This window comes from Bos indicus x Bos taurus, chromosome 8 (genome assembly GCF_003369695.1).
Source record: "Bos indicus x Bos taurus breed Angus x Brahman F1 hybrid chromosome 8, Bos_hybrid_MaternalHap_v2.0, whole genome shotgun sequence".
NCBI lineage: Eukaryota > Metazoa > Chordata > Mammalia > Artiodactyla > Bovidae > Bos > Bos indicus x Bos taurus.
This window is the reverse complement of record NC_040083.1, coordinates 95,497,314-95,641,492: the sequence shown is the minus strand read 5'-3', so window position 1 is coordinate 95,641,492 and position 144,179 is coordinate 95,497,314. Positions and strand designations below refer to the sequence as shown.

Here is a 144,179-nt window from a genome sequence, read left to right as displayed (position 1 = left end):
CATTGCTGTAGACATTCATTTCTAAAGCTGCTCCAGGAAGTCCTAGGGATTCAGCGGTATCCACCATTGACAAGGTGGGGTTATACCATAAACGATATTAAGAGACCAAAGACAAGGATTTCCCTGCTGGTCCAGGGTTAAAAATCTGTCTGCCAATGCAGGGGATAGAGGTTTGATCCCTGGTCCTGGAGGATATGATACATTGCGGGGTATCTGGGTCCTGTGCCACAGTTACTGAGCCCTCGCCCGAGAGCTTATGCTCTGCAACAAGAGAAGCCACCGCAATGAAAAGATCGCACACTGCAACTAGAGCGCAACCCCCCCTCATCACAACTAGAGAAAGCTCACATGCAGCAACGAAGACCCAGTGCAACCAAAAATAAAATTTAAATAAATAAAAGACTAAAGACAGCTTGGGAGAAAATATCTGCAATCTACAAATAAAGTTTGAATACCCATACTATATGGAATTTACAAATCAACTTAAATTTTTTTAACAGACAACTTGATATTAAAAAATAAGGAAAGAATATGAACATACAATTCATAGAAGAAATACAGGTGACCAATAAATATATGAAAAGCTTCTCGGCTTCACCCCTAATTAGGAAAGTGCAAAATAAAACAATGAAACACCATTCTCAGCACTAGATGTTTGCAAAAATGATAAAGACATAATATCCGGGGTTGCAAATGAAGTAGCAAAATGGGCACTCTCACACATCTTGATGGAGTGTGAATTGGAACACAGTTTTGGAGGACAATTTGGCAATGTCTATCAACTTAAAATGCAATTCTATTTTAGGAGTCTGCCCTACAGATATATTTGCACATGGCTGCAAAGATATAGCTACAGAGATACTCACTACAACACGGTTTGTAATTGCAAACACACAGGAACCAATGTAAATGTCCATCAATAAGGACCAGATTAAATATATTCTGGCAAAGGCATAAAATAGAACAGTGAGCAAACATTAAAAAACAATGAGGCAGATACAGGTCCTGTTATAGGAGCATCTGAAATGTGAAAAAAAAAAAAAAAGAAAGAAAAGAAAAGCACATCTTCCAAAAACAAGTTTAATAGAAGAAAATATATGCATCTTTTTCTAATATAACTATACAATGCCAGAAACATAGTAAATACCCAATAAATATTGGAAGTATAAGTGGCTTGTAAATATTTGCTAGAAGAATGAATCACTGAAGAATAAATGAATGATATATGAATGTGCATATAAACATGAAAAATGTGAAGATATGCAAGGTTAAGTTAGTGTAATAGGAGAGAGTCACTTCTTATTCAATGACTGAACTGAAGTGAACTGATAGATTGCTTTTATTTTTTTTTTTTTTGATAGATTGCTTTTAAATGTTTACAGGTATACATGCTATCTTCACAATAACAGAAAAAGTTAAGGATCCAAAGATATTAATAGCTTAAACAACACTGAAAGATAAAGGAAAGACAAACAGAGACTATTTGCAACATACATAACAAAGTAAACTCCACAAAACATAAAGAGCATTACTAATTAATAAGACGGAGATAAACAGCCAGTAAAAAGTAGTAATAGCCAAATGATGTGTGGCTGACGGTGGTAATCTCTACCCATTGCCTAGTCTTCTTTCTTACAAACAGAACTATATTAGGGAGTGGGACCAGCACTGTGTTTATCACTCAAAATTATCAATGACAAAAAACATGTGAAAAGATATTCAACTTCACATAATCAGAGAAATACAAATCAAAATAAAATACCTGATTTTTGCTCCTAACACAGGCCAAAAAGAAGGAAAAGATTTTATGATCCAGTGTTGACAAGGACTTAGAAGAAGGCGTTCACCATCAAAGTCAGTGGGAGTGCAAATTGGAACAGTAATTTGGGCAGCAATTTGGCATATCCATCAAATTTTAAAATACATCACCTTGGACCTAGAAACTCCACTTCTAAAAATGTGTCCCACAGAATCCCTTCCACAATTACCCAAAGATGTATATATGCCCAAGAATGTTCACTAGAGCCTTGATCATTAGCAACGATCTGGAAACAGTTTTATTTATTCATCAGTGGATCTGTAAACATGAACATGAGTCAAAATCTCTGCCCTGACAGAGCCTGAGTTCAGTGTGTGTGTGTGTGGCGGGGGGGGGGGGGGGGGGGGGGGGGGGGCAGAGGAGACAGATGGTAAACAGAAAACAAATAAGCATGATGCCTTCCAATAAACTGAGAGCTACAAAGGAAATAAAACAAGGTGCGGGATAGAGCATGTTTGGAGGTGTAGAGGGGGGCAGAGCAAAAGGGCGGCTGTTGTACCTGGAGCCATGGGGAATGCCTCCCTGGAGGGTGACACAGAGTTAAGATCAGAATGATGACAAAGAACTAGCTCAGCAAATGCAAGCCCTGAGACACGGAGGGTAATGAATAAGGAGGTGAAAGGGACGTGATGAGACTGGAGAGAAGGACCATGGTCTGAGATCACTTAGTCCTTGAATCAGTCTGCAGATGAAGAGTCTGGGAAGCCACTGGGGTATAAGCAAGGAGCGACATGACCAGGTTTACCAGTTTTAAAAGACCACTCTGGCTGCTGGGTGCAGAAAGAACTGTAGGAAGTAACAAGAGAGGACGAAGAGCAGTGAGGAGGTCCTGGCGAGGTGTACTGGTGGCTTACACCAGGTTGTTGGCAGTGGGGTATAACAAGCGTCCAGCAGGGACATGTTTTGGAGATAGAGTCTATAGGATTTGCTAGCAGACTGGACTTGGAGTCCTACAGTAAAGGAGAACCAAGGATGTCTCCCAGCCTTGGGGCCTGAACACCTGGCTGGGGTGGTGATATTATTTTCAAAGAGGAGAAAACCCGGGGGAGGAAGAAGTTCAGCAGAAAAAGTCCAGAGTCCATTTTGGCCTTGATGAGCTTGCCTGTCCTACAAGACAAGTAAGCAGACACAAAGTTGGAAATTAACATATATATTCACAATTGCAGAGAGAAAAATCCGGGAGGTTATCCACCTAAGTGATAAAGGGATTCTCTTCAAGAAGTGGAATTAGGGGTGGAGGGTGGGAGAGGTGAAGCGGGAAGAAGTCACTTCTACATTTGACTGTATGTACATTAACAAGGTTGGAAATTGTTACAATGAATATGTATTACCTTTGAAATTTAAATAAATGAATACAAATAAAAGAAGACTGAGAGATTTTCAAATCTTTCCACAGAGAGTTTTCTTAAAACAAAATCTTATCCAGAATGTTCATTCCACTGTCATCATTCAGGCCTTAGCTCAAACAGCACCTCCTCAGAGAGGCCATCCTTAACCATGGGACCTGAAGGGGCCCCATCCATCCTCACCCAAGTAGCTCTATCCCACACCCTGTTTTACTGATACCACTTATACCCCAAAATTAAATTGTCATCTATTATTTACCTGTCCTCCCTACTAGAATATAACAGTCAAGAGAGCACAGTTGTTACATGTTTTGTTCTCCAAATATTAGGTTGGTGCAAAAGTAATGATTGTTTTGCATTGTTGAACTTTGCTGTTTGACTTTGGAATACATTCTTAAATGTGGTTTTGTTATAAATCATTTGAATGCATATTTCTTGCTTTATGTTTTTTTGCTAATGACATTACTTGCTGTTTATTTTATATGTATTTTAGAATATGACTTATTACTTGCTGTTTATTTTGTATGTATTTTAGAATATGATTTATTACTTGCTGTTTATTTTATATGTATTTTAGAACACAGAAATAATGTTGGACAAAAAGCAAATTCTAGTGATTTTTTTTTTATTCGTGTTCAAAATGGGTTGTAAAGCAGCAGAGACAACTCTCAACACCAACAACACATTTGGCCCAAGAACTTCTCATGAATGTACAGTGCAGTGGTGGCTCAAGAAGTTTTGCAAAGGAAATGAGAGCCTCGAAGATGAGGAGTGTAGTGTCCAGCCATCAGAAGTTGACAAGGACCAAATGAGAGCATCATTGAAACAGATCCTCCTACAACTACACAAAAAGTTGCCAAAGAACTCAATGTCAACCATTCTATGGTCATTCGGCATTTGAAGCAAATTGGAAAGGTGAAAAAGCTTAAGAAGTGGGTGCCTCATGAGCTGACTGCAAACCAAAAACATCATTGTTTTGAAATGGGTTGTCTTCTCTTACTATATGCAACAATGAACCATTTCTCAACTGGATTGTGACGTGCAATGAAAAGTGGATTTTATATGTCAACCAGTGAGCCAAACTTGCACCCAAATGAGGGTCCTGGTCACTGTTTGGTGGTCTGCTGCCAATCTGATCCACTACAGCTTTCTGAATCCCAGCGAAACCATTCCATCTGAGAAGTATGCTCAGCAAATCAATGAGATGCATAAGAAATTGCACCACCTGGGTCAAGAGAAAGGACCCAATTCTTCACACAACCAATACTTCAAAAGTTGAACACAGTGGGCTACAGAGTTTTGCCTCATCTGCCATATTCACCTGACCTCTCACCAACTGACTACCACTTCTTCAAGCATCTGGACAACTTTTTGCAGTGAAAATACATCCACAACCAGCAGGAGGCAGAAAATGTTTTCCAAGAGTCGCTGAATTCCAAAGCACGGGTTTTTATGCTATAGGCATTAACAAACTTGTTTCTCATTGCCAAAAATGTGTTGATTGTAATGGTTCCTATTTTGATTAATAAAGATGTGTTTCAGGCTAGCTAAAATGATGTGAAATTCACCATCCAAAACTGCAATTACTTTTTCATCAATCTAATATCTCTAGAATGTACAACAGTGAGATGCATACAGTAGGCACTCCATAAATACTCCCTTGATTAAAAATGAATTCCAATTTGTACTCAAGATTAAAAAAAAAAAAAAAAACTGAGCAGCTTCAACTGAACTGAAGCCAGGGGTCCAGAGTCTTGCCATTGTCTCCCTCTCCTTCCCACCACCACTGGGCTGCCTTAAGGTACATCCAGGTGACCCCCAGGGCCTGACAAAAAAACTGTATAAAACCCACAGGATCACCTGATGGCTCCGCTCTTTTCCAGTTCAGTCTTCAAGGGTCTGACCTGAGCCCTCCCTCTCAGGAAGCCTACCTCCTCCAGATTCTAGCCAGCACAACCAGAATAGGTCTGGTCCAGACTCAGCATTAAGTTCCACCCGTGTCTTCCCATGATGCCTCCATCACCCCAACTGCTACACCCAGGTAGCAGGCACTCCCACTCCGTGCTCCTGCTCATGAAGGCACCTGTGAGTGCCAGCCTCAGCTCAGCCCTGCACTGGGCACGGCGAGTCCAGACATAAGCAGCCCAGGCCCTGTACTGCAGAATCAGCACCTGGGAGATAATCCAGGCCCGAGTCAATACCAGCAGTGACCCTGGCATTCTGGTGGCTCTCGCAGGCACGTGTCAAGTCCAGTGGGTCCCAAGTTCTTTGTCGAGTCTTCCTGATTACAATTCCTGAGGTCGCACAGTCAGGGCTGGCTGTCTTTGTGGCACTCACGCTGCCTTCAAGATGATGTTACAGCCCCTCTTTCAAGAAAGGGAGCCATCATCTGTCCATCTTGCCACTTCAAGCATGGGTTAGCAGGCATCTCTAGGCATTATCTTCTGCCCCTTCTGTGGTCCACAGGGAAAGGGCCCTTGTCATCAGACTGCACCCCTCCCAGGCCTCAGTCCAGGCCAGGGGGTTTCGCCTATGAGCCTGTTGCCTGCCAAGGTCAAGGCCGAGCACCTCTCAGCAAGAGCCCAACAAGGAACCAGGAGGGCGGTTGGTCTTCAGCAACCTACAGAAAGGTCAGTCCCCACCATTCTAGGGAACCTGCCCCAGGTCAGAGTCATTCTCCAACGCCCAGTGTCTCCCTTGGCTATGGATATACCTCTGCTTCCATGTGGGCTGAGGGCAGGAGAGAGAGCTAAAGCCAGGAGGGACTAGAGCAGAGAGGAAGGCCCCTGCAGTCCTCATCATGAGACAAGAAGGCAGGATAGACGCCGCCGGCCCCCTTCCCAGGAGCCCCGCACGTGGTACTCAGGGGCCCCCTGCTGGCCGTTGGGCGCGTGTGTGACTCGGGGGGGGGGGCGGGGCTGCTCAGGTCCAGGGCTGCTGCTGGGACCCACAGAGACACCCCAGTCCATGACGTGCACCCACACAGAAACACACATTCCACACCTCCAAGCAAGCATGTGCACACAGACAGAGCCATGTATGCCTGGATGTGCAGATCGGCGCTCCAGCATTCAAGCAGAGAGGGAACACAATGCACGTGCTCCTTCGCACGCGCCTGCGCATCTCCATCGACAGACAGGTTCACTCACGCAGGTGCACAAGCCCGTGAGCATGGCCCCTTGCAAAGCCCCGCCCTCCCAGCCACTACCTAGGGGAAGAGGGCCCCGTGGCTCCTGCCCCTCCGCACTCCTGCTCTGAGGGGACAGGCAGAGCTCACTCTGTAGTTTAGGTTCCCCAGGGCCTTGGCAGGACCTCAGCTCCACCTGGGCACGGGACTTCCCCACCTGCACACGGCCTCTCCTCACCCGTGGCCTGGGGGTCTGGATTGAAAGTCCGTGGTGCAGCCGTGTGCCTCTGCAGCATGAGGACAAAGTCTGAGGGCCCTGGCTAACAGTGATCTCCCTACTGGGGCCCATAACGTGGTAGGCAACAGCAGCCAGGGGACGGGGTCAAAAAAGCTGGGAGCTGATGCTCTTGAATTCTCCGAGAAGTTGAGGCTGTAGGCAGACATCCGCAGGCTGGGACAGGGGCTGGGGGCTCCAGGGCTGACAGAACCCCAGAAACCCAGAATGGAGAAGGGGCAAGGAAATAGTACACTGAATGCCTGCTGTGGGCAGATATGGTTCCCACCTCGTCTGGTTCCAGCCTTACTCCCCCAGGAGGGGAGGAAGTGTTACTAGTCTTCACAGCCTCCATAACAAGCCGTCACAAGGCCCATTTTCTCCTTAAATAGCCCTCGGATTTTCCCACTGATGCACCAGCAAGTCCAGGCGCCCCTTAGCTCTTAGTTCGGCCCTTTCCCCACGCTGTCTCATCCAACCCACCTCCATCATTCAGGATGACCAGTTTTAACAACACGAAGTTTTTAAATTCTCTTAGTGGCTTCCATGACTTCCTGTTCTCAAGACTGAGAAAACAAAATCTTCATCTCTGCTTTGTGCCTTCACCTACCTGTCCAGTCTCACTGATCCCCTCTCACCCCTGACTTCCTCCATTCCACACAGTTGTTGTCAATTTCTCCAGTGCCCTGCACTTTTTCTCATTTCAGGGAAGCAGGCTTTGCACCTGCTCTGCCTTTCCCCCCCACCCCCATTCCCTTGCCTGATAAACTCTCTTTCACACATCATGTCCCCCTGGAAGCCTTCCGTGCCCCGATCCTCTCTCCCTGTTAAACACACATAACTCCCTGCAGTGTCCTACCATGACACACAGCAGTGCTTGTTATCAATAATTACCTATCTGTGCTGTTATGTGGCTTCCTTCCATCTGCTCCATCCCCTAGGCTCCTAGCTATGTGACGATAGAGACCTTGTCGCTTGCTCGCTCTTTGATGCCCGAGTTCGTAGAAATTGTACATGCTAGAGATCATGACATCCAGACCGGATGCCTCTGCCTGCAAACAACGACCCCTAATTCAACAAGCTGCTCTGTGTCCCAGAGGGCAACGCCAGGAAGGAGGACTAGTCGTTTCTGGATCCCGAGACGCAACCTTCTAGGTTAGTCCCTGCTTTGAATGATCCAATCCAGCCCATCCTTTCACTAGCCCCAGCACTCAGCAGGGTAGACTGTGTAAAAGTTTCTATGTGGGCAGGCCTGAATTATTATCTTTCTTGGGCAAAACGATAGCTGTCTGATTGGCAAAAGGCAGTGCTTACCTGCAATCTCAGGTTGGCAGATAAATAAAAATAAACCCAGTAATTAAAGAAAAAGACCAGCAGATACATCATCTTGGGAAGGCAGGGAGATGCTTTCTCACCATGAAGCCAAAAGCATACATAATGAAGAAAAGTGATCAAATAAGAATGTTCAGCTCCTGTACATTGTTTTAGTCACCATCCAAAGGATAAATCAGTTTTTTGGAGCTCCTGAGAGCTTGTGGTCGGAAAACTCTTAAAGTAAACAAGCCTCCTTGGGGCCAATTCATGATTCCCAGGGGCCCTTATTCTAAAATTATTAACAGTTTCAAGACAGAGACAGCAGAGAATTAAGCCAACATCAGGGCCTTTCTAACTGGGCAACTACACAGGTCACATGCCCACAGAGCTGACCCTGCTCTTTCACACATACAGTTCAATTCTGGAAACACTGATTCACTAAGCATCTCACCTGAGCCCAATTCTCGCCCTCATGAAGCCCAGAGCCCAGTGGTGGAAGATCAGGCATCACACAGCTGAGAAGATAACCCGATGTGTCTCCACTCCCCTGCAGGCAGGCGAGATGGATGGCCTCCATTCCAGACCCCAGAATCCCAGGAGCACACAGTGAGCTGTCGAGGTGCGTGTGTCCTGGGGATGCTGTCACACACAGTGCCCCGTGGATGACTTTACTCACACTCTGCATGGGCCTGGGTGCCTTTTGGAGGAGGGAGTCAGGGAAAATCTGAACAGAGCTAGTCCTGGTACTTCAAGAAGGCTTCGGTCTTTGGAGAGACAGGGGTCCCTGCTTGAGGTCCTCTGTGGTCCCACATCAGCAAACTACACTCTAACAGGACTTACGATTGACAGCACCCAAGACGGCCCTGTGTCTCTGTGCCAACCAGGGTGGGAAGTTTGAGGACTTCCTTTCCTGGAATCCTGAAGCTGCTTTTGCCAAAGAAGGTCCAGAGGAGGGATCAAGGCCACCTTCACCTCCCTGTGTATCGTAAAAACAGTCACCGTTTGTCGGAGAACCACTGTGCTGAACCAAGCACTGCACTGGGAGCGTTTACATTTAACCTTCACATGAGTTCCCTAAAGTGTGTCTTATTCCTGTCTTGAAACTCGACTTGAAGCTTGCTGGGTTTTGCCTGTGATTTAATTTAGCACTAACAGTGTCAGACTTTAGTTATTGGGCTCCAAAATCACTGCAGATGGTGATTGCAGCCATGAAATTAAAAGACGCTTACTCCTTGGAAGGAAAATTATGACCAACCTAGATAGCATATTGAAAAGCAGAGATATTTCTTTGCCAACAAAGGTCCGTCTAGTCAAGGCTATGGTTTTCCCAGTGGTCATGTATGGATGGGAGAGTTGGACTGTCAAGAAAGCTGAGCGCCAAAGAATTGATGCTTTTGAACTGTGGTGTTGGAGAAGACTCTTGAGAGTCCCTTGGACTGCAAGGAGATCCAACCAGTCCACTCTGAAGGAGATCAGTCCTGGGTGTTCATTGGAAGGACTGATGCTAAAGCTGAAACTCTAATACTTTGGCCTCCTGATTCGTAGAGCTGACTCATTGGAAAAGACCCTGATGCTGGGAGGGATTGGGGGCAGGAGGAGAAGGGGATGATAGAGGATGAGATGGCTGATGGCATCGCTGACTCGATGGACATGAGTTTGAGTGAACTCCAGGAGTTGGTGATGGACAGGGAGGCCTAGCATGCTGCGATTCATGGGATCACAAAGAGTCGGACATGACTGAGTGACTGAACTAAACATACCACGCATAGTTCTAAAACATTTACAAATAATAACTCATTAAATCCATGTAGCCACCCTATAAAATACATACTATGACTATTACTCCCATGTTACTTACAGGGAAGCAGACCAGAGGGTGAAGTTACTCACTCAGTCTCATGTAGAAAGTAACTGGCAGAACAAGGATGCAAACCCAGACAGACTAACTCCAGATTCCATGACCTTAATGGTTATGTTGTGCTGCTTCTCCAGACTCAAAAAGCAAACAGTATAGACTGCAAGCTTAATTCAAGGCCTGGACTGTTATTTCTTTCTGGGATTTTCTTCCATAGGTATTTGCAAATGTCAAGTACATCATTCTTTCTAGAAAGCAGCTAACATGGATTACAACTTTGTGCTGGGGACTGAGACAGTTCAGTTCAGTTCAGTCCCTCAGTCATGTCCGACTCTTTGCAACCCCATTAATTGCAGCACGCCAGGCCTCTCTGTCCATCACCAATTCCTGGAGTTTACACAAACTCATGTCCATTGAGTCGGTGATGCCAACCAACCATCTCATCCTCTGTCGTCCCCTTCTCCTCCTGCCCCCAATCCCTCCCAGCATCAGGGTCTTTTCCAATGAGTCAGCTCTACGAATCAGGAGGCCAAAGTATTAGAGTTTCAGCTTTAGCATCAGTCTTTCCAATGAACACTCAGGATTGATCTCCTTCAGAATGGACTGGTTGGATCTCCTTGCAGTCCAAGAGACTCTCAAAAGTCATCTCCAACACCATAGTTCAAAACCATCAATTCTTTGGTGCTCAGCTTTCTTTATAGTCCAACTCTCACATCCATACATGACCACTGGAAAAACCATAGCCTTGACTAGGCAGACCTTTGTTGGCAAAGGTCTCTACTTTTTAATATGCTGTCTAGGTTGGTCATAACTTTCCTTCCAATGAGTAGCGTCTTTTAATTTCATGGCTGAAGTCTCCATCTGCAGTGATTTTGGAGCCCAAAAAAATAAAGTCAGCCACTCTTTGCCATGAATTGATGGGACCAGATACCATGATCTTAGTTTTCTGAATGTTGAGCTTTAAACCAACTTTTTCACTCTCCTCTTTCACTTTCATCAAGAGGCTCTTTAGTTCTTCCCTTTCTGCCATAAGGGTGGTGTCATCTGTATATCTGAGGTTATTGATAGTTCTCCTAGCAATCTTGATTCCAGCTTGTGCTTCTTCCAGCCCAGTGTTTCTCATGATGTACTCTGCATAAAAGTTAAATAAGCAGGGTGACAATATACAGCCTGACATACTCCTTTCCCAATTTGGCACCAGTCTGTTGTTCCATGTCCAGTTCTAACTGTTGCTTCCTGACTGGCACGTAGGTTTCTCAAGAGGCAGGTCAGGTGGTCTGGTATTCCCATCTCCTTCAGAATTTTCCACAGTTTATTGTGATTACACAAAGGCTTTGGCATAATCAATAAAGCATAAATAGATGTTTTTCTGGAATTATCTTGCTTTTTCCATAATCCAGCAAATGTTGGCAATTTGATCCCTGGCTCCTCTGCCTTTTCTAAAACCAGCTTGGACATCTGGAAGGTCACGGTTCATGTATTGCTGAAGCCTGGCTTGGAGAATTTTGAGCATTACTTTGCTAGTGTGTGAGATGAGTGCAATTGTGTGGTAGTTTGAGCATTCTTTGGCATTGTGTTTCTTTGGGATTGGAATGAAAACTGACCTTTTCCAGTCCTGTGGCCACTGCTGAGTTTTCCAAATTTCCTGGCATATTGAGTGCAGCACTTTCACAGCATCATCTTTTAGGATTTGAAATAGCTCAACTGGAATTCCATCACCTCCACTAGCTTTGTTCGGATGCTTCCTAAGGCCCACTTGATTTCACATTCCAGGATGTCTGGCTCTAGGTGAGTGATCACACCATTGTGATTATCTGGGTCGTGAAGATCTTTTTTGTATAGTTCTTCTGTGTACCTCTTCTTAATATCTTCTGCTTCTGTTAGGTCCCTACCATTTCTGTCTTTAAATGTGCCCATCTTTGCATGAAATGTTCCCTTGGTATCTCTAATTTTCTTGAAGAGATCTCTAGTCTTTCCCACTCTATTGTTTTCCTCTATTTCTTTGCACTGATCACTGAGGAAGGCTTTCTTATCTCTCCTTGCTATTCTTTGGAACTCTGCATTCAAATGTGTATATCTTTCCTTTTCTCCTTTGCTTTTTGCTTCTCTTCTTTCACAGCTATTTGTAAAGCCTCCTCAGACAGCCATTTTGCTTTTTTGCATTTCTTTTTCTTGGGGATGGTCTTGATCCCTGTCTCCTGTTCAGTGTCATGAACCTCCGTCCATAGTTCATCAGGCACTCTGTCTATCAGATCTAGTCCCTTAAATCTATTTCTCACTTCCCCTGTATAATCATAAGGGGTTTGATTTAGGTCATACCTAAATGGTCTAGTGGTTTTCCCTACTTTCTTCAGTTTAAGTCTGAATTTGGCAATAAGGAGTTCATGATCTGAGCCACAGTCAGCTCCTGATCTTGTTTTTTCTGACTGTATAGAGCTTCTCCATCTGTGGCTGCAAAGAATATAATCAGTCTGATTTCAGTGTTGGCACCTAGTGATGTCCATGTGTAGAGTCTTGAGACAGACCTGGATTCAGATCCCAGCTCTGCAGTTTGCCAAGCTGGGAGGCTTGGACAACTAACTTCAGATTTCTGTGCTTCACTGTCTTTGATGTAAAATGTACATATTAAAACCAACTACCTTTTAGAGTTGTGGTGAAGAGGAAATGGGTTGATGCAAATAAAATTCTTTGCAAAGGGCCAGGCCCAGAGTACTGAACACAGGTTCGTAGTTACTCTTTTTAACACTATCATCTTTATTTCATCCATATAGAGTGAGATACTGAGGGGCAGAGTGAGAAGAACATGGAATCTGGAGAAAGGAAATCCTGGATTAAAATATAGCCACATAATGTGTTCCCTGTATAGCCATAAGCAAGTCACTTCTAACACCCTTTCCTCCTCTTAAATAGAGATTCTGACAAGAGCTACTCTCTCAGCATTTGTCAGGATCTCATAAGCTCATATCTGTCAAAAGGGTTTCCTGCTTATCTACCAAGAAACACAAAAATTTTGTTCATCATTTATATAAAATAACCCATCAATAGTGGACTGAATGGTGACCCAAAAAATACATCTCAACCCATAGATGAGGAGAAAATATTTGTAAATGAAGCAACTGACAAATGCATTAATCTCTAAAATATACAAATAGCTCATGCAGCTCACTATCAAAAAAAAAAAAAAACAATTAAAAAATGGGCAGATCTAAATAAACGTTTCTCCAAAGAAGACACACAGATAGCCAAAAAGCATATGAAAAGATGCTCGACATTACTAAATACTAAAACATTACTACTGCTGCTGCTAAGTCGCTTCAGTCGTGTCCGACTCTGTGCGACCCCATAGACGGCGGCCCACCAGGCTCCCCCGTCCCTGGGATTCTCCAGGCAAGAACACTGGAGTGGGTTGCCATTTCCTTCTCCAATGCATGAAAGGGAAAAGTGAAAGTGAAGTCGCTCAGTGGTGTCCGACTCTTAGCGACCCCATGGTCTGCAGCCTACCAGGCTCCTCCGTCCATGGGATTTCCCAGGCAAGAATACTGGAGTGGGGTGCCATAGTGAAATGCAAATCAAAACTACAGAGAGGTATCACCTCACACCTGTCAGAATGGCCATGATGAAAATATATATATATATATATATACACACACACAATAAACGCTAGAGGGACATAGAGAAAAGGGAACCCTCATACTTAGCAGAAATGTAAATTGGTGCAGCCACTATGGAGCACAGTATGGAGGTTCCTTTAAAACCTAAAAACAGAACTACCACATGACCCAGCAATTCCACTCCTGGCCATATATCCAGAGAAAATCATAATTTGAAAAGATAAATGCATCCCACTGTTCAGTGCAGCACTATAATATTTATAACAACCAGGACACGGAAGCACGTATTTCACACAAATGGAACTAGAGATTATCATATGATATCACTTACATGTGGAATCTAAAAACAAACCAAAAAAATGATACAAATGGACTTATTTACAAAATAGAAACAGACTCACAGGCTTCAGAATCTGGTTACCAAAGGGGATGGATGGGCAGGGGGATAAATTAGGAGTTCAGGATTAACATATACACTGCTGCTGCTAAGTCGCTTCAGTCGTGTCCGACTCTGTGCGACCCCATAGACGGCAGCCCACCAGGCTCCCCCGTCCTTGGGATTCTCCAGGCAAGAACACTGGAGTGGGTTGCCATTTCCTTCTCCAATGCATGAAAGTGAAAAGTGAAAGTGAAGTCGTGTCCAACTCTTGTCGCAGCCTACCAGTCTCCTCCGTCCATGGGATTTTCCAGGCAAGAGTCCTGGAGTGGGGTGCCATTGCCTTCTCCAAACATACACACCACTATACATAAAATAGATAATCAATAAGGATCTACTGTAAATGATATGGAACTCTATCCAATATTGTTTTATAGCCTATATGAGAAAATAATCTGAAAAAGAATGGATATATGTATATGTATAACTTAACCACTTTGTCTATACAGTTGAAACTAACACAATATTGTAAATCAACTATACTTCAATATAAAATAAAAATTAAAAAAAAAAAAAACCACATCTCAATCCTAACCCCCAAAACCTGTGAGCATGTCCTTTATTGCAAAAAGAGTCTTTGGAGATATAATTAAGTTATGGATCTCAAAATGAGATTATCCTGGATTATCTGAAAGTGAAAGTTGCTTAGTCATATTCAACTCTTTGTGATCCCATGGACTGTAGCCTGCCAGGCTCCTCCATCCATGGAATTCTCCAAACAAGAATACTAGAATGGGTAGTCATTCCCTTCTCCAGGAGATCTTCCTGACCCAGGGATGGAACTCAGGTCTCCTGCATTCCAGGCAGATTCTTTATCGTCTGAGCCACCAGGGAAGCCCAGATTATCTGGGCAGACCCTAAATCCAATGACAAGTGGCAGGAGAAGATTCAGAGAGAAGGAGAAGCGATCTGAGTTCTGCTGGCAGAGCCAAGGAAGGAAGCCCTAGAGCCAGCAGAAGCATGAAGCAGCAAGGAGGATTCCAAACCAGAAACTTCCAAGGGAGTGTGACCCTGCCAGCACCTTGATTTCAGACTTGATTTCAACTTCCAAGGGAGTGTGACCCTGCCAGCACCTTGATTTCTTGAAACTGTGTAAGAGAATGAATTTCCGCTACTTTAAACCACCAAGAGTATGGTGATCTGTTTCGGCAGCCCTAGGAAACTAAGACAATGTCCCCGGGGAGAAAGAAGAAAGAAAACCCATGAGAAGGCTGCCTCAGTTTCCTTGAGCCACCATAACAAAGTACCGCAGACTGAGTGGCACAAAAACATTTATATCTCACAGTTCCGGAGGCTGGAAGTCCACAATCACGGTGCCAGCAAACTTGCTTTCTGGTGAGGACTCTCTTCTTGGCCAACAGACGTCCCCTCGCCATTGAGTCCTCGCATGGCCTTTCCTCTGTGCTCACACAGGAAGAATGCTTCCTCTTGCTATAAGGACACCAGTTCCATCAGATGCCAGCCTCCCTTTCTGGCTTCCTCATCTAAAGTGAAAGTGAAAGTCGCTCAATCCTGTCCAACTCTTTGCAACCCCAAGGACTGTAGCCTGCCAGGCTCCTCTGTCCATGGAGTTCTCCAGGCCAGAATACTGGAGTTGGTAACTGTTCTCTTCTCCAGGAGATCTTCCCAACCCAGGGATGGAACCCAGGTCTCCCGCATGGCAGGCAGATTCTTTACCATCTGAGCCACCAGGGAAGCATCTAGAGGCCCTCTCTCAAAATACAGTCACATCGGGGGCTGGGGCTTCAACATGCGAATTAGAGGAAACACAATTCGGTCCATGACAGAGGCCATGTGAACAATATGTGAAAATCCAGAGCATGCAGAAGTGGCTCCACCACCGCACGTGGAGGCAGGCATTCTGGAACACAAGCTAACTTCCAGGAACTGGGCCCAGGACATTCCGCAATGATGGCCCAAGAACAGGCAGCAGCAAAGGGAGGGCCTAGGGGAAATCTCCTACCCTCGGCCACCTCCCCAAGTCAGCCTCACATGCAGCTTATGCCCAGCCCTATTATTGCCCTTTATTTTTGTTTTTTAATTGAGCCTGCAGTACATGTAGGTGTCTTTTTTCCTTTTTTTTTTTTTTTTTTTTTGGCCATGCTGCTCGGTACATGGGATCTTAGTTCCCAAACCAGGGATCAAACCCAGGCCCTCTGCAATGGATGCAAGGAGTCTTAACCACTGGATCACCAGGGAAGTCCTTGCCCTTTCTCAGTCAATTGGCTGGTCTCCCCACAGGGAACAATCACAAAATTTCCCCACAGGGACTTAGATAAACCTATGGCTGATTCATGTTGATGTTTGGTAGAAAACCAATACAATTCTGTAAAGCAGTTATCCTTCAATTAAAAATAAGTAAAATTTTTAAAAAATTTCCCCACAGGGAACAACCACAAAGTTTCATTTTCAAAAAGTGAATTCTTAGAGTGGAAGTATCTCCAAAGAGTATCTGAATCCCTTCACACCACATGAGATGGTGTGTTTATAAATAAATATCTGCGTGCATTTGGGTTTCGAACAGCAAAGATGGCTGGAGTCATTTTATCAAAGAATCATTAAAAAGGCCGTTTATCCCCAAGTGGACGGGAATACACACCAAATCCAAATGGCAGAATTGTGAACAGGATTTAGGATTATACAGCAAAAGCATCCAAGGTAACTGCTCTGAAATCTGAAGAGTTGCAGCATGTTAAATTAAGTCCTCTGGCACCTCTTAAAATCTAGGGAGATCAGTCTTAGGTTTCTCTAACAGGTTAGGTTTTGGTGAAAAACAATGCAAGCATTTTATATCATGCTGGCTTTGAAAACAAATAACCGATCACCATCCATTCCTGCAACATCCTTTACCTTGTTGTTGCTGTTTAGTTGCTAAGTCGTGTCCAACTCTTTTGTGACCCCATGGACAGCAGCCCAGCAGGCTCCTCTGTCCATGGGATTTCCCAGGCAAGAATACTGGAGTGGGTTGCCATTTCCTTCTCCAAGGGATCTTCATGACCCAGGGATCAAATTTGCATCTCCTGCATTACAGGCAGATTTTTTTTTTTTTTTTTTTTACCACTGAAACACCTGGGGAACCGTATTCTTTCCCTTAAATGTTTACAATTTATTTATTTAAAAAATATGTATTCAGCTCTTACTATGTGCCAGGCATAAGGCTGGATCCTGGGCTATTAATCATAAACAAAAAATGGACAATGCCCAACCAGAAGGTGGGCCCACCGTTGGCACTGGGGGTCAGGGTAAGAGGACTGGAGTCGGGAAACAGGAAGGCAGCCTTAAAGAAGGGAGTCCCCCTCCACCACACAGAACTCAGCAGGAAAACTAGAACACAGGCCAATCATAGGGAATCCATCAAGATTTAGAGGAACTCAGGAGTAGTAAAATCACTGCCGGAAGTGGGTGTCCTGATACAAGAAGCGGAGGCAGGGGGAAGGGGCACATTTCAGGCAACAGCCAGGGTCACAGGGACCCATGCCAGGAGCCCCATCCCTACTCTAACAAAGAGGCTGATGCACCGCCAAGTCCACCCTCCCCCACCGTTCCTGCCAGGAATGCCCTCGTCGTGGTTCAGCCTGGATGGGTTGGGGGCAGAGAGGAGAGAGCACGTGTTGAGGGCATCAGTGCATCCTGTGAGGCAGGAATGGATTCAAACCCACCTGGGGAAAATCGGGTGGCCAGAGACTCCCACAGCCACTGGGACTTTAAAGGCCACAATCCAAATGCACGCCACAGGGTCCAAGCACACAGCGAGTTTGGCCCGCCAGCCCCTGACTTCCTGGACCTGTCACTGTCTCACTGAGGAGCCCCTCTGGTCTCTGATCACTGTGCAGGGAGTCTCCCTGCCCTGGAGTCTGCGTGAGAACATCAAGACGGGGAGGAAGGAGAACGTGCAGGACAAGGGGAGCTGGCTGCGCACCGTTCACCACATACCCTCACAGTCCAATCCTGTTCTTGCATTTGTTTCTACTTGGTCTTATCTTTTCTGGGAAGCTGCAAGTCTCCAAATTTACACAGTGTCCCCAAATACCAAAAAAGTGAGGGGTAAATAGACTTATTTACCTGCTCTATATTAAAGACATCATGAAATCTGATTTTGGAAAAGCCATGGCCTCTCTAAGCCTCATTTTTCACCTCTGAAGAATGCATAGAGAAGGTTTACTCGGGTGTGATCTGGGGGATCACCACCCATGGAAGGAAAGGGAGGGAAGGGGGCAGAACTGGGGAGAGGGAGAAGCTGGGCTGTGATGGAGCCTCAACCGAGGCCTCCACTCTGAGGCCCTTCATAGCTGCCAGGCTTGCAGGGAGCCGGCAAGGCCTTTATTTCCCTGCTATATCATGGAGGCGGCCAAGGAAGGGGCCAGGACTTCGGCGAGGCAGCTGTCTACAGTGGAGGTGACGCTAGAGAGGGGTCTGAGGGTAACACTCCTGGCAGCTGGAGGACTGCAGCCTGCATTGCTGAGAGGGATCTGAATGGTCATCCCAGCGTCCAGCACAGCAGCATTGGGACAGTGCATGTGACCACAGGGGCTGGGCTGGGCTCCCTGTGAGGGGACTGGAAATCAGGACAGAGACCCAGGCAGACAGAGCCAGGTGGTGGGAGTTTTGTGGGTATGAACAAACCAGAGCCCTCCTCAAGCTCCGTGGGCAGCAGGCTGAAGGCAGCAGGAGTTCTGCAGACCCCATGGAGTGTTTGAAGCCCCACTGACCACCGTTCGCAGACTGGGATGACTCAGTCCGGGCCAGGTCCCTGGCAGCCACTGCTGGCCTGTGGGCATGGGAGGGATTGGCACCAGTTGCTCTCAATCCACGATCACCTGGGAACATCTGCCTGTCCCACAGCAGGCCACACATGAGTCAGTCAACGTGCTTCCCTTCATAGACCTGTCCTACAGCCTTTGAAATAATTCCAGTCATTTTCAAATGACAGGAAAAATCGGATTCATTGGGCAGAGAAAAGCACATGAAATATGCACCTTATCAGTGTAACTATAAAAACGAGCTCTGCATATGGACAGGCATTGGCAGCAAACCCAGCAAATGAAACCACTGATGTTTATGATTGAGGGAGCATTTTTAATTCCTGTTATCATAGTGTGTAATAAATACTTCTTTTGCAGCCTTGACCGTCTCCCACCAGAGGAAGCTGAGGACACATCCGTACTGGCGGGCAGCCGGCAGACGCTCTTTTGCATTTCACACTCGCAGTGACAGCTGTGTGCAGCCCACACTCAGGCAGACCTCCAAGCCCACGAGGAGACTGCTCATGGGCAGCCACCAGCAAAGCCTCTGAGCAAGATGGGTTCAAAAGCTAGTGACAGGGGAAAATTTTTTTTTGGAGGGAAGAAAAGAGGATTTTGTTCTTCCCATACCCAGCAACTAGCAAGGGGGATGTTAAAGGAGGCAGAGTTTCGATCAATACTTAAGGAAAGTGTTTGTAATAACAACTGATGGCCTGTCTCCAGAGCATTAAGGCCACTAGCTTCAAGCAGAGGCTGAAAGATCATTGGTCAAGGATGCCACAGAAGCAGTTCAGTTCAGTGGCTCAGTCCTGTCCAACTCTTTGCAACCCCATGGACTGCAGCAAGCCAGGCTTCCCTGTCCATCACCAACTCTGGAGCTTACTCAAACTCATGCATCAAGTCAGTGATGCCATCCAACCATCTCATCCTCTGTCATCCCCTTCTCCTCCTGCCTTCAATCTTTCCAGCATCAGGATCTTTTCCAATGAGTCAGTTATTTGCATCAAGTGGCCAATGTATTGGAGTTCCAACTTCAGCATCAGTCCTTCCAATGAATATTCAGAACTGATTTCCTTTAGGATTGGCTGGTTGGATCTCCTTGCAGTCCAAGGGACTCTCAAGAGTCTTCTCCAACACCACAGTTCAAAAGCATCAATACTTCGGCGCTCAACTTTCTTTATGGCTTAGGGAGGGTCAAAGACTCTGGCTTAATTTGTTTAATCATAAGATTTTATAGATGATCATTAAAATAATTCAAAACTTAACTCAGGGAAGGTGGGATATGGAGCAGCTGGGTCAGATCTCCATGGGTTCCTGAAGGGACAGTGGTCCCCAGTAGCCCATGGAGAAGGGGATGGCACACTCTCGCCGCCAGCGCCCTCTGGTGGTGACCGGCTCAACCGCATCTGGGCTGTACAATAGCCCAGACCTTTCAAGGCCGACTCACTGAAGAAGCCACAAACACTCATCTCTTCCTCATGCTCAAAAGCATTTGTAGAAGTATGGTGAAAAAAGCCCCACAGTTAACCAAGTGGTCTTATTTGCATCATTTTTTTCCCCTAAAAGTACTTTTTATTTTTACACTGAATTTAACACCATGGCCAAAGACATTTGAATTGCAGGCTCACAACAAATTTTTATGACAAATTGTCAAGGAGCCCTAAACACCATTTACACATCAAGCGGGCTTGGATTCTGTCCATAATTCCCAAAGAAAACACTCTGTACCTTTCCTGTAGACGCTCAGCAAACGTCTCGTCAACTCCTCATGTGCCAGGAACTATGTCAGGTGCTAAGGACCCAGAGATGAACTAAGCAGCAACTGAGAGATGGAAACACAGACAGACAGAGAGGGAGAAAGGCACTTAAAGTAACATTACGTATCAAATGTGAGAAGAGCCGAGAAGGGAGCACAGAGCGTAATCCGTGAGATTCCACGACTCTTCAGATAGCGGTGACATCTCACCTGGAACAGGAAAGTTAGTAGAATCACTCCGGATGGAGAAGGTGGCACAGGATATAACAGGGGCTAATATTTGTCGGGAAAGATGAAAAAGGTGAGTTTCCTAATGTGAAAGAAAGTTAAGGTGGAAAAAGAGAAGTTGCCTGGAGAGGTAAGGAGAGTTCTGATTGGGAAAGGCTGTGAGTGCCAAGCCTAAGAGTCCGGGCTCTATCCTGAGAGTCATGGGAGCCGCGGGGGTTTTCAAGCAAGGATCCAGTGGAATTTGTGGTTTTTATTTTAATCTTTCTGGCACAGCGAGAGGATGGGCCAGAGGCGAGTGGGACAAGTGACAGGAAATTATAGCCATCTGTTATAATTTCACCTGTCTCATTTAATCCTGATATCTATCACCATGATTACCTGTCCCTCACCTGACAGACAACCCACCGTGATAAAGAACTGATTCTGTACTGGAAAACCTCCCTGGTGTAGTTTAAAGAGTACAAGAACCCCCAAATTAGAATTATGGCTCCTCTACTGACCAGCTGTGTAACCTTGAAAAAGCCACTTAACAACACTGATTTCTAGCTCACTTAACTATAAAGTAGGAACGCCTGCCTCCCAGGGATGTTGTGACGATTCTGAGACACTATGTGAAAACTCAGGAAATCACAGAACTCTGTGAAAACAGAGTTTTCACAGTAGCTAATGCCACTGTCCTCTCGCTACGCTGGGATAAAGAGGTCCTCATTCCCCTTGGCATTAACTTTGCAATGGGGATCTGCCCAGATCTGGATTCCTTCTTTTCACTGTATTAAGAAAGTCTTCAATAATATGTCTTTTGACAAGACTGTAGTACATGAAAGAAAGTGTCTGTCTTTCTATATTTACCTGTGTCCCCAAGAAAGTGAGGTTGTGCCAAACCACACTCTGCCACTAGAGGGAGCTCATTCTTTAGCATCAAAGAAGTCATTCAGTTCAAACTGAAAGTAAGAGATCATCTGTTAGGAGAGACAAAAACCTAGAAAGTGTTGGTTGGCATGATGGTAGTGGTGATGGGTGTGTGTGTATCTGTGTGGGTGGGTGTGCCTCTCTTGGTGGTGGTGATGATAGGGTGTGAATGTGGGTGGGTGGGTGCGTTAGGGTATTCTAATTGTTATTCATCATTAGTCTAAGAGTAAAATCTCTGCAGAGAGGGACTAGAGGCTGACGCCAGTGCCACCATCTCCTAGTGTATGGACTTGGAAAAGTGACTTAATTTCTCAGAGCCTAAGTTTCTTCATCATGCCTACCTGATGGGAATGATTAGACAATGACATATTAGACACAGTGTCCAGCGAGTACCTAGCACAGAACAGGAATTCCATCAATTTTAGCATCCTTTCCTTTTTACATTCTGCTACAAATAACAATAACTGAGAACTATATTTAAGTGACATTGAAAGGCAAACAGGAGAAAACAGGAGTGGAGGGAGGCATGAAGGTGCCACAGAAAGCGCCTAGTGTTGGATGAGGGTCTCCCTCATCCTCCCAGCTGCTGAGTGAAGGCATCCATAGATGTGGATACCGTTTTATAAGCCCCCTGGCTAGACCATGCAGCCACGAACAGATGGGCCACTAGGCGTGACTGCAAAATGAAGCGGGCATATGGACCGCAACTATGGCTCCCTCTCCCTTCTGTTGGAGCCGTTCCCCTCAGTCCTGGAGTCATTACCCTGAGGTGGGAGGGGAAACATGATTTAATCGATTTCATGTCACCCTATTTTATGTTTCCAAAGTCACCATATCAATCCTGCCTTGTATTTCCACAGAGTCTCTTCTTCTGGTATTCTAGCAAGTGGCTCTGACAAACGCCATGCTGAGACCATGCCAACACAACTGGTGGAAAAAGAAAATTCGAGTCAGACAACCAGGTTCCCTTGACTGAATTCCAAATATCAGAGGGGGTGATTTTTCCTGTCTGAATTCACACCCCCACCCCCGGCCCCATTTTTTTTTTAACTAAACCAACAGAATCAAATAGATCTTTCGGTTCTTCTTAGACAGATGGGGAAATTCACCTTTGTTAAGCATCTTTCGTGTGCCAGGCTCTGTGCTGGGCACATCACACACTGTCATGTAATATTCACAATAGTCTTGTGACAAAGTCATGTTTGTTTCTGCTTTCCCAAGGTGGCACCTGAGGTTCAGAGAGGTTGAGTAACTTGCCTGAGGTCACACAGCTCAGGTGGGAGAGGTTTGGTTTGGGAGAGCTCAGGTTTGGTGCTCTTAGGTGCTAGACACCGAAGTCTGTTTTTCCACCCAGTGTAAGAAAAGCTGTGTCCAACCTAGACAGCATATTGAAAAGCAGAGTCATGACTTTGCCAACAAAGGTCTGTCTAGTCAAAGCTATAGTTTCTCCAGTAGTCATGTATGGATGTGAGAGTTGGACCATAAGAAGGCTGAGCACTGAAGAACTGATACTTTCTAAGTGTGGTGTTGGAGAAGACTCTTGAGAGTCCCTTGGACACCAAAGAGTCAAACTAGTCAGTTGTAAAAGAAATCAACCCTGAATGTTTATTGGAAGGACTGAAGCTGAAGCCAAAGCTCCATTACTTTGGCCACCTGATGCGAAGAGCCAACCTATTAGAAAAGACCCTGATGCTGGGAAAGATTGAGGGCAAGAGGAAATGGGAACAACAGAGGACGAGATGGTTGGATGCCATCATTGAGTCAATGGACAAGAGTTTGAGCAAACTCCAGGAGATGGTGGAGGACAGGGAAGCCTGGCATGCTGCAGTCCATGGGGCCGCAAAGAGTCGGACACAACTGAGTGACTGAACAAGAACATACCAACAAATACGCCAAGAGCCTCTCTGAAAGCTGCCGCTTTCAAATGTCCCTATGTGATATGCTCCCTCTCAGATCTCAGCCTTCTCAACACTTTCTTGAGTCTTCCTCATTATAAAATTTTTCCACTTAACTCACCCTCAAAGTTGATCATGGGCTTCCTAGGTAGTGCTAGTGGTAAAGAACCTGCCTGCTAATGCAGGAGACTTAAGAGACGCGCGTTCGATCCCTGGGTCAGGAAGGGAGAAGGAAATGACAACCCACTCCAGTATTCCTGCCTGGGAAATCCCAGAGGCAGAGGAGCCTGGCCAGCTAGAGTCCAAAGGGTCGCAGAGTCGGACATGACTGAATTGATTTTGCATGCAAAGGATCATCCCCTCTTTATTCACTGTAGCAATTACCCCACAAAAGCTAAGAATCCCTGTCTCGCAAGCAAAGAAATTGTGTGACTTGGCTGTCTCAGGCCACTCAGTTGGCATGCCTGGAACCACAGAAAAGCAACTTTCTCTCGTGTAAGAAACTGCCTCTAGGCTGAGCTGAAACTGCTCCCCAGTGTCCCGGATCTCTGAATACAAAACCCAGGAGTCTAGCTTTGAAACTCAAATGCTTTCCTGAACTCTCATCTCAATACCGATTAAACATACCCTGAATTCATCTCTGTCCCCACTGTCAGTGCCCCCGATTAGGCTCTCTGCTGGATCCTCGCACAAGTCAGCCACTTGCTGACCCGACTCCAGTCCTCCCTGGTCAACTCGACTGCTTGCTGTCAACAGAGGACTTTTCCCTGTGCACAGTTGCTTTACAATGTTGTGCTAGTTTCTGCTGTACAGCAAAGTGCATCAGTATACATATAGTCTGGAGAAGGCAATGGCAACCCACTCCAGTACTCTTGCCTGGAAAATCCCAGGGACGGGGGAGCCTGGTGGGCTGCCATCTATGGGGTTGCACAGAATCTGACATGACTGAGGCGACTTAGCAGCAGCAGCAGCAGTATACATATAGTCCCCTATTTTTTGGATTTCCTTCCCATTTAGGTGACCACAGAGCATTCAGTAGAGATCTCTATGCTATACAGACAGTTCTCCTTAGTTATCTATCTTATACACAGTAGTGTATACATGTCAATTCCAATCTCCCAATCCGTTAACAGAGCACTCTTTTTAAAAATTTAATTCCATCAGGTCACAGGTCTGTTGAAAACAGTGACCATCCCCCACCATCACCGCCAAGTGAAAGTCACTCAGTCGTGTCTGACTCTTTGCAACCCCATGGACTGTAGCCTGCCAGGCTTCTCTGTCCGTGAAATTCTCCAGGCCAGAATACTGTAGCCTGCAAGGCTTCTCTGGCCATGGAATTCTCCAGGCCAGAATACTGGAGTGGGTAGCTGTTCTCTTCTCCAGGAGGTCTTCGAACCCAGTAATAGAACCCAGGTCTCTCGCATAGAAGGCAGATTCTTTACCAGCTGAGCTACCAGGGAAGCCCTTATTTAACAGAAGTGTTTCTTCATTTGTACTTAGTCGCTCAGTTGTGTCTGACTCTCTGCGACCCCATGGACTGCAGCCCACCAGACTCCTCTGTCCACGGGGATTCTCCAGGCAAGAATATTGGAGTGGGTTGCCCAGCAAAGAGAGCCATAATTCATTAACCTGCCTAACAGCTTCCTGCATATTCTCACCCAGGTTGCCTTTTTAACCTCACCACAATCCACCCACACCCCCACTCCCTCCCCCTCGATTGCTTAGAAACAGTACAGTGTAGTGTCTCTGTTATTGTTGTTTAGATGATCAGTCATGCTGACTCTTTTCCAACCCCACTGCAGCTTGCCAGGCTCCTCTCTCCATGGGATTTCCCAGGCAAAAATACTGGAGTGGGTTGCCCTGCCCTTCTAAAGGGGATCTTCCTGACCCAAGAATGGAACCCATGTCTCCTGCATTGCCAAGCAGATTTTTTACCACTGAGCCAGGGAAGCCCACCTCATGCCAATCCATCTTCCACTCTTTCCTTTTAGAGATGGAACTCTGGAGTTTTCACTGAGCACAAGGACTCCCTTGCAGACAGCTATGACTATGTGACGAGACTGTGACCCATGGGATATAAGGGAAAGTGATGTGCACTACTCCTGGGTCATGTCACTCAAAAGAACCTTCTTCTGTACTAATATTTAGTCCTCACTCCCCTTCCCACCCCCTCACCTCCCCACCCTTGGCCTCTAGCATCTACCAATGTACTCCCTGATTCTATGAATTTGACCATTCTAGGGAGCACATATAAGTGAAATCAAACAGTGTTTGTCTGCACCTACTGTATATTGGAATGCATTTTTAAAGTTAACAATGCATGTCCCACAAACAGACTGCACCTTTTTCCCCCTGTGCTATACAGTAGGTTCTCACTGGTCATCTACCTTATACACAGTACTGTGTATGTATCAATCCTAACCTCCCAATCCATTCCCCCATCCCTTCTAATAGAGTTTCAGCTTAGGAAAGTGAAGATTTGAGAGATGGATGGTCGTGACAGTTGAACAACAGTGTGAATGTACTTAGTGCCCCTGAAATGTACAGTTAAATATGGTTAAAATATTATGTTTTATGTGACTTTTGTCACGATAAAACATTTTTTAAAAAGAAGCTTCTTGCTCTTCACTTTCTATTTGTTCTCAGGAATGAGAAAATGGATGTATTGGTAATACACCAGCTTTGATCATGTAGATGAAGATAACACCCTGGTGGGGTGGGAGGGGTGATGCAGCAACAAGATAGAAGGAACTTGGGTCCCTGAGGCTCTGCAGAGTACACCACGGCTGGACTTGTTTGGGCTGCCCTGTCGCAAAGAGTCGGACACGACTGAGCAACTGGATGAACTGAACTGAACTGAAAGATTCCACTGCACTGATTTCAGAGGCGATTCCAGGAATCACCACTAGGGGGTGGGGAAGTGAAACAGAGAAGGGAGAGAAATCAATGAGGTGTACATTACCTACTGACTGCATATGGGCAGCTGGACCTCAGTCACAATGGGGAATACTGGGAGAGAGAAGAATGTGACTCAGATGTCCTGGTCAAGGAGCGAGGGAGCTGGGGTAGTTATGTACCAACAGCTGCGGAAACTCACTGAGGGATACTAGAGAAGGGGGCACTCTGACTCCAGGCAGAGTGCTCTGGGGTCAGGGAGAGCCCCAGGCAGGTACAGGTGTTACAATGTCAGTAATCTGGGTGGACAGATGTGATAAGTCTTGAGAAGCCTTGGCTATCTCATCATACATATGCGTCTGCTACACTCACCCACCTCTCCATCCCTTTGACCTAGCTTGGAATTTTAGGAAAGAAATAAACCTATTTTAAGTCACCATTTTTCGTTAAGTCACTTAAAACCTATTTTAAGTCACCATTACTTAGTCTCTGTTAATGCATACGTTTCTGTTAAGGATCAACCTACTTTATACACTAGCATGAGACTACCTGCATTCAAAGCCCATCTCTACCACTTACTAGAGGCAAGGGACTGAACTTTTCTGGCCCTCAGTTTCTCCTCCTGAGAAATGGGCCTGTTTATATTTTTTCACGGGGCTGGTGTTCAGGGGCACCTGGGAGAATGCATGCAAACCACACTGCCTGGCCCAGAGCGAGCCAGCTGCTGCTCCTGTTTCATGCATCGGAGCCCTTTTTGAAAGCTGCTCTTGAATTTGTTTTGACAGTTCACGTGGTCCCTCCAAAGACAGAACACAATGGGCATCCCAGGGCAGCGCCAGAGAATGTAACAGCAAAGGCTCAGTCTGCTTAGATGCCGCTGCCCCAGAGTCAAAAAGAAACTGGGACCAGAAGCTAGAGCCAAAGATCAAAGCCAGGAAATGACAGCCAACCTGGGAAGAAAACGACAGGAAATGAGACCAGGCCACAGGGAAGCCACGAGAGGAGGGAGGAGATTCCAGCACTTCTGGAGTTTACAGCAGAGGTTCCCCAGGCTGCTGAGCTTCTCTGGCCCAAGCTTCCAGCCAGTCAGCAGGAAGCCAGTGCCCCACAAGAGTCTATGAATGAGCAAGCAGGTGCCCCTGGCGGTGGCCTGGCTGATTCCCAGCTCTGCTCAATTAGCACCTCCCTCATCATGCACCTGGACATCTGCAGATGACTGGCCCTCACCCCTTCCTGTACGCCTTCTCATTCCCCCAGCACCCATGGGAGCAGAGAACATGCCCCAAGACTGGAAACAGCAACTTCAGCCTTGCAAAGACCAGGCAGTGGGGACCAGGAATCATTAACAATTGCAGCACTGCCCAGGGTAAATGCCTCCTGATGGAGTCAAGAGAGAAATGACTGCAAGCAAGTGCTGTGTCATTAAGATTAGTTGAAACTGAACTTAGGGGGTTATTGTTTTAACCGTTTCTCTCCACGGGTGCCATCACAGATGCAGAACTGGTCGTTAATACTAATTATTCAGTCCACTTCTATGGAGCACTTTCCTGAGCCAGGTTCTGTATCAGCCCAGGGTCTCAGAGACTAGGAGACAGGCTCCACGACTTTGATTAAATCATGTCCAAGTGGGGAGCAGCCAAGCAACCAACTGTATGATGAGCCAGTGATTTTTTAAACACTGACTGATAGTAAGTACGTGAGTGTGTGTGCTACATCGCTTCAGTCGTGTCCGACTCTGTGCAGCCCGCCAGGCTCCTCTGTCCATGGGTTTCTCCAGGCAAGAATTCCAGAGTGAATTGCCATGCTCTCCTCCAGGTGATCCTCCCAATGCAGAAATCGAACTGACCGTTTCCTATTTCTCCTGCATTTGCGGGCAGGCTCTTTACTAGGGCTTCCCTGAAAGCTCAGTTGGTAAAGAACCCTCCTGCAATGCAGGACAAGTGATGTGAAGTCTCTCAGTCGTGTCTGACTCCTTGCGACCCTGTGGACTCTAGCCCACCAGGCTCCTCCATCCATGGGATTTTCCAGGCGAGAATACTGGAGTGGGTTGCCAATGCAGGAGACCCTGGTTCAATTCCTGGGCCGGGAAGATCCACTGGAGAAGGAATACACTACCCCCTCCAATATTCTTGGGTTTCCCTTGTGGCTTAGCTGGTAATGCGGGAGACCTGGTTTGGGAGATATCTCCTGGAGAAGGGAAAAGCTACCCACTCCAGTATTCTGGCCTGGAGAATTCCATGGACTATAGTCCACAGGGTCGCAAAGAGTGGGACATGACTGAGCGACTTTCTCTTTCAGTTTTTCTTTACTACTAGCGCCACCTGGGAAGCCTCTAGACGTGGAAATCCGCAGCTTCCTGGGCCCCACCCCCAGTGACTTCATCCAGCATCTGCATTTTTTTTTTAAAAGACTTTATTTTTTGGAACAGTTTTAAATTCACAGAAAAATTAGGAAGAGAGTATACAGGGAGTTCTTAAACACCCTCTCACCCTTACATTCCCAAAATACACTTATTAAAATTTATGAACCAATGTAGATATTTTTATTAAAGGCCAGGAAGCAACAGTTAGAACTGGACATGGAACAACAGACTGGTTCCAAACAGGAAAAGGAGTGCGTCAAGGCTGTATATTGTCACCCTGCTTATTTAACTTATATGCAGAGTACATCATGAGAAACACTGGGCTGGAAGAAGCACAAGCTGGAATCAAGATTGCCGGGAGAAATATCAATAACCTTAGATATGCAGATGACACCACCCTTATGGCAGAAAGTGAAGAGGAACTCAAAAACCTCTTGATAAAAGTCAAAGTGGAGAGTGAAAAAGTTGGCTTAAAGCTCAACATTCAGAAAACAAAGATCACGGCATCTGGTCCCATCACTTCATGGGAAATAGATGGGCAAACAGTGGAAACAGTGGCAGACTTTATTTTTCTGGGCTCCAAAATCACTGCAGATGGTGACTGCAGCCATGAAATTAAAAGACGCTTACTCCTTGGAAGGAAAGTTATGACCAACCTAGACAGCATATTGAAAAGCAGAGACATTACTTTGCCAACAAAGGTCCGTTGGACTGTAAAGAAAGCTGAGCGCCAAAGAATTGATGCTTTGAACTGTGGTGTTGGAGAAGACTCTTGAGAGTCCCTTGGACTGCAAGGAGATCCAACCAGTCCATTCTGAAGGAGATCAGCCCTGGGATTTCTTTGGAAGGAATGATGCTGAAGCTGAAACTCCAGTACTTTGGCCACCTCATGTGAAGAGTTGACTCATTGGAAAAGACTCTGATGCTGGGAGGGATTGGGGGCAGGAGGAGAAGGGGACGACAGAGGATGAGATGGCTGGATGGCATCACTGACTCGATGGACGTGAGTCTGAGTGAACTCCGGGAGTTGGTGATGGACAGGGAGGCATGGCGTGCACAATTCATGGGGTCGCAAAGAGTCGGACATGACTGAGCGATTGAACTGAACTGATAGTTTATTCAGATTCCCTCAGTTTTTACCTAGTGTATCCTTCTGTTCCAGAATCCCATTAGGATACCATATCACATTTAGCTATCAGGTCTCCCCTCTTGGCTGTGACAATTTCCCAGATTCTCCTTGTTTTTGATGACCTTGACCATTGTGAGGAGAGCTGCTCAGGTATTTTATGGGTTTCCCTTCTACTGAAGTGTATCTGATGTTTTCCTGATGATCAGTCTGTGGCTATGATTGGGGAAGGAAACCAGAGAGGTAATGCACCCGTCTCATCACATCATATGCCTGGGTGCAAACAGTCAATGTGACATTACTGTTGATACTAATCACCTGACGAAGGTAGTGTTTGTCAGTTTTCTCTGCTATAATGCTATTCTCTCTCCTTTTTCTTTTTAGTCACTTCCCTACTTTACTCTTTGAAAGGAAATTATGTGCAGCCCACACTTTAAAAATGGGGAGTTGTTGGCCACACCACCCAAATCAATCTACAGATTTGAAACAATCTCTATCAAATTACATTTCTCTCAAAACTATTACCAAAAAATCCCAAAATTTATATGGAACCATAAAAGATCCATAACTGCCAAAGCAATCCTGAGGAAAAAAGAACAAAGCAGGAAGTATAACCCTCCCAGACTTTAGACAATACTACAAAGCTATAGTAATCAAAATAGTGTGGTAGTGGCACAAAAGCAGACATGTGGATCAATGGAACAGAATAGACAGCCATAAATAAACCCACATACCTACAGTCAATTAATCTTTTCTTTTTTTCCACCTAGCATTCAGTTCAGTTCAGTTCAGTTCAGTCGCTCAGTCGTGTCCGACTCTTTGCAACCCCATGAATCGCAGCACGCCACGCCTCCCTGTCCCTCACCAACTCCCAGAGTTCACTCAGACTCACATCCATCGAGTCAGTGATGCCATCCAGCCATCTCACCCTCTGTCGTCCCCTTCTCCTCCTGCCCCCAATCCCTCCCAGCATCAGAATCTTTTCCAGTGAGTCAACTCTTTGCATGAGGTGGCCAAAGTACTGGAGCTTCAACTTTAGCATCATTCCTTCCAAAGAAATTCCAGGGCTGATCTCCTTCAGAATGGACTGGTTGGATCTCCTTGCAGTCCAAGGGACTCTCAAGAGTCTTCTCCAACACCATAGTTCAAAAGCATCAATTCTTCCGCGCTCAGCCTTCTTCACAGTCCAACTCTCACATCCATACATGACCACTGGAAAAGCCATAGCCTTGACTAGACGGACCTTTGTTGGCAAAGTAATGTCTCTGCTTTTCAATATGCTGTCTAGGTTGGTCATAACTTTCCTTCCAAGGAGTAAGCGTCTTTTAATTTCATGGCTGCAGTCATCATCTGCAGTGATTTTGGAGCCCAGAAAAATAAAGTCTGACACTGTTTCCACTGTTTGCCCATCTATTTCCCATGAAGTGATGGGACCAGATATTTAGAGAGCTAAATTAATCAATATTTGTGAACATTAGTAACAGGCTAATGTCTATGAAGGATGAAGGCCTCTCTCTCAAAGGAGGTAAGTTTTGAGTGAAATCTGAAATGAAATAAGTCATGCAGAAATCTGGGAAAAGAATGTTCCAACCTGAGAGACTACTCAATGCAAAGGTCCAAAGTTGGATATGCTTGGCATGTTCAAAGCTATCAAAGCGGCAGAATGTTGGGACATTCAAAAGCCTCAGACAGGATATCTGACCTAGGTCTTACAGGATGAATAGGAGTTGTTGTTTAGTCACTAAGTCGTGTCTGCCTCTTTTGTGACCCCATGGACTGTAGCCCCACCAGGCTCCTCTGTCCATGGGATTTCCCAGGCAAGAATATTGGCGTGGGTTGCCATTTCCTTCTCCAGGGGACATTCTGACCCAGGGATCAAACCTGCACGTCCTGCATTGGCAGGCGGATTCTTTCCCACGGAGCCACCTGGGAACCTGAATAGGAGTCTGCCAGACCTAAAAGGGGCAGTGTGCTCCAAACAGAAGGCACAGCAAGGGCAATTAAAGTGTGGGGACAAGATTAAACTACACAGCGCTGTATACAGTATAAAGGGCTCCAGTCACACCAGCTGTTGCTCTTACTCATCAAGAAGGCATACAGAAGAGGAAGCAGTGGTACTAGAACAAACGGTAAAGAAAGCTGAAGAATCTGGGAGGTAGCTTTGTCAGGGAAAATAAACCTATGAGATTAAAAAGAAATCAGTGACAAACACTGGCATTAGTAATACAGATGCAGCCTTCATCTGACAAGTCCTCTTGGTGCTCTAGAAGCCCTGGAGAAAGTTGCAGAAACTGTACATACTTGATCAAAATCACTCTTGCTGGTTCTGCTGCCACTGCTCCTACTGCTACTTAGAAAAGTTACAAGAAAACTCAGGGGAGATCATAATAGGAGATTAAGCATCACATTAGAAATTAGCCTGATTAGATGTGTATTAGTCCAGGCCCTCCAGAGACACAGAACCAACAGGAGAAAGAAATAGAGAGACAGACAGATAATGAGGAATTAGCTCTTGTGATTATGGGGGCTGAGAAGCCCCATGACCTGCCACCTGCAAGCTAAAGACCAACCTAGGAAAGCCAATGGTGTACATTTCACTCCAATTCCAAAGGTCTGAAAACCAAAAGCTCTGATGGCACAAGTCCCAGCCTGTGGGCAAACCACTGATGTCCCAGCTCAAGTAGTCAGGCAGAAGGAGAGAATTCCCCCCCTTCTCTGCCTCTTTGTTCTGTTCAGGTCCTCAATGGATTTGGATGATGTCCATCCAAATTTGGGAGGTCAATCTGCTTGACTGAGTCCCCTTATTCAAATGCTCATCAGATCCAAAAATACTCTCAGATACACTCAGAAATTAATGTCTATTCTGAGTATCCCATGGTCTAGTCCAACTGACACATGAGATTAGTCATCACAAGATGCCAGTTCCCAAAGAAAGACATGAGCAAGTCAACCCATTCTTCAGAACCAAAATTGACAGTCCTGGGCTCAAGAAAACCAGAGGACTGATGTTGACCACCCCCCTCCCCTCCACATGGACCTATCTCTCCAGACTAGGAAACACTGGCAAGTGATTATCTTTCTGGAAGCAACAGAACATGGTAATTAAGAATATAAGGTGAGGGACTTCCCCGGTAGTCCAGTGGGTAGGACACCGCACTCCCAGTCCAGGGGATCTGGGTTCAACCCCTGGTCAGGGAACTAGATCCTACATGCTGCAGTGAAGACCTGTTGCAGCCCAATAAATAAATACAAATATTGTTTAAAAAAGCATATAAGGTAGATCTAGTCTCATCTCATATCTGCCATTACTATGTGTGTGTCCTTGGACAATCACCTCCCTCTCTCAGCCTGCTTCCTCATCTGTAAATTGAAAATAATTGTAATACTATCTTCCTCAAAAAGCTGTGGTGAGAATTCAAAGATAATGCATGTAAAACACTCCATAAATGTTAGTTATTATGGATACATTTAAACATTATTCTTAAGAATCCTATTACAGTTAGAAAAGGGTTGGTAGAAAGCCTGAGAATAAAATGTATAATGACAGGGTTAAACCGCAGATATTCAAATTGTGACCAGAAGGAGGAAGGAAGAAAGAATTCAACTTTATTAAGCACTAACTGTGTGACAAACACTCTTAGACCCTTTAAATTGGAGTCTCATTCACGTCTCACAACCATCTCTGAAGAGTGAATTAGGCACTTACTGTCTTCATTTTTCAGAGACCAAATTTCAGGAAAGTTCAGTAACTTGTTCAAGGTCACAAAACTCCTAAATGCCATTTTTTTTATGACTGTTCAAATCTGTTCTCTTTCTATTACAGCAAATACGTTTCTGCATGTTACCAACATCCATGCTGTTATTCTAAATTCTAAGGTTAATCATTAATCTCTCAAAAAAGCACATTCAAATTCAACTCTTCAGGCTCAAGAGCAATTCATTTCAAGGGTAACTGTGATTTTTGATGATGAGGTTTTCAAGAAAGTCACAGCTCATACTAGCCATGTAACTTGGGGGTGAATTCCCTAAACTCTCAGAGCCTTTATTTGCTCACCTGAAAAATGGTGATCATATATTTGCAAAGTTGCTATGTAAATTAAATGAGATTACATATGAGAAAGCACTCAGCACAGTGCCCATGTCTTTAATCTGAGTCTTCAAATTAGTCCTACTGAAGTAGTTGGAAATCCTTTTCAGTCAGAATCCACTAAAATGATAACCTCACTGCTAACAGCCTTGATTACTTTTGTAGCTATAAAAAATATTTCCTTGGACAAATTCTTTTGGGGAATTAAGAAAGCAATGGATACAGTCCATTATACAGTGAAGTAAGTCAGAAAGAGAAAAACAAATATATTAATGCATATATGTGGAATCTAGAAAGATAGTACTGATGAACCTGTTTGAAGGGCATCAGTGGAGACATAGAGATAGAAAAAAGACTTATGGACATGGGTGGCGGGGGAGAGGAAAGAGAGGGTGGGACGAATGGAGCGAGTAGCATGGAAACATACATTCAGTTCAGTTCAGTTCAGTCGCTCAGTCGTGTCCGACTCTTTGCTACTGCTGCTAAGTCACTTCAGTCGTGTCCGACTCTGTGCGACCCCATAGACGGCAGCCCACCAGGTTCCCCCGTCCCTGGGATTCTCCAGACAAGAACACTAGAGTGGGTTGCCATTACCTCCTCCAATGCATGAAAGTGAAAAGTGAAAGTGAAGTCGCTCAGTGGTGTCCGACTCTTAGCGACCCCATGGACTGCAGCCTACCAGGCTCCTCCGTCCATGGGATTTTCCAGGCAAGAGTACTGGAGTGGGGTGCCATTGCCTTCTCTGGTCCGACTCTTTGCGACCCCATGAATCACAGCACGCCAGGCCTCCGGGTCCATCACCAACTTCTGGAGTTCACTCAGACTCACGTCCATCGAGTCAGTGATGCCATCCAGCCATCTCATCCTCTGTCGTCCCCTTCTCCTCCTGCCCCCAATCCCTCCCAGCATCAGAGTCTTTTCCAATGAGTCAACTCTTCGCATGAGGTGGCCAAAGTACTGGAGTTTCAGCTTTAGCATCATTCCTTCCAAAGAACACCTGGGGCTGATCTCCTTCAGAATGGACTGGTTGGATCTCCTTGCAGTCCAAGGGACTCTCAAGAGTCTTCTCCAACACCACAGTTCAAAAGCATACGTTACCATATGTAAAATAGATAGCCATTAGGAACTTGCTATAGGACTCAAGGAACTCAAATTGGAGCTCTGTAACAACCTAGAGGGACTGGGGGGAGAGTTTGGAGGAAGGTTCAAAAGAGAGGGGACCTAGGTATACCTGTGGCTGAATCATGTTAATGTATGGAAGAGACCAACAGAATATTGGAAAGCAATTATCCTTCAATTAAAATTAAATAATTTTTTAAAATAACAACAACAACAGCAAGGGAGTTCACCTTTCCATTCCCAAGTTAGATTCTTTACCACTAGTGCCACCTGGGAAGCCCCAAAACAGAAAGACAACAGAAACTAAACTAACTTCATAACTCAATATTATAAATTTTTTATTTTTATAAACCGGGGAGTGTGTTTCACTTTTGCTGTATATGAGTATGTAGGGGATATGCAAAAAAAAAAAAAAATACACACACTGGATTTGTTAAAATAATATATATGTTGAGTTTGTTAGCTTTTAAAACTAAGATTTAGGAATAAGGCAGGAATACTAAGACAGGTATAAAAAATATCTCCCAGATGTACAAAATCAGTGCTTTCCAGAGTTGCCTGATGCTAAGAATTAGCTGATTCATGCCCTCAAGGGTGGCCGGGTGCGGGGCAGGAACTCGGTGCTTTCGAGAGCACCCCAGGTTATTCCTGAAACCCAGCGAATTAGGAAAATACTATTCAAACCCAACTTGCAAATTTCAAGATGTTTCACCTCCCCATGAGTCCACTAATTTTGGCCTCAAGTATTTTTGGCAATGCAACTACCAAATCATTAAATAATTCCCTAATGTGACTGACAATTAACTTTTAATAAAGAAAAGTACTGCTATAATTAATTTCAGAAAAGAAAGTACAATATGAAAACTGTCTGTCTCCGTGAGTAGTAAAGAAAGTCTTCTGACCGCACTGGAAGGGAGAAGCCCACTTCCAGCAGAGAAAGTGATCCAGTGCGTCTCTCTGACCAGGTGATTTCAATCAGGTCCTACCCGCCACCCCAGGCAGGTGTTATACATGTTAGTAACTCCTGTCATCCAGCCAGAGAGAAGGTATCACAAGAACAGGGCAGATAGGAGATGACTGAATGGGGAGAAATTATGAACAACTGAACTAAACAAAGTTAATCAACATTTGTATAATGTCCTAGGATTTACAGAGCCTTTTTATACAAACATCTTTTCATTTAACCTTTAGAACAATTCTGCGAGGTAAATGATCCCGACTCTACAGTCAAGGAGATCACGGCTCAAGCTAATTATCAAATGGTCCCTGGGCACAGGTTTTTCAGATTCTAGATTCCAGGTTTTTCTACACTTGGAGCTGCTTTGACGGACAATACTGGGTTAGAGGGAAAGGGTTTCTTTGAAGCAATGCAATAAAGAGGGAAACTGTCATGACTCAAGCAGAATAAAATATAAAGAGAAGAAAAGGATAAGGACTCTTAAGCAGAAAACATGAGAGAAGGCATTAGAGAATTCAGAACAGGAAAGTGACCAGTGACTGCAAATCAACCTCATAAATCTTGAAAGCTGTGTGAGGGGTAAAGCTTGTCAAGGCAGACCCAACACTGAAAGGTCCTTACCAAGACAGAGAATAGTCCATTATTCCTCCCCAGGTGCCAGCCCCAAGAGCACGGGAGTGCAGCAGACTTACAGGGTCAGCAAAGGTTCATCACACTGAACGTGGTGCCCTGGGCCTGAAGACCATAAATCAGAGACAGATGTGCAGGGCTGTGGGGCTGGAAGGTGGGTGTGAGGTCGGATGTCCCCTCCAGGGTCTCCCCTCCAGCCCTCTAGCCTCTGTCCTGATCCAGACCTCCTTATCTCTGCCCTGATCTCTTGAGCAGTCACCCTGCCTCCAGCCTTACGAACTGTCTGCAAAGCACCATTTCAAATTGCAACCTGAGGACCCAACTTGATTCCTCTAGTAAAAGGTATCCAGTAACTCACATGATGCCTGAGATATGGCTCAGGGTCACATTCATAACTCCAGCACTAGGGACTTCCCTGATGGTCCACCGGCTAAGGTACTGTGCGGAGGTGGGCCCAGGTTCAACCCCTGGTCAGGAAAATATATTCCACATGTTGTAACTCGAGTTCGCACGCTGCAACTAAAAGATTCTGTGTACCACAACTAAGACCTGGTGCAGCCAAATAAATAAATAAAATATTAACGATAAGAACTCCAGCACTGCAGTCAGGCTGCCTGGGTTCAAATCTCAGGTCCCCTCCCACTGGCTGCAGATCCTTAAGGATTCACTTACCCTCTCTGAGCTTCTTCTGTGAAAAGGGGGTAATGGTGATACCAGTAGCACCTGCCTCCCAGCCGGCAATGAAGCACTTTGCACAATGCCTGGCCAGTGGCGTCTGCTCGGTTAGTGGTGGCTGTGATTACTGCCAATGAAAATAGCACTCCCGGGAAGATACAACTGGATTGTTTGTCCAGCGCATCCTTTGCTAGGAACTGTCCCAGTTGAGGATGAACTCCTGGCCATCACAAAATGATTCAGGCCTCCATCTACTAGCTCATTCATTCAGCAGTCTTTAAGGGTCTACTAGGAGTCCATGGGGTCGCTAAGCGTCAGACACAACTGAGCGACTTCACTTTCACTTTTCACTTTCATGCATTGGAGAAGGAAATGGCAACCCACTCCAGTGTTCTTGCCTGGAGAATCCCAGGGACGGGGGAGCCTGGTGGGCTGCCGTCTATGGGGTCGCACAGGGTCGGACATGACTGAAGCAACTTAGCAGCAGCAGGAGCCTGAAACTATTGTCAGTGCTGGTAAACCTCTATTTTTTAACATTTTATTATTCTATACAAATTGTATATATTTAAAGTCTGCAACATGATATTTTGATATACATATGTTATGAAATGATTACTACAGCCAAGCTAATTAACACATCTATTACTTCACAGTTACCTTTTTTAAATGTGGTAAGAACTTCTGAAGATCTATAATATTAATATCATAATACAGTGTTATAACCATAATTCCACCATGCTGTACCTTAGACCTCTATAACTTACTCATCCTGCAAAACTGAGATTCTGTACCCTTTGACTAGCATTTCCTCTTCCCCCCACCCTTTCCCTGCTCTGGTTCTATGAGTTTGACCTTTTTGGATTCCACATATAAGTGAGACCATGTGGCATTTCTCTTTCAGTGTTTATTTCATTTAGCATAATGTCTTGTAGGCTCATCAGTGTTATTGGAAATAGCAAGATTCCTTCTTTTTTAAGGTTGAATAGTATTCCATTCCAGTGTGTGTTGTGTGTATTTATCACAATTTCATTATCCATTCATCTATCAACAGACAATTATGTTGCTTCCACAGCTTGACTACGGTGAATGATGCTGCAGAGAGGATGAGATGGTGGTTATCCCCTCAAGATTCTGATTTTATTTGTCTTCATGCTGTCAGTGCCCTGGCCTTTCTCCCACAGGAGCAGCTGCTGAAGAACATGACTGTTAATCTTCAGGATGAGAGTGACAGGAAGAAGAGCAGCCTGGTTCCTCAGTGCAAAGACTCGGATTCACAACCGGGACGAAAAAACAATAACTATATTGCCCAATGCTTAAAAAATAAGGCTTCACTTTAATAAAATGGCAACCCACTCCAGTATTCTTGCCTGGAGAATCCCATGGACAGAGCAGCCTGGCAGGCTACAGTCCACGGGGTCGCAAAAAGTTGGACACAACTGAGCGACTTCACTTCTAATAAATCATTGGCTACATCTCTTATCACACACCCTCAACCTACATGTCTCACTCTGACCTCCTCTACTGGATTCCCAGCACCTGAGTTTTATATAACATCACAGAGCCCGATTTCCCAAACCAGACTGCTGCCCGAATCATCTGGAATGCTTGCTAAAAGCAAGATCACCGGGCCTGTCCCCTAGAAATTCTAATTCTAGGAAGCAGCCCAGCAATCTGTATTTCTAAGCAGAGTTCCAGATAATTCCTACCTTTGAGAAACATTGAAAAACTCTGATATAACACATAAGGCCATGATAAGTAATTTCGGAAAATTTCTTAGCTAGAAAACAATCCTATGCAGTTAACACCATTGCCTTAGGGCAGCGGTCCCCAACCTTTTTGCGCCAGGGACCAGTTTCGCTGAAGACAAGTCTTCCCCAGACAGGATCCGAGAATGACTCAGGCCGTACTGCGACGGATGGGGAAAGATGGAGAGCGGCAGACGAAGCTTCTCGCTCACCCCTGCTGGCATCCTGCCCTGCGGCCAACAGGCCTCGGGGCCGGGACCGGTCCATGGACCCTGTTGGGGACCCCTGCCTTGTAGTTTTTGTTAAACGGCTGATATTTGTGCATTACGCAGCAGCGACTTCAATGGACTCTTACACAATCACCAGGGGGGTTAAGTGGAAATTGGAAACAAAGAAGGTAAGTGACTTACTTGTCCAGGAGAAAATGATGAAGTTAGGCTTTCAGACTCCAGAGTCAGCCATACTCTTGCCTATTTGTTATTCTGCAGTCCGTTCAGTGGTGCGCTGGTGGAGACTATGACTACAGCAGCCGCGAAGGTTCTCCGCCGACACATCGTCCACCTGGGCGCCGGATGGGGCTGGGCGGGAGGAGGAGGGGAGCAGGGGAGGCGAAGATACAGCTGGAGGGGCCAGGCGGAAGGTAAGCCGAATCACTCCCTGTAACGGAGACTGTAACACTGCGGGCTAAGCAGGGTCAGGGCCTGGGCTCCAACTACACTGGGTAGCTTGGAAATTATTAAAGGTCAAAGAACGCAAGCAAACAGCCAGCCAAGGTGATGGTGACCTCTGACCCCTGACCCGACTCTTGGCCTCTGTCCAGTCTACTCTCCTGCTGGGTCAGGGTCTGTGTCCTTCCTGCTGCTGCTCCCACCTCCTGAAGGCCCCCTTCCCCAGTCACTGCATCCCTGACTGTTAACACCCCCTCGGCTGGATACCTGCACCTCCAGGAAGCCCTCACTTGCATTTTCCTTGGAGTCTCTTGCTTTGAACCCGTCATACTAATCCTCTCCGCCACTTGGACGAGGAGTCGCATGAGGGTGGCCGGGAGGCCAGGATACAACACTGTAGCTCAGGCCTGCGGGGTCACGGAACCGGCAGCACGCGCTCCGAGACACCCTGGGCAGCGCGGCCAGAGCACAGGTCGTTCTGGACCTATGCTGTGGCTTTCTTGCTCCAGGTTGCTTTCTCCTTCTCTCTCGCTCACTCTCACTTGCCATCCCTTTTCCTACCTCCTCCTGTCTCCCCACCCTGTTCCCTCCCCTCCTGACTCAAAATTTCTTCCAGTGGGCTTTCGCTTAAGCACACTAAATCTCAACATGCACTATCTCCATCTCTCCTCCTCCCTCCCCGAGCTCACCACCATCACGGGCTTAGGCAAGAGGTGAGGCCAGTCCACCATGTCCGGTCTTCTGGAGGCACACGCTCAGCCAGTCGCCATGACCAGCTTTTGTCCAGAGCCGGTTTCCTCTTTATTGCATGTTTGTGGCCCACAGTGGTAGCAGGCATCACTTTAATCCACTTCACAATTCAATTCCGGCTCTCCACTGGGTTCCCTCCAGATCCTGTGGCTCATAGAGACTCAGGATGGCAACAGGAAGTCCCCAAGACAGCACCAGCCGTGGTTCCAGAAGTCTCCTTCGGAGTGAGGGGGCGGGGTCTCAGTTCATTAATCCAACTGGTTCAAGATCAGGTTCCTCCAAGCCTGGCCTGTTCCTGTCTGGTACATTTTCTCAAATTAAACAGTTCACACCATATCTCTTGTTAGATGGGAATATCGCTGCTGCTGCTGCTGCTGCTGCTGCTAAGTCGCTTCAGTCTTGTCCGACTCTGTGCGACCCCATAGACGGCAGCCCACCAGGCTCCCCCATCCCTGGGATTCTCCAGGCAAGAACACTGGAGTGGGTTGCCATTTCCTTCTCCAATGCATGAAAGTGAAAAGTGAAAATGAAGTCACTCAGTCGTGTCTGACTCTTAGAGACCCCATGGACTGCAGCCTACCAGGCTCCTCTCCCATGGGATTTTCCAGGCAAGAGTACTGGAGTGGGTTGCCATTGCCTTCTCCGGGGAATATCACTAGTGTCTCAGAATTCTCTTTGAAGCCCAAAGGTCACAAGTGGCCACAAATGGGTCACGGGGCCCTCCGTTTATCACCCACCTTCAGCCTAGTCAAGCTTAGGAGAGTCGGAGGAAGGGTTTTGTGGACAAGGGTTGCCCATCCGGCAGGAAGTGTGTGACATCCCCGTCCCCTCTCCATGAAGGAAGGAAATGACAAGGGTTCCGGTGTTCAGCCCACCTCAACCCCCAGGGAACTGCCTGTGACTGCAGAGTGGAGATAGAACCCCCTACCCAGAAGGTGAGGCATGTGTGTAGGTTTACCATGGGTTAGGTGGACTCCACTAAGAGTACTGGGCTGGAGCCATACAGGAGGATGGCCCGCAGGCTGAAGACATTCGAGCGGGAAGAGTCCGGATCAGTTCCCTCTGAGTCAGAACTGAGGGAAGGCTGTTAGCCAGCCAGAGGCTGCATCATCCATGCCAGAAATATGCTGCCCCTCCATCCCCTGGGTGGGGTGGGGCTTCAGGGACTTACAGAATCTCTCCTTGAGCATTTGGGCATCTGCCACACTGAGAACATCAAGACCCAATTATGCCAGCAAGTGTCAAGAATTACTACTTCCCTCTAATTCCTTCTCCCCAGAAGCAGGTGAATGGAGAGGAGAGGGCAGGAGTTGGAAGGCAGGGTGAAAAAACAGACCTCCCTTCCAAGGCAGGAGGCTGAGTCTGAGTCTGCCCTGAGCTGGGAACTGGAGGACAGAGAGAATTGGGTAAGAGAGTGAAATTTTAATTTAAATCAAACAGAACTTGTTAGTACTCTAAAAATGAGTCTGTTCTGATACGTGAAATTGCCAGAAAGGCTCATATCTCTGAGATTTTACCCACAAATAGGAAGTGGGTATTGATTTAAAGAGTCTTGGTTGGGGGAAAAAAATTATTTTCAGATTTTATTCTACAACATTCAGCCCTTTCAACATAAATATAAATTATACTTGTAGTTCGGTTGTGCTCAGATGTAAGGTATGCTGGAACCTTGCAGGAGACAGGGGTTAAATGTGGACTCTGAGCTGGGAGGAGAATCAAGAATATGAGACCAAAGAGAAGGGGTCTGAGGGAGCTAACCTGGCTCAGGACAGGCTGGTGTGGACCAGTGTATGACCCCCCCACCCAGCTCCTAAAGTCTGGTTCTCCACATACCTGTCTGGGCCAGTCTGACCACACATGAAGATGCTGTAGCAATGGGAGTCCAAGACTCAGGTATCAGAGGGGAAGGGGTACTGGTGGGAATTAGGCATGGAACTTGGGGTCTAGTCAAATTCACTTCTAGTCAAGATCTTCCAACCAAAGGCGGGACTGGAGAATTAGAAAGAGCAACCAGCAAAGTATGAGGCAGAGAATTAAGGCAGAAACAAGTCCCATGGACAGAGGCAGAAGTGCTGGCTGTGTGCAGACTCAGTTCCCTGAATTTGCTTCCAACGAAACGTCTGCACAACTGCCCTCTCTGTGCTCTCTGTTCAGCCCTTGACTGGGTGAAGAATCTCTTCTTCATAGCATTCTGGGCTTCACTCTAACTTAGCCTTTATGTTACTATTGTATAATTGTCCCCTTGCTTTTCTGTCTCCTTTGCGAGGCCTGGGGGAAAGTCTGTTTGAGAGCAGGGATCCAGCAAATCTTTCTTGAGTGGTTAAGTGAATGAATGAAGGAAGGAAGGAAGGACTGCATAGGTACCTTGAACCAGCTCCTGGTGGTGCATAGGTCCAAAATTTGGTTACCACCAAACAGACTTTAGTAAATGGCTTAGGGGATGGGTCAAAAAAGAAACCAAGATTGGTGGCTAGCTGCTGGGGCCTGGATCTAGGGTACAGGTGAATTCCTTTTAAGGACCATAGTGTTAAGGGAAAGGAGTACAGGAGCTTTCTTAATCATGATGGGCTCAGGACTTGAGGAAGAGAAATCCTATAGGTGGACGATGTCAGGGAACCCAGTGGGAAATTGTTGAGGAAGGCAGAGTTCAGGGAAGCAAGATGGCAGCTATAACACTGTGGTCTTTCTAGAGTGTTTCACAAAGGACCTTGAATTGTTTACAGCATAGGGGCCATATCAACCGTTGTTGTTTAGTCACTCAGTCGTGTCTGACTCTTTGAGACCCTATGAACCGCAGCACACCAGGCTTCCTTGTCCTTCGCCATCTCCCGGAGTTTGCTCAAACTCATGTCCATTGAATCCGTGATGCCATCCAACCATCTCATCCTCTGTCATCCCCTTCTCCTCCTGCTCTCAATCTTTCCCAGCATCAGAGTCTTTTCCAATGAGTCAGCCCTTCACATCAGGTGGCCAAAGTATTGCAGTACATCTTCTGTATTAAATATTAATAACACAAGGACAACCATTCATCTGTGATGCCTAACACTGTGGCACTACGTCTTATAAGTAGAGGAATCACATCCAAGGGGCAATGATCCAGCTCCTACTGAATCTAGTTCCCACTGAATTACAGCTACAGAAGAATAATGTCATTTGGGAACATATGCTAAGAACACCTTCCCAATAAAATGCTTTAAATTAAAAGGCAGTGTTTAAATCAGACTGAGCATGTCAATATCAATGAGATGCAACTGGTTCCAACTGCCAGAGGGACACATCAAAATCCACATCATCACGCATATCCATTTCACCACGGAAAGGAAAGCTGGACAGACAAGGAGAGGATGGTCAGACATCACACCCAACATAATTTCAGATCTCTGAGCCCCATGCCAAGATTCTGCCAAACCTTATGGCATCCAAGAGAAGGGAGTTAGATAGAAAAGGCATATGGCTAGGGTGGGAGGGGGCTGGGGATAAACTGCACAAGGAACAGACTTGCTTTTCCAGAGGAGGTCTGCTTCAGCATCAGACTGTTGAGACAAAAATATGCTGTTTGAAACCCCCCAAAATGTCCTCGGCATTGTTTTTTAACACCAGGAATTGTGTCCTGGGGTGGGAGAGCTGCATTCAGCCCATACCTTACATACACACAAAGTGCAGACATGTGGACGGGAACACACGGGAATGCAATTCCCAGAAATCTAGACCTTCTTGGGTGCTGTCAGAGGCATCTGGCAGAAGTAACTTGATTACTTGATTCAAGACCCACACTGTATGTTTTGCAAGTATAATTTTTTTTTTATTATTTCTTAAGGGGTAAAAAAAAAAGTACACACATAAAATTAAGGTTTGGCATATTTTTAGTGTTTTTGCCAACTGTTACATGGGGGAGGGGTGTTAGCTTCAGTTCTTTAAATTATGTATAAAAAAAAAAATAAAAAACCAAGTGGTCATAAGTAATTTGAAAAGAAACAAAAGAAAAGTAAGCTATCACAGAAAGCCAAAAGGCTACTGAGTGAGGAAAAGCCGCCATCGGAATTTCAGAAGTGGATGAAAATGGCGCTCAGAGAGAATCGGGTCAAAGCATAGAACACCCAAGCAACAGCCAGTCCTTCTGTATTTAACATGAGTCCAGGCCATAAATCTAACAATACTTAGACACGGTGCCCAAGGGCATTCCTTAGTTCAATCAGATATGTGACATTGAGCAAGTCACCCTCTCGCAAAATTAATTAAGAGCTTGGAGGACCTACAACATGTCTGCTACTATGCTAAATTTCATCATCATGCACTTTTTAAAATCCTCATTACAACTGGCATGTACAATTGTTATTCCCAACTTCCAAGTGAGGACACTGGAAGAAACAAAGGTTTCATAACATTCCCAATGTCACACAGCACCCTAACACATCAGGACTGGCTAGGGGATGGAATGCCAGAGTTAGAGGGTAGTACCAAACCAGGAAACCAGCCAAGCAAGGAGAGGAACCAGGGCAGAACAGTAGCAAGGACATGTGATGTTCTGCCCAATCTGACCCCATTTTATCTCATCCACCGAAGCTTCTGACCCTCAGAAAACCTGAAGGAGGACTCAAGCACAGGTCGTGATGATGATGAAGACTGACGAGGATGTGGATAATGGTAAAGATCCATGATGAAGAGCATGAGGGTAACAGTGATGATCAATAAAGCGGTACATTTATCAAGCCCTTTCTATGCGCTAGGCGTTGTCAGGGATTTTAAGTCCTTTATCTCCTCTGTCCCTTACTATAACCTTGTAAGGGAGAAATGGTCATTATCCTCCATGTCACAGATGAAAAGACTGAGGCTCAGAGGGAAATGAATCCCCTAAGGCAACACAGCTAGTAGGTAGTAAAGCTGAGACTCACATTCAAGCCTAGACACTCCAAAGGCCATGCTCTTAACCAGTACACTTACTTGACGGCCTTCCCATAGCTCAGGTTAGTCAGAAATCCACTACGGGTCTACTAGCCTACACTGCACCCAGGGAGGAAAATGACCAAAGAATTGAGTTGGCCAGAAAGTTCATTTGGGTTTTTCCACAACATAGTACAAAAAACCCGAATGAAGTTGTGGGCCAACCCAATAATTCCTAAGGTTCCATGTAGATATTAAATGCTAGGATCATGACTTTGTCATTATCATTACCTTTCAAAGTAGGTTTACCTTTTAAATTCTGGTTATTTTTGTTGATGGACAGAAGTTTTCATTTTATGGACTCAAACTTGAAACTCTTTAAATGATTATTTTTCTGTGACCTCAGTGCTTGGTAAGGTATTCTGCTGCAGAGGAAAAAAAATGGTAACAACTCTATTTTACTTTTGTTCATTTTCTTACTATACATTCTTTAAACTCTTGAATCCATCTGGAATTCATTTTGAATATGGTAGGAATCAAATCTGAGATCCACTTGTCTAGCTAACCAGTGTTTCTGATAAAAGTCTTCTTGTCGCCTCTTCCCGCAATTACTATCACAAGATAAGGCATTCTTCTCTCAAAGCTGAAGTTTTCCAAGTGCTTTTCCAATTATGTGAATTCCTACCAGTACATCTGTGACTCTCAATCTTCCTAAATTATGACGAGGTAATTCAATATCAAACCTTTTAACAGATAAAAAAAAAAAAGGACTGGCAAATAGAGCTGATATCTGATATCTTACAGCAGACATTAGATATCCCCACTCACAAATTTCTATGAAAATGGCAAACAAACTTTAGTTAACACTCCATTAGCTATTTGTAGACTGATCCCAGGGAAGACAACTAAGACTGGCATTACCCCAGGGCATGTACAACATTTAGGAAACAGCTAATCAGTGTTCATTGTGGAAGGCCAGGCAGTGCTGTCTTGGAGATGGCATGCCCCAAGTGGAGAAACAGTAAAGTCACATCTACAAAATAAATAAGAGGGAGAGAATATCTTTTTTTTAAAATTCCTCTTATGAAAGAGATTTACTCCAAGTAGCAGGAGACATTTTTGAAGCATTTATGTCATACTCTAAGCAAGATTCAAGGATATATTGCATCTATGAAACTAAAACAAAGAGTCATGAAGAAGTAATAATCTGACACCAAGACAGACTGCTGCTGCTGCTGCTAAGTCACTTCAGTTGTGTCCAACTCTGTGTGACCCCATAGATGGCAGCCCACCAGGCTTCCCCATCCCTGGGATTCTCCAGGCAAGAACATTGGAGTGGGTTGCCATTTCCTTCTCCAATGAATGAAAGTGAAAAGTGAAAGGGAAGTCACTCGGTCATGTCCGACTCTTCACGACCCTATGGACTGCAGCCTACCAGGTTCCTCTGTCCATGGGATTTTCCAGGCAAGAGTATTGGAGTGGGGTGCCATCACCTTCTCCTCCAAGATAGACTGGATAGAGATAAAAATGAAATGGGAATTAAAGCTGTAATGGAAGCAAATAGATACTGCAGAAAATCAAATTACTAAAGTAGAAGAGCAAAGTAGAAAAATAAACATTTTTTAAATTTAAGAAGACATGCAGGATATACTGAGATTCAAACTGCATATGACCCTAATGTCTGCAGTATTCTAACCTTCATAACAGCTTTGTGCTCAATCGTGTGAGATTCTTCATGACCCCATGGACTATAGCCTGCCAGGCTCCTCTGTCCATGGAATTCTCCAGGCAAGAATACTGGAGTAGGTAGCCATTCTCTTCTCCAGGGGATCTTCCCGACCCAGGGATCAAACCCAGGTCTCTTGTCCATTGCAGAGAGATTCTTCACTGTCTGAGCCACCAGGGAAGCCCCTTTGTTGAGATATAATATACATACCATATAATTTACCAGATAAAGTGCACAACTCAATGCTTTAGTATATATGTACAGAGATGTGCAACCATTATCACAAAATAATTTTTAAATATTTTCATCAACCCCAAAAGAAACTCCATACCCCTTAAGAATCCCTAAACTCCTTATCCCCCATTAACCGCTAGGATAGGCAACCAATAATACACTTTGTTTCCATAGATTTGCCTATTTGGATATTTTGTATAAATGGAATCATAAAATACGTTGTCATCTGTGGCTGGGTTCTTTCATATACTGTATTTTTTAGATTCATTCTTTTCAATACTTTTCAAAATCCAGTAATGGACAATTGGGTTGTTTTCACCTTTTGGCTATTATGTGCTCATAATATATAATATTATATAATAATAATATATCACATACATATTATAATAATACATAATGCTGTTATGAATATTCATGCACAAGTTTGGTTTTTTTGTCAGTCTTCAGCAGAATTACTGGGTCATAGAATAACTCTATTATCTACATTTTCAGGAACAGACTGGTTTTCCAAGGTAACTGCACTATTTTACATAACTACTAGCAGTATATGAATGTTCTAATTTCTTCACACCCTTGCCAACACTTGTTATTATCTGTCTTTTAAATTATAGCCATCCTGGTAGGAATATAGCAGTGTCTCATTGTGATTTTGATTTGCATTTTCTTTAATCAGCTAATAATGTTGAGCATCTTTTCCTATGTGTATTGGCCATTGGTATGTCTTCTTCAGAGAAATATCTATTCACCTCCTTTGCCCATTTTTAATTGTGTTGTTTTTTTATTATTGAACTGTAAAAATTCTTTATTCTAGATCTAAGTCCTTTATCAGATTTATGATTGACAAAAATTTTCTTCCACTCTGTGGATTGTCTTTTCATTTTACTGATGATGTCCTTTGAAAACTTTTGAAGCAAAAGTTTTTAACTTTGATTAAGTCCAATTTGCTATTTTTTCTTTGAGGCTTGTGCTTCTGTTGCCATATATAGGAAACAATGCCATATATAGAAAACTGAGATCATGAAGATTTGGGCCTATTTTTTTTTAAAGAATCTTATAGTAGTACTGCTTACATTAAGGTTATTAATCCAGTTTGAGTTAATTTTCCTATATTGAATGCAATAGGAGTTTGGCTTCATTATTGTGCATTTGGATATCATGCTGTCCTAGCACCACTTCTAGGCTTTTAAGTCACTCTGTTAATAGCCAAGAGAAATAGCTCAAAACCTCAACCCACATAGCTGTAGGAAGTTCAGTGCCATCACCTCTATTCGTAAGGATTCCTGCATAGAGAAATGTGTCACACTTCATCATTGCTCTTTCTAAACCTCTTTCTTCTGGGTTTTTTTCTATCACAGATGCTATATGGCTCAGAAAGTAGATGCCCATGAACTGCACACATTGCAAAAGAAGTCCATAGTGTGCCTTCCAGTTCACTTTCCTCCTGAGAAAAGGGACCCCAAGCAGGTCTCTTCCACAAGCATGGCCTGGCTGAAGTACATATGTCACATATGCAACCTTGCCACTCCAGCCATAGCTGATGGTAGCAGGGAGGAGCTTCCAAGGTATGAAGAAAGCCGGATCTTCCTGACTCGGGGATCAAACCTGGTCTGCTGCATTGCAGGCAGATTTTTTACCGTCTGACCACAAGAGAAGGCCCATGAACTCTTAAGATGGCTTGATATAGACACTGCTTTAGAGGTATACACCATATGTGTGAGAGCAAACTGAACCCATCAAATCCTCTATTTTGGGAAGTGTAAATACTCCCACTGAAGTTGTGAGATTAATGGGAACTCTTGATCACAACAACCGATTATACCAAAGACGATTTTGGCTTAGACATCTTTTTTCAGGGATCCCACTGTGACACTATGGATATGATGTCTTATTGTAATAAAGTCCTGAAAGTAATCCTTTCCTCCATGGAATAAGCCCTAATTGGTTTTGTTATGTCATTCTCCATCCACTTTTTTTCGTAAGCTTTCAGGTTCTTAAGAATGATCTCCAGGTTTCCTTTTAATCCATCTCGGTTGAGAATATCTAGATTATGCTACTTTGTGATTGGCTTTAAACTCATCAGGTTCCATATTCTAAAACAATACAAGCAGTGAAGTGAAGTGAAGTCGCTCTGTCATGCCCGACTCTTTGCTACCCCATGGACAGCAGCCTGCACCAGGCTCCATGGGATTTTCTAGGCAAGAGTACTGAAGTGGGTTGCCATTTCCTTCTCTAGGGAATCTTCCCAACCCAGGGATCAAACCCCACAAATGATATGAAAATCTCCAATTCTTATCAACTGGGGAAGAATTATCCATAATTACCTCTAGCCTAGAGTATGTTTTCTTTTTTTTTTTTTTGAGATTTAATAATTTTATTTCTATTTTTTTCCTTGATTATCATGCCATTCAGGCTTTCTATTTCTTAGAATCAATTTTGATCATTTCCTCCCTCCCCAGGAAACCATCCATTTCTAAGTTACTCTGCTCCAGCTGTTCACATGATTGATTTTTAATTTGTTAATATTCTGTATATCTATTATTACTATTCTGAGCTACATTTTTATTTACATAATTTCTCCACTTCTGTTGTGATTAAAATTTCCAGGTTTGTCTCTTTAAAGAACCAGTTCTGACAAATCTACAAATTCCACAGTTTTCTACTTGTAAGTATATTTTTTATAACTGCCTTATTTATACTTTCTTTAAAGTTTTTATTCTTTTTCTAGCTTCTTGGTATAAAAAATTAATATTTTTTCCCAAAAACTTTAATTATATATTTTTCTACCTCAATCTTTATAAATGGATTATTTATAAAGGTCTATAAAGGTACATTAATTTGTGGTTAAATCAAATATTCCATGCATCCTTGAAAGGATGTTATTTGCTATGATATTAATATAATAATATAATATGTACTATATAATAATGTTAATATTTAGATAATTTCATCCCTTTAAAAATTACTTCTGTTTAAGAATAACAATGTGTTGAAATGTGCTATTTTCTTTCTTAATATTTCCAGTGCTTTTGCTATGTATATTTTGATGTTTCCTTAGCACATGCACTTTCATTACTATTGAATCTCCACTCTCCACTGTTTCTCAGTGACTGGCAGCATCAGCCTCACCTGGGAATTTCTTAGAAATGCAAATCCTCATGACCCAACCCAGACTTAATAAATCAGAAACTCTGTGGGTGGGGCCTAGGGATCTGCTTATTAACAGACCCTCCAGGTGATTCCGAAGCAGCTTAACTCAAAGAACCACAGATCTATATCAGCTGTTCTAGCAGTATAAGACCGGAGAAGGCAATGGCACCCTACTCCAGTACTCTTGCCTGGAAAATCCATGGACGGAGGAGCCCGGTAGGCTGCAGTCCATGGGGTCGTGAAGAGTCAGACACGACTGAGCGACTTCACTTTCACTTTTCACTTTCATGCATTGGAGAAGGAAATGGCAACCCACTCCAGCGTTCTTGCCTGGAGAATCCCAGGGACGGGGGAGCCTGGTGGGCTGCCGTCTATGGGGTCGCACAGAGTCGGACATGACTGAAGTGACTTAGCAGCAGCAGCAGCAGCAACAGTATAAGATAATTCTGACTTGGTTAACAGTTACTATAAGCACTCTACTTTCTTTCTTGTTTCTGTTTTCCTGACATATTTTTACATTTTATTTGATTATTGAATATAGCAAACCACTGAATTTTGTGATCAAATTTCAGAAATTTTAACTTGTTTAAACAGTAAAGTTTAAGCTTTTTTACATTTACTCTCATACTTATTATATTTGGTCTCTCTGATGCCATTGGAGCTTCCTTGGTGGCTCAGTGGAATCTGCATGCCAATACTGGAGACTCGGGCTCAATCCTTGGGTTGGGAGGATCCCCTGGAGAAGGAAATGATAACCTGCTCCAGTATTCTTGCCTGGGAAATTCCATGGACAGAGGAACCTGGCAGACCCACAGGGTCGCAAAAGAGTCAGACACGATTTAGCGACTCAACCACAATGCCATTTTATGCTTTCTGGTTTTTGTTTCTTTGATATTTCCTTTCTGTTCTAGTATTCTGTAGGTTAAACTTTATTTTACTCTTCTAAAACGTTTGAAAACCTAGTAGTGAATTGCATGTAAAACTTTCAAAAGCACTCTCAAATCTATCTTTATTTACCAAATACAGACGGTCATTTTTACTGTACTCTATTAAAGACATGAAAATCAGCAGCTGTATTTTTCCCTTGCCCTCCATTCTTTCTTTCATTTTGAATTCAGATAATATTATTTTCTCCTTTAGATATATAAAATATGTATAATTTCTTAATATATAGTCCTGTGCCTTCTGTGCAAATACATTTACCACTAAATTAATATATTCAATGCTTACCACAGTGTAAAATATGTCTTAATGATCTGGAACACCTTGTCACTAATTTGTTAAGCAATATTATATGGGTGTTATGTCTCTCCAGGTACCAAACATACCTGATGGTGTCTTCTTATACCCTTCATGTGAGAGCCACAGCATTCTCCAGTAAGTTCTACATACACTATGACATTGTTTTCTAACATTTACTGTTGCCAAGAATTCTAAAGTCAATCTACTTTTTGGTCATTTGCCAGAACTGGGTTTTTTCCTTCTTATCAGGAAGTTTGTACGATTACTTCTTTTTCTTTGAAATTCAATGTTCTTAATTTTTAAAGTTTTTTAATCCATAAATCCTTTTTTCATATTTTCCTCTATTTCCTCTACTGCATTTGTTCTGGATTCTTTTCCTAGAGTGCCTATTAATTATGAAGTTAATTTCTTCTTTCTGTTGCTTATAGAGGTTTCCCTGGTGGCTCCGTGGTAAAGAATCCGCCTGCCAATGCAGGAAATGCAGGTTCAATCCCTGGGTGGGGAAGAGCCCCTGGAGGAGGAAATGGGAAACCACTCTAGTATTCTTGCCTAGGAAATCCCATGGAAAGAGGAGCCTGGCGGGCTACAGTCCATGGGGTCGCACAGAGTCGAACATGACAGAAGCGACTAAAAAACACCACCTTTCTCTTGCTTATAGATGTCGTTTTGTTTGATATTGCTCTAATATCTTTGCCCCTTTCTTCTGCATTCTAAGAGCATCTAAAATTTGTCTTCCACCTCACTTAATTGCTTCTTTTAATAGTATATGGTCTCCACTTTCTTGGTTCCTATGTGAACTTCAGCTACTTTATTTGTTCCTCTGTATGCACCCTTTTGTTTTCTTATTCCTCTCCCTTCCATACCAGCTTGGTCAGTTAAATAGAAGCAAGTGCCTTGTCTATCTTGTTAGGAATTATATCTTTTAATGTATTTTTGGTTTCTCATAAGAGTTATTTCAGAGGAAAGTGAATTTGCTTAGTCACAGTACATTACCATGCTTCTCTTGTGCTGAGAATTTTTCCATAAACCTTATATTGATTTCTTTCTGTTCTCATCTTTATGAAAGAGATAACACACTTGTCCAGGATTGAAGCATTACCAAGAAAGAATTGCTTAGAGACTAGTCAGTATTTGGGTGATGAGTAGTAAAAGAGGGTGTCCCCTCAACTCCTTCATATCCTATATTCAAATCCACAGGAGAAAAAAGTAGCAACGGGTTATAAATGCAGAGATTCAGCAACCTGGAGATTAAACAGGGCCACTTGTGAAATCAATATCTGTAACATCAAAGAGAGGAAAATACCTCATGCTGTGCCCTCACTGGGTACATTCCTGCTCCTACAATTTTCAGAGCCAGAAGGAAATTAAGGCCCAGAGAAGTCAAGCCATTTCCCCAGCTGTGACATAGTCTAAACCTGAATCCAGGTGTCTGGCCTCCAAACTCAACTTTTCTTCTTTTCCCTGAATTATCCCTGTTTTCTCTGGGATCAATTCTGTTATTGCATTATGATTTTTTCCTTCTTTTCTTCAGGCATCTGGTGATCTGTGGTTGTATTCATATTGCTGAATAAAGGACTAGGTTAATTAATGATTAATAATGAGTGTGTGTTTGCTCAACCATTACCAGCGTTCCCCTCCCTACCCCTTAGGGAGAGGCATGAACGTGGGCTCTCCCTCTGCAGGTGGAGTGTGTTCACTGGGAAGCATCTCTTTAAGGTGTGAGGGTAGGGAACAGGCAGCAACATCTCCAGTGCCCACTGGCCCCAATGTCTAGATAAAGAAAACTGATAAAATTTGTGGGGCTTGGCCTCTTGCATGCAGATTTCTTGATTTCTTCAGAAAATATGCTTTTCTCTTCGGCCTTAGATGGAAAGGACACCCACTCTGCAGGTAGATTTAATGGGGGAAAGGAGGGAAGTTTAAAAAGTTAAACAAGCCAGCCATCCTACAGACTTTTATTTTTATCTCTGTTGTGGCCACTCCTCCAACTCCCATGATGTGTTCCTCCATACTGTTGACTTTGGGAGGTGGGCAGGCTCCCCTTCCCAAAGAAACCTGCCTCCCCTCTGTCCTGCTGCTGTCTCTAGGGCAAGACTGAGCCCTGGCCCTCTCTATTCTGGCTTGCCCATGAGTTTAAACTCAATCTGCCTTCTATTTTCTAGAAATTCTTCAAAATATTTGATGTTCTAACATGCCACACTACTTTCTCATTTTAATGAATCATGTTGATATTCTTAAGGGTGAAAGGGGTTGAAAGCTTGTGCTCAGTCTGCCTTCAGGAACTGAAACTTGGGCAGAGAATTTCCAGCAATCAACCTAACAGACAGAGAGCTGCAGAGAATATAAAGAATACTATTTTTCTGTAAATTGGTGCAGCCACTATGGAAAACAGTATGGAAGTTCCTCAAAAAACTAAAAATGGATTTGTCATATGACCCAGCAACCCCACTCCTGGGCATATATCCAGAGAAAACCATAATTTAGAAAGATACGTGCACCTCTATGTTCACTGCAGCACTATTTACAATAGCCAAGACATGAAAGCAACCTACATGTCCACTGACAGATGAATGGATAAAGATGTGGTGTTTACAAACAATGGAATAAATACTACTCAGCCATGAAAAAGAATGGAATAATGCCATCTGCTGCAACATGGATGGACCTAGAGATTATTATACTAAGTGAAACAAGGCAGAAAGAAAAAGACAAATACCATATGATGTCAATTACGTGGAGTCTAAATGACACAAATGAGCTTATCTACAAAACAGAAGCAGACTCACGTAGAAAACAGACATGGCTGCCAAAGCGGTAGAGAGGTGGGGGAGGGACTGATTGAAAGTTTAGGACTAGCAGATGCAAGCCATTATATAGAATGCATAAACAACAAGGTATGACTGTATGGCACAGAGAAGCATATTCAATATCCTGTAGTAAACCATAATGGAAAAGAATGTGAAAAAGAATGTATACATATATATATATATACACACATATGATTGAATCACTTTGCTGTACGGCTGAAATTAACACATTGTAAATCAACTATACTTCGATAAAAATTTATTAAAAGAATATTATTTAAAACACTTTCTTTAAGTGCCTTAAAATAATATATTTTTATTCTAAAATTTAAAATTTTATAATTATGTGTCATAATCCTGGATAGTCTATAAAAATTCCATTTGTTCTATGAATTCTATAAATTTTATAATTTATATTTATATATTTTATATATTGATAATTTGTATTTTATATAAACTATTTAAAATTCTGTATTTTTTAAACTACCATATATTTTTTCATAATGATAAAACAATGTTTTAAGAGTGTGTTGGGAAAATATCAGAATAGTGGCTTAAAACTCTGTCCCAAAATTCTATAACTATGTTGGCGACATGTTAATTAGATTTATTGTAGTGATCATTTCACAATATACACAGGTACTGAATCATTATGTTGTATACTTGAAAGTAATATAATGTATGTCAATTACACCTCAATAAAAAAATAAATCTAAGTCAGAGGAAGACAAATACTATATGATATCACTTACATGTGGAATCTAAAATAATACAACAAACTACCAAATATAACAAAAAAGAAGCAGACTCAAAGATATGGAGAACAAACGAGTGGTCACCAGTGGGGAGAGGGAAGGAGGAAGGGGCAATAAAGGGGTGGGGGGAAAAGGGTTATTAGAGAATACATTTAATAGATATAACCTATAATTTAGGCAATAGCCTAAGATATTGAGTTAAAATGAAGTTACAATGAAGCTATTTTCTCATAAAGAACCATTTGGTAAAAGTAAAATAAAAATAAAAATTTAATAATAATAATTTAAAAACGAAACTCTGTCCCATGAAGCCCTGAAGTTCAGCAAAGGTGGCTCAAGGATGAAAGAGCAGGATGAGAACAGACTCCCAGTGTCCCTGCCCGACTTCAGAAACAGTACCACTCTTCCTGCCACTCTCATCTATTTCATCTATGAGATTTTGTATATGATTTTACCTGAAAAATGGTCACCATTGCCTAAAACACTATTTGAAACACATTGTATTAGAAGCTTTATATTTGGTTTATTTGGGGACACTGTGATTTGTAAATAGGCTTTTTTGTTTATTTAATAATCATTAAATTGGCTTCTTTTAACAAGCACAATTTTATCTCATTCTAGCTTTTGGAACGTTGTGTTCTCCTTGATTGCATCACAGGTTTCTCCTGCCACCTGGTGGCAACATATGTCTATTGCAGGGGCAATGTCTAAATTTAGCGGGTATCTGCTGAAGTTGCAAATACAGCTCACAAAGCTATTCTTAGAGATTTTTTAAAACATCCAATTACAAGACAATTCTACATCCATTGTATCATTTTTTCCTCCCACCAGCTTTCACAGTGGGTATTCGTATTCTTTTCTATTTTCAGCAGAGAAAGAAGGAGCTCAAGAGCTAAGAAACTGACCTTAGATGATAGCCAGACAATAATGGGATTAGAACTCAGCCCCAAACTTGCAACAGCCATGAGAGTGATAGCTTCGTAACAATCTTTAAGGTCTTAAATCTAGAAAGATATTTGGGCTGGAGGTACAACATTGGTGGCCATCAGAATAGAAGAAATATTTGAAGGTTGATCAAAACTTGAAACCAAGAAAAATGATGCAATGGGGTTCCAATAAACAAACCAAAATGGCCTGGCTTAGGAACAGTGGGTTAAAGAAAAGGACGCTCATACTGGCAGTCTGAAGCCACAATCTTAGGAATGGACATCTTTGTCTATTATGTGAAAATGCATAGTAAGGAGGAGGAGGAAAGAGAGGAAGGGGCAGAGGAGACATAACAGCTCTACTCTTCACTCTACCCTCCACGTTCTAGGCCAAATTAAAAACTCTAGCCTGTATTTGTTATGAGAAACACAGATGAGACAAAAATCAACAATGAAGTATGACTGTTCACAGCCTCTTTCCCTCCTTACCCCTCATTCCCTAAGTGACTATTCCTTGCCAATTATTCAATCAGTGCCTGGACATTTTTATAAATAGTGGGATAATCAACGAGAGGGAATGTAAGAGGGAGAGGATACCTCTTAAAAGGAAAAGGAGAATTAAAAGCAGAAAAGGAAAAGAACAAATGGAAAGAATGTATCCAGACATAGGAGACCTTACAAGCTGGGTTTAGAGTTTGGGGTGGGACAGAAGTGAAGCTTTGATAGAGTGTGTTGTATGGGAGATTAGTAAAGAGAGAATCTAGCTGGGCATAGCCTTAGATGGGTCACCAGGTAGGAGCAGTCACACAAGCAAGACAGCAAGTCACGAATCCAGGCAGATGGCCAGAGGTGCACAAAGGGCCACAGGTCAAAATTCCTGAGGAAGAGCCCAAGGCCAGTGTGACTTTGAGGTGAAGTCTATGACAGAAACTAGCTCATCAGCAGAGATGGATCCTGAGCAATAGATGCCAAAGAGAAAGGGTCATGTTCCACTGAGCAAAGGAGAGAAGGAGATTGAAGAAGCCTTCTGACATATTCAAGTGCAATAGGAGAGAACTCTGTCCAGACTTAAGAGCACAGCTCTGCCATTTTCTAACTGGTGAACTTGGAGACTTCCTCCCCTCTCTGAGCTTCCACACATCATCTGGATAGTGAGAAGATGTGGCTGGGGGATCTCTGCGGGCTCTTTTGGCCCTGACCCTCAGCCTCAGCACCCCACTTGGCTGCAGGCACTCTAGCTGTCTCTTTTCCCTGGGACAGGTGAGACTAAGAGAAGTTGGTGCCCTTTGACTGCTGTTGCCAAGGGGAGTCCCACCACCAACCCCAGCCTAGCAGCTTTCTCATCACCACACCCTTCTCTGTTGTCTTCCACCTGCCTTTGGTGCATAACCACCACGAGGCTCCAACCCTGTATTCCTCAGCATTCCCCATGCTCTGGGACTCTGCTTTTGCTCTGTCCTCTCTACCCAAAACAGGAATGTCACCTGCCAAATACTTTTTTATGCTTCTAAATATTGTCTATGACAGGAAGGAGCATTGCTCTCTTCTCTGATTCCTAGACTCCTAGAACTCTGGAGTCAAATGAGCTTATGATAATTATTTGTCTTCCATTTCAGATGTAATCTCTGTCAGTATTCAATAAATACTTACTAATTCATTTATCAAGTGATGTGTTAAGTTAATAAACAAGTGGATGTGCAATGCTAACAAATGCACACACTTCTCACTATATTCACTGCCAACATCTCTATCATCTGAATTTTTCTAGTAATTCTTAACTGTTCTCCTTATATCTGCCTCCTTGTCCATTTTTCCTCCTTTTAAAACTTTAGACATAATATTTATCAGAGCTCTCTGCTCTACTCAGAGCTCTCCTGAGAGAGTTAAAGGCATTTGCAAACTCCTGTATGATCAAGGAAATCCCCTGTACCACGCTTCACCTCCATCACTCCACTCCAGCCACACTGACTTCCTTGGTGTCCTGCAAACATGCCCTAACTCTAACTCTTCTGGGACTCTGCCCCCAAATACCTGCCTGGCTCACCATATTTAAAATTTTCAACATGGAATACCCTACAGCTTCTCCACCTTTACAATAGATGACATAATTTATGTACTGTATGTACTGTCTATCTCTTCCAGGAAGTTCCACGAGGAGGGGTTTTGGGTCTGTTTCATCCATTGCTATATCCACAGTAGCTTGGCACTCAACATTTGAGATCCCTGGTTCTCAAGTTTTTCGACTACAGTGAAAAGTAAGCTAATCTAGCAGCCAAAATAGTTTGAACCTTTTGTTGTGGTCTTTAAAAACTCTGAAGAAGATTGCAATCGTAATCCAAGCAAGATGTCTTAAAAATTTTCCCTTCTACCCTAATTCTTAGATTCCAGAGCTGCTTCCTCTAACATCTTCACATCTCTCTCTGAACCCTCCCCAGGTACCCTGTTCATGTGAGGTGTTTATTCTTCTTCCTCGTGGAACCATTCCACCTACGTCCCCAGCAGGACTTCTGCTCCTCCTGCCTCAGAGCCACACTAGGATGGCTCCCTACTGAGGGAAGTGGGTTGAGTCCTCTAAGGAGCAAGGTTCTCTCACTCTGTGTGCTCTTCCCAAGGTAACTGTAATAAAGAAATTTGGGGGTAATAAATTTGTCCATTTCTTAAAAATGCAACCTCAGACAGCAAACAGGCCAGGAACTCCAAAATGTTCCCAAGGAGTCACATGTGTGTTAGTTGAGGCACTTGTCATTAACTTACCTATGAGCAGTGGGGCAGAAGTTAGAGACTTCCCTCCCGTCTAGTCTGTTTTTTCTGGAGAGTTTGGAGGCTGGGGGACTGGAGCAACTAGCTAGAAGAGAAACTGAGTCAAGCCCTGGCAGTCCTGTCCACAAACTCAGGTGCTCAGCTCTCTGTTTGGGAAGTCTGGCTACCTAGAGAAGCATATTCCAGGAAATAGCCAGGCCACAAAGTTCTCAGTTCCAGAGACCTGGTTATCTCAGTTGGTGGCCAAGACTCTCGAGTTAAGAGAATAGGCACTTATTTGGAGAAAAACCCAAGAGTGACAGAACCTCAGAGCTTCTGTCCTTGAATCAGAGGAACTAAAGAACAGGGACCAGAATTACCACCTGAGCCATCACCAGAAGGGAGAGGGAAGAGCTGGGACCCGGTGAGCCAAGCACTCAGGAATTCCCTTGAGAGCAAATCTTGTGCAGGAAAGGAGACCGGAGGAGTCGCGATGGGGGTCACTTGGTCCCAATCAGGCCTGAAGACCTTGACTCTAAGCATGTGAGCAAAGCTGCCCTTGGTCAAAATAGACACAAGGTCCGAAGCAGAATGAAGCTACAGGTAGGGCTGTCAGAGGACATAGGATGGTCAGAAAATTCATCTGTTCATCCCACAAATATTTATTGAGTGCCTACTATTATTGCCAGGTACTCTAGGGGCTGACATCCTAGTCAAATGACAAATCTCTATTTGGGGGACTTCCCTGGGAGACACGGGTCTGATCCCTGGTCCAGGAAGATCCCACGTGCCAAGGGGCAACTGAGTTCATGCGTCACAGGCACCTAAAGCCCATGCTCCACAACACAAGAGGCTACCGCAATAAGAAGGCTGTGCACAACTAGAGACCAGCACCTGCTCGCAGCAACTAGAGAAAGCCTGCACACAGCAACGAAGACCCAGCCAGTGCAGAGAAAAAAAAAAACCTCTCTCTGGGACAAGTCAGAACCAGAGAACGTCCTCAGTATCTGCTCGGTCCACGCCTATGGTAACTCTGACAACAAACTGCAGGGAGTCCAGTTGGCTTGTGCTACATATTTATTTTAACCCCAGAAAAAGTTTAACAACCAAAATAAAATCATAGTGCCTTGAAAAATAAAAGAATGTCCATGGCTGATTTTATTATTGTTATTTCCTAGAACTCTAGGCAGCCTACTCAGGATTCCAGGATTCCACAGAGCACAATTTAAAATCCTTTGTCCTCAGTCAAGCTGACCTTCCAAAAACCAGGTGGGCACACTCTCTATTCCCCGAGCAGCAGTAGCAGGGAGATATATCAAAGGAGAGTGAGCTAGGCTTCATTACGGGAGCTCTGAGGCTCGAACTGGGCCTCCCAGAGGGTCCATGTGGACTTATAAATAGATGCAGTAAAAGAGTAAATAATGAATTTGTGCAATTGGAGGGAAAAGCTCTAAAGCAGTTCTGGCGATGTGGAGACAACCATTTAAAAAACAGTGCCTGTGCACGCATCTCACCCGGCAGATATAATGGCTTCATATACATTCATGAGCTTTGGTCTCCCAACTCTTCCTCTTTTTCAATCACAATCATAAAAGACAAAGAAAAAGTGAGAGGGGAGAGAAAGACAGATAAACTTTAAGGCTCCGAATTGCAAACACAACCTACAGTTTGTAAATTGCTTGGAGACCTTTGGAGGGAGAATCAAGGAAATGAAAAGTAGAACATACAGGAATATTGCTGTTTAGGGGAAAGTCTCTGCTCTGGGCATAAAATCTTGTCTGGAGAATGGCTGAGAGGCACAGTACAGCCTGAACGCAAGATTGCTTTGTATAAAGGACGTGCCTTGCTCTTCACTCTGCATCCCTCTGCCTGCCTCCTGTGGCTGTCTCCAAGGTCATTTATTTGTGCAAGTGCCAAGGCTCTATGGTTTTAGTGATATGGAAAAACAAGGGCCCAGGAGTCCTGGCTCTGCTTGTCAGCTTCTGTTAGCCCAACCCTCCCAAGTAAATCTTTTTTAAAGTGAGATACAGTTGATTTAAGGATATTAGTTTCAGGTGTAGCCCGGGTGGTGCAGCGGTAAAGAATCCTCCTGTCAACGTAGGAGACGCAAGAGACGCAGGTTGGATCCCCGGGTCAGGAAGATCCTCTGGAAGAGGCAATGGCAACCCACTCCAGTAGTCTTGCCTGGAGTTGGACAGAGGAGCCTGGCTGGCTACAGTTCATGGGGCTGCAAAGAGTCAGACTTACTGAGCTGTCACACATGGACCAGGTAGCTCTTCTGAGAGGCAACCTGCCACCGAGTCAGGGGGTCTCAGAGCTCGAACCATGGAGTCTGATTTCCTGCATTTAAATCCTAGCTCAGCCACTTTTTGTTTAACCTGCACTTTCTTCCATAAAAGAGTTGGGTCATCTGCAAAAAAAAGGCTTTTCAGTTTTGTGCATTTGTACACGTATCGCCTGGTGATTTGGGTAGGGGAATTTATTGTTTTTAGAAATAAACACACACGCACACACAGTGAGGAAATCAGCTGCCAGTAACTTGAGGTCAAGTCATTGTTATGTGCTAGGGTCTTGTGTCCTCAAAGGCAAGTGCGCGGTCTAACTTCAGCGGGAAGGAATTGAGCAGTGCGGCCGAAAGGGATGAACGAGAGATCACAGGCCAGCTTCCGTTTCCACACCAGGCTGTGTGCTTAGACCAAAGGCAGCCGAGAGGCAAGCAGCCAGCTCAGCGGGGTCACGGGGCTCGGGTGCCCCTTCCCTGTGAGTGAGACTGACCCCAGGCCCTGGCAAGCTGTTAGGGGGCTCGGGCTGCCAGAGGAGCAGCTCTTCAGAAGAGATGTGAGATGAAGGTCGTACCCATTTGTGTTGAGCCCTGGCCTCGCTGCAGCGCTGAGTAGCCTTGGCCCAGGGCCAGCTTGGATAATTACATTTCACCTGCCCAGACTCCCCCATGGCTTCCCCTGAGAGGCATATTCCTCTTCCACGGCTGCCGTGATCCAGAACATAAATACTCTCTCAAAGGCAGTATTCTATGCCTGGGCAGCTGAGGTTTTGTTCCTTAAAAGGAAAATCCTCTTGTAACTACATACTTACTATCATTCCTTCATTCTTCAGCAAATAGTTATTAAGCAGCTACTTAATAAGTGCTAAGCACAGTGCGGAGAGCCGGAGTGAGGAAATGAGTAAGACAATAAATTCTCTGGCCCTGAAGCAGCTCACAGTCTAGCAGGAAAACCATCAGGATGAATGGTGAATGTCTTTTAAAATGGAATCTAGCTGGAGAACCAAAAAGAAAGATTCCAGATCTGCACAGAAGAGTTAAGGATGGTTTCCAGTGTCGGCAATGTGGGAACTGAGCTGTTAACTAGAACCTCAGTAAGCAGATAATAAGAACGTGCAAAGCAGCGGACAAGACGATATGCAGAGCAAGAGGGTATGAAAGAGCTTGGAACTGACAGAATAGAAGACAGAGTGGCAGGAGTATACAGTATGAGAGGGGTAGGAAGAGGAGGAGGCTGGAAACGGAGTCCCTGGCAAGAAGTGAAGAGCCTGGAGTATCACAGTAAGGATGTGTTTGCAGCACTTGAAGATTTTAAGCCTTGGAGCAACCGGTCCATCCATGTTTTATAAAGTTGCTCTGTAGCAGTGTGGAGGAGAGTGGGGAAACTAAAGAGCAAAGATCAGAAACATCAAAAATATGGCACTCTTCTCCTACACCCAATAAGAGGTAGTGGGAGAGAGGGGCAGACAGTAAGTGTTGGGGGCCAGAGTGAGGTACTCCGCCCGTGGCAAAGGTCATGAGGAAGGAGGCTCGACATATGCAAAGGCGGGATCGAGCCTCAGGAGTCCCCCTGGAAATCCTCGAGCATCTACCCCCATAACCAGAGTCTGCCTACTTTACTACTTTGTGCTCTCACCTACACCTCTGACTTTACGGGGGGCTGTCCCCCACCACCTCTTTTCGGAGAAGGAGTTAACTTAGAGCTAATAAAAAATTGACTTAGAGTTAATAAAAACTCCTGGGCGTGACAAGAGTGTTTTAACCTACAAACTCCTCTGAAGGTTCTCTAGCCTGCCTGACAGGCTTGTCCGGCCACATGTGATTGCTCACAGCCTCCCAAACGTGAGAGGCATGAGATGCTTTAAACCTTCTAAAAACAGGTTCCTTAGAAAAGTTAGAAAACTATTAGGATAAGTATAACGGGCTGATTAGAAATTGTATTGGTGAAGGGTTTTTCATTTGTTGAGCCAATGTTTGTTGCTAAGACTCCACATCCCCTGCCCTTACACACATTAATGAATATATAGAAGAAATAAGTATTAACCTTTGATATTAATCACATTAGACCTTAGGCTAAGTAAATTCTTTCCTTAACTAAAACCCACTATACCCTCACCCTATAGGAATGTAACTTTATTTGGGTGGTGTCTGTTTTAAGAATAATCACCCCTGGAGAAATAAGTGTCCTGGTTGACCGCTGTCACAAGGAGAGGGTCATAAATTGTCAGCAGGCCCCCCTGGCCAGAAGATGATGTATCACCCCTAAGACCTCTGTATACATTTGTATGAAGCACCTGACTTTGATAAAAGTCAGGACTGCTGACCCCACATGACTTTTGCATAACATCTCAGTGTATAAAAGTAGACCATGGAAAATAAAGAATTGGGATCAGTTTCTCGAAATACTGGTCTCCCCATGTCGCTCTCTCTCTCACTCTGGTTGAGTCTCCATCTGGAGCGTGGAACCCGCCATGCTTACTAATTATGCCTGGGCTTCTAAGATCCGACCGGGGAGGCCTCAGTGTCTCCTCTCCTTCGGGAGAACAGAAGGATGCCTGCGGCCTACGTAAGTGGTGCAAGCTTCTTGTCTTGAAGTTTTATTGGTCTCCTGCGTAAACCAAGCTACTCAGCCTCTTTTCTCCACTGAATTTTCCTACTGAGCTATCCTCATCCTATTACTCTTTATATCTTTGATAAAATATTTAAATAAATAGGTCGCCGACGCTGTCCCCGCTTCGAATACCCTGGATCAGCCGGGGCTGGACCCCAGCAAGTAAGTGTTCAGGATGGGAAATCAACAGGTTCCTAGTGCCTGGTGGGATGAAAAGTGAGAGAGTAAAAGAATCTAGAAGATTGGGCAGCTGGGTGGATGGTGGGACTATTAACCAAGATGCCACAGGGAGGAGGCGGGGCAGGGGGCATAAGGGACTTGGGCGGGGACCAGAAAAGGCAGCCACGAACGTAGGTCTGAGCTCATGAACTCACAGAAGTTCTCTGCAAGCACCGTCAGCTGCATTTTATCAACAAATTTATCTCTGGAGGTTCTACACTTGGGTCCACAAACCTGAGCTACCAATCCCTGAGAGGGCATGTTAAAACACATATTTCTGGGCCCCATCCCAGAATTTAAGATTTAGAAGGTCTAGGGTTCCCTCCACAAGAATTATATTTCTAGCAAATTCCCTGTGATGTTGATGCACCTGACCTGGATGTCATGCAAGAACTTCTACTCTAGACTTTTGTATGGGCTGTTTACCCTGCTTGATCTGAGATTGTCTCTGGGTGGGTGGAGATGATCAAAAATGTTCCTTTTTACCACCAGAATTTCAAGGATTCAGTTATAACCCTTAAGAACAAGTGTTTGTATTTAGTGGTGCTTAATCTCCCATTTTTTTCTCAAATGACAGGGTTTTAAAAAGTGTTAGCCGATAATAATAGGTAACGTATTTTTTTTTTTTTTTGAAGGTCAGCTACATGCCAGGCATCATGCTAAACATTTTTCATACACTGTCTCATTTAGTCCCATGGAAGTGAATACCATTACAATTCCCATGTCTCAGGTGAGGATAAGAGTAAGTGAAAGTCACTCTCTATGCGACCCCATGGACTATACAGTCAATGGAATTCTCCAGGCCAGAATACTGGAGTGGGTAGCCTTTCCCTTCTCCAGGGAATCTTTCCAACCCAGGGACTGAATCCAGGTCTCCCACACTGCAGGCGGATTCTTTACCAGCTAAGCCACCAGAGAAGCCCAAGAATACTGGAGTGGGTAGCCTATCCCTTCTCCAGAGGATCTTCCCGACCCAGGAATTGAACCAGGGTCGCCTGAATTGCAGGAGAATTCTTTACCATTCTGATAACAGTTAAAATCAACCCAAGGTCAAGTTGTTATTAAATGGCAGATTTACTAGAGTCTATGCTCCAATACTGGAGAAGGAAATGGCAGCCCACTCCAGTGTTCTTGCCTGGAGAATCCCAGGGACGGCGGTGCCTGGTGGACTGCCGTCTATGGGGTCGCACAGAGTCGGACACGACTGAAGTGACTTAGCAGCAGCAGCAGCAGCAGCATGCTCCAATACTATAGTTTACCACATTCTTTAGCATCCCATATTTTGTTCTATAAAATAGGTTAGCTATTTTATAGAACAAGACCAGAATTTTTCCACATCCTATTATGTCATTAACCTACAGTGGTTTCCTGAATCTGTTTGCAAAAATCTGCCAGCACATAGCTGGCAGACACGATGGAGTGTAACAATCATCTTTCAGCTCCTTAATAACCCTTGTGCATTGAACAATCAAGAAAATAGAAGGGTCAAGTGGAAGGCAACGCCCTGTAGTGCTATGATTGTGTTTGAGGATTTTCTGTGATGACGCTTGGGGGATATATGGGCATTCTCAGCATATTAAGAGTGTAAGAACCTCTCACAACATCTGTTCCAACAACATCTCTAGACAGTACATGCAGTATCATCCTTAAAAGACAATGTTCAGAAAGCTCTAAGCCATTGTTGATTTTTTTTGGCCACCTCCAAAGAGGAAAGCAAACAAAGCAAGCAATTCAAGTCCCAGCTCTCTATATGCAGCTCTACTGGTTATTTAGAATCTAGTAGTTATTTAGCCACTAGGTTACATGCCTAAACTGTGAGACAGAATGTGCCCTAGGAGACTATACGACACCAGAAATTTGTGACCTAGGACTTCCCTGGTGGTCCAGTGGTTGAGTCCACCTGCCAGTGCAAAGGACACAGGTTTGATCCCTGCTCAGGGGAGATTCCGCATTCTATGGGGCAACCAATCCCATGCGCCACAACTGCTGAAGCCCACATACTCTACAGCCCAGGCACCACAACGAGAGAGTAGCCCCTGCTCACCCCAACTAGATAAAGTTTATGTACAGCAACAAAAACTCAGCCCCCCCCCCAAGAAAAAATTGTGACTTGTATCCCAGGGTTATTTTAATGTAAATTCCTAAAAGCTGGGGATTATGAGTATGGCTGCTTGAGGAAGCCATGTGGACCAGGACACCCCTCTTGTGAGGACATGAAACTCTTTAAAGGGTATATGTGAGTGCCCTTCTGGAAAAGACAGCACTAAAGAAAATTTCAGGAGGAGGACCCTCCCCAAACTGTCCTGGAACCAAGCCTGACCGACAGTCTGAGGTTCACCAGCAGGGTTCCTGGGATTAGGTTTCTTTTCATAGGCAAAGAATTCCCAAGGTAAGCCTTCATATGTAAGCCTTCTCCCAAATCTCTGTCCATATTACTGGATTTCAGTATCAGCACGAACCTGGACTTGACTCTCAGTCCCTGTGGCTCGGGTCTGGAAGTCTCACTCTACTTGATTCCAGGAGCCGTCCCACCCCGTTTTCCAGGGCCTATGCACTAGTATCCATAACAGTCCCACCACCAAAATTATCTCCACACCTGCCACTGGCTAACATCTTACTTCAGACGGAGCAGAACAGCACTAACAGAATGCTGACTGCTGTCTGAATTCCAGCAAAACCTTGGCTTTAGCTCCTGCTGCCTTGCTCCAGACACCACAACACTGCCCGTTGGACACAGCTGTGTCCAAGGCTGCTGCTGCTGCTGCTAAGTCGCTTCAGTTGTGTCTGACTCTGTGCAACCCCACAGACAGCAGCCCACCAGGCTCCCCCGTCCCTGGGATTCTCCAGGCAAGAACATTGGAGTGGGTTGCCATTTCCTTCTCCAATGCATGAAAGTGAAAAGTGAAAGTGAAGTCACTCAGTCGTGTCCGACCCTCAGCGACTCCATGGACTGCAGCCTACCAGGCTCCTCCACCCATAGGATTTTCCAGGCAAGAGTACTGGAGTGGGGCGCCATTGCCTTCTCCAGTCCAAGGCTGCTAGTTCTCACCAAATTCATCTCCTCTTCTTGGGCTCATAGTCCAGTCTCTTTCAGTTAGATGTGGCTGTATCATTCAGTTTTACCAAAGGGAGGTGAGTCATGGTATTTCAAGTTTAGCTCATAAAAACCTTGTATGTGCCTCTTTCCCCTTCCAGGGCAACCTTGAAAGTCATTTATTGAAAATGGCAAAGTTGTGCTCACTTAAGCAGTACATAAACTAAAAACTGGATTGATACAGAGATGAGCATGGCCCCTGCAGAAGGATGGCACCCAAATTCGTGACGCCTTTCACTTAACCTATAATGGAATATAATCTGAGGAAAAAAAAATAACTGAATCACTTTGCTCCTAAAACACAATATTGTAAATCAACTATACTACATTTTTTTTTTAACTGCAAAGCTTATCAGCCTGGCTCTCTGAATGCCTGTGCAAAGCATTGTTCTCCACCAACTTGAAATGTCTTGAACTCTTCTTGGAACTGAAAATCAACTTGAATGTATTTGAGCCATTATACATTCTGGAAACTTTGGTTACTGCAGCTGGCGTAACCAACTAACACAAGTGGATCAACTCCCAATTCACTAAATACCCTTTAGAGAATCATCCACGAGAACCCTCCTCCTTTATGAGTTAACCTCCCTGGCCCTGCACTCAGTCTCCGCTTGCTGGCTTCTCTTACCATGCATGGCTGAGATCCCAGCTTATCTGCCAATCCCATCTAAATAAGCATGGCAGTCTATGAACTCAGGGAAGCAGCAGCTGGATTTAAGGCAAGGAGATGAGGATGCATACACACACACAGCCCTGAGCCTGTTCCTCTCAATCTGCTCATCCAGGAGTGGCTTGCCTGGTATCCCTCAGTGAGGGAATGCAAGCCTGTAACTTTAGTTGTCACTCTGTGAAGAGATGACAGGATCCAAAAGAATCCCAATCAACATATTACTCATTTCCTTTGCTTCTCTAGAGTAGTTTGTTGTTGTTGTGATAGGAGATGTGGAAATTGCCTTCCTTAGGGTAATCAGGAACTTCTGAAACCAGCTGGAACTTCTGTTAACCCAGGTTATAAACACTGTTAGCGGTGTTCTGGATCCCTATCTGAAATATACTCTTCTGGCCATGCTTGAGAGGCTTAGAACCTGAACCAGCAGAGTGCAGAGATGAGACACAAGGGAGAAGCACAGGGAACACAGTTAAGACCAGTGAATTATCATGACCATGGGCCAATTGTTGCACTTTATTTTCCATGAAGGGAATTCCTTGATCAGAAGAAATACTATGTGGAATACTATGGTGTATGTAAGGCATTCTGTTTTGGTAAAAGCATTGCATTCAGGGATGCAAAATCCATGTCCAAAGTGTCTGTTCCAGTAAGAGCAAAACGCTGCCCCTTCCATGATGGAAGCAGTCCAATGCAATCAAACTGGTGCCATGATGTAGGCTTAGTACTGTTCTCTATGGCTGGCAGATTGGGCACTCAGCAGCAGCTACAGCCAGGATGGCTGTGGAGAGAAGTCCATGTTATTGAACGCATATATAACCTCAATATAAATTGAGGATTGGCCTTTTCATTTTTTGAAAAAAAAAAAAAAAGACTATTGGAATTTTTATAGGGATTGCATTTGGGTTTGTAGAGTGCTTTGGGACATACTGTCATCTTAACAATATTAAAGTCTTCTAATGCATGAACATGGGTTATCTTTCCATTTATTTAGGTCTACTTTCATTTCTTTCAGTGAGGTTTTATGTCTTCTTAAATTTGCTGAAATTGTTTTGTGGCCTAACATATGGACTATGATGGAGAATATTCCATATGCCTTTGAGAAGTATGTTCTGCTGCTGTTCAGTGGAATATTCTGTATTTGTCTGTTAGGCCCATTTCGTCTATAAAGTTGTCCAAAACCACTGTTTTCTTATTTACTGTCTATACGATCTATGCATTGTTAAAAATAGAGGACTGAAGTCCCTACTATTATTATAGTATTTCTTACTCCCTTCAGATCTGTATTTGCTTCATATACTTAAGTGCTCTCATGTTGGGTGCATATAAATATGTTATATCCTCTTAATGAATTGATCCTTTTATCATTAGTTATTGACCTTGTCTCTTGTTACTATTTTTGACTTAGTCTTATTTTGTCTGATGTAAATATAGTTATCCCTGGTCTCTTGAGTTCTACTTACACGAAATATCTTTTTCTATGTTTCCACTTTCAGCATATGTGTATCCTTAAAGCTTAAGTGAATCTTTTACATACAGCATATAGTTCGGTCTTATTTTCTTATTCATCTAGCCACTCTATGACTTTCCAATGGATAATTTAATCCACTTACAAGTTATTTTTTGATGACTTACTAATAAAGTGAGGACTTACTAATGACATCTTATTGTTTTCTGGATGCTTTTTAGTTCCCTTATTCCTTTCCTCTTCTCTTGCTGCTTTCCTTTTTGAACTGATAATTCTTCATTTTGATATGCTTTGATTCTCTAATCTTTATTGTTAGTTTATCTACTATAGGTTCTGCTTTGTGGTTACTATGAGGCTTACATATTTTATAGATATACCAGTCTATTTTACACTGACAATGATTTACCTTCGATTATATACAAAACTCATGGGGTCGCAAAGAGTCAGACACAACTGAGTGACTGAACTGAACTGAACTGAAATACAAAACTACTCTTACTTTCCCTTTCATGTTTTCAATATCACAATTTACCTTTTTATATTATGTATTCCTAAATTATTATTTTTAATAGTTTTGTTCTTAACATTTATACTAGAGTTAAATGGTTAACACATCACTATATTACAGTATTAGGGTATTCTGATTTTGACTACATACTTACCTTTTCATATATATTTTCACACTACTAATTAACATCTTTTCACATTTTCATGTTACTAATTAGCATCTTTTCATTTTGGCTTCAGTACATTCTTTCAGCATCTCTTACAAGGCAGGTCACTGGTGAGCCACTCCCTTCAGCTTCTGTCTGTCTGGGAAAGTACTTATATTGCCTTAATTTTTGAGATACAAGTTTGCCAGTCAGATATTATTGGCTGGCAGTTTCTTCCTTTCAGTTGCATAGATTTTCTTTCAGTTGTATATATTTCACTTTGAATATATCATACTACTCTCACATAGCCTGCAAAGTTTCTGCTGAGAAATCTCCCAGTAGGCCTACAGGAGTTCCCTTGTAAGTACAACTTTCTTCCCTCTTGATGCTTTTAAGATTCTCTTTTTGACTTTAATTTTTGACAGCTTTCTTATAACACAATGTGCCTTGGAGAATATCACTTTAAGTTGAGATCGTTTGGTGACCTACAAGCTTCATGAATTTGAATATCCAAACTGTTCCCCAGATTTGGGACATTCTCTGCCATTATTTCTTTAAATAAACTTTCTTTCTTCATCTACCTCTCTTCTTCTTCTGGGACTCCAATAATTCACAGATTGTTTCTTTTTAATTTTAGTCAGTTTCTACTCTTAGCATAATAGTAGCTAGTCATTTCCCCACCCTAGCCCTCTCAGGCATTCATACATGTGTTCCAGGAACAACCTGCACACAAGTTGCAGGAGCCAGGGCTGGCAAAAAAGACTGTCTTCCAAATATGAGGAATCTATGTTTTGCTTGCTGATTGATGTTTTTGATCACAAAGGTGCAAAGTAGGCAGCCATTTTTGTTTCACCCCTTCCCCCCGAATTAAATAACTTCTAGGGGATATGCAGGGCCAGTGCCCTTTTTCCTCTCTTCATTTTTCTCTTTTCCCCCTTTTAGGATCCAGACATTAACGGCTAGGACGTTCAAAAACAACTGTATCTATGGAAGAAATGAGAAAGTGACTGTGCATGCCCAGTAAAAGGCACAGGCTGAAAACAGACATGAGAAGACCTTATGTTTATACCTCAGGCTAACTCCTAACACAAAAATAATCTGCAACAAATACAAGACAAAACAAAACAATAAACAAAAACAATTTCTTATAAACCACCAAACCCTAGGAAGGGAGAGAACCTGATTTGCATTTACAACATTATTAGATTCAAATGTCCAGCTGTCAACAAAATTCACAAAAGAAACAGAAAAGTGTGGCTCATTCAAAATAAATAATCAGAAACTGTCACTGAAACAGACTCATAAATCTGGTGGCAGATTTACGAGATAAAGACTTTTAAAAAGTCTTAAAAATGCTCAAAGAACTAAGAGAAGATATGGAGAAGCGAAGACAACAATGTGTTAAAAAAAAAAAAAAAAAAGGAAATATCACTAGATGGAAAGCTAAAAAAACAAAAAGAAATTCTGCAGCAGAAAAGTACAATAATTGAAATTTAAAATTTACTTGAGAGAGGCAAAGACAAATTTGGATAGGCAGAAGAAATAATCAGCAAAACTGAAGATAGGACAATGAAAATTATTAGAGGAACAGAAAGAAAAAAGACTGAAAAGTGAACAGAGCCTTCTTGACTACCATCTAGCAGAACATAATCCACATTGTAGGAGTATCAAATGGAAAAGAGAGCCAGAAAGAAGCGACAGTATCTGAAGGAAAAAATGGCTGAAAACTTTCCAAATTTGATGAAAGACATAAACATTCAAGAAGCTCAATGAACTCTAAGTAAGATTAACTCAAAGAAACTCATACCAAGACACATTAAACTTTCAAAAGACAACCTTGAAAGCACCGAGAGAGAAGTGATTCATCATATATAAGGGATACTCAATAATACTGTCAGCAGATTTCTCATCAGAAATGTTGGAGGCCAGAGGTAGACCAACATATTCTAAATGTTAAAAGAAAAAAACTTGATGACCAAAAATTTTACATCCAGCATAACTGCTAAGTCATTTCAGTTGTGTCTGACTCTGTGCGACCCCATAGATGGTAGCCCACCAGGCTCCCCCATCCCTGGGACCCTCCAGGCAAGAACACTGGAGTGGGTTGCCATTTCCTTCTCCAATGCATGAAAGTGAAAAGTGAAAGTGAAGTTGCTCAGTCGTGTCCAACTCTTAGCGACCCCAGGGACTGCAGCCTACCAGGCTCCTCTGCTCATGGGATTTTCCAGGCAAGAGTACTGGAGTGGGGTGCCATTGCCTTCTCTGTACATCCAGCATAAATATCCTCTAAAAGTGAGCAAGAAATCAAGGCATTTTCAAATAAACAAAAATTGAGTTTCTTACCACAAAATCTTCCCTAAAAGAAATACTCAAGTGAGTTGCTATGTGAAATGAAAGGATACTCAACAGTAACTTGAGGTGATACAAAGAAATATAGAATTAATAAAGGCAAATAGATGTACAATGATAAAAGCTGATATTACTGTAATAATGGTTGACAACTCCACATTTTGTTATCCACATTGTAAGAGACTGATATATCTTTTAAAAGCAATTATTAGTTCAAAAGTAATACTGTAACTATGGTTTGTAACTCCACATTTGGTTTTCTACTTAAGAAGCTGATGCATTTATATTATTAGTTTATATTTGGGGGGACATAATGTATAAAGATGTAATTTTAGGACATCAACAATCAAAAGGGGTGGAAATAGAGCTATTAAAAGAGCAGAGTTTTTCTGTTGTTGAAGTTCAGATGGTATAAATTCAAATAAGAATGTTATACCTTCAGAATGTTAAATGGAATTTTCATGGCATTCAAAAAGAAAATAGCTGTAGAATATATACAAAAGGAAAAGGGAAAGGAACTTAAACATTTCACTACAAAAAATCAACTAAATGCAAAAGAAGAAAGTAATGCAGGAAATAATGAATAAAAAGTTATATGCCATACATGAAACAAATAGAAAGTGACAAGAGAAAGTCCTTCTACATCACTAATTGCAGGCATATCTCATTTTATTGCACTTTACACATATTGTACTTTATTTTTTACTTGAAGTTTGTTGGTAACTCTGCATAGTACAAGTCTGTCAGTGTATTTTTCCAAGAGCATCTGCTCATACTTTGTGTCTCAATGTCACATTTCAGTAATTCTCACAATATTTCAAACTTTTTCATTTTTATTTGTTATGGTAATCTGTGATCAGTGATCTATGATGTTACTATTGCAAAAAGATTAATTTTCCAAAAGATTCAGACGATGGTTAGCATTGTTTAACAATAAAGTAGAAACAGATTAAACTCCCCAATCAGAAGACAGAGATTGGTAGAATGGATTTTAAAAATGATCCAACCAAATGCCCTCTACAGTAGACTCACTTTAGACCCAAAGACAGAAAGACTGAAAGTAAAAGGATGGAAAAAGGCATGTAATGCAAATAATAACCAAAACAGAGCATGTCAAAATAACTTTAAATCAAAAACAGCTGTAAGAGACAAAGAAGGGCATTATGCGTTAATAATTATACCTTAAGGCAAGATTCAATAGAGCATGAAGATACAACAATCATTATTGTATTCACTATACTTACATAGCTAATAACAGACCATCAAAATACATGGAGAAAAAGTTGACAAAATTGAAGAGAGAAATAGACAGTTCTACAACAATAGTTGAAGACTTCAATACCCCATACTCATAATAATATTAACAGAACAACCTAAAAAAAAGGTAAGAAAATAGAGGACTTCAACAGCACAATAAACCAACCGGAGCTAACAGACATATACAGAATACTCTACCCAACAAGAGCATATACATTCTTCTCAAGTGCACGTGGGACACTTTCCAGGAGAGAGTATATCTTAAGGCACAAATTAAGCCACAAGAGAGGCAAACAGATATTATGCAGAGTATCTTCTCCAATCACAACAGAATGAAATTTAAAAATCAGTAATAGGATTAAATTGGAAAACCCACAAATTTGTGGAAATTAAACAGCACATTCTTAAACAATGGACCAAAGGTTAAATCACAAGAGAAATTAGAAAATACTTAGAGACAAATGAAACTAAAATACAACATATCAGAACTTACAGAATTCAGTGAAAGCCAGACAAAGGGAGAATTTTATAGCCCAAAATGCTTACATTCAAAACAAGGAAGATTTCAAATCCACAATCTAACTTTACAACCTAAAAAACTATAAATCTTAAGAACAAACTAAACCCAAGCTAGCAGAAGAAACAAAATAGAGTGTAGCAGTGATAGAGAACAGAAAAATAATAATAAAAAGTAATGAAAACAAATCAACAAACCTTTAGCTAGAGGAACTGAGGAAAAAAAAGAGAAGATTCAAATTACCAAAATCAGAAATGAAAAGGAATAAAGGAATTCTAAAGGAATAAAAAAGGACTGTAAGAGAGTACCATAAGCAACTGTATACCAACAAACTGGATAACTTAGATGAACAAATTCCTAGAAACATAAAACCTGCGAAGACTAAATCACAAAGAAATGTAAAATCTGAGAAAACCTGTAACTAGTACGGAGTAATAAAAAAAAAAATCCCAACAAAGAAAGCCCCAGATCTAATGACTTCACTGGTGAATTCTATCAAACACATAAAAGAACTAATAATAATCCTTTTCACACTTTTCCAAAAAATTAAAGACAAGGCAACACTTCATAACTCATTCTATGAGAGGCCAGCATTATCCTGATACCAATGTTAAGCAACAACACTACAAGAAAAAACAAAACTATACACCAATATCCCTTATGAACACTGATGCAAAAATCTTCAACAAAACATTTCCAAACCAAATTCAACAACATACTAAAATGATCATATACCATGACCAAGTGAGATTTATTCTTGGAATGCAAGGGTGGTTGAACATATGAAACTGATCAATGTAATATACTACATTAATCCCATGAAGGGGAAAAAAACCCACGTGATCACCTCAACAAATACAGAAAAAGCATTTGACAAAACTCAACACATTTCCATGATAAAAACACTGAATAAACTAGGAATAGGAGGAAATTACCTCAACATAATACAAGCCATATATGAAAAACATACAAAGAACATCATGCATGACAGTGAAAGACTAAGATTTTACACCAACGATCAGGAAAAAAACCAAAGTTGTTTACTTTTGCCACTTCTTTCAAACATAGTACTGGAAGTCCTAACCAAAGCAATTAGGAAAGAAAAGGAAATAAAAGGCATTCAAATTGGAAAGGAAGAAACAAAACTGTCTCTATCTGCTGATGCTGCTCTATGTAGAAAACTCTAAATATCACAACAAAAAAGTTAAAAATAATGAATTCATCAAAAAGGCAGGATAAAAAGTAAACACATAAAAATTAATAGCATTTCTATACACTAAAAAAGTAACAATCTGAAAAGGAAATCATGAAAACAATTCCATTTACAATAGTATCAAAAAAGAAAAAAATTTTTAGGAATTAGCTTAACCAAGAAGGTGAGATACTTACACAATAAAAACTATAACAATATTGCTGAAAGAAGTTAAAGGAGACATAAATAAATGGAAACACATCTCATGTTCATGGATTAGAAGTTTTGTCAATAATACCCATGACCTACAATAGAATTTCTGTCAATATCTTGATTTCTTTAGAAAAACTCATCCTAAAATTTATATGGAATCTCAAGCAACCCCAAATAGCCAAAACAATCTTAAAACAGAATGAAGCTAGAATACTTACACATTTCAAAAACCTGCTCTTTTGTGATCCCATGGACTGTAGTCTGACAGGCTCCTCTGTCCATGGGATTTTCCAGAATACTGGAGTGGGTTGCCATTCCCTTCACCAGGGGAATCTTCCAGACCCAGGGATCGAACTCAGGTCTCCTGCATTGGAGGCAGATTCTTTACTGTCTGAGCCACCAGTTGAGTTCAGTTCAGTTGCTCAGTCATGTCCAACTCTTTGCGATCCCATGAATTGCGGCACACCAGGCCTCCCTGTCCATCACCAACTCCCAGAGTTCACCCAAACTCTTGTCCATAGATAGGTGATGCCATCCAGCCATCTCATCCTCTGTCGTCCCCTTCTCCTCCTGCCCCCAATCCCTCCCAGCATCAGAGTCTTTTCCAATGAGTCAACTCTTCGCATGAGGTGGCCAAAGTACTGGAGTTTCAGCTTCAGCATCAGTCCTTCCGAAGAACACTCAGGACTAATCTCCTTTAGGATGGACTGGTTGGACCTCCTTGCAGTCCAAGGGACTCTCAAGAGTCTTCTCCAACACCACAGTTCAAAAGCATCAATTCTTCGGCGCTCAGCTTTCTTCGCAGTCCAACTCTCACATCCATACATGACCACTGGAAAAACCATAGCCTTGACTAGATGGACCTTTGTTGGCAAAGTAATGTCTCTGCTTTTCAATATGCTATCTAGGTTGGTCATTACTTTCCTTCCAAGGGAAGACCCCAAAACCTGATTATAAAGCTACAGTAATCAAGAGTGTTCATACTAGCAGATATACAGACATATACACCCAACTAGATAGAATCGAGCCCCCAGAAATTAACCACACATATGGTCAAATTTTTGACAAGAGTGCAGAGATTGTTCAATGGGGAAGGAACAGCCTTTCTAATAAATGGTGCTGGGAAAACTGAATGAACACACGCAAAAGAAAAAAGTTGGACCCTCCTAACACTATATGCAAATATTAACTCAAAGTGGATCAAAGGCCTAAATAATAACACCTAAAACTATAAAATTCTTAAAAGGAAAAATAGGACAGATCTTCATGACACTGGATTTGGCAATGATTTCTTTAATATGACACCAAAGGCAAAGGCAACAAAATAAAAAGTAGACAAAATGGACTTCATAAATATTTTTAAATGTGTGCACCACATTTAAGAGTAAAATAGGTAAAATATTGAGAGTAAAAAGGTAACCCACAAAATAGGATAAAATATTTGTAAGTCATATATCTGATAAAGGATTTATACAACCAATATATACAGAACTAAAACTCAGGGACGGGGGGAAAAAAAAGAAAGAAAAGACCAAATTAAAGCATGAACAAAGGGCTTGGAAAAAGATTTCTTCAAAGATTTACAAATGGCCAGTAAGTTCAGGAAAAGATCCTCAAAGTCACTAATCATTTGGGAAATGCAAATCAAAACTACAATGAGATACCACCTCACACTGATAAGGATGGCTACTATCAAAAAAAAAAAAAAAAGTTTTGATTTGGGTATAAAAAACTAGAACATTTATGAACCTAAATGTCTAGAACCCCAAAGATTTGGTTCAGACAGGGGCTGCAACTTAAAAGATTCTGGACAGTTTGATTTCAAGTCTTTTTTACAAAGAACAACATGAATAACACTGCTCTAGATAAGGAGTCAGGACCAAACCTGAAGCGTCTTGAACACATACCCACTTTAGAGGGAGACAGAAGGATTTTAAAAGATTGTATTCAACTGAATTTAATTACCATAAAACCCATCATAATACCTACTTGCAATCAGAAAGAAGTATAATGTGAGCTTCTGAGGACTTGCATTCAACTAAGAACATGAAAGACATAAGGTGAATGCAGTAACTGGCATAGTAGTGCAGTAACAGCAATGAAAGAATTACTTAAGTGCATGAGTCAGAAGGCCATACAGAGCAAGTGAGCTCCTCCATAATATCATTATATCACCATAACACCATAACAGTAAAATAAAACGCAGTAACAGTGTAATGAAGAGAAGAGACTTCTGAACAAATCTTACTGACCTGTGGTATTTAAATATTATACATAGGAAATGACTGTGGCACAGTATTCTGCACTCCAAACTGCAGAACTCTGGTTATATCCATAAATCAACTAGATGTTTCTCTGTGAAATAATGTTTTAAACACATTTTCATATACCTCATTTTCAAAACAGTCCTTTAAGGTAAGCCGACATGGCAAAGACAGTTATGTATCCTCTAACACAAACTGTGCTCTTCCTCAGTAATATAACCCCCAACATACCAGCTGCTCAAAATGAAGACCATAACAAGCTAATGTTTCATTAACTTGTTATTCATATTTTTATAAAATACATTCATTTTTCCTTAGGTTTAGACCTCATATAGTCTTCCCAGCTGTATACTTCAACATTTTTAAGCTGAATCATTTCCCAAGCATACTATTAGTCCTTCGAATTTTTCCTGTCACTTACACAGGTTTTCATAATACCAAATGTCCTCTGCAAATTTAATCAAGATGTTATGTACTTCTCCTCACATCTCATTAAGATGTCAATGTAACAGTGTTTCTTATCAGCCACTGTAGCCTATTCCTTTCACTTCATATTATCCTCAAGAAAGGTTTTTTAGTCTACAGTCTATTTTACTGAGATAGACTGAATTTTTACATCAAACGTCATATGATTACACAAAATATTTCTAAAAATAAAAATATTCATTATTAACTTTATTCTCTTTACTAATACACTCTACAGGGATGAAAATACATCTAAAGTTATTTTATACAGCAGGAGAGTCCCCTTTTCTCCCCCACACCAAACCACAATCCCACCATACGAATTGCTTATTTTTATCCCAATTAAATCTTAATCCTCTTTACTAAATGTAGTAAAAAAAAAACAATAGTTTTCAACTTCAATTCAGTGTGCCATATAACTTTGTATTGTCATGGATTAATAAGACAGCCATGTAAACAAAGCTGTACTGATTTTCAAACTAGATGCATTTGGATTGTATATTTCAATACGGATCACTACCTTCCCAACTAATCCCATACCTAGACTGAGCTTAGAGGATTTTTATTGTCAGATTCTTATTCACCATCTCTTATAAATACCAAAGTTGTGATAAACCAAGGACAAGCCTACATACAAACTCCCTAAATAGACATACCCTGGTAGCTCAGCTGGTAAGGAATACACCTGCAATGCAGGAGACCCCAGTTTGATTTCTGGGTCAGGAAGATCCCCTAAAGAAGGGCTAGGCTAACCACTCCAATATCTTGGGCTTCCCTGGTGGCTCAGTTGGTAAAGAATCCGTCTGCAGTGCGGGAGACCTGGGTTCGATCCCTGAGCTAGGAGATACCCTAGAGGAAGGCATGGCAACCCACTCCAGTATTCTTGCCTGGAGAATCCCCATGGACAAAGGAGCCTGACGGGCTGCAGTCCATGGGGTCACAAAGAGTCAAACGTGACAGAGCGACTAAGCACAACACAAAAAGTCTTGTGTATTCTTTAAATACATTATAGGAATTTACACATTATAAATTCCTACAGACAAAGTGGCTGCATATATAACATGTACGGTGATTTTTGAGAAGCAGAACCAAAAATTAGGCCCAAATAATAGAATCATTACATAATAGCATAAAGTGTTCCTCTTTTAAGTGCTTTTCAGAATAAAAGCGAGGCACTCCTTTATTTGGGGTTCCTCAGACGGGCAAATGTATTTGTCTTGTGTGCTCAGTTGCATCCAACTCTTTGAAGTCCCATGGACTGTAGCCCACGAGGCTCCTCTGCCAGGGAATTTTCTAGACAAGAATACTGGAGTGGGGTGCCATTTCCTACTCCAGGGGATCTTCCCAACACAGGGATGGAACCTGCATTTCTTGCATCTCCTGCACTGGCTGGCAGAATCTTTACGACTAGCACCACTTGGGAAGCCCATATTGTAACTCAGAGGTAGGCAAAAGTTTCTTAAGACATAGAAAACAGTAACTGTAAAACAGAATTCTGGGAAATTAGTTTTTTGAAATCTAAAATGTGTGCCCATTAAATGACATCATTATAAAAATGACATCATTATGTAGGTAGTCCATCAGTCAGTTCAGTTCAGTCGCTCAGTCGTGTCCAACTCTTTGTGATTCCATGAATCGCAGCACGCCATGCCTCCCTGTCCATCACCAACTCCCGGAGTTCACCCAGACTCACATCCATCGAGTCGGTGATGCCATCCAGCCATCTCATCCTCTGTCGTCCCCTTCTCCTCCTGCCCCCAATCCCTCCCAGCATCAGAGTCTTTTCCAATGATTCAACTCTGCATGAGGTGGCCAAAGTGCTGGAGTACAGCTTTAGCATCATTTCATAGCCCCCACAAAAATATGTACAAAACACCTACTTAACAAAGAATGGATATCCAAGATACATGAAGAACAACTTAATAATAATAAGATAAATTCAATAAAATACAGGCAAAACATCCAAAGAAACACTTTACAGAGCAAGATATACAAATGGCCAATAAGTACACATAAAATAGTGCTCTACGTCACGTTAATCATTAAGGGAATGAAAATTAAAACCATAAAAACTATAAACCACTCACTGGAAATGAACAAAATTAAAATGCTTGACAACACTAATCCTGTGTAAGACTGTATGTAGATCAACTGGAACTCTCATACGTTGTTGTGAAGTGTAAAATGGAACAACTACTTTGGAAAAGACGTCTAGCAGTTGCCTTTTTTTTAATAAAACATAATTCTACTCCAAGGTATTTGTTCAACAAAAATAAAAACACATGTTCCCCAAAAGATTTGTACAAAAAAATGTTCACAGTAGCTTGTTCAGAACATCCCAAACTAGAAACAGCCTTGATGGGCATCAATATGATAAACAAACTGTGACATAGTCATATATAGTACAATGCTATAAATAATTAAAGAGGAATGAACTAGTGATAAATGCAACAAGATGCATGAATTTCAAAAACATTATGCTGTTTGAAAGATGTATTATGCCAAAGAGAATATACTGCATGATTTTATTTCTATTCAGTTGTGGGGAGGAGGCTTAACTAGAAATGAACTTCCTGAGGCACTGATAATGATAGGAGTTTAGACTGTACCAGTTGCATGCATTTGCCAACTCTTTAAATATATGCTTTCATTGTATGTGAATTTTAACTTAAAAAAGAATAAACTGTAAAGACAAGAAAAATCTTATCAAAGAAATATGTTGGTTAAAAACAAGTGTGCAATTGTACTAAATAAGAAAAATAAATTCAATAATTTTGGGGAAAAATACATAATCTAACTCAACTAAGTGAAGAAACAGAATGACCCTTGCACTTAACACAGATGTCTGCCTGACTTATTCCCCTACTTCCTCTCCAGTAAAATACAATTTTAACAGAAAGGCCTTTCTAACTCCTACTTAACAAGTACCCCTCGCTCTCTCACTTTCTGTCGTTGGGTCCTGCTTAACATATATTCATAACCTTTAGTATTACCACAAGAACATATCTGCTTGCTTATTCTATGTCTCATCACCAGCAAAATGTAAACAACAAGAAAGCAGTGGGGGGAGAGATGGTATTTTTGAACATGTTATTCCACTTCTAATGTATCACTCATTTGCGATCAACTTGTGATTTGTGGTAGATTTTAACAGAATGATGTACGTACGCCTTAATAGACCAAAAAAAAAAAAAAAAAATTAACCAAAGAGGGAAAGTCTCTCCTCTTCTCTCCACATTTTGCTTTCTGCCTACAGCAAAGCTGGAATTTCCCTGAAATCCATTCACTCCACATTATCTGTGCAGTCCCTCTCCAGCCATTACACCCTCAACAAGGAAGAGTGACGAATCTGATAAATCAAGAGTTTGATATTAATTTGGTCTTATTTTACTAGAGGCTGAGATCACTGAGTTAAGCCAGCCCATGTTCTTGCCAGTTTCTTGTCTCCTCTTATTTAAGAAAACCTACCAGATCTTAATTTTCTCAGTGCTACCTGTCTGTCTGTGTGAAGCAGGTCCACAGGCTTCATTCATGCTATATGTTGGGTAAGGAATGTAACAATCTGCTTTGCAAATCCAGTTAAGTCTCTGCAGGCAGCATGAAGAGTGGGAGGTTTCAGGCCTAAGCCATGTCCTCCAGTAGAGCTCTTAAAAATCCTGAATTAAAGGTTATGGATACTTGCAAAGATTAATAAAGTTTGTATATCTCATGTGGACAGTAACATTTGGATATATATCAAATCAACCAAAAGGCCACAGGAGCTATAAACTCCTATATCAAGAAAAATAGAAAAAAAAAATAAAAATAATATAATACTCCATTGGTACTAAATAATTTATTGCAATAAGTTTATCTTTAACACAAGTGTAAAATAAGATTCCTGACATTTCAATTAGTTAAACCCAAACTTCAAAACTAAGCCAGTAATTAGCAACATTTTAATTCTGAAAAGTTTTTAACTATAAAAGTATCAAATATAATATAGAACCCTTAAATATTTAATGACTTTTGTCAGAATATTAAAAAATTAACTTCTGATCATTCCAAAGCTATCAAAGGTCCTCCCCCCTCACAGAAAAACTTTCTTAGCAAGTAAAAGTATAGTACCTGCTGGTGTTTATATTATTTTTTTTAATTTTAAAAACCAAGACTTTCAAACTGAATATGATTTGAATATTTTTATGTCATCCAAAAATGTCTGATACATACTAACTCTATGCAGGCTCATGGTCTTAGCAGAAGAAATCATGTCAGTCACAGAGTTTTTAAAATTATACCTGGAATTTTAAACTATAAAATAAAGAAGGTTTAACATTATTTAATGACTTTTCTACTTATTATTGTATTATTGTAATTATTTTTGCCAATAAGGTACAAAATGTAAAGTCATCATTCTTTACTCAAGTAGACTACTACCATACAAGATTTTAGTTTGTTTCTTCTTAATTAGCTGGTTGCTGTCAAATGCCCCAGGACAATTCTCATTAGAGCTGTAACTAGTTTTAATGTCAAATAAGATTAGTAATATATGTACATGTACATTAAAACATAACAAACATATGTAACACTAGTAAGAGACATTCAACTAGAAAACTGACAAGTACTCATAAGAAAGGAAACATAAAGGTAATTTTTTTTAATTTAAATAATCCTTAAGAATATACGACACCCATGGCAGATTCATGTACGCCCGTGGCAGATTCATGTTGATGTGTGGCAGAACCAATACAATATTGTAAAGTAAAAAAAAAAAAATTTTTAATAAAAAAAAATTAACAAACAAACAAACAAAAGAATATATGAAATGCTCTGAAGAATTTCTCCCACAGGTAAAACAAATGTGTTTTAAGGAGAGAGAAAAATATAAGCTCCTCAAAACTTACAAAGCAAAACATGGACTTAGTAACTTATTAAAAATTATGCCCCTGATTTTCTTTTGAGAAAAAAGAAATAGTACAAACAAGGGCATGAAACACAGTTAAAAATTAAGACTAATATTCTATTCTCACTGAAAAATGCTAGGAGAAAACAATTAAATTTCAGATATTTCCATTTAATGTGGGAAAAAAATACAATGTTCATTTCTGAGATATAAGCTAGTAATTTATTTTCATTCATAATATAAAGTGATTTGGGTAAAGTTTATTCTTCCCAGTACTCAAAATTAAACAAGAACTTTTTTTCATATCTAGGAATTATAATGGTAATGTGAAATAAAAGTTTAATTTTGCTGAACTAAAATTTATGAAATAGCTAAACAATAAGAATTTAATTTTTGTTATTTTGCAATGACAATAGGTTTACTTTTTCTAACATTTTTTAAAAATCCAGCCTTCTTTTATCCATATAAAACTTTTAAAAATCACAATAGAATCTTTTATATATAACTTAGAAAAACAATTTCACATGATATACTAATAACACTCAGGAAATTACAATCCAGAAAGGGACAGTCTCCCTGAAACAGAAAGAAGTTCTTTCTTTTTGTCACCTCCAATCCTTATAATCTTTATTTACATCATTTACAAGAAATATTTATCACAATCTGACAGGTAGATAAGAAAAAGAAAATTTTTTGCTTTCTCAAGCTCATCAAGTGAATTTACTCAGTCTTCTTACTATGTTTCTTTTTAACTTTATCTGAAGCATTAGCTACAGGTTTTGAGGTAGATGAACCAGTACCATTGAAAGACGATTTTGTTTCACTTTTCTTTTCACATGGTGAAAACTGCTGCTGCCAGCCAAACAGCATCCGACTCAATGTATCTTCAAAACAAGCAAAAGGCACAAGAGCAGTCTTTGTAATCATCATGGTTATCTGAAAAAAAAAGTTCAATTTTGAATTTAAATACAAATGTTTTCTGTTTCCCAAAACTGAGAGGAGAAAGTGAAAAGAGGAAAAGAGTCAAAACACATTTTTTTATTGAAGTATAACTGACATATAACAATATACTAGTTTCAGGAATACAACACAATGGTTCAATATTTGTATACAAAGTGAAATCACCACCACAGTAAGTCTAGTTAACATTCATCATGCACAGTTACATATACAATTTTTTTATGTGATGAGAACTTTTAAGAGCTACTCTTAATGACTTTCAAATATTACAACAGTTGCCATGCTATACATTACATACTTGATGACTTATTTATAACTGAAAGTTTGGACCTTTTGACTCCCTTTAACCTATTTCACCAAGCCTCACCACCCCTACCCGCCCCCCCGCCCCCCGCCTTTTGGCAACAACTAATCTGTTCTCTGTATCTATGAGCTTGGATTGTTTTAAATTTTAGATTCCACTTATAAATGAAATCATAGTGTATTTGTCTTTGTCTCATTTTTTCAGCTGGCATAATGCCCACTTATGACATTAGCTGTGGGCTTGCCATATATAACCTCTATTATGTTGAGGTACATTCCCTCTATACCCAGTTTTTTATTGTAAGTGGACGTTGAATTCTGTCAAATGCTTTTACTGCCTCTATTGAGATAATTATATGATTTTTATCCTTCATTTTGTTAATGTGATATATCGATTCATTTGCAGATGAAGAACCATTCTTGCATCCCTGGAATTAATCCCACTTGATCACAGTGTATAATTTCTTTAATGTATTGTTGAACCTCGTCTGCTAATATTTTGTTGGTTTCTGCATCTATGCTCATCAGGGATATTGCCCTGCAATTTTCTTTTCTTGCGGCATCCTTGTCTGATTTTAGTTTCAGGGTAATGTTGACCTTGTAAAATGAGTTTGGACGCATACCATCATTTTTTTATTTTTGGAAGAGTTTGAGAAGGATTGGTATTAACTCTTTTAATGTCTGGTAGAATCCGCCAGCAAAACTCTCTGGTCCTGGACTTTTGTTGGGAGATTCCTGATTTCTGATACAATCTCCTTACTAGTAATTGGTCTGTTCAGATTTTCTTTTTCTTTGTGATTCAGTCTTGGTAGGTTATATGTTTCTAGAAATATATCCATTTCTTCTAGCTTGTCCACTTTGTTGGCATATAAGTGCACACAGTAGTTTTTTACAATCCCTTGTATTTTTGTGGTATCAGTTGTAATGTCCTCTTTTGTTTCTAACCGAGTCCATTTGAGTTCTCTCTTTTTCTTTCTTGGTGAGTCTAACTACAAGTTTGTTCATCTTGTTTATCTTTTCAAAGAACCATCTCTTACTCTGATCTCTTCTGTTGTCCTCTTAGCTTGTATTTCATTTATTTCCACTCTATGTTACGTCCCTGCTTCCATTACCTTTGGGCTTCATTTGTTCTTCTTCTTCTACTTCCTTTAGGTATAAAGTTAGGTTGTTTGAGATTTTTCTCATTTCTTGAGGCAGGCATTTATCACTATGAACTTGCCTCTTAAAACTGCTTTTGCTATATCCCGTAAGATTTGTATGTTGTATTTCTACTTTTGCTTCAAGGTACTTTTTAAAAAATTTTCTTCACTGATTTCTTCATTGACTCACTGGTTCTTCTATAGTATTATGTTTAATTCCCACTTCTGTGATGTTTCCAGTTTTTTTCTTGTAAATGATTTCTAGTTTCATACTATTCTGGTAGAAAAAGATTCTTGATATGATTTTCATCTTTTTAAATTAACTTGTTTTATGATCTAACATATGAACCCTGGATAATATACCATGTGTGCATGAAAATAAAATGTATTCTGTTGCTTTTGGATGGAATGTCCTATCTAAACTGTAGTTAAGTCTATCTGAGGCAATGTTAAGTCCTTTGAGGCAATGTTTCCTTCTTGATTTTCTGTCTAGTAATCTATCCATTATGGTAAGTGAAGAGACTTTGATAAGTCCCTTACTATCACTGTTTTGCTGTCTGTTTCTCTTTACAAAGTGTCAGTTGCTCAGTTCTGTCCGACTACAACCCCATGGACTGAAGTCCACCAGGCTCCTCTGTCCATGGAATTCTCCAGGCAAGAATACTTGAGTGGATAGCTATTTTTTTCTCCAGGGAATGTTCCTGACTCAGGGATTGAGCCCAGGTCTCCCATATTGCAGGTGGATTCTTCACTGTCTGAGCCACCAGGGAAGCCCCCTATTTATCTTTAGGTCTGTTATTATTTGCTTTATATATTTATGTAGATACATAAATATCTGCAGCCAATGGACATAAATTTGAGTAAACTCTGGGAGATAGTGAAGGAGAGGCAAGTCTGGCATGCTGCAGTCCATAGGGTCTCAAAAGAATCGGACAGACTTAGTGACTGAACAATAACAAAACATTTGCAAATGTTATATATCCTGTTAGACTGACCCCTTTATCATTACTTACTACCCTTCTTTCTAGTCTTTTTTTTTTAAGTCTATTTTATCTGATATAAGCAGAGCTACCCCAACTTTCTTTGGGCTTTCCTTTGCAGAAAATATATTTTTCCATCCCTTCCCTTTCAGTCTGTTTCTCTCCTTACATCTGAAGTGAATCTCTTGCAGGCAGCACAGAAATGGGACTTACTTTTTTTTTTTATCCCTTCGGTCACTTCATGTATTCTAAATAGTGAATTTAGAGTAAATAATAAGTATGTGAATGCTAAGGCTTCAGTTGTGTCCTACTCTTTGCAACCCTACTTATTGTCATTTACTTAATTGTCTTCTGGCTGTTTTGTAGTTCCTCTCTGGTATTTTCATTCCTTGCTCTCTTCTCTTATGGCTTGATGACTTTCTTTAGAATGCTTAGATTACTTTCTCATCATCTTTTGTGTATTTATTATGAGACTTTCATACAGCAACTTACATAAATAACAGTCTACTTTAAGTTGACAACTTAAATGCATTTTAAAGCTTTATACTTTTACCCTTCCCCTCAATGTTTTTTATGTTTTTGATATTATATTTTACATCTTTTTATCTTGTATGTATTCACTCATTGTTGTAGTTATGGTTCTACTACTTTTATTTTTTAAGATTCATACTAGCTTTATAAGTGATTAAGCTACTACCTTTCCTATATATTTATTATTCTTTACCAGTGAGATTCATATTTTCATGTTTTGTGGTTACTAATTAGCATCCTTTTCTTTCAGCTTAAAGAAGTCCCTTTAACACTTCTTGTAAGGCCAATGTAGTGGTGATGTACTCCTTTAACTTTTGCTTGTCTGGAAAAATTCTTTAACTCTCCTCTAATTTTTAATGTAACTCTGCCAGGTAGAGTAATCTAGACTGGAATTTTTTTCCCCTCAGTAATTTGAATATATCATGCTACTCCCTTCTGGCCTGAAAAGTTTCTGCTGGAAAAATCTGCTCATAGCCTTCTGGGGGTTTATTTATACATAACACATTGTTTTTCTCTTGCTGCTTTTAAGAATCTTTTTGCCTTAAACTGTTGACATTTTAATTATAACGTTCACTTCCCTGGTGGTCCACTGGAAGTGGTGGTCCACTGCAGAAGCTGCCTGCAAATCCAGGGTACACGGGTTTCAATCCTTGGTCCAGGAAGATCCCACACGCAAGCTGCACATGCCACGGAACAACTAAGCCCATGTGTCACAAAATACTGAAGCCAGCGTGCTCTAGGGCCTATGCTCCACAACAAGAGAAGCCATCTCAATGAGAAGCCCACACACTGCAATCAAGAGTAGCCCCCACTCGCCACAACTAGAGAAAGCCTGCACACAGCAATGAAGACCCAGTGCAACCATAAATCAATTAATATTTTTAAAAAGAATAATTATAATATGTCTTGGTGTAGGTCTCTTTGGGGTCCTCTTGTGTAGAATGCTCTCGGCTTCCTGGATCTGCATGTCTGTTTCCTTCCCCAAATTAGGGAAGTTTTCAGGCATTATTTCTTCAAATAATTCTTCTGCCCCTTCCTCTCTCCTATCTCCTTCTGGGAGCCCTGTTACGTGAATGTTAGTCCTGAGATTGCTCCATAAATTCCCTAAGTTATCTTCACTTTCTTTTGTTCTCCTTCCTTTTTGCAGCTCTCAATGGGTGAGGTCTACTGCCTGGTGGTTAAGTTCACTGATCCTTTTTGCTTCCATCTAGTCTGCTGTTGTACCCCTCTAGTAAATGTCTTAGTTCAGTTATGATAGTCTTCAGCTCTGTGACTCTAGTACTTTCTTGAATTCCCTATTTTCTATACTGAAGTTCTGTGTTCAAAATGCATTCTTAATTTAATCTTCAGGAGAAGCAAATTAAGCTAGATTCTAGGGAAAAAAAATCTGTTCTCTATAACTTTACGCTTAACTAATGGAAAAAAACACAACTCCTTAATAATAAAAGATACCACATTGTGAGTGCCAAATGAGCAGCATAAACAACAACAACAAAAATACATTTAGTAACAAAAGGAAATAAGAAGACAAAATAATATACACCAAATGACCAATAACAGCTATTACTACTATGCACTTAACACGTGCTAGAGCTGTGTGATAATGTGTTTGTATTACTTTATTCTCTTTAAATGTAATCCAAAAACTAATCTATCATTACTCTCATCATAAAGATGTAGAACTCAGGTTCTGACATGTTAAGTAACTTGTTCAAAGTCACAGAGCTAATAAGTGGTAAAGTAGTTTGGAACACTCAGATTTTGACTTCAGTCACTAAATATACTGTAGTCTACCACTATCTGAAGTCACAGTCTTCCAGTAAAGTATAGATAGTGCCAGTAGGAGGGAATGTACTAAGTCTTTAGCCATCCAAAATTTCCCATATATAAATTGAGATAGCGGGAGGAAGAATGGAGAGAGGTACAAACCTATTATCTGGCAAAATATACAATGTTCAGAGATATTTAGATTTGCTCAAGAAATTATCCTGGTACCAAAATGAATCTGGGAGAACTTTACGATTCAGAAAGGCTCCCAAAAGTCTATGAATTTTCAAGAGTCAATTCCTCCAGCAGATCGCAGATAATGAATCAAACTAGGTATTTCTAGAAATTAAATATTCACAAGAGGTACCTACATAATCAGCTTTCTTAAGGACAATGGAATCAAGAGTAAATTCCTAGTATCTGCAATATACTTTAGGTAGTAGGGAGCTGGAGACAAAGTAGGTGTCCATTACAGAAGAATGTATAAGTAAAATAAACACTGTGTAATTGTTAAAAGTAATAAATAATAAAGTCATATGGAAAAATTCTTGAGATATATTGTTAGACGAAAATGCGACAAAGAACAAAAGCTCTAAAATACTATCATTGATATTAATTTTTAAAAAACGCACACACACATAGCATTGTGAATGTACTAAATGCCACTGATTGTACAATTTTAAATAACTGAATTTGCTATGCCACTTTGACCTCAATAAAAATGAACACTTTTACTCATGTACATAAACTCCAGACCAACCATGACTAAATAGCTTATATCAGACTAGTATCCCAACAGAATCAATATAAAAGACATAAATACATAAAACAACTGTTAAAAGGCACTGGAGTACAACCAATACAGGTATAACCTGGTGGGATTATGATCCCTAAAAGAAAGGAAGTTGAACAAAGTGAACTTCACATTTATCTTGGCATTTTCTTTTAAGGAGAGAACAACAGCTGGGAGGCCAAAGAGCTGAGCAGCCTGCTGCTTGATACTAGGAAGACAGATTGGAGTTCAAAGTCAGGCAAGATGGAGCTGCCCAGGAGTACAACTCAGGCTTAAACTGAGACCCCCAAAAGGATCACATTCTAGAAAGGCAAATACGAACTACAATAGCAAGCACTAACAAAGCCTAAAACCAACAGGCTTTGTGCATTAAACTTGACTGCGAAAGGAATGTTGAGTGTAATCCCTGACCTCAAAGATCTTACAGACTAGTCAGACAGATAAGTAAATCAGTAATAATACAACAGCAATGGAGTAAGTGCAATAATAGACACTTGCCCAGAAATGTTAAGAAATGGATTTGGAGTCATTATGACACAAGTAAAAGGTAAAGGCATAAATATGAATGTGATCACCTAGAGAGAATATAGAATGAGAAGACTCCAAATACAATGTTAACATCCGAGTTTATGTCATTACTGGTTAAGATCCAGAAGAATTTCTTTAGATAAAATTATTCTTTAGAATAAACAGTTACAATGACATGTACTACGATAATTATTCTGGTCATAGCTTGACTTCATGGACTGTCAGGAAAATGCAAAAGAGTTCAGATTAAACAAGGGTCCACTGTCTGGAAAACAGCAATGTATTTTTATAAAATCCAGAAAAAAAGAGTGTCAGGAACTAAAGTAATTCCTGAGAATGTGAACTATAGTTAAGTATTTTTCAAAGTCAAGTTTTAATAGAATTTCCACTCCCAGTAGACTCATCACTCAGCTGAGGAATACTGTTGACATCAGAAATTACTGCTGAGATAGACTTATGAGGTTCATGGACAGATTTCTGTGAATTCAGCCTCTTCTTAGGGCTTGATTCAGCAAGGTGACACAAATGTAATGGTGACAAATGAAATGAACCCTTATTCTTCTACAAATAAAACATAAAACTCTCCCTACTCAGCAAGTTATTAAAAGAAACAGCATATTACCTAAATTAAACAGCATTTGACTCACAGTCTCTAACTTAAAAAGGGAAGGAAACCAAAGAGTCTAAAAACTTTAAAGATACTCTGATATTTAAACATATTCTAAAATATAACTTAATTCCAGTAAAGAAATTGTTTGAAGCTCTTCCACATTCTTTATATCTAATATTGTATCATTTCAAAATATGCCCAGAAAAATGTGATTTAAAATATAAGTTCTTCAAAGGCACAAATAGGACTCATATACTTTTACATCCTCTATAGTGCATAGCAATAAGAATAGAGTACAATGAACAAACACAATTTCTAATCACATGAATAATTCAAAGACTATTACAATACATCTGTATAAGCAAAATTTGCAAATTTAATCTTTCTCTTCACCCAGAACATACTTTTCCTGTCTCTATCTGCCCAAATTCAAACATCCTTTGCAGTGTAACTGTAAGGTGTCTATTCCATTAAACGTTCTCCAGCACCCTCTAATGAAAATAATGTTGCCCTGTAAGAAGCTTCTAGAATATGGTACATTCAACCAGGTTTTCTGTCACTCTATACTTCTTTGGTGATATCATTCACTCAGACACTAATAATTACTAACCTGAACGACTGTCAAATCTTCAGATCCTCATTTTTATAAATCTCTTCAGTAAGCTGGGCAAGCAAATTGTTCACCTAGTAGTATAGACTTAGATAAATAAGTGACTATGCCAAAGCTTTTGACTGTGTGGATCACAATAAACTGTGGAAAATTCTGAAAGAGATGGGAATACCAGACCACCTTGACCTGCCTCTTGAGAAACCTATATGCAGGTCAGGAAGCAACAGTTAGAACTGGACATGGAACAACAGACTGGTTCCAAATAGGAAAAGGAGTACATCAAGGCTGTATATTGTCACCCTGCTTATTTAACTTATATGCAGAGTACATCATGAGAAACACTGGGCTGGAAGAAGCACAAGCTGGAATCAAGATTGCTGGGAGAAATATCAATAACCTCAGATATGCAGATGACACCACCCTTATGGCAGAAAGTGAAGAGGAACTAAAGAGCCTCTTGATGAAAGTGAAAGAGGAGAGTGAAAAAGTTGGCTTAATGCTCAACATACAGAAAACGAAGATCATGGCATTTGGTCCCATCACTTCATGGCAAATAGATGGGGAAACAGTGCAAACAGTGTCAGACTTAATTTTTGGGGGCTCCAAAATCACTGCAGATGGTGACTGCAGCCATGAAATAAAAAGATGCTTACTCCTTGGAAGGAAAGTTATGACCAACCTAGACAGCATATTAAAAAACAGAGACATTACTTTGCCAACAAAGGTCCATCTAGTCAAGGCTATGGTTTTTCCAGCGGTCGTGTATGGATGTGAGAGTTGGACTGTGAAGAAAGCTGAGCACCGAAGAATTGGTGCTTTTGAACTGTGGTGTTGGAGAAGACTCTTGAGAGTCCCTTGGTCTGCAAGGAGATCTAACCAGTCCATCCTAAAGGATATCAGTCCTGGGTGTTCATTGGAAGGACTGATGTTGAAGCTGAAACTCCAATACTTCAGCCACCTCATGCAAAGAGTTGACTCACTGGAAAAGACCCTGATGCTGGGAGGGATTAGGGGCAGGAGGAGGAGACAACAGAGGATGAGATGGCTGGATGGCATCACCGACTCGATGGACATGAGTTTGGGTGAACTCTGTGAGTTGGTGATGGACAGGGAGGCCTGGTGTGCTGCGATTCATGGGGTCGCAGAGAGTTGGACACGACTGAGTGACTGAACTGAACTGAATTAAATACAGAGAGACCTATGAAAGAACATTTTGGCCATTTATCAGTCAGTCAACAAATATATATTAAAAATCTACTATAGGCACCAGACACAATGCTAGGGATACAGTTATGAATAAAACAAACTTGGTCCCTATTCTCATGAAGTTTAAAAGCATAGTGCTTTGTATTTCTTTTTAGACAATAACATCTTGAAGAAACAGTCTCTGTCTTAGTCAAAGTTTATGTGTCCATTTGTATCCCCCAAAAAGCTTAATACCATTGTCCCTCATTCATGTATTCAACAATACATGATATTGTATTCAACAATATACTATCTCAATAGTAAGTAATAAAGTGTTAGTCACACAGCCATGTCCGATTCTTTGTGACTCCATGGACTGCAGCGCACCAGTCTTCCCTCTCCATGGAATTCTCCAGGCAAGAATACTGGAGTGGGTTTCCATTTCCTCCTCCAGGGCTCTGACTGACCTGAAGACACCTCTCAAAAGTATTCAGCATAACTGACCATCCCTTTAATACCATCTCCTGGTTTTTAGCAGCTTCTTCCCAGTTTCTCACTCTGGATCTTCCTTCTCTAAATATTAGAAAATCTCAGGACTCTGTCCTTTCTCCTGTCTCTAGCTTTTGTCCCTGTGTAATGTAACTACCTCCCTAAGATAATCTATAAACCAAATACAATCTTAGTAAAAATACCAACAAATTCCATTACGGAGTTAGAGAAACTACCATTAAAAGTTCGTATCAATATGCCAAAAAAGCTGGGGAAAAAATTGAAAATAAACATGCCAGAATATCCAGAAAAGACTGAAAAAGTGCCCAGTTCTCTTTGTATATAGGATATGTAGAGATGATACCACCCTTATGGCAGAAAACAAAGAAGAACTAAAGAGCCTCTTGATGAAAGTGAAAGAGCAGAGTGAAAAAGTTGGCTTAAAACTCAACATTCAGAAAACTAAGATCATGGCATTTCGTCCCATCACTTCATGGCAAATTGATGGGGAAACAGAGGAAACAGTGACAGATTTCATTTTGGGGAGCTCCAAGATCCCTGCAGATGGTGGTTGCAGCCATGAAATTAAAAGATGCTTACTCCTTGGAAGGAAAGTTATGACCAACCTAGATAGCATATTAAAAAGCAGAGACATTACTTTGCCAACAAAGGTCCGTCTAGTCAAGGCTATTGTTTTTCCAGTGCTCATGTATGGATGTGAGAGTTGGACTACAAAGAAAGTTGAGCGCAGAAGAATTGATGCTTTTGAACTATAGTGTTGGAGAAGACTCTTGAGAGTCCCTTGGACTGCAAGGAGATCCAACCAGTCCATCCTAAAGGAGATCAGTCCTCGGTGTTCATTGGAAGGACTGATGTTGAAGCTGAAACTCCAATACTTTGGCCACCTGATGCGAAGAGCTGACTCATTTGAAAAGACCCTGATGCTGGGAAAGACTGAGGGCAGGAGGAGAAGGGGACGACAGAGGATGAGATGGCTGGATGGCATCACTGACTCAATGGACATGGGGTTTGGGTAGACTCCGGCAGTTGGTAATGGACAGGGAGGCCCGGTGGGCTGCTGTAATAATATATGAATATATATATATATAAATCACTCTGTTGTACATGTAAAAAATGACAACACTGTAAGTCAATTATATGTCAATAAAATTTTAAAAAGCAGAAAACAAGGAAGCAAAGGCCAAATTTTTCAAACAAACTGATGAAACTAATAAACCTCTAGTTAGACCAATTTGAAACGAGAGATAAAGATACAGATGATCAATACCAGAAATGAAACTGAAGACATCACTATAGATACATAAAGGATAACAAAGAACTACTATTAACAATTTCATGTTAATAAAATCAAAAGTTTAAATGGCACTTAAGAAATGAGTGAAAAATATAACTTACCAAAATGAACACAAATTAAACAGATAATGTGAACTGTCCTATATCAAATGCCTAAAATAATGCCAAATCTACCTAAACTCTTTCAGAGAGTAAAGAATTGAACATTTCTCAACCTATTTAATAAGCTTAGTCTTACGATGATACAAAACCATACAGATTACAAAGAAAATATACTTCATGAACACAATGGAAAAAAATATACTTGAAAAATATTAACAAATTGAATCTGGCAATGCACAAAAAAGATACATCATGACAAAGTGGGGTTTATGACAGAAATGAAAGGTTTATACAACATTTAAAAAAATAAATTAGTATAATCCACTCTATTAACAGAACCAAACAAAAATTCTGGAGCCGAAGAACACACTAAATGAGACAGAAGAATGCGTTAGAAAGCACTGGAAATAGAGCAAATCATGAGGAAGAGAGCATTAGTGAGCTTGAAGATAAAAATCTAGAAATGATAGAAGCAGAAGATGAAAGAGACTCAAGATATTTTAAAAATAGGAAAATTCTATGAGAGAGATCTGACTCTTAGCAAGGGCAACATTAGGGTAATCGGTAATCCAGAAAGAAAAGAGAGGAAGAAGGGAGCAACTTACCTTTTTTAAAAAAAATTAATAGCTGAGAACTTCCAAAAGTTGGAGAAAGAAGTGGATATTTAAATCCATGAAAAAATACCCAACTACCTCAGTGCAAAAAGACCTTCTCAAAGACATATTATATTAAAATTGTCAAAAGTCAAAGAAATAATTTTTTTAAAAAGAATAGTAACCTACAAAGGAACCCTCATTAGGCTATCAGTAGATTTCTCAGCAGAAACTATAGGCCAGGAGGAAGTAAAATGACATTCTCAAAATACTGTAAGGTAAAAACTGTCAGCCAAGAATACTCTATCCAGCAAAGTTATCATTTGGTTTTGTTTGTTCCCAGACAAAAACTTGGAGAGTTTAACACTAGAGCTGCTTTATAAGAAATTTAAGAAATAAATAGGTAAAAGCACACAATATTTTCAGTAAGGTAACAAACAGAATCAGAAAATTGCGACTCAATACCAAAATACTTTTTTAAAATTTAATATAGCATTGGGGTTAAAGGGCAGAGGGAGAAGAAAAATAACTACAGCTATTACAATATGGTAACAAAGTCACAACATAAAATGGAAATCTGAGATGACAAAAACAAAAAAGGAAAAGAAAAAAGAATAGAACTTATATAAGTAAATGAAAATAAAATGCTATCCATGGAAAGGATTATTTATGATGTGGTATTATCTATGATTTCATGTGAAACACAAAACATAAATCTAGACATGAAACAGAGAAACATGAAACAGAGAAAAAGAAGAAACTGAGAAGAACATCATAGAAAACCACCACACAAAACGGTAGACAGAAACACAAGGAAAAGAAACAATGGAGATACAGAGCAATCAAAAAACAAAAGATAAAATAGTAGTACAAGTCCTCATCTATCCACAATCACACTAAACATAAATGAATTTACCAATCAAAAGACAAAGTAGCTGGATGAATTAAACAAGACCCAACTATATGTGCTCTAGAAGACTTACCTCAACTGTAAAGACAAACATAAGTTTCAAGTGAAGGGATGAAAGATGATACTTCAGAAACAGCAGCCAAAAGAAAAACAAGTGTAGTCATACTCATATCAGACAAAACAGACTTCAAGTCAAAAAATTTAACAAGAGACACAGATGGACAGTATTTGATGATAAAGATGACAACGCATCAAGAGGACATTAACAGTTATTAATATTATATATGCACCTAACATAGGAACACCAAAATATATAAACCCATTAACAGACCTAAAGGGAGAAACACCCTTATGGCAGAAAGTGAAGAGGAAATAAAAAGCCTCTTGATGAAAGTGAAAGGGTAGAGTGAAAAAGTTGGCTTAAAACTCAACATTCAGAAAACGAAGATCATGGCATCTGGTCCCATCACTTCATGGGAAATAAATGGGGAAACAGTGGAAACAGTGTCAGACTTTATTTTTGGGGCTCCAAAATCACTGCAGATGGTGACTGCAGCCATGAAATTAAAAGATGCTTACTCCTTGGAAGAAAAGTTATGACCAACCTAGATAGCATGTTGAAAAGCAGAGACATTACTTTGCCAACAAAGGTCCATCTAGTCAAGGCTGTGGTTTTTCCAGTGGTCACTGGATGTGAGAGTTGGACTATGAGGAAGGCTGAGTGCCAAAGAATTGATGCTTTTGAACTGTGGTGTTGGAGAAGACTCTTGAGAGTCCATTGGACTGCAAGGAGATCCAACCAGTCTATTCTGAAGGTGATCAGCCCTGGGATTTCTTTGGAAGGAATGATGCTAAAGCTGAAACTCCAGTACTTTGGCCACCTCATGTGAAAAGTTGACTCATTGGAAAAGACTCTCATTCTGGGAGGGACTGGGGGCAGGAGGAGAAGGGGACGACAGGATGAGATGGCTGGATGGCATCACTGACTCAATAGATGTGAGTCTGAAGTGAACTCCGGGAGTTGGTGATGGACAGCGAGGCCTGGCGTGCTGCGATTCATGGGGTCGCAAAGAGTCAGATACAACTGAGCGACTGAACTGAACTGAATTGAACTGAACTGAAAGGGAGAAATTGATAACAACACAATAATAGTAGGGGACTCTAATACACCACTTACATCACTGGATAGATCATCTAGACACAAAGTCAATAAGGAAACAGCAGCCTTAAATGAAACATTAAATCAGATAGATTTGATAGATTTGCATAGAGCAGTCCATCCAAACACAGCAAAATACATATTCTTCTCAACTGCACACAGAATTTTCTCAAGGATAGACCATATGTTGGGACACAAGTCTCAGTAAATTTAAGAAGGCTGAAATCAGATCAAGAATCTTTTTCAACCATAATGGTATAAAACTAGAAATAAACTACCAGAAGAAAATGGATAGAGTCACAAATATGTGGAGACTACACAACATGTTACTTAACAACTATGGGTCAATGAAGAAATCAAAGGAGAAATCAAAAACTACCTGAAGATAAATGAAAATAAATACGCAATACACCAAAATCTATGGGATGATACAAAAGTGGTACAAAGAATGAAGTTTATAGCACTAAAGGCCTACTGCAAGGAACAAGAAAAATCTCAGATATACAATCTAACCTTGCACCAAAAGAAAGTTGAAGAACATGAAGTAGAAAGAAGGAAATAATAAAAATCAGAATGGAAACAAAACAGACACTCAAAAGACAATGGAAAATATCAAACTAAGAGCTGTTTCTTTGAAAAGATAGACAAAGCTGACAAAGCAGGATGGAAAAATGAGTAATGGAAATCAACTGTATGGTGACAGATGGAAAATATTTTTTTTTAATTAAAAAAAAATTTTTTTTGCTATACTGCACAGCTGGTGAGCTCTTAGTTCCCCACCAGGGATTGAACTCAGGCCCCAGCAGTGGAAGCACAGAGTCCTAACCACTGAATCACCAGGGAATTCCCTAAAGTAAACTTTTGATGGTAAGCATACAGCTGTAGTCTCTGCACTAGTAGAACTACAATGTACACGCGAAACTTGTGTGTTATAAACCAACATTACCTCAATTAAAGATAAATTTTTTAAAAAGTTAAACATAAACTTTCCATATGACCCAATAATTCTATTATCTATCCAAGAGAAATGAAAACATATCTCCACACAAAGTAAACATATTCATAGCAGCTTTATTCATAACAACCTTAGTCAAATAATCAAAAGTTGGAAATAACCCAAAACCCATTAATAGATAATACAGTTCAGTTCAGTCACTCAGTTGTGTCTGACTCTTTGCGACCCCATGAACTGCAGCATGCCAGGTATCCCTGTCCATCACCAACTCTTGGAGTTTACTCAAACTCAGGTCCACTGAGTCGATGATGCCATCCAACCATTTCACCCTCTGTCATCCCCTTCTCCTCCCACCTTCCATCTTTCCCAGCATCAGGGTCTTTTCAAATGAGTCAGTTCTTTGCATCAGGCGACCAAAATATTGGAGTTTCAGCTTCAGCATCAGTCCTTCCAATGAACATTCAGGACTGATTTCCTTTAGGATGGACAGGATGGATCTCCTTGCTGTCCAAGGGACTCTCAACAGTCTTCTCCAACACCACAGTTCAAAAGCATCAATTCTTTGGAGCTCAGCTTTCTTCATAGTCCAACTCTCACATTCATATATGACTACTGGAAAAACCACAGCTTTGACTATACGCACCTTTGTTGGCAAAGTAATGTCTCTGCTTTTTAATATGCTATTTAGGTTGGTCATAACTTTTCTTCCAAGGAGTGTCTTTTAATTTTATGGCTACAGTCACCATCTGCAATGATTTTGAAGCCCCCCAAAATAAAATCTGTCATTGTTTCCACTGTTTCCCCATCTATTTGCCATGAAGTGATGGGACCAGATGCCCTGATCTTAGTTTTCTGAATGTTGAGTTTAAAGGCAACTTTTTACTCTCCTTAGATAAACAAACTATGGAATATAATGCTACTTAGCAATAAAAAGGAATATGCAACAACATGGGTAAATCTCAAAAACCTTCTGCTGAGCAAAAGAAGCCAGACACCAAAGATGCATACTGTATTATTTCATCATGGGTGGTGGTTGGGATTTACTTGAGTAGAGCATAAGCAACTTATCCAAGTAATGGAAACATTCCATATCTTGGTTGTAGTGGTATACAAATTTACTATAACTCTAGAATGAGTGTATTTTATTATGCAAATTCAGTTCAGTTCAGTCGCTCAGTCGTGTCCAACTCTTTGCAACCCCATGAATCACAGCATGCCAGGCCTCCCTGTCCATCACCAACTCCCGGAGTTCACCCAAACTCATGTCCATTGAGTCGGTGATGCCATCCAGCCATCTCATCCTGTCGTCCCCTTCTCCTCCTGCCCCCAATCCCTCCCAGCATCAGAGTCTTTTCCAATGAGTCAACTCTTCTCATGAGGTGGCCAAAGTACTGGAGTTTCAGCTTCAGCATCATTCCTTCCAAAGAATACCCAGGACTGATCTCCTTCAGGATGGACTGGTTGGATCTCCTTGCAGTCCAAGGGACTCTCAAGAGTCTTCTCCAACACCACAGTTCAAAAGCATCAGTTCTTCGGTGCTCAGCTTTCTTCATAGTCCAACTCTCACATCCATACATGACCACAGGAAAAACCATAGCCTTGACTAGACGGACCTTTGTTGGCAAAGTAACGTTTCTGCTTTTGAATATGCTATCTAGGTTGGTCATAACTTTCCTTCCAAGGAGTAAGCGTCTTTTAATTTCATGGCTGCAGTCACCATCTGCAGTGATTGTGGAGCCCCCAAAAATAAAGTCTGACATTGTTTCCACTGTTTCCCCATCTATTTCCCATGAAGTGATGGGACCAGATGCCATGATCTTCGTTTTCTGAATGTTGAGCTTTAAGCCAACTTTTTCACTCTCCACTTTCACTTTCATCAAGAGGCTTTTGAGTTCCTCTTCACTTTCTGCCATAAGGGTGGTGTCATCTGCATATCGGAGGTTATTGATAGTTCTCCCAGCAATCTTGATTCCAGCTTGTGCTTCTTCCAGCCCAGCGTTTCTCATGACGTACTCTGCATATAAGTTAAATAAGCAGGGTGACGATATACAGCCTTGACGTACTCCTTTTCCTACAGTAAAGTTGATTTTTTTTTTTTATTTTTAAAGGAGCTCATTCCTAAGTTTTTTGTAAATTATTCTTTGCTAAAACATTTTTTAAGAGATCCTGATAGAGCTGGGCTCTGTACTGTATACCTTGAAAGACTCAAATAGGTTACAACCAGAAATGGAATTACTAATTTACAAGATACATAAATCTCCAACTTCATCAGATATTGCTAAACTGCTCTCCCAAGTTGTTTTTGTTTCAACTCTAAATCCCTTTAAAGTAGTTCATACTCTATGTCTTTACTTCCTCTTATTCACCTAGTCTATTAAAAATAGTTTTCTATTCTCTAACAGTCCATTGAAACTACTTTTACCAGGGTTATCAAATACCTCTTAATTTCAAAATTCAACAGCCTTTTCAGTTTTAATCATTCTTGACCACTCCAGTCTCCTTTTCTTTTATTTCACAATTACACTATTTCACATAATGTCTTACACTGAGGAACCAAAAGATATTTCATACTTCTGAAACTTTTCTCAAGTTGTCTCTGGTGGGAGAAAGTAAACTTGGCCAAAATAACCAAGTGAAATGACAGTCACTTAGTCATGTCCAACTCTTTGCATCCCCACAGATATATAGTCCATGGAATTCTCCAGACTAGAATACTGGAGTAGGTAGCCTTTCCCTTCTCCAGGGGATGTTCCCAACCCACAGATCAAACCCAGGTCTCCTGCATTGCAGGCGGATTCTTTACCAGCTGAGCCACAACAGAAGCCCAAGAATACTGGAGTGGGTATCCTATCCCTTCTCCAGCAGATCTTCCTGATCCAGGAATTGAACTGGGGTCTCCTGCACTGCAGGATTCTTTACCAACTGAGCTATCAGGGAATCCCAATAGCCAAATATATCCCAATATACAAATATCCCAATAGCCAAAACAACAACCAAAGACAAGCCAAATATGTCATTTTTTATCTTAAAAATGTATGTGAATTTTGGATTCTATTCTGTAATATATTCATATTCAACTTTAAAGCATTTAAAATAAATTAACATTGAGACTAATCAATGATACATAATGCATCGTATTTATAATATGACTGTACATAATGTCAAAATATATCCCCTGGGTTATGTATAATTCTAGCCTGAGAAACATAAATGACTTACTCAAAATTGTGAAGCCTAGATTTTAACATGTCTAATTCCAAAGCCCATGTGCCTTCCCCATACCAAGAGTCTCAGTTGGCACAAGTTTCTTTCCTCTGAGACTTGAGTTTTAACAATCACAAAGGACTTGAAAGTGGGAAAAGTAAAATAAGTCCTCCTTGAAAGAAACTGGGACCCCCCCCACGAGGACAGAACATTCAGAGAATGTTCAACTTGCTTGGGCTATGGAAGAAAGGAAAGGAGGAAAAAAGACAGGAGGGAGGAAAAAAACGGAAGAAAAAAAACAAGAGGAGAAGAAAAGATAAATTAAACATACTTCCCTCTGAAAAAAAGAAAATTAATAGATGAGACAAGGAAAATGTAACTATATATCTGAAACATAACGAACAAGTATATATGTAGATAAAGGTAGACTCCCTATGCCTTCAAAATAAAGAATACATTTACTTTTCACACATACAAATAATAATTACAAAATCTCATCAATAACAATAAAAATGAAGTCTCAACAAATATCAAACAATAACATACAGTTATATAATAACCACATATACTGTCCACAATGCAGTTCTAAAAAAAATCATTTTCTAAAAAGATTTTTTTGGGGAGGACTTCCCCACTGGTCCAAGGCTTAAGACTTCACTTACATGAAATATTAGAATAGACAAATTTATAGGTATAAAGTAGATCACTGGTTGCCTACAGTTAAGTGGAATGTGAAAAAACATGAAGGGAATGCTAATGGGTATGAGGTTTATTTTGGGGTGATAAAAACACTCTAATATCGACTGTGGTAACAGCAGCACATCTCTGTGCTAAAAACCACTGAACTGAACACTTTAAATGGATGAATTGTATAGTGTGTAAAATGTACTTCAGTAAAGCTATTACCAAAAAAAAAAAAAAAGCATCTCAAAATTTAATGACTGGAAGAAGAGGGCACATATGAAGAGATTTTGCCTTAGACATCTGAAGTACCACCACCACAGATGACCTCTACTGCAGAGAATACTGGAAAAAAAAAAATGATCTCTACAGTGATTTGATTCTTTCTAAGATATAAATTTAAATAACATATTCTGTTTTCCTTCTAAGCATCTCATAGGTATGGTTTTAGCCAGAAGTATCTATGCTGACAGAGTTATCTATAAGATTTCTCTAGGCTTAAATAATACTTTAAAAATCAACTGTAGCTGCTGAATAACCAACAAATCACAGAAGAAATCAAAAAAGAAATCAAAATATACATAGAAACGAATGAAAATGAAAACACAACAACCCAAAACCTGCAGGACACTGTAAAAGCAGTCCTAAGGGGAAAGTTCATAGCAATACAGTCATACCTCAAGAAACAAGAAAAAAGTCAAATAAATAACCTAATTCTACACCTAAAGCAACTAGAAAAGGAAGAAATGAAGAACCTCAGGGTTAGTAGAAGGAAAGAAATCTTAAAAATTAGGGCAGAAATAAATGCAAAAGAAACAAAAGAGACCATAGCAAAAATCAACAAAGCCAAAAGCTGGTTCTTTGAAAGGATAAATAAAATTGGCAAACCATTAGCCAGACTCATCAAGAAACAAAGGGAGAAAAATCACATCAATAAAATTAGAAATAAAAATGGAGAGATCACAACAGACAACACAGAAATACAAAGGATCATAAGAGACTACTATCAACAATTATATGCCAATAAAATGGACAACGTGGAAGAAATGGACAAAGTCTTAGAAAACTACAACTTTCCAAAACTCGACCAGGAAGAAATAGAAAATCTTAACAGACCCATCACAAGCACGGAAATTGAAACTGTAATCAAAAATCTTCCAGCAAACAAAAGCCCAGGTCCAGAAGGCTTCACAGCTGAATTCTACCAAAAATTTAGAGAAGAGCTAACACCTATCCTGCTCAAACTCTTCCAGAAAATTGCAGAGGAAGGTAAACTTCCAAACTCATTCTATGAGGCCACCATCACCCTGATACCAAAACCTGACAAAGATCCCACAAAAAAAGAAAACTACAGGCCAATATCACTGATGAACATAGATGCAAAAATCCTTAACAAAATTCTAGCAATCAGAATCCAACAACACATTAAAAAGATCATACACCATGACCAAATGGGCTTTATCCCAGGGATGCAAGGATTCTTCAATATCCGCAAATCAATCAATGTAATACACCACATTAACAAATTGAAAAATAAAAACCATATGATTATCTCAATAGGTGCAGAGAAAGCCTTTGACAAAATTCAACATCCATTTATGATAAAAACTCTCCAGAAAGCAGGAATAGAAGGAACATACCTCAACATAATAAAAGCTATATATGACAAACCCACAGCAAACATTATCCTCAATGGTGAAAACTTGAAAGCATTTCCTCTAAAGTCAGGAACAAGACAAGGGTGCCCACTTTCACCATTACTATTCAACATAGTTTTGGAAGTTTTGGCCACAGCAATCAGAGCAGAAAAAGAAATAAAAGGAATCCAAATTGGAAAAGAAGAAGTAAAACTCTCACTGTTTGCAGATGACATGATCCTCTACATAGAAAACCCTAAAGACTCCACCAGAAAATTACTAGACCTAATCAATGATTATAGTAAAGTTGCAGGATATAAAATCAACACACAGAAATCCCTTGCATTCCTATACACTAATAATGAGAAAAAGAAAGAGAAATTAAGGAAACAATTCCATTCACCATTGCAATGGAAAGAATAAAATACTTAGGAATATATCTACCTAAAGAAACTAAAGACCTATATATAGAAAACTATAAAACACTGGTGAAAGAAATCAAAGAGGACACTAATAGATGGAGAAATATACCTTGTTCATGGATTGGAAGAATCAATATAGTGAAAATGAGTATACGACCCAAAGCAATTTATAGATTCAACGCAATCCCTATCAAACTACCAACGGTGTTCTTCACAGAGCTAGAACAAATAATTTCACAATTTGTATGGAAATACAAAAAAACTCAAATAGCCAAAGCTATCTTGAGAAAGAATAATGGAACTGGAGGAATCAACCTACCTGACTTCAGGCTCCATTACAAAGCCACAGTCATCAAGATAGTATGGTACTGGCACAAAGACAGAAATATTGATCAATGGAACAAAATAGAAAGCCCAGAGATAAATCCACGCACATATGGACACCTTATCTTTGACAAAGGAGGCAAAAATATACAATGGATTAAAGATAATCTCTTTAACAAGTGGTGCTGGGAAAACTGGTCAACCACTTGTAAAAGAATGAAACTAGAACCCTTTCTAACACCATACACAAAAATAAACTCAAAATGGATTAAAGATCTCAACGTAAGACCAGAAACTATAAAACTCCTAGAGGAGAACATAGGCAAAACACTCTCTGACATACATCACAGCAGGATCCTCTATGACCCACGTCCCAGAATATTGGAAATAAAAGCAAAAATAAACAAATGGGACCTAACTAACCTTAAAAGCTTCTGCACAACAAAGGAAACTATTAGCAAGGTGAAAAGACAGCCTTCAGAATGGGAGAAAATAATAGCAAATGAAGCAACTGACAAACAACTAATCTCAAAAATATACAAGCAACTCCTACAGCTCAATTCCAGAAAAATAAATGACCCAATCAAAAAATGGGCCAAAGAACTAAATAGACATTTCTCCAAAGAAGACATACAGATGGCTAACAAACACATGAAAAGATGCTCAACATCACTCATTATCAGAGAAATGCAAATCAAAACCACTATGAGGTACCATTTCACGCCAGTCAGAATGGCTGCGATCCAAAAGTCTACAAGCAATAAATGCTGGAGAGGGTGTGGAAAAGGGAACCCTCTTACACTGTTGGTGAGAATGCAAACTAGTACAGCCACTATGGAGAACAGTGTGGAGATTCCTTAAAAAACTGGAAATAGAACTGCCTTATGATCCAGCAATCCCACTGCTGGGCATACACACTGAGGAAACCAGAAGGGAAAGAGACACGTGTACCCCAATGTTCATCGCAGCACTGTTCATAATAGCCAGGACATGGAAGCAACCTAGATGTCCATCAGCAGATGAATGGATAAGAAAGCTGTGGTACATATACACAATGGAGTATTACTCAGCCATTAAAAAGAAAACATTTGCATCAGTTCTAATGAGGTGGATGAAACTGGAGCCTATTATACAGAGTGAAGTAAGCCAGAAAGAAAAACACCAATACAGTATACTAACACATACATATGGAATTTAGAAAGATGGTAACAATAACCCTGTATATGAGACAGCAAAAGAGACACTGATGTATAGAACAGTCTTATGAACTCTGTGGGAGAGGGAGAGGGTGGGAAGATTTGGGAGAATGGCATTGAAATATGTATACTATCATGTATGAAACGAGTCGCCAGTCCAGGTTCGATGCACGATACTGGATGCTTGGGGCTGGTGCACTGGGACGACTCAGAGGGATGGTATGGGGAGGGAGGAGGGAGGGAGGTTCAGAATGGAGAACACGTGTATACCTGTGGCAGATTCATTTCGATGTTTGGCAAAACCAATACAATACTGTAAAGTTTAAAAATAAAATAAAATTTAAAAAAATCAACCGTATACCAGTGAACAATATATAATAACTTTAAGAATAATAATCAGAATTAGTCTCATCATAAAGCTGCAAGCAAAATTCATAAGATGTGTCAGACACAGTCATAGAATAATACATGTCATCTCCAATCCTGTCAACAATCGATACAGTGAAGATGAGGAAATCAGGTTCAGAGATACTGAGTAACTTGCCTATTCAGTGATTAGACAACAAAGCTAGGATTTGAATTTAAGACTGCCTGTCTCTAAAACCTATGATATCGTACTATTTCCTATCTTTAAGAAGGGATAAAACATCCAATCAGGCAATAGTAATTAAAGAGATTAACCACAAATATGTACTAATATAAAAATATTAAAAGTTTAAAAGAACTTCAGAGAACATCTACGCAAAGTACCTCATTTTACAAATGACACAATACTTTGCAGTCTCTGATTAGCCTTGGCTATTTCTGCTACTCTCTGGCCTCCAACGTATTACAAAGTCAAAGGGTTAGTCAGTTATGTCTGACTCCTTGTGACCCCATGGACTGTAGCCTGCCAGGCTCCACTATCCATGGAATTCTCAAGGCAAGAATACTGGAGGGGGTTGCCATTCCCTTCTCCAGGGGGTCTTTCTGACCCAGTGATCAAACCTGGGTCTCCTGCATTGCAGGCAGATGTATTAAAAGGCTATCTGCAAATCCTTCATGATAGCCTCAGCATAAATCAAACGAGGAATCATAGAAGAGCTATGTTTCAGTAAGTCATGGATGTGCTGAATAAACTCCCCAAAACTGATATTTTTAGACTATCATACAAAGTAATTATTTCTGTTATTTGCCTTATGCAGAATTCTGGTTACACATAATCTATAATACTGATTTATTGCTACTTTGAGCACCTACCTTCGTGGCCACAAGAAACACAGTAAAGAGGAACATAAGATTATGCTTTGATATTGCCAAATACTTGGTTTGCTGAAATGTGAAGATAACTGATCCCAGCAGGGTTACCTTGGCAGGGCTGAAAATAAAACACATTTTAACTCAGTAAGTATTAAGCATGATTTATCTCTATATTTCTCAGAGTAGTCTCAAAATATTAATTAAATGAGTTATTAATAGATGTAACACAAAAATGAATTCTATAAACTTGGAAATGCTGAGTTATATAAAGTTAAACACCCTTCTTCTCAGCATAAAGTATCAGATTTTAGAATGTTCATACATACTGTGACTTTCTGATAAGACAGTACTTTTGTATATGCAATATTTCTGAATTGACCATATAACATTGTTTCAAAAGGATACGAAAGTCCCACGTTCTATAGCATGATTTGAGAAAAGCTTATTAATCCTGAAAAATCTTACAGTGCTAACCAAGCTCCTCGGGTGGGATGGGGAATGGAAAAGAAAGTCTTGATCTGTAGCAGTTCCTCATCTTCTAAGGTGTAAATATCTTGTGGTATTCGCAGGCAATTTGATCCAGTTCAGTTCAGTTCAGTCGCTCAGTCATGTCCAACTCTTTGCGACCCCATGAATCGCAGCACACCACATCTCCCTGTCCATCACCAACTCCCGGAGTTCACTCAGACTCACATCCATCGAGTCAGTGATGCCATCCAGCCATCTCATCCTCTGTCGTCCCCTTCTCCTCCTGCCCCCAATCCCTTCCAGCATCAGAGTCTTTTCCAATGAGTCAACTCTTCATGAGGTGGCCAAAGTACTGCAGTTTCAGCTTTAGCATCAGTCCTTCCAAAGAAATCCCAGGGCTGATCTCCTTCAGAATGGACTGGTTGGATCTCCTTGCAGTCCAAGGGACTCTCAAGAGTCTTCTCCAACACCACACTTCAAAAGCATCAATTCTTCGGCGCTCAGCCTTCTTCATAGTCCAACTCTCACATTCATACATGACCATAGGAAAAACCATAGCCTTGACTAGACGGACCTTTGTTGGCAAAGTAATATCTCTGCTTTTCAACATGCTATCTAGGTTGGTCACAACTTTTCTTCCAAGAAGTAAGCGTCTTTTAATTTCATGGCTGCAGTCACCAGCTGCAGTGATTTTGGAGCCCCCAAAAATAAAGTCTGACACTGTTTCCACTGTTTCCCCATCTATTTCCCATGAAGTGATGGGACCAGATGCCATGATCTTCGTTTTCTGAATGTTGAGTTTTAAGCCAACTTTTTCACTCTCTTCTTTCATCTTCATCAAGAGGCTTTTTAGTTCCTCTTCACTTTCTGCCATAAGGGTGGTGTCATCTGCATATCTGACGTTATTGATATTTTCTCCTGGCAGGACCCCCCACAAATACCAAAACTCACTGATGCTCAAGTCCCTTATATATACTGATGTAATTGCATATAATCTATGCACATCCTCCCACAAACTGTAAATAATCTCCAGAATATTTATAATACCAATATAAACGCCACGTAAACAGTTGTAAATACAATATGAATACTACGTAAACAGCTCTCAGCATATGAAAAATTCAGTTTGCTTTCAGAAACTTTCTGGAATTTTTAACAAATATTTTTGGTCCACAGTTGGTTAATACAAAGGCAGAAACCTTGGATATACAGGGCCAACTGTACTCCCAGAGCCCACTTCAGGCTGCTGTGCATAATAGGTCTCATAAAACAGCATGAGCCAGCACCAGCACATTACTTAGCTAACTCCTGTACAAAACATTAGCATTAGCCAATATCTTAAAGTCTATAATAAGATATTAATCTACAAATAAGAAGTACTATTTTCATGTCATATATTTGCCACACACTTAAAGTATATCTCAGTAACATCATTTTCTAGCTGTTTATGCTTACAACTAGAAAAAGATAAATAATAAACTCTCAGAGAGCCATACTGTAAAACATGACAAATGTAAAAGTCCCTATAAGTAACTCTGTGAAAAATAAGTTCTTTCTTTAATTAGTACAAACTAAGGATTGAGTTCAAAACAGAATTAGGCTGGGGTAACAGGATTTGGATCTTGCTTACCAATAACTGGGCAGCGTTCCTGTTTTAGGACAGTGGTCCACAAGCTTTTTGACTGTGAGTCTCTAATGGTAAAAGTGTTTAAGACACTCCTTAATATATATCAATTATTTTATAATTACGTACCTATACAATTACATCATAAAATGTACACCAAACTGACTTTTTTAAAAGGATGAGATTTAAAAATTGGTTAATTCCACTAAGACATTGTCTTAATGTCATTTTGCTACTCTGTTTCCAATAGTTCAGTTTCTATAACAGAGTGCCTCATCAAAGGCATCTCAGCATACACACACTGTATTTTGGATTGTGTTCTCTTAGAGCATAAATTCACAAGCAATGAATCGGAGGAGCAAGGATTGTGAAAACAATAAATTGGAGCAGGTGGTTGAAGCAGCATTAGGATTTAGAAGACAGTGAGATTAGTTAGGAAGATCAGAATGCATTCAGAAAATTCTTATGCCTATTAATTTCCTGTGAATCTAGTATATAGCAATCTGCTTCCAAAATACAATGGTGGAACGGGCAAGGATAACAGCTACAGACACTGCCATTCCAAAAGGAAGAAAATGTAAAGAAGAAAGTGATCACAGACCTATGCAATTTCAAAATTCAGCAGGTCAAATTCCATTAGATTTCAAGGCCCAGGACTAACTCTCCATGGCTTAAGGGAGTCCATCCTCTGAGTCTGCAGCTCTAATCTCTGCACTCATGACTCTGGCTTATTCACCTGTGACTCCAGCCTATGGGTCTAACCTCGGCTTCTAAGACCACAATTCCCACCTTAAAGCCATACTTCCTTTTCCCTGAATGGTAGCCTATGTGTACAGCTAAGAAGTTTTATCAGCCTGTTACTAACCATAGAATTTTGACAGTCTGAATTCTTTTATTTCATCTTATCTCTGTCCTTTTCAGTCCAACCTGACAGTGATTCTGTTGATATAACATCTTCAAAAATATTTAGGGCTTCCTATGTGTGACACACGGAGAAGGCAATGGCAAACCACTCCAGTACTCTTGCCTGGAGAATCCCAGGGATGGGGGAGCCTGGTGGGCTGCCATCTATGGGGTCACACAGAGTCAGACACGACTGAAGCGACTTAGCAGCAGCAGCAGCATGTGTGACACATGGGCTTCCCAGGTGGTAGAGTTGGTAAAGAATCTTCCTGCCATTGCAGGAGACACAAGAGACACAGGTTCAATCCCTGTTTCAGGAAGATCCCCTGGAGTAGGAAATGGCAACGCACTCCAGTATTCTTGCTGGGGAAATCCCATGGACGGAAGAGCCTGGCCGGCTACAATCCATGGAGTCACAAAGAGTTGGACACAACTCAGTGACTAAACAACACATACATATATACATCCATATATTTATTACCAAACACTTTTGCATAGTGGAGAAACCCTTTATGGTCTTAGAGAATATGTATGTTGGAATAAACAGAATGTTGGTAGAAACACGAACATTAGAGGTGCTGGTGAGGTCTCAGAAGGAAATGAGGAACATGATACTGGAAACGGAAAGAAAGATATTTAGTTACATGTGCTACAGTTTTGTGGAAAGCATAATCTGTGAACTTGGATATTTAGTTGAGATTTGGAAGCAAACTGCTGATGGTCTGAGTTGGTTTCTTCTTGCTTCTTACAATGAAGTGTGAAAGGAAAGCTTTGAATTGAGGGAATAACTGCTAAACAAAAAAAACAAGACTTGATGATTTGGGAAATTATCAGCCTATCCAGTCTGTAAAAAATGACAAAATTAGGAGAGTTATTCTTAGGAAAAGCTAGCTGTGGAGAGAAAGTTAAGGATGTGGCTAGGCAACTTTTGCTAGTGTTAAGAGATTAGGTGTGTAATTCATGGACCCATTCAGCTCTCACAGCAGAAGCCAGGAATAAAGATGAGATTATCCAGGAAAAGTCTGTGGAGGATCATCTTGACTAATGGCATGGATCCCCTGTGTCATATTTGTGTGCATGCATGCTCAGTGGCTCAGTCATGTCCAACTCTTCGTGATCCCATGGACTGTATACATAAATACACACATGGCCTTCCCTGGTGGCTCAGTGGTAAAAGAATCCACCTGCCAATGCAGGAGACATGGGTTTGATCCCTCGTTAGGAAGATCCCCTGGAGAAAGGAATGGCAACCCACTCCAGTATTCTTGCCTGGGAAATTCCATGGACACAGAAGCCTGGCGGGCTACTGTCTATGGGAGTAGCAAGAGAGTCGGACACAACTGAACAGCTAACACTTCCACTTTCTCACACACACACACACACACAGAACTATTTTCCAAGTTTCACACACACACACATACATGCATACACAAAATATCATAATGGACACACATACACAAAATATCATAATGGACCCCATGATTTCACTTGACAAACTGTTAAATCATTCAATCATTCACATAGCATTTACTAACTATCTACTATGTGGTAGGTGCTTCAGATATAAAAGCAATCAAAAGAGAGAAAATCCCTGTACTTGGCCTCTGGTATTCTTTGAAGCATGAGGGAAAGCCAAGGGGATAGAAAAACAAACATAATGGATAAGTAAATTATAAAATATGATAAATGCTGGGTGGGGGGAATAGAGGGAAGTGTTTCAATTTTAAGTAAGGTAGTTTTCATTGAGAAGTTAAGCTCTGAAAAACTACGTTGAGCAAAGTAGATAAGGGAGCTAGCCACCTAAGGAAAAATATTCTAGACAGAGAGAGAAGTTAGTTTTAAAACAGACAACACCTGGCTTGTTCAAGGATACAGTGCAGTGAGCAAGGGAGAGAACAGTGAGAGCTGACGTCAAAGCAAATTGGGTGTGGTGGAGACACATATCTTGGAGGGTCTCAGAGACCAGTTGGGCAGACACTACAAGGTTTTAAAAAGAGGACAATCACAACTTGATTTCAGTTTTACAGCCTTGAGAAATGTTTCATGGTTTCCTCAGTATGTATGCCCAGCAGTGGGATTGCTGGATCATAAGGCAGTTCTATTTCCAGTTTTTTAAGGAATCTCCACACTGTTCTCCATAGTGGCTGTACTAGTTTGCATTCCCACCAACAGTGTAAGAGAGTTCCCTTTTCTCCACACCCTCTCCAGCATTTATTGCTTGTAGACTTTTGGATCGCAGCCATTCTGACTGGCGTGAAATGGTACCTCATAGTGGTTTTGATTTGCATTTCTCTGATAATGAGTGATGTTGAGCATCTTTTCATGTGTTTGTTAGCCATCTGTATGTCTTCTTTGGAGAAATGTCTATTTAGTTCTTTGGCCCATTTTTTGATTGGGTCATTTATTTTTCTGGAATTGAGCTGTAGGAGTTGCTTGTATATTTTTGAGATTAGTTGTTTGTCAGTTGCTTCATTTGCTATTATTTTCTCCCATTCTGAAAGCTGCCTTTTCACCTTGCTAATAGTTTCCTTTGTTGTGCAGAAGCTTTTAAGTTTAATTAGGTCCCATGCACTGTTTATAATAGCCAGGACATGGAAGCAACCTAGATGCCCATCAGCAGATGAATGGATAAGAAAGCTGTGGTACATATACACAATGGAGTATTACTCAGCCATTAAAAAGGATACATTTGAATCAGTTCTAAAGAGATGGATGAAACTGGAGCCTATTTACAGAGTGAAGTAAGCCAGAAAGAAAAACACCAGTACAGTATACTAACGCATATATATGGAATTTAGATAGATGGTAACAATAACCCTGTGTACGAGACAACAAAAGAGACACCAATGTATAGATCAGTCTTATGGACTCTGTGGGAAAGGGAGAGGGAGAGGGTGGGGAGATTTGGGAGAATGGCATTGAAACATGTATACTATCATGTATGAAACGAGTCGCCAGTCCAGGTTCGATGCACGATACTGGATGCTTGAGGCTGGTGCACTGGGACGACTCAGAGGGAGGGTATGGGGAGGGAGGAGGGAGGAGGGTTCAGGATGGGGAACACAGGTATACCTGTGGCGGATTCATCTCGATATTTGGCAAAACTAATACAATATTGTAAAGTTTAAAAATAAAATAAAATTTAAAAAAAAAAAAAAGAAAAGAAATGTTTCATGGAAGAAATTTCAAGGCATATACTCAAAATGAGAAAAATGTCCCCTTTCACTAATGTCTTATTTATAACTTATTTACTTATTTATCAATCAAAGCTTCCTTTGTTCCATTTCTAAATTACTTCATTCAAGCTTTAAGAGATACATTCTAAGTTAAACATCCTGAAATCTACTGGTTCATTCAAACACATACTTCATCATTCATACTACTTCTCAACCTTCATTTTTAATCCATTCTAATGAGTTTATTTTACATTAAGTCTTCCTCACCTTGCTTATTATGGCCATTAAAGCCTAAGTCTTTCCTTACTGAATTGTGCAAATGGTAACTATATTTCTCTATTTCATTTTCAGTTGCATCAGGAATACATTTCTGACTTATTTGATTGGGTCAATGTCTGTAGAGAAATCTAACAATTAAATTCTCCTAAATGGGTGCAAAAGGTGGTATGAATTGTACAAACACAGAATGGGTTATTTCCTCTTTTTCTTATTTTTTGTATGTAGTTACTCAACTCTCATTTTTAAAGTAACTAACAGAGCTTTTTGATAATGTATTGACTATTCACATAAGTTTGACATTTTACTACCAGAACTATGAATAATTTGGAATCTGGGCGATGATGTAGCCATTAATGAAAATGCCAAGAGGCTGCCACTGATTCCAGAGAAGTCTGCTCCTGTTCTCAGTTCATAAATACACTCTCTTCCCACAACCCTACAACAATCCAAGAGCTTTTGTTTGGTTTTATTTTCTAAGAGGAGGAACCCACAGAAAAAGTAATCAATATTTATTTTTAAAGCTACATTTAAGACAGTAGACTTTCTGGAAAAAAAAAAAAAAAAAGATAGGTTTCCTGGTTTTCTCCCCATTATCATTTTATTTGTCTTTCTGTTTGTTTGTTTCATTCACATATAGAGTCCAAAATGTTTTAAAAATAAATTTGGTAAAATCTAAAGATAAAAGACCACGTCTCAGTACAGTCTATACAAACTCACTAGGACATCTTCAGCCATTCCTCGGCTTCTGGTTTCCAACATCCTTTTACCAACTGCTCAAAATTCGTGATAATGCTACCACCTGCACCTAAAAAGGCCAAGATAAGATAGGAATGTGTTAGTTGTTCAGTCATGCAGACTCTTTGCAAGCCCATGGACTACAGCCCACTAGTTTCCTCTGTCAATGGACTTCTCCAGTAAAGGATACTGGAGTGAGTAGCCATTCCCTTTTCCAGGGGATCTTCCTGAGCCAGGAATGCAACCCAGGTCTCCTGCACTGCAGGCTGATACTTTACCATCTGAGCTACCAAAACAAGAATGCTGCTGCTGCTGCTAAGTTGCTTCAGTCATGTCTGGCTCTGTGCGACCCCGTAGACGGCAGCCTACCAGGCTTCCCGTCCCTGGAATTCTCCAGGCAAGAACACTGGAGTGGGTTGCCATTTCCTTCTCCAATGCATGAAAGTGAAAAGTGAAAGTGAAGTCGCTCAGTCGTGTCCGACTCTTAGCGACCCCATGAACTGCAGCCTACCAGCCTCCTCCATCCATGGGATTTTCTAGGCAAAAGTACTGGAGTGGGGTGCCATTGCCTTCTCCAAAAACAAGACTACTTAACCAAATATTCTTGAGAAAATATATGAAATGAAGCCATAATTCTATCTCCTGACTTAAAATTCCAAGCTATAATTCTAGGGAGGAAGAAAAAAGTTGCTTTGTACATTTATGGTACCAAGACAACTGCAATTCTTTCTTGGCAGCTGTCTATTGTACTACAATTAAGGTTAAAACTGGGGTCTCAGACAGAGATGTAACTTGAGGTTTGTTTCTGACCTGAAAAAATAAACTCCTCTGCTTTATCATTTCCTTCTCTGATTTTAGTTTTAGGTGCAATAACTGTAACAACACACTGAAAATTTAATTTCAACTTATAAAAGAACAATAAAGGTAGATAATATAGGGTGAACATAAACCCATAATCAATCACATTTACTATTTCAGATTATTCAAGATGGAAAAAAAATACAGAAAAAACTAAGAGCAAAATTTCTTTAATTAGATAAACCACATAATTTCTTATGTTAACTTGTTTTTTATATGGTGACAGCACCTTAATTAACTATGAATCTCTCTGGTTACAGCTATTAAATAAACCAATAATATATATTGTATATTTTAAGACAATCAGCTGTAAAATAATGGCTGATGACTAGTAATAGTTAAGAGTGCCAGTTTTGAATTAAATTAACCAGCCAACAGAAACAAAGCTTTCATCTTCCAAAGAAGTCTCTGTTACTAAAGTATGTGGTCCCCATTAATGTAACCAAAGAACTATTCAGTACTTGTAGTACACCAATAACAGAATATTTATGAACATATGTTGTTAATATTACCTCGGGCCCATCCAACAGCTATCATGACTATCCAGCCATTTTTGTAATAGCTATTAGCATGTGTGACTCCACCTACTATTTTCCAAGTTCTGGTCACTTCCTTCATTCCCGCAGCCAACAGTTGAACAGGTAGGAATGAGTATGCCTGGGAAATTAGGTCACATGGGCAAAAAAATGCAATATACCTGAAATTAAAATTTAAATATTTTAATATGACTGTAATCAGAACAAAAAAATCTAGCGTATCAGCAATAACAATCTGATAAAACACAACAAATGGAATTATCCAAATAAACATGGAATTTGACTACAAGAAGACCACAAATGATTTGAATTAAGTTGTTTTTTTTTTTTCTTGGCTGCTCCATGAGGCATGTGGGATCTTAGTTCCCCAACTAGGGAACAATCCATGCTCCCTGCAGGAAAGCACAGAGTGTTAACCACTGGACTGCCAGGGAAGTTCCAAAGTGAATTTTTTAAATCACATGAAGCACATAAAAAAATCTGCCAAAAAGTCATAATGAAAGAGGAATATAAATTTTGTACTTCTGAGTACTCTATATTTGCTGTAAGTTCCTAATCTGTGTCTATACTACTCTAGAAGCTAAGTACTGAATGCACCAACAATACAAAGCCAGTGTATAATCACCATTATGGCAGAAAGCGAAGAACTAAAGAGCCTCTTGATGAAAGTGAAAGGAGAGTCAAAAAGTTGGCTTCAAACTCAACATTCAGAAAACTAAGATCATGACATCTGGTCCCATCACTTCATAGCAAATAGATGGGGAAACAATGGAAACAGTGAGAGGCTTGATTTTTGGGGGGAGCTCCAAAATCACTGCAGATGGTGACTGCAGACATAAAATTAAAAAACGCTTGCTCCTTGGAAGAAAAGTTATGACCAAACTAGACAGCATATTAAAAAACAGAGACATTACTTTGCCAACAAAGGTCCGTCTAGTCAAAGCTATGCTTTTTCCGTTAGTCATGTATGGATGTGAGAGTTGGACTACAAAGAAAGCTGAGCACCAAAGAATTGATGCTTTTGAACTGTAGTGTTGGAGAAGACTCTTGAGAGTCCCTTGGACAGCAAGGAGATCCAAGCAGTCCATCCTAAAGGAGATTAGTCCTGAATATTCATTGGAAGGACTGATGTTGAAGCTGAAACTTCAATACTTTGGCCACCTGATGCGAAGAGCTGACTCACTGGAAAAGACCCTGATGCTGGGAAAGATGGAAGGTGGTAGGAGAAGGGGATGACAGAGGATGAGATGGTTGGATGGCATCACCAACTCAATGGACATGAGTTTGAGTAGACTCTGGGAGTTGCTGATGGACAGGGAGGCCTGGTGTGCTGCAGTCCATGGGGTCGCAAAGAGTCAGACATGACTGAGCAACTGAACTTGAACTTGATAATCACTTCTGCTTTGGAGTATCTCTAGATACAAAATGAAAGGCCCTCAGTCGTGTCCGACTCTTTGTGACACCATGGACTATACAGTCCATGGAATCCTTCAGGCCAGAATACTGGAGTGGGCAGCCTTTCCCTTCTCCAGGGGATCTTCCCAACACAGGGATCAAACCCAGGTCTCCCGCATGGCAGGTGGATTCTTTACCAGCTGAGCCACAAGGGAAGCCCTCTCTAGGTAGAGAGTGTCTTTGGAATTAGAAAAGAGCCTTTGGTAGCTGAGCAAGGAGAAGCATTTCAACCCCACTTACATCTTTACCTGTGCCCCTTTGTGTATAAACTGCAACCTATACAGAGAAAGGTCATAGCTCTCAACAAGACAGATTCATTCATGTTAAGGAAAAACACATTTCCATACAGTTAAAAGAATATGAAGCTTGTTCTTCAACTCAGTTGAGTAACTTTAAGTTTCAACCAATTAAATTGTGATATTAGTTTAAGAATAATTCACTCCTCAGGTGAGTTATTTTCTGCAGCTTCATTTGTTCTAAGCATCTGTTCAACAATTTAACAGTACTACTGATAGGAAGACATAGCACTCCCCCACTCCCATATTCCTAATACTCTCTGGCAGACAATTTTGTGCTTAAAGCAAAATGTTTATCTGGAAGCAATGAGGAATATACTGCTCAAAAGAGGTACTCTATCTTTTCTAAAAGAAGTTGTTAATCTTATTTTAATTCATGGTTCATAAATCCAAATTCCCAAAAGTATTCATGGAATATGAAAACTGTTCACCAAAACATTACTTCAGAGACCAAGTATAAGATGCAATGATTTGTTAGGCCTGAAGCACCCTCTCTTCAACTCCACTTACCAATTCTTCCTTTTCTTGAAGATTTCACTCAAATACTACCATATACATTGACTTTGGGAGTTTCATTTTATAGTCTCAGTTCAGACTAAATTCTGATGGTTCCTATATACAATGTAGCTCTTCTATACCTTTTCTTTATAATAAATTATAACAGTCCTTAATGACAGGAATCATTCACTGTGTTACACCCTGACCTAAAACTCAGCATAATAAAAAGTAGCCCTGAATCATTTATTAACAGTTAATAAATTCAGTTCAGTTCAGTTGACTCGCTCAATCGTGTCCGAGTCTTTGCGACCCCATGAATCGCAGCATGCCACGCCTCCCTGTCCATCACCAACTCCCGGAGTTCACTCAGACTCACATCCATCGAGTCAGTGATGCCATCCAGCCATCTCATCCTCTGTCGTCCCCTTCTTCTCCTGCCCCCAATCCCTTCCAGCATCAGAGTCTTTTCCAATGAGTCAACTCTTCATGAGGTGGCCAAAGTACTGCAGTTCCAGCTTTAGCATCAGTCCTTCCAAAGAAATCCCTGGGCTGATCTCCTTCAGAATGGACTGGTTGGATCTCCTTGCAGTCCAAGGGACTCTCAAGAGTCTTCTCCAACACCACAGTTCAAAAGCATCAATTCTTCAGCGCTCAGCCTTCTTCACAGTCCAATTCTCACATCCATACATGACCACAGGAAAAACCATAGACTTGACTAGACGGACCTTTGTTGGCAAAGTAATCTCTCTGCTTTTCAATATGCTATCTAGGTTGGTCATAACTTTTCTTCCAAGGAGTAAGCATCTTTTAATTTCATGGCTGCAGTCACCATCTGCAGTCATTTTGGAGCCCAGAAAAATAAAGTCTGACACTGTTTCCACTGTTTCCCCATCTATTTCCCATGAAGTGATGGGACCAGATGCCATGATCTTCGTTTTCTGAATGTTGAACTTTAAGCCAACTTTTTCACTCTCCACTTTCACTTTCATCAAGAGGCTTTTGAGTTCCTCTTCACTTTCTGCCATAAGGGTGGTGACATCTGCATATCTGAGGTTATTGATAGTTCTCCCAGCAATCTTGATTCCAGCTTGTGCTTCTTCCAGCCCAGCGTTTCTCATGATGTACTCTGAATATAAGTTAAATAAGCAGGGTGACAATATACAGCCTTGACGTACTCCTTTTCCTATTTGGAACCAGTCTGTTGTTCCATGTCCAGTTCTAACTGTTGCTTCCTGACCTGCATACAGATTTCTCAAGAGGCAGGTCAGGTGGTCTGGTACTCCCATCTCTTTCAGAATTTTCCACAGTTTATTGTAATCCACACAGTCAAAGCCTTTGGCATAGTCAATAAAGGAGAAATAGATGTTTTTCTGGAACTCTCTTGCTTTTTCCATGATCCAGCGGATGTTGGCAATTTGATCTCTGGTTCCTCTGCCTTTTCTAAAACCAGCTTGAACATCTGGAAGTTCACGGTTCATGTATTGCTGAAGCCTGGCTTGGAGAATTTTGAGCATTACCTTACTAGCATGTGAGATGAGTGCAATTGTGCAGTAGTTCTAGCATTCTTTGGCATTGCCTTTCTTAGGGATTGGAATGAAAACTGACCTTTTCCAGTCCTGTGGCCACTGCTGAGTTTTCCAAATTTGCTGGCATACTGAGTGCAGCACTTTCACAGCATCATCTTTCAGGATTTGAAATAGCTCAACTGGAATTCCATCACCTCCACTAGCTTTGTTCATAGTGATGCTTTCTAAGGCCCACTTGACTTCACATTCCAGGATGTCTGGCTCTAGGTGAGTGATCACACCATCGTGATTATCTGGGTCGTGAAGATCTTTTTTGTACAGTTCTTCTGTGTATTCTTGTTAATAAATTAGCAGGAGGCAAAACACAAAATATATCAAAAAACCACCTGATAATCAAAGACCTTTAAAGAAAGAAAGAAATTACCTAAGAATAGTTAAAAGCTTTTTGAAAATGACTTGCTAAATCACTTCAGTCATGTCCGACTCTGTGCGACCCCACAGAAGGTAGCCCACCAGGCTCCCACGTCCCTGGGATTTTTCTCCAGGCAAGAACACTGGAGTGGGTTGCCATTTCCTTCTCCAATGCATGAAAGTGAAAAGTGAAACTGAAGTCATTCAATCATGTCCGACCCTCAGCGACCCCATGGACTGCAGCCTTCCAGGCTCCTCCGTCCATCGGATTTTCCAGGCAAGAGTACTGGAGTGGGGTGCCATTGCCTTCTCCTTGAAAATGACTGGTATAATATAAAAACTTTACATGTTTATAAAATATTTTGAAAGCCTCTCTTTAAATTCTCTCTTTAAAGGTAGAACAAATTTCCAGGAAGTAGGTTAGGTGCCAGGAAAAGAAAAGAGTTACACTTAAGCAATTTTTTAAAGTATATTTTTAAATAAAATAAAAATAGTGTATGCTCAAAATACTCAAACAAAAACACAACAAAACAAAAATAATACAAATGGCCTCATTTTCATTCTCCACACAGAAACTATCTTTAGATCAGATCAGAGATCAGTTGCTCAGTCGTGTCCGACTCTTTGCGACCCCATGAACCGCAACACGCCAGGCCTCCCTGTCCATCACCAACTCCCGGAGTTCACCCACTCATGTCCATCAAGTCAGTGATGCCATCCAGCCATCTCATCCTCTGTCGTCCCCTTCTCCTCCTGCTCCCAATCCCTCCCAGCATCAGAGTCTTTTCCAATGAGTCAACTCTTCGCATGAGGTGGCCAAAGTACTGGAGTTTCAGCTTTAGCATCATTCCTTCCAAAGAAATCCCAGGGCCGATCTCCTTCAGAATGGACTGGTTGATCTCCTTGCAGTCCAAGGGACTCTCAAGAGTCTTCTCCAACACCACAGTTCAAAAGCATCAATTCTTCGGCGCTCAGCCTTCTTCACAGTCCAACTCTCACATCCATACATGACCACAGGAAAAACCATAGCCTTGACTAGCCGGGCCTTTGTTGGCAAAGTAATGTCTCTGCTTTTCAATATGCTATCTAGGTTGGTCATAACTTTCCTTCCAAGGAGTAAGCGTCTTTTAATTTCATGGCTAAGTCACCATCTGCAGTGATTTTGGAGCCCAGAAAAATAAAGTCTGACACTGTTTCCACTGTTTCCCCATCTTTTTCCCATGAAGTGGTGGGACCTGATGCCATGATCTTTGTTTTCTGAATGTTGAGCTTTAAGCCAACTTTTTCAACATGAGTCAAAGCCTAAACTACAAGAGCAATCTTGACATTTTTTCCCCCTAACTTAAGGGATCAAATCCATGCCCCCTGCAGGGAAAGCACTGCATCTTAACTACGGACCACCAAGGAAGTTCCAATCTTGGAGTTTTTATATCCAGCTATGTGACATTTTGGCATATGGTCTAAAAATCTGTAACTACTGCTATTTCTAATAAATAAGTCTTTATTGCATTTCAGGTATTTCTAAAGTATACCTATAACACACTAGTATTTCAAACAAAAATAGTTCTCATTTCAAGTGTTAAACAGCCACAGGGCAAAAGAAGAATTGTTTATTGTGCTCCATAGACTTACAAGTAAGCAAATCACACCAGAGGCTCCCTAAACAGCCATTCCCGCTCTATAACACGTTAGCTTTTTAAAATTTCTTTGATGACTCACTCAACCAACACTCATTAAGGAATCATCATGTTCCTCCTTCTGTAAAGATTATAATTTCACCTTTAATTAAAATTGTAGCATCTAAGGAACTTTTAACTTTAAAGCACTTAAAGAAAACATATCAGAAAAGAAGGACTGCAACATAACATGAAATGGAACAAGAACGCAATTTATTTCTCATATATTTTTAAGTCACTTAGATTAACAGAGAGAAAAAAAAGACAAGGAATAGTGCTAAATAACAAAAGTTAGTCTAAAATAGGATACAAACAGGATGCAAGGCCACTGACAAATCAAAGTTGAAACAGTTAAAAAATAGGAAGATGCAATGAGAATTTAGTTTAATACCAAGAGTTGAGCTTCCCATGGTTAATCACTGAGAACTCTGCCTTCATTTTCCCTTAATGCCCCTCCTCTGACTACCAAAACCAGGATAACTTCACCAAGTCAAAAGAGAGCAATAAACTAAATGCAGTTCATATTAGTCCAATAAGATAGCTTTTCTCTTGCTCTCATTACTCTAACAAATGAATAACTTTATGTATATTCTCTGAAAAAGACTATTACAGAATGACAAGACTTATATAACTATACTTCTTGTTGTATTTTTTCCTCATAAAAATGCAGTCTCAGTTATGTAAATGTGCAATATATAATAACTGATACTTAGAAGTTAAAGGAAAATAAACTGGGGCATAAAAATCAATACACAGAAGAATTATAAAATATTTACTTCCTCCCAGAAACAGTTTTCAAAAGGAAAAATCCCATGAAAGGCTATACTGTTTTCCAAACAACACTAAACATACCATGACATACCAAGTTACTGTTTCCCTTTGCCAGCAGATGGTGCTGATTTCCAGATGTGAGCAGTATGAGCTATTATACTAAAGATGACCTTCCCAATAAGTGTATTCACATACTCCCTTAGTTTAGCTTGCTAGAGTTAAAAGTAAATCACAAACATTTTAATCTCTCAAATTAAAATCAAATGAAGCAAAGATTAGAAACTTGTTCTCAACATTAAAACTTGGACAAAGAAAACATTAAAACACACTGTGTCTTTAAGCAAGCACCATTTTTTTTTTTGTATTTAAGGGTCTGTGAACACAAAGACAATGTATTTCCCAAATCCAAAACAAAATGCTGTGCAAGTGCAGACTAAAGGACTAGGTAGCTTAGGTCTGAATCCTGGCTCCAGCTACTAGACACCTGTGATTCCTTGGGCAAGTTGTCTCAGATCCCTTATCTACCAAATGAAAATAAAACAGAACTTGCCTCACTGGTTTCCTGTGAGGTTAAATGAGAGCACAAATGTAAAGCACTTAGAAAAGTGTCTGAAACAGTAAATACTACATCAGTGGCTGCTATTGTTGTTGTTTAGTAGTACCCAACAAAACAACTAGAACCAATAAAAAAGGTCATCAGAAAAAGAATGAATATAGATATTAATATAATAGATTATACAGCAATGAGAAGGAATGTACCACAGCTACAAACAAAACACAGATGAATCTAAGTAACATAATGCTGAGTGAAAAAAGCCCTAGAGAACTATATAAAGTATAACACTCCATTTTAAAACAGGGCAAAAAACAGATAGAACTAAAAAGATATACTGTTTAGATATTCATATGTAAGATATACACCTTTTTCTGAAAAAGTAAGATAAACACAGACAAGGTAGAAATTATCTGTATGAAAAGTCCAGGGAGATGGGATGAGAGAAATATGAGTATTTAAGTTATTGGTGCAGTTCAGTTCTTAGATTTAAGTGCACTATAGTGGAGATGTAAATTAGCATAATCATTTGAGAAATGATTTGTCATTATCTAGTAGAGCTTAAAAATCACTTTCCCTATAACTCAATAAATATATTCTTAAGTTATACCAAGAGAAAAATCTCTTGGTATATCATGTGTATCTTGTTCCTAACAACATTGTAATAGGAAAAAAAAAAAAAACTGGAAATAATTCTATGTCAACAAAGAAATGGATGAAATATGACCACAATTCATTCTGATAAGCTATACAGGAGAGAAAATTAGTAAATTATAACCATACACCATAAAGCTGAATCTCAGGAACAAAGGCTGAACAAAAAAAGCAAGTCAATGAAAAATACATATATATGATTCCATTTATAAAACTGTCACGAAATACATTGTTTAGAAATAATATATACCAGAACTACACAGAAAAGTAAAGAAATGACAGGTACAACATTTGAACTGTGGCACTGGAGAAGACTCTTGAGAGATCCTTGGACTGCAAGGAGATCCAACCAGTCCATCCTAAAGGAGATCAGTCGTCCATTCTAAAGGAGATCAGTCCTGGGTGTTCTTGGAAGGAATGATGCTAAAGCTGAAACTCCAGTACTTTGGCCACCTCCTGCAAAGAGTTGACTCATTGGAAAATACTCTGACGCTGGGAGGGATTGGGGGCAGGAAGGGGACAACAGAGGATGAGATGGCTGGATGGCATCACCGACTCAATGGACATGAGTTTGAGTGAACTCCGCGAGTTGGTGATGGACAGGGAGGCCTGGCGTGATGCAGCTCATGGGGTCACAAAGAGTCGGACATGACTGAGCGACTGAACTGAACTGACGGAAGAAAGGCGGTGGGACTGGGCTGAGTGTGGAAGGTCACACAAGGAACATCAAAACTAATGACAAGTGTTCTGGGAAGATAGTGGCAGCAGTAGTCACACAGACTTAGATCTCTTCAAATCCCCACATAAAAACAGACAGGGCAACTAGAGAGCAAAGCCAAAATCCCATCGACAGCACTTGGAACAAAACTATGTGACAAGGTATCCTTTCAAATCCCAAAGGGTAAAGGGGTAGAGGCAAATCACCAGCACCCAAGACCTAACTGCTTGACAGGAAGAAGAAAGTAAGTGGCAACTAATGGACCTAAGAACAAAACAGCTTCAAAATAACTAATGGGTATTCACTAGAAAACACAGCAGGCCAACTTGGAAAACAACAGCTGAAACTGGAAGGATTCCAACATTTCCAATACTAGGTGAGACAGAGTCCATGATAAGAAGGTCCATAGGGGTTCGACCAACGTAGTCCCCATGAACTCTGAAAACTGATCCACCTAGGCTCCCTTCTGGAACAAGTGCCATAATGAGAATCAAAACTGAGCATGGACTTCCCTGGTGGCCCAGTGGTTAAGACTCTGAGCTCCCACTGCAGAGACCTCAGGTTTGACACCGGTCAGGGAAGTTAAACATGTCACGGGCTGTGGTCAAAAAGAAAAAAAAAAAAAAACTGAACAGGACAGAACAACAAAAGCAGGGGAAGGTACAGACCAAACTGGGGAAGAGGAAAAGACTGGTGAAATCTCAGAAAGCAAGTCATCATCTTTTGAATACTATATAACAACAACCGATGCAGGAGCTCTATGAAGTCAGAGAATCTTTCATGAATTTTACTTTATCTTAGAAGTTCAAGAAACTTGATTCCACATAAAAATGACCAACAGAAAATTATCAAGGTCAAACCCTATATAAATTTATTATTATAAGAGAAAAAAAAAATCCCTATAAAGAAAGTACTCAGGTAAATGTGTTCACAAAATAGATCAAAACTGCAACCTATTTCAAAACAAGGTAAAGACATTAAGAAAGCGATACAACACATAAAAGAACAATGCACATCAAAAATACAGAAACTGAGAACTGGAGATAAATACTCACAAAGAGTAAGAAAAAAGATTAAAAAATTATTTCAGTAATGAAGACCAAACTAGAAGGAAAACAAAAGTGCCTTCTAAAAAAAGAGTAGGTAAAAAAGAAAATTTAAAAAAAATTTTAAAGACATAAAAAGGTTCATTGAAGAAAGGCAAAAAAGAGCCAATAGGAGTTCCTGGAGAAATTCAAAGCAAGAGAAGAGTACATATAATAAAAGTTTTCTCAATTTAAAACACACACACACACACACACACACACAGCTACGAAAAACGACAGACCACATACCTAAAAATATTGACCCCAAAATGCCCAACATCTAGTAACATTTAATTTAAATTACTAGACTTTTATGCCAGAAAAAAAACTTTGCAGCATTTAGAAAAGAAGAGCATGTGACTTCTAAGAGAAAGAAAATTAAATGATCAGTTTTTCACAGACTGCTTCATAAACAAGAAAACTGAGTAACATATTTAAAATACTCAGACCTAGAAAGTATGATCCTATATCCAATAAAACTGACTTTCAGGTACAAAAAACAGAAACTTATCAACACATGAGAAGTTGGGGACTAGTATTCCAGATGAATGAATTAAGAAAAAAAACCTTCAGAAAGCCAAAATTACTACAGACACAGACATAAGGACTGATAAAATAACATTAAATATACAGTTTAGCTATAACTCAAAGACTGAAAAAGAATTAAGAAGGGAAGAGTATAGTACGCAAAAACTATTACTATGACAGTGTAGAATAGTACATCTATTTTAAAAATAAGATAATGAAAAGAGTATATGCAAAAAAATTATATTTTCAGTAATCGTATCGGTGGTATTCATATGATTACTCCAAAACTGTTATGTAATACATGAATGATACAGAATAAATGGGCGGTGTTGAAATATCCTAATTCTATCATGTCTTGTGTCCTTAAGGATCAAAATTTTTCATTTCAGTTCAGTTCAGTGGCTCAGTCGTCTCTGACTCTTTGCTACCCCATGGACTGCAGCACACCAGGCCTCCCTGTCCGTCACCAACTCACGGAGTTTACTCAAACTCGGGTCCATTGAGTCGGTGATGCCATCCAACTATCTCATCCTCTGTTGTCCCCTTCTCCTCCCGCCTTCTATCTTTCCTAGCATCAGGGTCTTTTCAAATGAGTCAATTCTTTGCATCAGATGGCCAAAGTTTTGGAGTTTCAACTTTAGCATCAGTCCTTCCAATGAATTTTCAGGACTGATCTCCTTTAGGATGGACTGCCTGGATCTCCTTGCTGTCCAAGGGACTCTCAAGAGTCTTCTCCAACACCACAGTTCAAAAGTATCAATTCTTTGGCACTCAGCTTTCGTTATAGTCCAACTCTCACATCCATACATGACCACTGGAAAAACCATAGCTTGGACTAGACAGACCTTTGTTGACAAAGTAACGTCTCTGCTTTTTAATATGCTGTCTAGGTGCATCATAGCTTTTCTTCCAAGGAGCACGCATCTTTTAATTTCATGGCTGCAGTCACCATCTGCAGTGATTTTGGAGCCCAGAAAAATAGTCTCTTACTGTTTCCACTATTTCCCCTTCTATTTGCCATGAAGTGACGGGACCAAATGCCATGATCGTTTTCTGAATATTGAGCTTTAAGCCAACTTTTCACTCTCCTCTTTCATTTTCACCAAGAGGCTCTTTAGTTCTTTTTCACTTTTTGCCATAAGGGTGGTGTCATCTGCATATCTGAGGTTATTGATATTTCTCCTGGCAATCTTGATTCCAGCTTGCGTTTCCTCCAGCCCAGCGTTTCTCATGATGTACTCTGCATATAAGTTAAATAAGCAGGGTGACAATATACAGCCTTGACGTACTCCTTTCCCTCTTTGGAACCAGTCTGTTGTTCCATGTCTAGTTCTAACTGTTGCTTCCTGACCTGCACACAGACTTCTCAAGAGGCAGGTCAGGTGATCTGGTATTCCCATCTCTTTTAAGAATTTTCCACAATTTGTGGTGACAGAAACAGTCAAAGGCTTTGGCACAGTCAATAAAGCAGAAATAGATGTTTTTCTGAAACTCTCTTGCTTTTTTGATGATTCGGCAGATGTTGGCAATTTGATCTCTGGTTCCTCTGCCTTTTTTAAAACCAGCTTGAACATCTGGAAGTTCACGGTTCAAGTACTGTTGAAGCTTGCTTTGGAGAATTTTGAGCATTGCTTTACTAGGATGTGAGATGAGTGCAACTGTGCAGTAGTTCGAGCATGCTTTGGCATTGCCTTTCTTGGGGACTGGAATGAAAACTGACCTTTTCCAGTCCTGTGGCCACTGCGGAGTTTTCCAAATTTGCTGGCATATTGAGTGCAACACTTTCATAGCATCAGCTTTTAGGATTTGAAATACTTCAACTGGAATTCCATCACCTCCATTAGCTTTGTTCGTAGTGATGCTTCCAAAGGCCCACTTGACTTCACATTCCAGGATGTCTGGATCCTGGTGAGTGATCACACCATCCTGATTATCTGGTTCATGAAGATCTTTTTTGTACAGTTCTTCTGTGTATTCTTGCCACCTCTTCTTAATATCTTCTGCTTCTGTTAGGTCCATACCATTTCTGTCCTTTATCGAGCCCATCTTTGCATGAAATGTTCCCTTGGTATCTCTAATTTTCTTAAAGAGATCTCTAGTCTTTCCCATTCTATTGTTTTCCTCTATTTCTCTGCACTGATCGCTGAAGAAGGCTTTCTTACCTCTCCTTGCTATTCTTTGGAACTCTGCACTCAAATGGGTATATCTTTCCTTTTCTCCTTTGTTTTTTGCTTGTCTTCTTTTCACAGCTATTTGTAAGGCCTCCCTAGACAGCCATTCTGCTTTTTTGCATTTCTTTTCTTGGGGATGGTCTTGATCCCTGTCTCCTATACAATGTCACCAACCTCCGTCCATAGTTCATCAGGCAGTCTATCAGATCTAATCTCTTGAATCTATTTGTCACTTTCATTGTATAATCGTAAGCGATTTGATTTAGGTCATACCTGAATGGTCTATGGTTTTCCCTACTTTCTTCAATTTAAATTTGGCAATAAGGAGTTCATGATCTGAGCCTCAGTCAGCTCCCAGTCTTGTTTTTGTCTGACTGTTCAGAGCTTCTCCATCTTTGACTGTAAAGAATATAATCAGTCTGATTCGGTACTGACCATCTGGTGATGTCCATGTGTAGATCTTCTCTTATGTTGTTGGAAGAGGGTGTTTTCTATGACCAGTACATTCTCTTAGCAAAACTCTATTAGCCTTTGCCCTGCTTCATTCTGTACTCTAAGGCCAAATCTGCCTGTTACTCCAGGTGTTTCTTGACTTCCTACTTCTGCATTCCAGTCCCCTATAATGAAAAGGACATCTTTTTTGTGTGTTAGTTCTAGAAGGTCTCATAGATCTGATAGAACCGTTCAACTTCAGCTTCTTCAGCATTACTGGTCGGGGCATAGACTTGTATTACCATGATACTGAATTCTTAATTCAAAATTCTTAGTGTAGAAGAAAGAAGATACATACGTAACAGAGAAAAGTTACATAAATTCTATGATCCTAAATTTCAGTTAGAAATATCAGTGAACTCGTGAGTTATTTTATCCTTATTTTTCCTAGCTCTGTGCACTGAAAAGACCTAGAATACATAAATAGTTTGGAGAAGGCAATGGCAACCCACTCCAGTACTCTTGCCTGGAATATCCCATGGACAGAGGAGCCTGGTGGGCTGCAGTCCATGGGGTCGCTAAGGGTCGGACACGACTGAGCTACTTCCCTTTCACTTTTCACTTCCATGCATTGGAGAAGGAAATGGCAACCTACTCCAGTGTTCTTGCCTGGAGAATCCCAGGGATGGGGGAGTCTGGTGGGCTGCCGTCTCTGGGGTCGCACAGAGTCGGACACGACTGAAGCGACTTAGCAGCAGCAGCAGCAGTGTTCAGACTGTGACCTTGAAATACCTTTCCTCCTAAAAGGAACCAGAGTTTCCTACAGAAATCAGTTAATTCCAGAAGAACGTACAAGGTGAATCTTGTATTAATTAAGTAGCAAGGAAGCTAATCAAAGTCTTACAAGCCAATCTGAAGAAATTCCCACTAGTCAACAAAGCGTCAATTTGAGCTTTAATAATAAGAAAATCCTAATTTATTGAAACCCATAAAATACGCTTAATCCATGAGCTCATACTTACTTAAAAATTTTTTAAATTACAACAGCAACAACAAAAAAATACTGGTCACTTCTGAAGAACAGCAGGGGACCAATTCATAATCCTGAAAACTGTAAATAAAAGGCAAGAATCAAGTATTTATCCTTCCTTTCCTTTATGAACTATACAACTTGGGTAACCAAATAATGGATGATTAGTGGGAAGTATTTATTTATAATACTACTTCAATTAATATACAGAAGAAAAGACGGACTACTGCCATTTTGAAATTTTCAATTAGTTATCAGATGAAAGTCATTAAAAGAGTACTAACATCAATAAAAAAAGAAAGCTTATCACACATTTTGGTCTCTCGTGGTCTTGTTAATTAAAGGGATCTAGGAGAAGGAAAATTCTGAAAGAGACGGAAATACCAGACCACCTGACCTGCCTCTTGAGAAATTTGTACGCAGGTCAGGAAGCAACAGTTAGAACTGGACATGGAACAACAGACTGGTTCCAAATAGGAAAAGGAGTACGTCAAGGCTGTATATTGTCACCCTGCTTATTTAACTTATATGCAGAGTACATCATGAGAAACGCTGGGCTGGAAGAAGCACAAGCTGGAATCAAGATTGCTGGAAGAAATATCAACAACCTCCGATATGCAGATGACACCACCCCTATGGCAGAAAGTGAAGAGGAACTCAAAAGCCTCTTGATGAAAGTGAAAGTGGAGAGTAAAAAGTTGGCTTAAAGTTCAACATTCAGAAAACGAAGATTATGGCATTTGGTCTCATCACTTCATGGGAAATAGATGGGGAAACAGTGGAAACAGCGTCAGACTTAATTTTTTGGGGTTCCAAAATGAATGCAGATGGTGACTGCAGCCATGAAATTAAAAGACGCTTACTCCTTGGAAGGAAAGTTATGACCAACCTAGATAGCATATTGAAAAGCAGAGACATTACTTTGCCAACAAAGGTCCGGCTAGTCAAGGCTATGGTTTTTCCTGTGGTCATGTATGGATGTGAGAGTTGGACTGTGAAGAAGGCTGAGCGCCGAAGAATTGATGCTTTTGATCTGTGGTGTTGGAGAAGACTCTTGAGAGTCCCTTGGACTGCAAGGAGATCCAACCAGTCCGTTCTGAAGGCGATCAGCCCTGGGATTTCTTTGGAAGGAATGATGCTAAAGCTGAAACTCCAGTACTTTGGCCACCTCATGCGAAGAGTTGACTCATTGGAAAAGACTCTGATGCTGGGAGGAATTGGGGGCAGGAGAAGGGGACGACAGAGGATGAGATGGCTGGATGGCATCACTGACTCGATGGACATGAGTCTGAGTGAGCTCCGGGAGCTCGTGATGGACAGGGAGGCCTGGTGTGCTGCGATTCATGGGGTCGCAAAGAGTCAGACACGACTGAGCAACTGAACTGAACTGAACTGAACATGAATCTGCTCTGGATTCTGGATCAATCTGCCAATTATCAGGAAACACAGAAAATAGAAGAATATAATGATCTGCACCATGAGTATGCAATCAGCAAACTCACTAGTATAGAAAAGTCTACATTTCAAATAGCTCTGGTTCTTCATGAGATAACTATAAGGAAAAACGGAATGGAAGGAAAACTGATAAAATCAAACAGACTTAAAGACACATTAAAATTTTTAATGTGTGTAACTAAATTATAGTGTCTTGGAATGAACATCTGGATGATAAAATTTTGTATGCAAGGAAGTCATAAACATAAAAGTCAGGATAATGGTGTGCTATCATCTATTATTTGGTTACCTAGTTGTATACTTCATATAGGAAAGGAAGGGTATACACTTGATTCTTGCTCTTTGTTTACAGTTTTCAGGATATGAATTGGTCCCCTGCTGTTCTCCAAAAGTTTCCAGTTCTTTTTGTTCCTGTTATTTAAAAAGAAATTTTAAGTTAGTAAGAGCTCATGGATTAAGCATATTTTATGGGTTTCAATAAACTGCAATTTTATTATTAAACCTCAAACTGTCCCTTCATTGACCAGGGGGAATTTCTTCAGATTGGCTCTTGAGACTGATTAGCTTCCTTGCTAGTTAATATAAGATTCATCTTGTACTTTCTTCTGGAAGAAAGAATCCAAATCAAATTCAGGTTAGATCCCTTTATTTAGCAAGACCATAAGAGACCCAAAATGTCTGATAAGCTTTTTTTTTTGCTGACGTTAGCACTCTTAATGACTTTCATCTGATAACTAATTAAGAATTTCAAAATGGAAATAGTCAGTCTTTTCTTCTTTTATTATTTATGGTGGAAAGAGAGTAGTGATTGGAATGTGACACCCAGAAGGAACTTCTGGGACAGATGACAAAGTTCTTTATTTCTTGACTTGGGTCATGGTTTCAAGGATATACCTAGCAATAATTCATTGGGTGATATACTTGGATTTCTGAATTTTTACTTTATAATAAAATATTTTTATAAGACGACAAAGGATGAGATGATTGGATGGCATCACCGACTCAATGGATATGAGTTTGAATGAACTCCAGATGGTCAGGGAGGCCTGGCATGCTGCAGTTCATGGGGTCACAAAGAGTCAGACATGACTGAGCAACTGAACTGAATATTTTTTTAATGTAAATGATGGATATAAAAGTTTTTATTGTGTCATTATTCTTTGTCCTCTGCATATATTATAAATATTCCTTTGCACCTACTCAATATTAACTGAAACTTTTAAATTAAAAAACACATATTGTTTATAATGAAAGTTCTTCTTGGTTAAGATTATGCTAATTTGAAATTGAGACCCTGTCATTTATCAATATATCAAGCATCAATTTCCTCTTATATTAAATGGGAATAATAAAAGATTTCAAGTTAACAACTAAATACTATACTATTAGTTAACTACAAAAAATACATTTATTTTCCATTTCTAACATATCTTAATTTCAGCCAAGAAAGTATATATTTATAGACAAGCAATTTTATTTCATTTAATGAACCACTAATCAAGATCTGTAATTTCTTGCCACTCAATTACAGAACTCCCATGTAACACAAGCAGTCCATTCCTTTAGCAATGTACTTACTGAGACTGGAACAGTAGTACTTGGCACACAATCAACAAAACAAAGTCCCTGCTCTGATAGGCTGCTATTCTAGTGGAGTGAGACAAACCATCATAAAAAGAAATAAACAGACAACACACCAGACAGTAATAAATCTAGGAAGAAAAATAAAGAAGTATGATGAGATAGTCATGGGAGAGGAGGTATGTTTTTTAGAGAAGACCTCTCCAAAAAAAGAAAATACGAGCCTCCTGGGAAAAGAACATCACAGAGAAAAGAGAGCAAGCACAAGGGCACTGAGATAGAGCAATATCTTTGTGTTCAAAAAAATGGCAAAGCCAACATGACTAGAGCAGACTGAGCAAGAATAGACTAGAAAGACATTACAACACAGAGTGGAAAGGAAGATTTTACAGTCTTACAGGGTACGCTAAGAGTTTTGAATTTTCCTCTTAATAAGAAAATACTGATCAGAGAAGTAATATGTTCTAATAAATTATTTTTAAATAATCACTTTTATCTACTATGTCAAAAAGAGTTGGATACGACAGCAACTCAACAGCAGCAAAAATAAAGACAAGACTCAGGGGGGATAATGGAAGAAGCAGCTAGACCACTTAGGAAGCTACTGCAACTGTCCAGGCAATAGTGGTAGTTAGTATACAGGAGTAGAAGTGAAAGTGATGAAAAGTGTCAGAGTCTGGATATCCTACTTTCATATAGTTTCAGCATCGAGACACATTAAAAAAAAAATTCTCCAAAGTGTTAATATCCTCTTAAAACAAAGCTATAGAAATAAAAGTCCTTGAGAAAGTGTTTTAAAACACACAGTAACTGGATGGTTATACTTTAAGAAATAGTTAAGCAAATAAATGAGAGACAGTGGTTGTTAAGTGTCAAGGCTCTATAGGCAAGCTTCCTGGTTTTGATCCTAGCTCAATCACTTACTAAACATGAAAATAACAGCAAAGTTTCTCTATGCCTCAGTTTTCTCATTTTTCAAATGGAAATAATAGGAGCTACTTCATTAGACCCTTGTGATATGACAATGAATATAAAGAATTTTAGCTGACACATGGTAACAGCTCAATATGTATTTGCTATCAAACTTACTGTTCTACTCCAAACAGTTTCTATGGCTACAGGTTCCCACTATTTTTCCCATTGCTACCACTATTTATAATATCCCCTTTTATAATTGGTTACATATTTAAATGGAGAAGGAAATGGCAATCCACTCCGGTATTCTCGCCTAGGAAATCCCATGGACAAAGTCTGAGACTAGCGGGCTACAGTTCATGGGGTTGCAAAGAGTCAGGCATGACTTAGCAACTGAGCACATATTTAAAATTATCACAATAGGGACTTCCCCAGTGGTCCAGTGGTTAAAAATCTGCCTTGCAATACAGGGGAGGTAGTTCTATCCCTGGTCAGGGAACTAAGATCCCACAAGCCATGGAGTAACTGAAGCCCCTGTGTCAAAACTACAGAAGACCAACTGCCACAACTAGGGAATCCATGTGCCACAACAAAAAGACAAGATGCAATGAAGATCTCTCATGCTGCAACTAAGACCCAATTCAGCCAAATAAATAGTTTTTAAAAATTAAAAAAAAAATTATCACAATAAAAATTAACTTCAAATGTTCCTAATGTTACATATTTCATTGATTTGATTTTTAATCAAAAGTTTCTCCTTTAGGTTTAACAAAGCTCTCTGATTGGTATTATACTTTTTTTTAACTTGGAAGATCACTCCTCTTAAAGATAACTGAAGTTGAATTTGCAAGAATCCAAAGCAATTCCTATTAACATTTTTTTCTTCACTTCAAAAAAAAAGTAATGTTAAATTTCATAAGGCTCTGAAAAATCAGAGTATGACAAGAACAATTAACAGAAATATCATAATCACTTGGACTTTTTGTGTAGTTGGTCACACTCTTGATTATTAAGTTGTATAACTATGAGCATAGGTTAGGTTCACAAGATCAACTGTTGGGGGTCCAATATTTGATGTCCTTTCATACTTGAAATGCTTCCACTAAAGACACATAAGAAAATGGTAACAATACCTACCTCTGAGAGAGAATAGGGGAGAAGGGTGATAAAGAGATATACTTTGCATTTAAAACCTCTGGCATAATTTGGGTGCCTTCCCTTGCAAATGTATTAACTTCTAAGAACATAAAATATTTTTTAAAGAAAAAAATACCATTTACTAACAATTTACAGAACAATTTTTTAAATAGTTCACCACAATGACAGCTTACCAGATTGAAGATGCCAGTAATATATTAGTGTTGTTTGCAAGAAACCTAAGTGGAGGCTCTGCAAGCAGTACACAGGATAAAATTCCTCCACCAAAGCAGTGGAGCATAGCAGTAAACCAGCTTGACAGAGGATTCTTCCATGCCAGCGCTGCTGCTCCTGAAATGATAAAGTAAATGTTTGAGATACTGTACACTAAACAAGTCCTGAGGTACCAGTGGCACTAAAGAAACACACTTCTTAATTTCATAATTTTCTAGAACTTACTATTACTCATAAGTATGACAATCATGATCATCATAAACTGTATCTCCTGTTCTTTAAATCAACACTGGAAACTTTTGTTAAGACATGGGTGATGTGGGGCATCTTTAAAATACCCTCTTTAGGATCTTATTGGACTTACCTGGTGGCTCAGATGGTAAAGTGACTGCCTACAATGAGGGACACCCAGGTTCAATCCCTGGGTCAGGAAGATCTCCTGGAGAAGGCAATGGCAACCCACTCCAGTATTCTTTCCTGGAAAATCCCATGGACAGAGGAGCCTGGTAGGCTGCAGTCCATGGGGTCGCAAATAGTCGGACATGACTGAGCGACTTCACTTCAGGATCTTACTGCCAGTTTCCTAGTAGTACATTATTATACAGACAATCTCCCCATCTACTGTCTCCTTTCATTTCCAAACCTACTGTAAGTACGTCAGTTAATATGTCCAAGTGAAATATTAAGAAAAATTTATAATCTTAAGTACTTTAGAAAATAAAGCTGGAAGACTAAAGTTTCAATATGACAGACTTGAAACAGAATGACAAAATAAACTCAGAGGTGAAAGGCTGATGAGAAATAGGTATTTACGTCATCTCAAATGTCTCCTAACAGATTATTTATTACAGAGAGAAATAGTAACTTTAGACTGGGCAAACCTTGCAGACATCACTATAAACAGACAATTTCAAGTGATCTCTGATACTATGCACTAAGGACACATCATTGCTACTGTAGTATTTCTACTATACCAAAAATGTGTAACCTCAACTAGTTTATTATACAAACTCAAATTGAGGGCTATTCTAAAAAAAAAAAAAAAAAACTAACAAACACTTGGCCTATATTTTAACAACATAAAGGTCAAAGAACACACACACAAAAAAGGCTGATTAAATGTTTCAGATTAAATGACATTAAAGAGACAACCAAATGCAATGCAATTCATTTCCCTAGATCATATTTCAGAATGAGAAAGAACATTTATAAAAGAACTTTATGGACAACAAATTGATAAAATTTAAACATGGACTGTGGCTTTAATAATAGTATTGTATCACTGTTAAACTTCCTGATTTTGATAACTGTATTGTGACTCTTAAAATCAACACACTTAAGCAGTCAAAAGTAACTGGGCAAAATGCCTCCAATTCACACTGAAGTGGTTCTGCAAAAATACTCTACAGAGATAAAAACATTCAGAGAAATGGTAAGGTACAAACTTTTAGTCATACGTGAATAAGTTTTGGGATCTAATGTACAGCATAATGACTGTAGTTAATAATACTATATAATACTATATTATATCCTTGAAATTTGCTAAAAGAGTAGATTTTAAGTGTTGTCACCACACACACACACACACACAAACACTCAAAAGGTAACTATGTGAGATGATAAACGTGTTAATCACTTCACTGTGGTACTTCACAATGTGCTGCTGCTGCTGCTGCTGCTAAGTCACATCAGTCGTGTCCGACTCTGTGTGACCCCATAGACGGCAGCCCACCAGGCTCCCCCGTCCCTGGGATTCTCCAGGCAAGAACACTGGAGTGGGTTGCCATTTCCTTCTCCAATGCATGAAAGTGAAAAGTGAAGTTGCTCAGTCGTGCCCGACTCTTAGCGACCCCATGGACTGCAGCCTACTAGGCTCCTCTGTCCATGGGATTTTCCAGGCAAGAATACTGGAGTGGGTTGCCATTGCCTTCTCCACACAATGTACTATGTATATCAAATCATCACATTGTACACTTTAAATATATATAATTTTGTCAATTATAGGTCAATAAAGCTGGGGGGAAAATTAAATAAATGGGGCTAAATGTCAGTTGGTGATTCTGGGTAAAGTCATGGGAGTTCCTTGACCTAGTCCAGCAAACTTCTATAAGCAAAATTATTACAGGAAACAGTACAAAAAAATTTTTTTACCTGGCCAGAAAAATAGAAGCAAATTATAAAAATGAAAATAGAAATTAAATAGATGCTAGAGGCAGGCAAGCAATAAAGCCAACCCAAAGCTTTTCTTGGAAAAGACAAATAAAACAGAATATTGTTCAGTAAGTCTGAAAAATGGGTGTGGAGAGGGGAAGGAATGAAAATAATGTATAATATTAGAAGCAAAAAATGGAAATAATTTGAGATTTTATTATAAGAAAACATGTAATCTAATAAAGGTGAACATATAGTTGAAATGGAAATTGAAATGGACAATTTTCCTAAAAAACTATATATTGCAAAATCCCCTTAAGGATAGGTAGAAACTTGAACACACAAATAACTATGAAAAAAAATTACAGGGTAGTCCAAGATCTATCCTAGGAAAGGTGTTAGACCCAGATAAACTAATGGACAAATACCAAATAATTTCTTATTACTCATTTTTATATTATATAACCATTATAGAGTTTAGAAAAACTTAAACTATTCTGTGAAACAACATAACTCCAACATAAAAAAACTGTAAAGAAAAATAAAGAAGAGAGACTGAGAGAGGAAGGAGGATGGGAGTCAGGAAAAAGGGAGGAGGGAAAAGCAGGAGGGAAGAAAAAAAAGAAGACAACACTGTAAGTCACACTATAATTTTAACTTATACAGTACACAAATATATCCATAACAAATTAAAATTAGTAGTTTTTCAAAAGGATCACAAATCATAACCAGGTAGATTTTTATCCAAAGAATTTAAGGAAGGTTTAACACAAATTCATTAAAATCATTCACTATACTAACAAATTAATATGATCACTCCTTTAGACAGACATTAAAAAATCACTTGATGAAAATTTTAACATTCATTTTTTTTTAATCTAGTAATCTAAGAACAGGGGGGAAAAAAGCCATGAAGAAAAAGATTTATAAGTTTGACACCATCAAAATTTAAAACTTCTGAACCTCCTGGTGGTCCAGTGGTTAAGACTCTACCCGCCAATGCACGGGACATGGGTTCAATCCCTGGTCGACAAAGATTCTACATGTCACAGGGCAACTAAGCCTGTGCGCCACAACTACTGAGCCGATGAGACCCAGAGCCCATACTCTGCAAAAAGCACCACCTCAATGAGAAGCTCGTGCACCACACCTAGATAGCCCCCACTCACTGCAACGACAGAAAACCCACACCCATCAAGGAAGACCCAGCACAGTCATAAATAAATAAAAACAACTTGTTAAAAATTTTTTTTAACCTCTATATAACAAAACACTAGGATAAAATATTTTTTAACCAATAAGGCAAATTCCAGAGTCCCCACAGAGCCTGAGAGAGAACTGGGAGTGTCTCCTGTGGAGGTACAAGTCAGCAGTGGAGTGCCGCAGGGGCAGGGGCTCTGAGTGCAACAGACCTGGGTAGGCATAAGCCCTCTTGGAGGAGGTCGCCATTACCACCACCATAGAGCCGCCGGAACTTACACAGGACTGGGAAATAAACTCTTGGTGGACACAGACAAAACCTGGTGTGCACCAGGACCCAGGAGAAAGGATCAGTGGCCCCACCAGAGACCGACCCAGATTTGCCTATAAGTGTCCAGGAGTCTCCGGCAGAGGCGTGGGTTGGTGGTGGCCTGCTGCAGGGCTGAGGGCACTAAGTGTAGTAGTGCATGCACGGGATCTTTTGAAAGAGGTCACCATTATCTTCATTACCCCCACCATAATTACAGTTCAGTTCAGTTCACTCAGTCGTGTCCAACTCTTTGTGACCCCATGAATCGCAGCACACCAGGCCTCCCTGTCCATCACCAACTCCCAGAGTTTACTTAAACTCATGTCCATTGAGTCGGTGATGCCATCCAGCCATCTCATCCTCTGTCGTCCCCTTCTCCTCCTGCCCCCATTCCCTCCCAAAATCAGGGTCTTTTCCAATGAGTCAACTCTTCGCATGAGGTGGCCAAAGTACTGGAGTTTCAGCTTCAACATCAGTCCTTCCAATGAACACCCAGGACTGATCTCCTTTAGAATAGACTGGTTGGATAGACTGCAAGATCTCCTTGCAGTCCAAGGGACCCTCAAGAGTCTTCTCCAACACCACAGATCAAAAGTATCAATTCTTCGGTGCTCAGCTTTCTCACATCCATACATGACCACTGGAAAAACCATAGCCTTGACTAGATGGACCTTTGTTGGCAAAGTAATGCCTCTGCTTTTCAATATGCTATCTAGGTTGGTCATAACTTTCCTTCCAAGGAGTAAGCGTCTTTTAATTTCATGGCTGCAGTCACCATCTGCAGTGATTCTGGAGCCCAGAAAAATAAAGTCTGACACTGTTTCTACTGTTTCCCCATCTATTTCCCATGAAGTGATGTGACCAGATGCCATGATCTTCGTTTTCTGAATGTTGAGCTTTAAGCCAACTTTTTCACTCTCCACTTTCACTTTCATCAAGAGGCTTTTTAGTTCCTCTTCACTTTTTGCCATAAGGGTGGTGTCATCTGCATATCGGAGGTTATTGACATTTCTCCCGGCAATCTTGATTCCAGCTTGTGCTTCCTCCAGCCCAGCGTTTCTCATGATGTACTCTGCATATAAGTTAAATAAGCAGGGTGACAATATATAGCCTTGATGTACTCCCTTCCCTATTTGGAACCAGTCTGTTGTTCCATGTCCTATTTTAACTGTTGCTTCCTGACCTGCACACAGGTTTCCCAAGAAGCAGGTCAGGTGGTCTGGTATTCCCATCTCTTTCAGAATTTCCCACAGTTTATTGGGATCCACACAGTCAAAGGCTTTGGCATAGTCAATAAAGCAGAAATAGATGTTTTTCTGGAACTCTCTTGCTTTTTCCATGATCCAGTGGATGCTGGCAACTTGATCTCTGGTTCCTCTGTCTTTTCTAAAACCAGCTTGAACATCTGGAAGTTCACAGTTCACGTAATGCTGAAGCCTGGCTTGGAGAATTTTGAGCATTACTTTACTAGCATGTGAGATGAATGCAATTGTGTGGTAGTTTGAGCATTCTTTGGCATTACCTTTCTTTGGGATTGGAATGAAAATGGACTTTTTCCAGTTCTGTGGCCACTGCTGAGTTTTCCAAATTTGCTGACATATTGAGTGCAGCACTTTCACAGCATCATCGTTTTCCAGGGGATCTTCACAACCCAGGGAGTGAACCCAGGTCTCCTTCATTGCAGGCAGATTCTTTACCAGCTGAGTCACCAGGGAAACCCAATAAGATACCCAGGAAAACATAAAAAATAAATGAAAAAAAAAAAAAACCCTATACTATTAGTCAAAACTAAAGGGGTAATACCAACCTTCTCCAAAAGGACTTATGGCAGCATGCTGCACCTCCCAGGACTGCTGCTGCCAGTGCCTCTGACTTCACAGTAGGCCGCTGTCAACCCAAGCCTCTGCCAGACACTCCCAAATACTTACAGCAGAAGATGAGTGCACGTCCTTCTACATTGCCCTCATGCTAACCAAAATGATCACGTGGATCACAGTTTTGTGTAACTCAATGAAACTGACAAGGGAATATTTCATGCAAAGATGGAAACACTAAAGGACAGAAACAGTATGGACCTAACAGAAGCAAAAGAAAGATATTAAGAAAAGGTGGCAAGAATACACAGAAGAACTGTACAGTAAAGGTCTTAATGACCCAGATAACCACAATGGTGTGATCACTCACCTAGAGCCAGACATCCTGGAGTGTGAAGTCAAGTGGGCCTCAAGAAGCATTACTAAGACAAAGCTAGTGGAGGTGATGGAATTCCAGGTGAGCTATTTCTAATCCTAAAAGATAATGTTGTTAAAGTGCTGTACTCAATTCATCAGCAAATTTGGAAAACTCAGCAGAGGCCACAGGACTGGAAAAGGTCAGTTTTTATTCCAATCCCAAAGAAAGACAATGCCAAAGAATGTTCAAACTACGACACAATTGCACTCATCTCACACGCTAGTGTGAATTCTATACTTTTTATATGTTCACAAGTACTAGTACTAGAATATAACATTTTTACACCCAGTGGAGTACTGTATCAGTGTCCAGTTAGTCCAGTGGTCCTTAAAGATTTTGGTCTCAGGACTCCTCTGCACTAAGTCGCTTCAGTTGTGTTCGACAGTTGTGTCCGACTCTGTGTGATCCCATGGACTGCAGCCCACCAGGCTCCTCCGTCCATGGGATTTTCCAGGCAAGAGCACTGGAGCAGGGTGCCATTGCCTTCTCTGCAGAACTCCTCTACAGCCCCCCAAAATAGTGAGTAGATGAATGGTTGCCAGGGGTTTGGGGAGGGCTGACTATAAAGGGGTAGGAAAGAATATGGGATGGATGATGAAACTGTTCTATATCTTGACTGTGATGGTAGGTACATGACTGTATGTTTGTCCAAAATAACAGAATTTTATATTTAAAGGAGTGAATATACGTAAATTAAACTTTCCAAAAGTCTGACTCAAAAAAAAAAAAATTCTTGAAGATCCCAAAGAGCTTCTGTTTATTTGAGCTATCAATATCTAGCATATTAGAAATTATAAATGAGAAAAATCAGGGATTCCCTGGTTGCTCAGTGGTGAAGAATTTGGTTGCCAATCCAGGAAACACAGGTTGATCCCTGATCAGGGAAGATCCCACATGCTGCAGAGCATCTAAGCCCATTTGCTACAACTATTGAAACTGTGCTCTAGAGCCTGGGAGCCACAACTACTGAGGCCCTTGTGCGCTACATACAGCCTGTGCTCTGCAACAAGAACAGAGAAACCCATAAGCTCATGCAGCAACAAAGATCAAGCACACCCAAAAATAAATAAATAAAACTATCAAAAAAATTGTAAATGAGAAAATCTTTAGTTTTTTATGTATTCATTTTTTAAATAATAAATGCAGTGGATGTTAACAAATAATGTATTCTTCATGAAAAATAACTATTTTCCAAAGCAAAAAATATATAAGTGAGAAAAGTCACATTTTTTGAGTCAATCTCTTTAATGTCTGCCTTCAAATAGGAAACAGCTGGATACCTGCTTCTGCATTCAACCTGTTACAGTATGACAGGTCATTTGGCCTCCGGAAAACTCCACTGTACACTTGTAAGAAAATGAGTGTGAAAAGACAACACATGCATATTATTACAAAAATAATTTTCAGCTGGAAATGTCAGGAACCCCAGGGCTCCTGGACCATACTTGGAGAACCTCTGATCTAACCTATACAAGAAAATATCAAGTATTAAATATGGTAAAGTGATAAAATATATTTATTTTCAAATCAAGTAAAGTGTCTCTTATGATTATCCATTCCAATTTAATACACTAATATTCCCTTCATCCAGGTCAAAACTTCTCTACCAAACAATGATTTAGACTGAGCTACCAATCTCAATTTAAATTAAAAACATTTCAGAGGTCCATGAGTTTAAAAAAAAAAAACCACCAGAGACTTCCCTAGTGGTCCAGTGGTTAGGACTCCAGGCTTCAAAATGCAGGGGGTGCGGGTTCCATCCCTGGTTGGGGAACTAATATCCCACATGCCATCCTGGTTCAGCCAAAAATTTAAAAATTAATTTTAAAATGTTTTAAAAAGAAAAATCATACCATAAGAGGCACAGCATCATCCTCGAGCCTTCACTCACTGACTGTAGGACAAGGCACATCAAAGGCAGCATGAACATGGAGAGAGTAAGGCAAAGAAAACACCTGACCTCAGGTAAAAAGAAGAGAGCACAAAACGAAAAGGCAGGCAGAACAACTGCAAAAGTCAAGCAATACAGGAGCAAACATATCCTGAAGGAAAAACACAAGAAAAAATAAACACTGCTCCCTGTATGCACACTTAAAGGAACTCAAAACTCTGTTTTAAGAACACATCCCCATTCTACTGGCAGTGAAACTACACCAAACGGCTCTTCTTGTGCAATGTCACTCATATGACCCCCAATGGGAATCCACTCTCCTCTCAGCAATCTGTGTCTAACATGCTAAGCAAGGTGGGAGACCTGTGCGTTACGGGGAATGTAGAGGGTGCCTACTTGAGGCTTTTTCAGTGTTTACACAACTTTCACAACCGGAGAGCAGTCCAGAACCAGTTACCAGTCCAAGCGACGAAGTCAGACCTGCTGTCTGCTCGGTTCCCAGGTCCTTTTAAAATATTTCCCAAGGAAGAGGGGGCACCGCCAGGAGACGGCGCCATCCCAGGGCGAACAAGGGCAGTCCTGAACTGCCAAAAGTGGCTGCGGCCGCCCTGTCACCTGTCCTGGCAGTCCCTCCCGCGGCAGTGGGACGGCCCCGCACTCTCCCCCGTAACTCCTTTGGCGGGGTCCGGGGCCACCTTCCTCAGCGGCCTCAGTTGCCCCTTCTATACGGCGGTCGGACGGGCCCCCTCTCCCCTGCGCCCCTCTAGCTTGACTACAGGACTCCCGGCGCGAGGCAGCTCGGCCGCTCACCCAGCTCAGGCCATCCCCGCGGTGAGTGGTCCCTGAGGGGGCGATCCTCGGCGCCCAACACTCACCCGGCTGATGCTTCAACGCCATCACCGACACCAGGTAGTGGGCGATATCAAAAAAGGGGAACATGGAAGTGCGAGAAAAGGCAAGAGTCAGCTCATTCCACGGAGACTCCATCGTGACTACCGACCGCCGCAGCCGAAGCAGCCGCGGAGACGGGTTCCCGGCGTGCGCGGCGAGGGGTTGGGGGAGGAGACGGCCGCGGCCGCGCGCTCCTCGACGCGCCTCCGGGAGCCCTGCGCGTGCGCCCTGGCTAGAGAGGCTGGCGCGCGGAGGGGCGGGGCCGCGTGTCTCGGGAGCCTCGGGCGCGCGGGCGGTTGGCGGGTGAGCGGGATGAGCCGGCTGCCCCCGCCACAGCCGAACCTTGTTCTCCTAATAAGGGTCCAGCATCTTCTCGGTGCAGGGGGTTGTACCAGATCTGGAGAATGGGCAGATGAATGCAACATAAGTAATGAATAAAAAATGTTTTATTTCTGTTAACATTTAATTCGTTTGTTATTTTTAAAACGAATAAAGAACTATTTAAAATGTGTCTTAGTTATTTCTAATATGCTAAATATTGATAAATGAAACCCACAAAAAGTCTCAGGACTCTGGGATCCTTTACAATTTTTTTTTAAGGCAGTTTTTTTAAAGGTTTAATTTACATACATTTTATTCAGCCTTTTTAGTATAACGTTCTATAATTTTGGATAAACGCAGTCCACAAGAGGAGACGCTCAGAGTTGTGCGTGCTAAGTCACTTCAGTCGTATCCGACTCTATGTGACCCCATTAACCGGAGCCCACCAGGCTTCTCTGGCCATGGGATTCTTCAGGCAAGAATACAGGCGTGGGTCACCAGCCCTCCTCCAGGGGATCTTCCCCACCCAGGGGTCACACCCCTTCTCTTATGCCTCCTGCACTGGCAGACTGGTTCTTTACTACTAATCTTACCAGATGACCTTGCACCAAACAGGAAAAAAAGCAACTTGTGATTATTTACATTTTGATGTTTCAGTATGTTCTTTCCACAATTTTTATACATTTCTTTATCTTTGGAATTTTAGTATTGTGAATTTAGGGGCAGAACTTTGATGTTATTTCCCAAAAATTTAGTTTTAATGTCTTAAACCCCACAAAGTATGTGTTTTTTCCTTGGACTTAAAATACAACAATATCTCTAAATCATATGTCTGTGCCAACATCACTCTGAGGCATAATTAAATTCATTACTAACACCAATAGGCCAAGAGTGAAAAGCCCTAGAGTTGTTTTTTTTTTTTTTTAAAGAA

The 144,179-nt window shown here is 40.8% G+C and overlaps 1 protein-coding gene and 1 non-coding gene across 2 annotated transcripts; one reads left to right on the top strand and one right to left on the bottom strand.

The window, feature by feature from the left end:
* Positions 1–67,128: 67,128 nt before the first annotated feature.
* LOC113897945 lies at positions 67,129–67,233 on the top strand. The gene has a single exon (XR_003512462.1). It is a non-coding gene; the product is annotated as a U6 spliceosomal RNA (small nuclear RNA).
* A 14,617-nt stretch (positions 67,234–81,850) lies between these two features.
* TMEM38B (transmembrane protein 38B) lies at positions 81,851–143,128 on the bottom strand. The gene is made up of 6 exons (XM_027550442.1): positions 142,912–143,128; positions 134,213–134,369; positions 115,103–115,287; positions 113,715–113,802; positions 106,548–106,665; positions 81,851–83,852 (listed from the first exon to the last, which is right to left on the bottom strand). Exons 1-6 carry the CDS (start codon positions 143,021–143,023, stop codon positions 83,637–83,639), a joined length of 876 nt encoding a protein of 291 aa, XP_027406243.1. The 5' UTR covers positions 143,024–143,128; the 3' UTR covers positions 81,851–83,636.
* Between the last annotated feature and the right edge of the window lie 1,051 nt (positions 143,129–144,179).

Coding starts and splice junctions, on each gene's coding strand:
- TMEM38B (XM_027550442.1), bottom strand. CDS start 143,023: ATGGAGTCTCCGTGGAATGAGCTGACTCTTGCCTTTTCTCGCACTTCC. Junction 134,370..142,911: donor GGCGTTGAAGCATCAGCCGG/GTGAGTGTTGGG, acceptor TTATCATTTCAG/GAGCAGCAGCGCTGGCATGG. Junction 115,288..134,212: donor TTACTGGCATCTTCAATCTG/GTAAGCTGTCAT, acceptor TTTTAATTTCAG/GTATATTGCATTTTTTTGCC.